Source organism: Apostichopus japonicus, chromosome 20 (assembly GCF_037975245.1).
Source record: "Apostichopus japonicus isolate 1M-3 chromosome 20, ASM3797524v1, whole genome shotgun sequence".
Classification (NCBI taxonomy): Eukaryota; Metazoa; Echinodermata; class Holothuroidea; order Aspidochirotida; family Stichopodidae; genus Apostichopus; species Apostichopus japonicus.
In genome coordinates this window covers 29,509,527-29,612,647 of record NC_092580.1, presented here as the reverse complement: position 1 = coordinate 29,612,647, position 103,121 = coordinate 29,509,527, and the positions used below count along the sequence as shown (strand labels likewise).

At 38.6% G+C, this 103,121-nt stretch overlaps 3 protein-coding genes across 5 annotated transcripts; all 3 read right to left on the bottom strand.

Moving 5' to 3' along the window:
• Nucleotides 1–3,866: 3,866 nt before the first annotated feature.
• On the bottom strand, nt 3,867–49,010 carry LOC139960961 (uncharacterized). Its single transcript, XM_071959690.1, has 12 exons — nt 48,750–49,010; nt 37,046–37,181; nt 24,098–24,152; nt 21,780–21,983; nt 20,788–20,906; nt 16,779–16,920; nt 16,282–16,338; nt 14,207–14,379; nt 12,430–12,510; nt 10,616–10,850; nt 9,416–9,526; nt 3,867–7,231 (listed from the first exon to the last, which is right to left on the bottom strand). The coding sequence occupies exons 2-12, from the start codon at nt 37,160–37,162 to the stop codon at nt 7,020–7,022; spliced, it is 1,506 nt and encodes a 501-aa protein (XP_071815791.1). The 5' UTR covers nt 37,163–37,181; nt 48,750–49,010; the 3' UTR covers nt 3,867–7,019.
• A 3,085-nt stretch (nt 49,011–52,095) lies between these two features.
• Nucleotides 52,096–92,136, bottom strand: LOC139961057 (uncharacterized). Of its 3 annotated transcripts, none has more exons than XM_071959899.1 (12): nt 92,114–92,136; nt 85,838–85,970; nt 77,309–77,357; nt 76,368–76,547; nt 75,999–76,132; nt 74,876–75,017; nt 66,021–66,071; nt 64,659–64,825; nt 63,174–63,260; nt 62,432–62,558; nt 60,615–60,782; nt 52,096–58,401 (listed from the first exon to the last, which is right to left on the bottom strand). In XM_071959899.1, exons 2-12 carry the CDS (start codon nt 85,931–85,933, stop codon nt 57,884–57,886), a joined length of 1,719 nt encoding a protein of 572 aa, XP_071816000.1. In that variant the 5' UTR covers nt 85,934–85,970; nt 92,114–92,136; the 3' UTR covers nt 52,096–57,883. The 3 variants fall into 3 exon arrangements, with proteins under 3 accessions (XP_071816000.1, XP_071815999.1, XP_071815998.1); XM_071959898.1 differs by lacking the exon at nt 92,114–92,136 and adding an exon at nt 90,975–91,233; XM_071959897.1 differs by lacking the exon at nt 92,114–92,136 and adding an exon at nt 90,484–90,725.
• A 119-nt stretch (nt 92,137–92,255) lies between these two features.
• On the bottom strand, nt 92,256–99,218 carry LOC139961058 (cytochrome P450 2J6-like). Its single transcript, XM_071959900.1, has 3 exons — nt 98,710–99,218; nt 97,056–98,012; nt 92,256–95,708 (listed from the first exon to the last, which is right to left on the bottom strand). Exons 1-3 carry the CDS (start codon nt 99,083–99,085, stop codon nt 95,527–95,529), a joined length of 1,515 nt encoding a protein of 504 aa, XP_071816001.1. The 5' UTR covers nt 99,086–99,218; the 3' UTR covers nt 92,256–95,526.
• Nucleotides 99,219–103,121: the final 3,903 nt, after the last annotated feature.

The window sequence follows — 103,121 nt, the reverse complement described above, 5'->3', positions numbered from 1 at the left end:
TTTTTTGAACTTTTTGTTCGGTTTTTGGCAATATTCCGATGATAATTCAATGTTCAATTCTCTATAGCCCTGATCTTTTCAGGTATTTTTTTTATGTGTTGGGATTGTTCTAGAACAATTATGAAGGTGCTGGTCTGTTTCTAAGTGGAGCCTAGTTTTTTTTGAAGAAATAAAAAGTCAAAGTGTGGAATTTTCACATTTTTTCATAAAAAAACGTTTGATTTTTTTTTTGGAAATAAACATCAATAGCCACCCCCCTCTTAAATATTTTTGAATATATCTGTATGTTATTCTAACACTCAATCAAAGTCTATAGCTAGAAGAGTTGGGAAGATACAAATTCTTCAAAGTGTTAGGATTTTATTGGGCACCATTCGCCCGGAAAAAGGTTAAAGAATTAGAGTCTTATATGGAAACTGGTGGTATCTTTGGCAAAGCTTCTAACTATATGATCAATATGGCATGACACCCCCTGACTGGTACCTGGGGCGGACCGCCCCCGCTTAGTACGCCACTGAACTGACGTCTATCCATCATCGATGTCGACGTTATCGTCGCTATGATATATTTATTTAAAATATGACTTTTGCTCTAATCTTTGAGAGGTAAATCAATGCACGGTTAGGGTGAGTATGGAGACGGAACTGGCTTCACGACCTACACGGGAACCCCGAGCAAAGGTGTCAGAACGGGATAGCAGCATCCTCTCACCCCTCTCTCCGATATCCTGGAGCCTGGGTTAGTAGTTTTATTTAGTTGTAGCTACAGCTTTCAGAAGCAGTGGTATGTCCCGCATGGGGTGGGAGACGAGTTTGAAGAAGGGGTTCACTACAACGGAAGTTTCCCTCTGTATCTCGGGGACCATATAAATTTTCGCCCCAACCGATACACACGTACACTATGCACTTTTTAATTGTCCATAACCAAGTTAAAAATATGATATAAATATACAAAATTCTTAAAATTGGTTACTCTTTGACACAATTCTTTCTTTTGTAGTTTTCATTTATATATGTTTTATTACGCTATTATTTCGCATGGTAGGACTACCATGGCTTCCAAACACTACCGTACTTATGCAGGTGCGTATCCAGGGGGGGGCGTTGGGGGCGCGCGCCCCCCGGGTAAGAAAAAGAGAAGAGAAAAAAAGAGAAGAAAAAAGAGGGGAAAAAAGAGGAGGAGGAGAGGAAGGAAGGGAAAAGAAAAAGAAGAAAGAGAGAAAAAGGAGAAAAAGAGGGAGGAAAAGCAAAACGCGAAGACACCGGGAAGAGAAAGAAGAACAGTGACATCATTACTGCGCTGAAGGGTAGCCAGTGACGGATCAATTATTTCGTAAAAGTGTGACTCACCCTACCCCGACAACTCCATTTTTTGACGTTTCCATTTTCCTCTCTCACTAATGATCTATATATATATACTATATATGGTCTATCATAGCGCGTGTGTAGAATTGTGCTATGAAACCAACTGTGGCTGGTCTCGAACTCGACCGTGTCGTCGGGGAACATGACGCATTTTGGGATGGTGGCGACCGCCCCCCCCCATTCAGCATTTTTTTAAATGATATCGCTAAGTAATTTCAAAATAGAAAGTGCTTAGAGGCAACTTACAAGGCCTGGGAAGTGTCATTTCCAATGATCTGGGAGACATTTTCGGCCAAAATTTGCTTGTACGCTTCGCGCCAACCTATGGTGGCGCTACGCTTAGATAATTTGCCTACAGGCTTCACCCCTCCCTTGGCAAATTCCTTGCTACGCGCCTGTTCGAATTTGTAACGCAAACAGCAGATATCACATCATATCAGTGAGCATGAAAATGGCGTTCCAGGATGAAAAGCCTCAAAACTGTCCGACTTGCCTGAAAAAATAACCAAAAATTTTCGCGCGCGAAGCGCGCGTTCAACGTTTTCATGTCAATATCATATAAGCAAGCATCGGTTATTACATCGCATGCCATCATGTACCGTACGGTCCGTTCAAATTGCGCAGTATACCGCGGGATGCTAATGTAAACAACGACATGTCACATGTAGATGTATAAAAAGCATGGAGGTCCAATTATGTCAAAACTCTCTTTTACATTAGTAATGGCGAATTAGGGCCTGCACCCCCGCCGCGCAGTGGCGGAGCGTCCATATGGTCAGGGGGCGGATGCCCCTCTGACGGACTCAAATGGACTGCTGGCGCCTTTTTCAGCTCTTTACCACTTTTTACTTATTCGTGATTATTGACTTTTTTATTGCGCTCTCATCTACTTATTGACATTTGTCACATTTTGTTGCTGTAATTTGGCGATGACACCTTATTCTTCGTTTATCTGCAAATTAGCCAGGCCCGGAAAGGGTCATTTCCGGCGATCTAGGGAGTATCTTTACTCAAAAATTTTCTCTACGATACGCGCCAACCAGTGGTGGCGCTCCGCTTAGATAGTGTCGAAAGCGCCCCTTCAGACCATTCTCGCCACTCCTGACCAATACCCCTAGATCCGCCACTGCCGCCGCGCCTCCTACGCCTATGTGTGTAGTGTTCGGTTTCGGAAATATCTGCTATTTTTTCATTTTCTTCAACCAAGTTTTATAATAGCCGTTATAACAGGTTTTAATATTTGTACACCAATAAATTAACTGTGTCTGAATTTTCGACAATTTCTGACCAACATTCTACATCACACTTCCCTCTACTCGTGCAATTTTGACCGGTCTGTTAGGGGTTCAAGGAAGTTTTTTCTATATTGGTTGTCCATAGATGAAATTTTGTACAACATTATGGGTATGTTTTGAAGTGAGTTTATTCACGAGAAATGTGAATTTTCAAATTCTGAACAAATATGGGGCTTAAAACCTTGAAAAGTGGGGCTGACGGGTATTGTGGGCCGCGACGTAGATTAGAGAATCAATGTTTGGGGGGTTGAGGTGGGGGTTGTGAAATTTCATGCTATGTCTGCCGTTTCTTGCTGCAGTCCTTGATGTGGAAGTTAAAAAAAATTTAAAAAATGTGATATTGCATATTCTACGATCAGATGGGAGGGAGTTATAAACTTAAATGGCAGGTTTTATATCATTACAGCCCAAAGTTTGTAACCAAGGGCGGCGGAAGCACTTTTAATCTGGGGGGCACCGACATCAAAGGGCACTTTGCAGAAATTCGATTAGACTGATGCAGCCTTATATTTAGTACCCTTTATAACTCTTATTGTGTTATCTTATTTGCGTATACACATCACTCCATCAATGCCCCCCCCCCCCCCCCTTCAAGGAAATTATGCATACTAGCACTGCAATATCCAATGTGCAAATTGGGAAACAAGGAACAAGTTTTCTTTTGAGACAAGATGAGGTGAAGTCATGCTAGTTGGTAATGTAGGAATCCTCCGAATTTGAGTTTATTTCTTGTCAAAATCTTAACAAGTTCTTTCCATTCGAAAAAGCTTTGAGTTTGACCCACAGAAATTCATTAAAAGTCAGGGGCGTAGCCAGGATTTGCAAAGTTGTATGCACGACTATCTGAGCTGAGCGCCACCATCGGTTGGCGCGGAGCGTACAGGAAATTTTTTGGTTTTACAAACCCCTCAGATGGCTGGAAACGGCCCTTCCAGAGTGTACTTTCTGGTTCCTTGGCCTCTTGCTAACTTGAGACACCTCAATTTTTACGTAGAAAAAGGGCACATTTTTAACCCGAGGAAAAGTGGGGGGGGGGCACGTGCCGCCTGTGCCCCCCCGGTTCCGCCGCCCTTGTTTGTAACGCTATAGAAAGTGGAACAATAAAGTTCTAATTGGTTTAAATTTGGGGAGTAGGAGCAGGATGAAAGAGGAATAAGAGACAACAAACAAACAAACAGAAAAGCAAACAAAACAAGGAAGAAAATACTCCCAGTGTCTGTGCTATATTTATTAATCACAAAGCAAAATATCCATTTACCAAGCTTTTTTTATATCTCCAGAATTTCCATATCAAAAATGCAAAGTTTAAATGAATTTGATCTACTCTTATAATTGGGCGAATACTTTTTAATATAAAGCAACCTTCATGTTTCATATATCTGTTCTATTTTATATGTAAATCAGCATTGGAATACTTACCATAGAAAACTATATACAGATTTGTAAAGAGCAGAGGACATTTGACTAGAAGTGGTATTCCATTCAATGACCTCTGGGACTACATCCCAGTGAGCATATTAAGCTCCATCATTCTTTTGTTTCTGACCTGATGTATGTAAATAAATAGCCTCTTGATGGTTTCACATGTGGATGCATATGCTTCTTAAAAAATAAGACACATTTCTAAACCTAACAAATGATACCTGTACGGTTGTCTCGATTATTAAAAAGACTCATCACTAAACCTAACCTTTACAGCACATTGAGAGTGGTTGATTTTTTCAATTATTGGTGGATTTCTAAAGTCTCCATCCTAAAAGGAGAGATTCATCTCGCAACCAAACTTGACAGCACATGGAAAATAGATTATTCAAGTCTCGAGACTATAACAAGCAATGTTTCTAAACCTAACAGACATGTACTATGACCAGTGGTGTCTTCATGTGCCCATTCCTTAGAAATGCAAATAAGTTTTGGAACATGAAAGGGAGATCTTTCAGGCTCTGTAGTACTAGCCACTAAGATATATCATACTTAGAGTATGTTAGACAGAACAACAAGTGAAGCTTACTCCCTTATGAGGTAAATAGTTACCTTGTTATACCTTTCTTGTAACAAAATATTTCAGTGAGGTAGCAGTAAACATAAGCAATATGGAGCAGTTTCTAGCCGATTCTATTGAGATTGCAAGATTTTTCAAAATGTTCTTGCTAGATATTATGTGATTCCAGTGGCGTAGGAAGGTACTTTTGAGTGGGGGGGGGGCTGAAGACTGATGGCCGGCCTGGGGGAGGGGTCTATGGATTTTTTTTGCATTTCCAGGTAGCCTCAGATGCAATTTGGTGCAATATAGCACACTTCAACACCCACTCCATTTTGTAAATAACTTTGCATTTTCACCTGGCCTTAGATGCAATTTGGTGCTCCAAATGAGATTTTTTTCTCATTTGTAAATGAAAAAGGGGTTTTCTGACTTGCGAAGCGGGGGCGGAATGATACTTCTTACTTCATACTTCCCAGCCCCCCGGTTCCTACGCCCTTGTGTGATTCTGCGTTGAAAAAAAAAATTAATCATAACAAAATAAAAGGTCTAAAGGATAATAGTATTATACAAAATATTGATTTTTCTTCCACAATTATTTCCAGGTATATATTGATCATAAGAAAAAAAAACGTGATTGAAATAATTTAAATTAGTGTCAAATACCAAACATTTCCGAGGAACGACAAAAATGTTCTATAATTTACATTGGTAAAGTTGTTTATATATCACAAAGACAGAGAAGGAAGAAATTGAGAAATTCAAAGTAACTTATATAATACTGACCAAAATGTATAACGCAATCACATAACCGCGGATGAAAAAAAAAAAAAAAAGTTTTGTCCTTATAGACTAGTATATGAGTATAAAAAACCCAGCAAAAATACAAAAATATAGTAGAAAAAAATATAGATATTCAATAATTCTGTATTCCATATACTCATTATTGTTAAAACCTACCAAAAAATAAACCCATCATGCTAGTATTCTCCCTCCCCACATTCTAGCAAGGTTTCTTGAACAATACATATTCCAGTGGTTTCAAACCTCTTTTTGACAGTGAGATGAAATCAAATAAATTGAGACAAAAATGACTTGACATTAGCATTTGAGCATGCTGTATTGACCGTTATTTGACTTTCCAGCATATCTGGAGATCACACGGTCCCTTAACCATGTGTTGTATGACATCATACACACTTGACATCATTGTTACAAAGTTATCCCATTAAGGTTGACACTTTTGGACTTGTTCAGACTGTCTTGACAGTGTATTTAAGTAAACTGTCAAGACCCTGTAAGGACCCATATATCCTCTTCTAACCCCCCCCCCCCTACCCTCCCCCAGCCATCTCGCCTAAAGAAAAGAAGAATACCAGTTTGAAAAAGATGGTATTAGACAAAGTTCTACTAGGAAATATTCAGACAAGGCCTCTTTATCCACCTGATCAATTTAAGTATCAAATGTCGGTACTAATAACGGACATGGAACGATAGAAAGAAAATACAACCGAGCATGAGATGCTCAACATTAAGTTGATACGTTACAAACAATTAACGAGAAGAATACTAATGTGCATTACTAGAACCCAAAAAAAGAAAAATAAGAGGAAAAAAAAAGAAACATTATGTGGCAAATACTCCTCCGTAACAGATGAGCTATACCCTAACCCAGCATACTAGGAGCAGAGTAATTTCTGGTCCGGACAAAAAATAGCACATTATAACAAAATCTCAAAATTCCGTCCATCACCTTATGGCATTAACAACAAAAAACTTCAAGAAAAGGATGAATTAACCCTCAAAGAAGTTAAATTCAATAGCAGATCTCAGACTCAGTAGTTAGCATTTACTTTTCCAGATCTTGCTAAGATTGATACCAAACCGGTGCTTTCATATCAGACCCTTTTTTAAGAGCTGTTCTTGGATTCACTGAGTTAATATGTGAATTGGGTATAAAACCAATCTCAACATCTATTTATTTAGCAGAGTATATACAGTAGGTAGCATGAATCGATCCAGCCTGTTTTTGTAAAACGTGTTTTTGTTAAACAAAGGCACTCGAAAGAAATGTTCATGGTATTGAATTAAAATTCATTCTTGCAATGCGATTTGTGCTTAAGTCACTCCTACATATATAATTTGTCACTTTACTTGCCCACCTTGTATGGTTGATGCCACAGTTAAGGTTAGACCGTAAGATCCACAGGTCTTCAGAAGGATTAAAGAGAAGCACCAAGCTAATCATAAACCTGCCACTCAAAAGCACAAAACTCTCCATGTAACACATTCCAATCCAATTATGCAATTACTTGGGACCAACATTGATATCAGGAATTTGGATAGAGCTGCATAAACTACTTGGATTTTAGCAACTTGTCAATGTAGCTTCTCCAGCAATGTCTCCGAGATCGACTGATCGTCCATAGATATAACACTTTGAAGGACATCCCCATCGCTTGTCACAGTCTCCAAGTCAGATGGTTTAAAGTCATTGAATTTATTTCTCAAGCACTGTGTCCCATCCAGTTTTTGATGTTCTTGGTGTAGCATTGGATGATTTGGGTCAACCGGCACCATTGTGATAGAATCTACAAGGAAAAGAGAAGAAGAAGAGGTGAAAAAATAGAAGAAGAAATTGTTGACCTGAATTTCAGATATGGTGCAGTGCCCAATACCCATATCAGCCACACTCTGCTTCCTCTGTAGCCTGTGATAACACTGTTTCTCTCACACATCACTTAAAGTCTTGATGCCCCAATCAACCGTTTGTCCTCTGTTCATGTGTAAACCCAATATGATTAGAGCAAGGCACACTCACACAAGTGTGTCAATCCATATGAATAGAGAAAGGCACGCTCACACAAGTGTGCTCAATCCATATGAATAGAGAAAGGCACACTCACACAAGTGTGCCCAATCCATATGAATAGAGCAAGGCATTCTCACACAAGTGTGCCCAATCCATATGAATAGAGCAAGGCACACTCACACAAGTGTGCCCAATCCAAATGAATAGAGCAAGGCACACTCACACAAGTGTGCCCAATCCATATGAATAGAGCAAGGCACTCTCACACAAGTGTGCCCAATCAATATGAATAGAGCAAGGCACACTCACACAAGTGTGTCAATCCATATGAATAGAGCAAGGCACACTCACACAAGTGTGCCCAATCCATATGAATAGAGCAAGGCACTCTCACACAAGTGTGCCCAATCCATATGAATAGAGCAAGGCACTCTCACCCAAGTGTGCCCAATCCATATGAATAGAGCAAGGCATTCTCACACAAGTGTGCCCAATCCATATGAATAGCAAGGCACACTCACACAAGTGTGCCCAATCCATAGGAATAGAGCAAGGCACGCTCACACAAGTGTGCCCAATCCATATGTATAGAGCAAGGCACTCTCACGCAAGTGTGCCTGATCCATATGAATAGAGCGAGGCAATCTCACACAAGTGTGCTCAATCCATATGAATAGAGCAAGGCACGCTCACACAAGTGTGCCCAACCCATATGAATAGAACAAGGCACGCTCACACAAGTGTGCCCAATCCATATGAATAGAGCAAGGCACGCTCACACAAGTGTGCTCAATCCATATGAATAGAGCAAGGCACTCTCACACAAGTGTGCCCAATCCATATGAATAGAGCAAGGCACGCTCACAAAAGTGTGTCAATCCATATGAATAGAGCAAGGCACTCTCACACAAGTGTGTCAATCCATATGAATAGAGCAAGGCATGCTCACACAAGTGTGTCAATCCATATGAATAGAGCAAGGCTCACTCACACAAGTGTGCCCAATCCATATGAATAGAGCAAGGCACGCTCACACAAGTGTGTCAATCCATATGAATAGAGCAAGGCACGCTCACACAAGTGTTCTCAATCAATATGAATAGAGCAAGGCACGCTCACACAAGTGTGCTCAATCCGTAGGAATAGAGCAAGGCACGCTCACACAAGTGTGCTCAATCAATATGAATAGAGCAAGGCACGCTCACACAAGTGTGCTCAATCCATATGAATTGAGCATGGCTTGCTCACACAAGTGTGTCAATCCATATGAATAGAGCAAGGCATGCTCACACAAGTGTGTCAATCCATATGAATAGAGCAAGGTACGCTCACACAAGTGTGCTCAATCCATATGAATTGAGCATGGCTTGCTCACACAAGTGTGTCAATCCATATGAATAGAGCAAGGCATGCTCACACAAGTGTGTCAATCCATATGAATAGAGCAAGGTACGCTCACACAAGTGTGCTCAATCCATATGAATTGAGCATGGCTTGCTCACACAAGTGTGTCAATCCATATGAATAGAGCAAGGCATGCTCACACAAGTGTGTCAGTCCATATGAATAGAGCAAGGTACGCTCACACAAGTGTGCTCAATCCATTTGCTTGAATCTGATCTGATAGTCTTGACACTCTCCTCCTCCAAATTTTACAAACAGGCTTTTGACCCTGGGTCTAGGGTCCCTGGCAACTCCCATGCAGGGGGATCTGGGGGTACAACCCCCCAGTGCAGAAATTAAGATGCCAACTGGGGCATTCTGAGACATATTCAGAATCTAAATTTGGTCTATAATTAGATCTCCATGCAAGGTTGTGCTGATTAGTGCTTTTAAAATTTTAGTGTGTTGTTAATGGTTCATGCATCAAAAGAGGAAGTGTAATTACAGATGAAGTGTCACAGCTAGAGGAAGGATTGTGAAGTTTTCGAATTTTATAATGACCAATCATCAAAATGCTCACCTAATTTAAAATCACAATCCACGATCAAGGTTTTGACTTTGAAAATGATCCATATCAGAAGACAGGAAGCTAACACAGACGAAAGGACCACTGCAGATATTACAAGAGCCCCTGAAATAAAAAGAAAAACATCAAATAAAGAAACAAGAAGACACTGGAGGCATTAATGTAGCTATACTTGTTTGATGCAAGCCATTACAGACCTTTCCCCTCATCCAAAGAATTGGCACAGGCAATTCTTAAAGGCATTGAAGACTCGCCCCGAACCGAGTGCAGCGCTCTGAAAAAGTTAACTTTCCGTTGGATGCAAGTGAAGTTTTCTTCTTATCACTACAAAATGCAGACAGTAATGAAACATGATACCTTGTTATCTTTTATCTAGACCTGAGATGTCCATCACTGCTATGTACACTGCATTGTGGGTATTGACCGTAGTTGTATGTATTGACTGTACACTAGTGTCTAATTAGCGATGGTAGCAAGCTGTGTGTGTATTTTCTGGGATCGATGGTGGTGTCTAACACTTCTGTTACACGTCATACGAAACTAGGTCAGATTACCGGCATGAGACATTTCTTTGTGCACGAGTCTTCACACCCTTTAAGCCAAAACTACGGTTCCCAACAATTCAACATGCAGTCTCTGTTGCAACTGATATTATTTATAGCGCCCCTGATGACATTACACTTAAATTTACCATCGCCTATTAACAAAGAAACCAGCTAGTGCACAGAACTCGGTTGCGTCAAGCCTGTTATGGCTGTGTTGCAGCTGATGTCGCTTAGTCTTCATCTTTTACATTACATGCAGAGATCCATAAATAATCATCCAAATAGTGTTTGATTAGCTTGCTCAGAGGAGAGGTTTAATTCCATCTTTTTTCCATCTTATCTATCTTAGTCTTCATCTTTTACATTACATGCAGAGATACATAAATAATCATCCATTAAGTGTTTGATTAGTTTGCTCAGAGGAGAGGTTTAATTCCATCTTTGCCTGCATCGACTAGCGCTCATGATTTATACTGAACAAGGTAACTATATTTTCAGGTCTGTTATCTTTGGTTTAGCAGTACATGTCTAGATGGTACAAAAATATTATATTTATGGAAAAATTCAACACAAAATGCAGCAAATAAATGCCTATGGACTAATAGACAAGGAAAAATCTTGTCCCTTTATATTACATGATGTGAAATACCTGGATTTTGAAATATAGGCTTGTTAATAGATGGTGATGTTAGTTTAGGCTCAGTTTTGCTTTTTGATGATGTGGTTGGTACTGTTGGTGAAGAAAACTTGAAATAAGTCCGCATATTCAACGTTGTGGTTGCTTTGATGATTGTAAATTCGTCTGACTTTGACTTCTTCGTTTTTCCTCCCCAGTAAACATACTCCCTTGCATTAAGTTTCTCCGATTGGATGGTTGGCTGTACCTGTGAAATCAAAGAAGATGAATAAAGCCTATAATGGATGCAGTATCAATCAGATTTTGCTTCTCCACACAAAATAAGAAGCCCAGAACTCCCTGATTAGGCAGTTAACTGAGACAAATCATGGCTTAATTTTCAGCCTGTAAACTGTGTATCACTGTTCCTTATAGGAATTCCATATAAAATTTTCCAGCGGTTGTTACTAAAACCCCCAAACCCTTGTCCAGTACTCAATAGCCTTCAGTCTGGTGGGTTGTGGAGGTTTTTTGGTGCACCTCATGTAGCTAATTTGTTTAAACCCCCTTCAATCCGTGACCTAAATGAAATGAATGATTAATTTTGGGTTTGTGAATGGAAAGTTGTGGGTCGAGCTAAGGGTTCCAGAAATAACTGGAGATGGGAATACTCAGACACCCGCTCGAGATCTGGGAAAACTAGATCAGACACAGACCAGACCAGCTCGAGATCTGGGAATATTAAATCAGACACGGATCAGACCACCAGCTCGAGATCTGGGAATATTAAATCAGACACGGATCAGACCACCTGCTCGAGATCTGGGAATACTAAATCAGACACGGATCAGACCACCTGCCCGAGATCTGGGAATACTAAATCAGACACAGATCAGACCACCTGCTCGAGATCTGGGAATACTAAATCAGACACGGATCAGACCACCTGCTCGAGATCTGAGAAAACTACATCAGACACGGACCAGACCACCTGCTGGAGATCTGGGAATACTAAATCAGACACGGATCAGACCACCTGCTCGAGATCTGGGAATACTTAATCAGACACGAATCAGACCACCTGCTCGAGATCTGGGAATACTAAATCAGACACTGCCCGAGATCTGGGAATACTAAATCAGACACGATCAGACCACCTGCTGGAGATCTGGGAATACTAAATCAGACAAGGATCAGACCACCTGCCCGAGATCTGGGAATACTAAATCAGACACGGATCAGACCACCTGCTGGAGATCTGGGAATACTAAATCAGACAAGGATCAGACCACCTGCTGGAGATCTGGGAATATTAATCAGACACGGATCAGACCACCTGCTTGAGATATGGGAATACTAAATCAGACACGGATCAGACCACCTGCTGGAGATCTGGGAATACTAAATCAGACAAGGATCCCCTGTTCGAGATCTGGGAATACTAAATCAGACACGGATCAGACAACCTGCTCGAGATATGGGAATACTAAATCAGACACGGACCAGACCACCTGCTCGAGATCTGGGAATACTAAATCAGACACAGATCAGACCACCTGCTCGAGATCTGGGAATACTAAATCAGACACGGATCAGACCACCTGCTCGAGATCTAGTATGAAGCTCTCATGGACAAGATAACCAGCTGGGACTTACCTTCACCAATGTCTCCCCCACTGGAATATCACATTAAAAGCAAAGGTTATGTAGAGACAAGTAAGCCAGAAGAGCTGCAAATATATAGTTTGCACTCCAGCGGTGTCCCGTTTCATTAGTAAAATAGACTCAACCATCATGTAAAGAAATTTAAAAAAAGGGTTGGACAACACCTGTCACGTATGCCTTACCGTTATTACATATCTGCCAATTGGGATGTCCCTGAATGTGTGCGTCATATGAGAGTATGGAAAGTCACTGGTCCCTTTTTGCTGAAATAGACCAGAGTAAAAATTCCTGACTTCTCTTGAAATTAATATTCCTTGGTGAGCGACAAAATCCATTCCATTCATACATTGCTGAGTTTTACAAAACCTAACATCGCAGTTCACATACTGCAATATGTCTGCAATATGCAACATATGAAGAAACATCCCCACTGAGAAGCATGCTGAATAAGGAAGCTTAGCCTTTTAATTTTATCTAAATAGTGTTACATTCTTTAACATGGTGGATACAGTATGATGTTATATACTAAAATAGTGTCCTGCAACCACTTGGATTACATTGAAGAAACAATAGTCTGAATTATTATATTACTAGTATTTGCACTGATATTATAACTATCAACTTTTGCCGATAACCGATATTTCAATCCCAATATGGGCCGATACCATTATCAATAAATAAAAAAATTATATATATATAATAATAGTCTAACGTTACGCCAAATCTGTGTACAATCCCTCTTCCTTTAAACTTGTCTATCTTGATCCTAAATGACACTAGTGATTGTTCATTCAGTTTTGTTTCTCACTGCATTCTTAACCCTGAATTTAAAAAAAAAAAATAAACGATTTATGTTTTTTCCCTTTTGTTCATTTCTGACAAGTTTTCGTTTGCAGTTGGATTGCACTATTATTACATTTGGCCTAAACAAGTATAGCCTACATGTTCCACATGTTATAATGATATATTGTTCTTTTTCCTCAGTGATGCAAAAGAATGAAATTTAAATGTTGTTAAATCTCCAATTATAACAATTTATACAGCAGTCTTAAACCTTCAAATAAAAGCATTACTTCATGATCATTTACCGTTCGCATTGCTCGAACTTGAACGTATCAAGGGTGTTTTATTCTAAACAGCTTAGAGCATCCTAACCTGTACATGTCCTGCACAAGTACATAACAGGGCTCCAAGAACTGATGGTCCCTCTCAAACTTTTAAAATGTTACAAGTGAATCGCATATTTATTTCCTTATCAAAATGTCAACAGATATTCATTGTGTACACACTAGTAGGTGATATTTTGACCTGATTGGTCGAAATTGCAGGCTGGAGTATTCCACCGTGGTCAAAGATACTTAATCATAGTTTACTTATATTTTGCTAGCTTTTCCTCAAGCAGTGGGTGGAAATGGGGAGCTGTGAATGCTTCCAGCAGAAACTTCTTTTAGTGGTTCGAAAAGCTCAAACAAAGTAGCCTGTGCAATATGTTAGCATTGGGCTGTGCTGTACCAATTGTTCACAGTGGTCTGCACTTAAAAATGCAGCTAGGGGTCGATACTTTTATGAATTTCAAATTATTTTTTACCACAGGTTTTACTAGGTTATAAAAGCGACGCGTTGGTGTCTAATATTGCCTTGCAATTCCATAGAAGCCCAGGGGGATTGGATTCTAGTAGGCCAAAATATTTTCTCGTAAATTAACTCTGACAGAAGTATGTTTGTTTTGAAGAACCAACATCAGTTGTGAACCACCTGTAAATGACACAAAATTTTGTAGATACCGATATCCGACCGATATCCTTTATGTAAACTAATATTTAAGTTCCTACACAGGCAGAACCTTCTTTAATACTAAAATGAAAAAATGTTTTGGACAATTTCTGGAGGTGGGACCAGACAAATATTCTGGAGGTCTAGACCACCCCGACCTAGGGCTACACCATAGCAACCGCTTACCGCTTCGTTTGGTAACTCTACTGATTTCACTTCATCTTCTGGTAGGCTCAAGAGTTTAAGAGCATAGCCAGGATACCATTTGCTGTTAGAGTTGACACTAAAAGACACATGCACAACTCCATTTGCTTGCTCAGCCAAGTTAAGACGGATTTTGGATTCATAATTAGCTGGTGCTGTGAAATAGGGAGAAACATTTCTTTAGAAAAGTTGGTTAGTAGAAATTATTGTAAAATTATAAAGTATAACATGTAAAAGAGAGGTCGCATGAAAATGTACCAGAAAAGCTTATTTGATCATATGCAGGCATGGTTATGATTAGGTTGGGGAGGGGGGGGGGCGGGTGGTGGCAAAATACATCAATTTAGTTTCTTACAATCTGGGGCATGTGATTGGAAGTTGAGGCCATCTTCTTAAATTGTTATGCAATTTTATGAAATAACTAAAAGAACAGCATTGAAAAATTAATCAAAAATCAAGTAAACAAAGCAGCTTTGAGTGAAAATTCTACTTTCAATATTTGAAATTCCAATTATCTTTAAACTTTGTCAGTTTCTGTAAAAACCACAACTTTTACCAAAACTTATTTAACCATAAACGTAGTGAATATGATATCACACATCCAAGGCATCAATTGTACACCAAGAGAAAAACACCAAGAGCGGTGTCACAATTAGTTGTGATTATTTTTTAAAGTAAAACTTTCAAAAGTGCATCGTATGACCTTCAAAATAATGAGGCATTTCAATGTCTATTCAATCGACAAGAAATTGAATAGTTTCCATATAAACTTGTCAATTCATAGACCAGATTATACTGAATGGTGCGCATATCACAAAAATGGAATAATATATTCCTTTAAACTGAATTCTAAAGAAAGAAAAATAATGCAATTAAAGAGCAAGAAATTTCAACAATACTAGCATATATGACAAAAGATCAACTGTAACAACAAATCTGTGGTAAATTCTTGCACAATATCTAAGTACAAATTAACACATTGTCTATCACTCAGTCAACCATATAGTGCAAAAAGTGTTTAGCAATTTCTCACACCCAATGGTAAAAATAGGATACTGAACTAGCAATTTCCAAGGCAAGGCTACAACAACTAGCACTTATAGCCCCCCCCCCCCCTCCATCTTACCCCCAAGCAAAGAACCAGCAAGAAAAAAAATAAAATATTGACTGACTTTAAATACATTGTTCCTTGCGTGGGAAGTGAAATATTAACCGATCACTGTGACTCAGATATTGCTATTTTACCTCTGTATAGTTTAAAACACAAAAGACATGTATATGCCTTTTACTTCAGAAAACAACTTGAATCTAGAACCTGGGCTCTACCATTTGGTTTAATTACTGGAACCTGTCTGAGTATAGGTTGAGCTTTAAACGTGTGCAACCCATGGTCTAATTTTTTAGAATTTCTTCTTGTTTTCTGGTTAAATGTTATTTAAAGTGAGAATACAACATATATAGCTTCTATTTCTGAGAAAGTCTGACAAAGTATGTGAAAATTAGATCGAAGACTTGATCCTTTGAAGTTAATGAGGGCATTGTGGTCAAGTGGTTAAGGCAGTGGACTTGTGATCAAAGGATTACAGGTTCGAGTCCTGGCCAGATCATTGCGTTGTGTCCTCAGGCAAGGCGCTTTGCCTCTCTTTTGCCTCTCTTCACCCAGGTGTATAAATGGGGACTTGTGAGGTAACTTGTAAATATAGTTGCGTGCACCGATTTGTGGCTGCACCCTATGGGAAGTCCCTCTGGGGAGACACATGGTTGTGAAGCACTGTGGTGCCCCAGGAGAGATTGACTGAATTGCGTACACTTTGGTGTGTAGGTGTGACAAGTTACCAATGACCAGGGTTAAGTTGTAAAGTCATGTGAGAGGGCCTTGGCCCTGAACAAGACTGTAAACCTAAATATAAAGATAAAAATAAAAATGAATGAGGTCAGCTCCTTAGTCAGACTTAATCATGATGTTAATTTTTAATTCCGTCTTAACAACAATCGGTTTATTTTCCTACCAAAACAAGTTCTACAGTTATCTACCTTCTGAAACCAGTTATACTTACTGTCCAGTTTACAATGGTAGTTTACAGATGATAGTGCCAAAGGAAGCTGGTTACAATCTAGAAAAGCACCAAACAATGAAAATAAAAAATAAAAATAATAATAGCCAAAAAAATTACAACATAATAGATTATGAATAATGTTTCTTGTATGAATTCTAAGTATATAGTAAACAATCTAAAGATTGTACTGAAGAGGAGTTTAAGAAAACTGAAGACGAATTTGGCTTGATCTTTCACAATATCTATATACAGCTTTTGGAGGCGTCTCACGGTTGGCAACAATTAATATTCTATTTGCACTATCATCATGAATCAAGGCCTTACCATGGACAGTGACAGGCCAGGTATTGGATCGGGCGGTACGTAAGTCCTCCTAAGCATACACTTTTGGATGGTGTTAGTTTTATGAAATGTGCATCCATTGATGATATATTTTTAAGCAATTAATATGCTGCAAGATGAGAATTTCTACATGATCATACAGCTAGCTCTCTTACCGGGAACTTTAACGGTGAAATTGTCAGTACTCCCTGGACTGTAAGCCGACACTGTGTAAGTGACTCCTGGCAGAACAGCCAAAATCTCTGAATCACCATGAATTTTAAGGAACGCACCAACCCCAGAGAGAACAAAAGTTTCCTGTGAAATGTAAGAAAGACAAAAGATTCTGGATGCTGTTGGGGTGCTCTTTGCTCTAAATTTATAGACTTCCTCAAACACTGACAGAAAAGGTATGATTAAAACTATAATTATATCAGCTGCAGAATGATGTTTTTATAGTTAAGGTCCCTATCAAGTAAATAAATCTATATATGAATTTATTTCCAGAAATTGAGGGCAATTGTCCCACCCAATTGGGAACTTAAAAGTCTATTCTTCCTGCCCTTACCATCCCCCTCCAAGAAAGGAAACAGAAATGAATATCTGTACTTATCATGTTCACATTGCTGAGTATTAATATAAGCCTATCTGGGAATGAATGTTTTGGGTTACTGGTATGTTATTGGTTGCAGTATGTGAATTTTTACTGTATAGTGAGTTAAGATCCCAAGACATTTTGGATTATATATGCTATCAAGATTAATAATTCAACACAGATCTAATTGGTTCCATTTGCTTTCGTGAAAAAACGTTAATGTTCTTTCACAGTCAACACCATGAAGACTGAGACCCCAGTTGGAGAACACTTTAACCTTCCCAACCATACCATTAACGACATGTCCCTACAGGGGATTGAATCCTTAGGTAGCCGTCCTGACCTAGTACGAATCAGCAGAGAGAGGCTGTGGATGCAACGTCTTAGCACCATTCAAACTCATGGGCTCAACATTCAGAAAGGACATGACTAACTTTTCTTCTGTCCCCCCATCCTTCTCTCCTTGTCCCCCCCCCATCGCTCCTCTTCTCATAGCTCTCTTCCACCCTTTTTTTCTACACACCTTTCTGTCTTTGTCCTTCTCCAGTTTATTCCCTACCCCCTTCCCTTAATCCTCTCTTTCCACCTCTCCTCTTCCCCTGTTGGTTTCTTTCTTCCTTCTCTCAGTCCCTTGTCTACTAATCCCCTTACATCTATCTCTCTGTGTTCACCATGCTCATTAACCTCTGTATTCTGTGCGTGTTTTGTCCCTTATGTTACTGTTACTTGTCATTTAGCCTTTGAAGAAGATCCTGCTAGGATTGAAACATCAGGCCAACTTACTTTTACACATTCTCTTTCTGTTTCTGTAGGTTTCTCGTTAAAAACCCCTCTCGGGTATCACAACGAGGATGTTGGTGTGCAGCGCAGCAGAGCTAATAATAATGCATGGGCAATCTTGTCTTAAACACCTCAAGACTAGGGCTCACTTTAACGGCCAAGGATAATGTATTCCAGTCTTTTATGGTCCTAGGATGGAAGCTATACCGATAAGCACGATGATTGTGTGGAATTTGAGTATAGCGACCACGCCTCCCTGGTTTCAAGAAGGGATTAGTCTCGTTTGGGATTGCTATTAGGCCATTAATAATTTGGTAAAAGAGCGTAAGTCTGGCCCTTTTCCTTCTTTCTATGAGGGGTTCCCACTTTAAAGTCTTCAAAATCTCAGTGACGCTGGATTGCCTACGGAAATCTCGAGTTACAAAGCGTGCTGCCTTCCTTTGAATTTTTTCTATTTTATTTCGGTCTGAGACCTTATAGGGGTCCCAAATCTGAGCTGAATATTCAAGAGTAGAACGAAACATAGACATATAGGCCAATTCACGTAATTCTGGTGGGCAGGAGCGCAAATTCCTATTAAGGAAGCCAAGGGTTGTGCTGGTCCTAAAGCAATTCTTATCAATATGAGTAGAGAAAGATAAATTGTCACTAAACAGGATACCAAGATAAGGTTGCGCAGTAACGCACTCCAATATTTGATTGTATATGGAGTAAAAGAACACAGATTTTGCCCCGCTACGCTTTGTAGACATCATGAAGCATTTAGAGGGATTGAATTTCATGTCCCAAAGCGTAGCCCAGGATTCAAGGGCCTTCAGATATTTCTGGAGGATGAGATGGTCGTCAAATGAGTGAAAAGGTCTATACAGCAAAGCATCATCCGCAAATAATCGAAGTTGCGATTTAATGTGATAAGTAATGTCGTTTATTTAGCATAAGAACAGAACTGGGCAAAGACAGGTGCCTTGTGGAACACCTGAAAGAACAGAAGCGGATGTTGATGATATACCATCGATAATCACACTTTGGGTCCTATGTGACAAGAAACTATTGATCCAACGGGAGAGATCTCCCCGAATTCCATATTGGCCGATCTTGGCCAGCAATTTACGATGAGAAACTACATCAAATTCCTTAGAGAAGTCAAGAATATTTATATCAACCTGGGTATTCTTATCATAATAGTGATCTAAATCTGAAATAGTCATGAGAAGCTGAGTAGTACAAGAACGACTTATGTTGTAGATCTGTTAAAATGGCATGATTTTCCAAATGATCCCTTACACAGGCTCTCTAGTGGATAAGCAGTTTGCTAACAGTTTTATTTTATTTTGAATGTTCTTTCTACAACTAAAGGCGAAAATATCATCAGGCATACTTTCTATATGCGCTTGGAATAGAAATCATTACATTTTGGAGATTTACTCAACTAACTACTTCCTGTGACTATTTTCTGACCTGTAGAAGAAAGAATTCTCTGCTTCTGAAAAATCCAGTGATTGATCAACATGCTAGAGGCCCCTTTGTCACATATCTCGTCCAAACAATATAATCCAGAGAGAAACTAAATATCTGGTAAACATGTGCCTGAGGTAACATACAAATTTGTGAAAAACACACTCTATCACTCTATCACTCAAGACTCTTACAGAGCTAGTTCATCATTGGAACTATCTTTCGCTCCAGGTATTTCAGGCAGATTACATTAAAACTAAAGTGAGCTTTTTCCCTGAGGGTTAAATCCTGGTCTATTGTTAAATGCAATCATTTCTGTACTCATATTGTTTTGAAGAACAAAATAATTCATGGCTAGCAAATAAATAAAGGTTATGAACTTGGGTACTGATTTACTGAGGCAGCTGAAATTGGGATACATCCGTCAAATTCTATTTAAATTTAATTAAAGCCTCTAATAGCCGAGATACACCAATCTCAAAAGTATCAATAATCTGTTTTGATACTATTGTGTAGTAAATATAACCACTCAATCTTGACAACGTACTCTTTGGCCAGAATTTTGACCCATTTGCAGAGTTCGAGAGTAAAAAAAGAGAAAATAAAAACCAGACAATAACATACCCTTTGTTTGTTCAAAACATTAATAGGATGCATTCGCAGGCAGGTGTGTTGTCCTCTCTGTTCATAACTGTACATTAGGCTGTATGCTGGGATATGTGTGTTTCATGCAATTACTACTGTGTGTATCACGGATGGCGTTACATAATGTGTGGGGCTATCCCTCCCTCTCAAATAAGTTTTGTTGGAGAGTGAGCTGTTCGAAGGACACATTTAACAAATAACCTAAGGTCATTACTTCTTCCCTGTACTCGAGTCCAGCTATGAAAATTCACTGTAAAGCCTTTGTTTTTTCTAGTAATACGTATTATGGCCATTGAGTAAATTTGCTTGCACATGCAACCCGGTTAATATTTTGAATTGACCATATGTTGATAAACATGGGGAAATTACGTTGTCTGATTTATATTTCGCTTGTTCTCTTCGAAAGGGTCATAAAAGACTAGGGTTACAGATCCATATGTTTGTGTTTATAATGTAATGTATTTTCTTATGTTATTAATTGTTAACATTTTCTTTTACATTTTTTATTGGCATTCTGAACTGTTTTTACTGCTTATAATTTATTCTATACTCCTGTTTGTACCAGTCATTTTTGTGTTTGTTTGTAAATTTGATGTTTTAGCTGCTCCAATGAAAACAATCCTTTGAGATTGGCTTGGATTCTAAATAAACTTTGAAACACTAATGAGGGTGTAGACTGGTACTTCCAATTGGAAAGGGCATGCACTTACCTCGCTGTTAAATTCATGGTTATGCGAGTCTGACATATTGATCATGTAACGGGTTGGATGGTGGAATGGATCAAATTGTGACGAAATATGAAACTGAATGGATGTCACATTTGACCCACCTGTGGAGAATGAAGAAATGATTGAAGCGAAAAGAATCAACAATAATTACTGGCGAATAAAATATGCCTATTAGATATATATTTTTTTAATTATTAGGGGGCGCGGCTTAAGTTTATTTTCACTACAAAAATAGCTTGTAAACACGGTCTATTAGATATTGTTAGTGTAATAATGTCTTCTGAATCATTCACTCTGTTCAAAGTCCACACTAAACTACATGTCCCAACACTCTATCCTCTAACGAAAAAGTAATTCTCCTGGTCCCTCTGACCCCTTCCCTCTGGTTTTCTTCTTTGATCATGGTAAGATATGATCAATTAATATAACAGCCAATGGCGTTAGAGTGGTTGGTTGCTGAATATATCTATAACATCAACTACATCATCTACATGTTAAAATCACTATGGTTACATCAAGCTAGCCTTATGGAAATAGTTTTGTAGAGCTCTGTGAAATGTTTGCAGATTTTCCAAAGTTTAAAGGCATCTCGTTTTTTCTGTTGATCAATTATTTTACCAACGGTACTGTATATTAATTGCTCGAAGTAAGAATGCAAATGATCGACCCTCCGAGGTTACGTTTTATTCTTCAAACTAATGAATGGCTACTGATCTATGACGTAACAAATATGCAATTGGTTAGAGCTATCGATAAAACATTATCAAGACACAAGTCAATTATTCCATGTCATGGGCAACTTAGATATATTTATTAGACTTTTCTTTTTCATTATTTGAAGAGAACCTGGACTATAGTCAGGATAAAGAACTACAAAACTGCAATAGACACAGCGGCTGCTGCACTGTAGCTGGTTTTAAAATAATCTTCAGAAATGACGCACTGTTAATTGAATTTAAAAGCAGTGAACTCACCAAGTTTAAATGAAATGTTCATGAAGAGGAAAGTTTGACCTTGGTAATCTCTTAAGCATTCATCTGCCCAACAAGAGCTTGAATAGGAAGACTCTGTTTCACAATGGAGTAGGTTGCACTCTGCCTCATCAAAACGGATCTCGTTAGCAAGGAGTGTTATGGAAGAGCTACCGACAGGTGCTGTATATGGCTGTCTACTGATGCCTGCAAAGATACAGAAGGTGGAATGTCTTGTTTTACAAGGTTCAAATTGTCTTAAATTGCAAAAATTCAAACTTGAAAATGGCTCAAACAGCTCATGACCTGGCCACAAATACTCTTTCAGAATTAAGCTAAGTAGTGACTGATCCTTTTTCCTTTAATTCAGTAACATATTCCAATGCAATTGGAGTCCCTTTAGAAGAATTAACACAAAACAATGCCTATCCTAATGGTATAAATCATCTATTCAGGACTAATTAGCTAGGTATAACCTACAATCATATTTTTACGAGGTACTTTGTCTTTCAAGTTTTAAAACTTGGTATCAATTCAAATCAAATTTTTGTTTGCTCACTGAGGACCGAAATATGATCCCGTGAAATACATACCTCATATCATGATAAAGATATTGTGGGCTACCTACCCAGTTTGAGAAGGTTTGTGCATGTTTATAACGATTTGAATAAATGGACTTTCAAAGATGACAAACCTTTTTACATGGCTTCTCTTTGACTTTTTATATAGTTTTCTCAATTTAATACTGTAGCTACTTGAAGTCTTATGTGTTTGATTTTGGGCGTCCATTTGGGTAAGGTTATGGAAACGTTAACTGCAGTTAACGTTAATGCAGATACATCCATGGGCGGCGATCATGGGGGGCACGGGGACATGTCCCCCCAATATTTTAGGTGGGGGATATAGTATCTAATATCCCCCCCAATATTTGGTGGCATAGTTTTTTTTAGAATATTTTTTGTATTTTTTTATGATATCGCTAGTAATTTCAAAATAGAAAATGCTTAGATGCAACTTACAAGGCCTGGGAAGTGCCATTTCCAGTGATCTGGGAGGCATTTTCGGCCAAAATTTTCTTTTACGGCTATGCTTCTAAAGATAGTTTGCCTACAAGCTTCGCCCCTCCCTTGGCAAATTGCTCGCAACGCGCCTGTCTAACTGTGTCATAATTTGTTACTAAATATCACCAAAAAAAAAAACAGACTTTCACCGAAAGTAGTTTTTACTTTTTTTTCGAAATGATATAGCTAAAACGGACCGCATCCGTAATGAAATTTGGTTTGCCGATGAAAAAGGAAAAAAAGGGCTGAAGCAACCAGTAACCAGATATATATATATATTTATATTATTAGAGAAAACCAGAGAAATAAGATAAGACTCATAATTGACAAATAAGGAGTAAGTTTTAGAAAATATATTGGAATTTTCGGTCCCCCTGGGACCTTCGTCAGCAATATACTTGGCAGTTGAATGAAAAGTACAAAATGTAACACAATGAAAGTATGACACTAGATAAGTGTAAGTTGCAATGATGGAATTAAAACCAAATAAACCATGACTATACAGGAAGCGGATTAAGGAGCAAAGAATGGATTACATATGCTTGTAGAACTGATAGTTGTTAAGGGGTCCCAGGTCTTAGTTGAGGCCGGTGATGTGAGACTTAATATGAAAGATCCAATCGATTTCTTTACGTTTACGTTCAGTGGTTGATTTGAAGTTCGAGGCAATTAAAATACATTTTAATTGCCTCGAACTTCAAAACCGCTTCCTGTATAGTCATGGTTTATTTGGTTTTAATTCCATCATTGCAACTTACACTTATCTAGCTTCATACTTCCATTGTGTTACATTTTGTACTTTTCATTCGACTGCCAAGTATATTGCTGATGAAGGTCCCAGGGGGACCGAAACTTCCAATATATTTTCTAAAACTTACTCCTTATTTGTCAATTATGAGTCATATCTTATTTCTCTGGTTTTCTCTAATAATATTTTCTTTTGGAGTAAACGTGGATTTTTGTTATATTATATATATATATATATACACAAAATATAACAAACAAGTTTGGGGATGAAAGTTGCTACGCGCCTGCACCCAAGCAAATGTCCCCCCCCCCCAATATTTGAAACAAATCGCCGCCCCTGGATACATCTGTTCATTATATGGTATGGTATTTGCAACATGGGCAGTTTCAAATATTTTTAAAGTCTCATATCTTAGAGAAGAAGATATGGGAACTTCACTCACTTGGCATAAACAATTACATCAACCTGCCAAAAGCCACACAGTGTAATAACAATTGGCAGGTAATACTCACCATCTGAAATGAGTTCAGTTGACCTTTCACACACAGGCATCTCATTGTGTTTGAACTGCAACAGAAACAAAATTGGCAACAGATGTGAAAGAAATCTAACAATCTGGGATGCTGGGTAATATCACATAAAACTTATAGATTCATGGAAAACATCTGTTCCAAATATCAGAATTTAACCTTTTAATTTTCTCGGTTATATCAAAGAGTACAGCAACCTATTAAAATGACTTGATTCTCATGAAGTACCTTACAATCCTAAAAAAAAAATAACCCTGTAATTATACAAAAAGAAGAAAAAACGAGTAAAGCTGGAAAGTACATCCAAAAAAGGAAATTTCAAATGTACAAGGGGTCATAATTGAAACTAATTCAAGTTTAATGATATAGAATATACAGCCAAAAAATAATATAATATAATAATATAATATAAGTACCATATATGTCAAAAGAAAAAAAGCTACAATTTATTACTTTGGTGATTAAACTAAAGGCAATTGACCAGGCCTGTGTTTACTTCCTGGTTCTGTCTCATGTAGCTGGCCATACATGGTTCTAGCTCTGATCGTATTCATGATTTAAAATAAGTTAATGACTTATTCATGGGTAGGAGGAAGATTATTGCAAGTAACCAGCATTTAAACCATTATGGACCAATGGATTAAACTAGTAACATTTTGCAGGATAATAGCCCGGAAGCAGAGGGTATTCGGTGACGGCATTGTGAACTACTGGACAGATTTTGTCCATTCAGGACTATTATTTAATTGTCGTCTAGAAAAGTGCTGCGAGTGACAATTTATTTTTCGCATGTACTCTCACTCTACGTTCTTTTGTAGCCTTATTTTGTTTCCTATAATAGTTTTAAGTTTCGGCATAAATTTCTACCACTTAACATCCAAAGGAGAGAGGATGGAACCTTATTACTGACTAATCCCCCCCAACACCCTCCACCTCAAAAAAATTACCTAAATAAAAATTGAAGTACACGTCTCACAATCAATGGCTCTTCAGGCTGAGTGGTGGTAGATTCTGGCCCACTTCAGTAAATGGGCCATTCCACACCAAGTGGTCCCAACATGGCACAATTAGGAAGGGTTATTAGTTGTCTCTCTTTATGTATAATGGAAAGTAAGTAGGTTAGACTTTCTTAAACTGTTTAAGTTTTCTTATTCTGATAACTCAATCTTGGGTCATAGCAATGAGTTACCATCTCAAACTGTAGGCACCTTCACGGTGAATTATCAAACAATAATTTAAAGTAGAAAAAATCATTAAATGAAAGAAAAGTACAAGCTTTATGCATTTTGCTAAAATCACCTCCCCTACCTTTGTGAGACATACATCAGCTGTACAAATATTTTCCTCTCACTTAATTGTAATGATTTATTGGGATGACAACAACAGCTAGAATATATGTTTTACACCCAGAATTTAACAAAACATACTTGACATGAGAGGCTTAAATTTTGATTGGCTATTTTCTTTTTAAAATTGTCTTTAAATTGTATCTGGGATTTTGCTTCTCCTACCCCGGCATCATCTCCTCTTAGCACAGATAGTGAAGCATTGCTTCCAATTTGATACACCTACAGTAGGTTCATTTTTCTATAGCACTTTAAAGCATAATTACAGTACCTATACAGAACAGCAGTTGAGTCACTAGCAATTTTACACCCTTTACCTGTCTCCTCACAACCTTAGTACCGAGTGGCACTGCTCAATGGTGGGAGGCCTGAGGGGTGGGACCTACTGTAGTACCCACCAGACCTCGCATCACTGCACTACCAAATGCCGCCTCGGCCTTTAGAGTGTCAGATAAGTAAGAGGCGATGAACGTAGTCGGTATTTTTCACACTGCCGCCTTGAGGTTGTCCTCTATCGGTTATACCGGCAAAGAGAGCTGTATAGAAGCTGAGACCAATCTGATGTCTTGAGCTCTTGGCTGGGTAGCCACCCTTGTGAGTGGGCGGATCATCTCTTCTAGCAATCGAGATAGGGTATCCTTGGAGGCCGATGTGTAAGGGGCTCGTGGTTGGATGAAAAGAGATGTTGTTTGTCTGAATTTCTCTGTCTTGTTAAGATACCACTTCAATGCCCTGACTGGACACCACCGTTTGTCCTCGGCCACTGATGAAATGGTTTTGATTTCAGGGATGAAGATGTCCCCAGGCAAGAAGGTAAGGACCTGGTTCTGAGCAATGAAAGACGGGTCTGGGACTATCCTCACCCCATGGCTCTCGAATAGATCTGCTATGGTTCTGCTTGGTTGTTAAAGCAGGGAGGCAGCTCCTCCTTCTCGCTGATGCCACCACGATGAGGAATAGTGTTTTCTTTGTTAGGTCCCCAGGGCAGCGTTCGCCATTGGTTCATACGGTGGCCTTGCCAAGGAATGCAGTACTGCTGAGAGCCCCTAGGAGGGGACTAGACGTCTGATTCGTGGGCGTCGATTAGCCATGCCCCTGATGAGCTGGGCGATATCTGAGCTATTGCCAGGCGTGGAGCCGTCTGGGAAGCCCTGGTGGATGGAATTGATCGCCGACCTGCAATTCTTTATTGTCGAGAACTGTTTGCCTTCTCAGAAGAGTGAAAGGAGGAACTCAGCCACTTGCGCTAAAGAGGGCTCAGCAAGCAGCATTTGCCTAGGTCGGCACCACTGTCCGAACTTCCGCAGACCGGAATTGTGAGCCGCCTCAGTCGTTCTTTTTCTAGCGTCGGCTACCATCGCAGCAGCGGCCTCCGAAAAGCCTCTCTGTCGTAGGGAAGTCCGGAAAGCTGCCAAGCAACTACAGTAACTGTAACCCCTAGATGTCTGGGTGGGAGAGTGTCCCCCGTCTCTGGGACAATAGGTGAGGTGTATCCAGTAGGCTCGCTGGGACGTCCATGAGGAGCTGGGGATCTCCTCGAAGGGGCCTGCGAGGCTAGAACGGGGCTATGAGAATGAACCTGGCCTTGGAGTTGCGTCATTTCCTGAGAACTTAGCTGATCATCCACAATGGTGGGGATATGTATGGCGTCCGTGTGGTAAGCCTGGGAATGGAACCGTCAGGAACAGAAGGTCTGGAGTTTGCTTTTGCGTGTGTTGCAAACAGATATATCATTGGTTTGCCAAAGATGGATAAAATTCTGTCCAAGTTTCCTGTTCCAGCGTCCATTCGTTGGGATCTGTGTCCCCTGGACAAGGCATCTGCCATCACGTTGAGTTTGCCCGCATTGTGGAAAGCTCGTAGGATCATGTCGGAGTCCTAGGCGGCCATTAACACGCTAACCAGCATAACTTCTCTGAGTGGGTGCCCCCTGTCAGTTGATGTAGGACACCACTGTGGTGTTGTCTGTAAATATTGTGCCCTGTATGTGTTCGTTGAAGGGCTCCAGGGCTATCTTGACTGCCATCATCTCCAGAATGTTGATGTGGAGTGTTTTCTCTGTTGGGGACCTCGTCCCTCAGGCTGTGCGGTTGCTCCAATGAGCCCCACATCATATAGCAAGGTGTCTGTCGTTACTGAGGTCATTGGCAGCTCTGGTGAGAAGGGTATCCCCTGACTCCAATTGTCTCCTCCGACCGGTGGATTGGTGTTGTATGTATTGTCCGAATCTGTGGGGTTTGTGGGTGCAGTTGTAGGGGTCGCTTGTGCAACCTGCAAAGGCGTACCACATGGACCAAGCTGGCCATGAGCCCCAGGACTCGGAGCCACATCAGTTTTGGTGACTCCTGGTGCGAAATGATCTGCTGCGGGGTAGGCCTGACCACACTGATCCTCTCTTCTGACGACCCGGGCGACCCCGGCGGAAAGTCCAATATCGCCCCAAGGAAATGAATCGTCTGGGTTGGAGTCAGTTGGGACTTTTTCTCGTTGACGATCCAGCCCAGCTCTTGGAGAGTTCGAAGTGTCTTGTAGACGTGATCCGGACTGAGACCCTCTCTCAATTCCGGTCACACGGAGCCTCTTCTTAGGCGGTCTCTTCTTGGCAGGAGCCTTGCCCTTGCTCCTGCCTTGCCCTTGGCCGTAATCATACCGGATGTCGCCGGGCCGTGGAGGATACTCTTTCTCTCTCTTTTTCTTTCTCTCCTTCTCTATCTCCACCTCTCCTTCAGCCCTATCTCGGACACCTTCCTCTACCTCTCTCAACACTTCTCCTTCCTCTTCTTCCTCTTCTCTCCATTATTCCCTTCTCCTGGGATACCAATTGGGTTAGTCTTGAAGTTTACTACGTAGGCCCATCAACCAGGAGTCTATTTCCTGCCTTTGGGCTGGGGAAAACTTAATACAGACCAGGCAAGGTCCCATCTGGTGCAGCATCTACACTTCGGACACAGCTCATCATCGTCCCAGGCCCTCCCTGGTCGAAACACCGAACAGTTAATGCACTTCAGCTGGTTACGTGACATACTGACACACCCCAAATGAAGGAAAGACTAACTCTTAAAGCTTAACGAAACAATGCAAATTAACAAGAGAACGGGAGATAAACAAGGGGAGGGAAGTACGCTAACAGTGAGTAGAGATATGTAACAATACCAAGCAATGCCCCCTCACTAGGGGCTGGCGGCCTACAAAATACGAAACGAAAGTGGCCTAAACAAAACCAACCCACAAGCTGAAAAAGAACACAAGAGAGCAATAGAGGAGATAGGAATAGCGAAGGAAAAAACAAGTAAACATGCAAATGAACATGAAAATACAACGAAACACCTGTAAGGTGGGGGAGGAAAAATGGCGGGAAAAAACTAAGCAGTTCAAGGAACTGCTACCCCCGCAAAGAGAACTAAGAGTGGGAACGCAGCTAGGAAAACAGTCCTCAAAAACCCTCCCTTTCGAAAAAAGGACACTTATCGGGCTGTAGAAAAACTGCAAACACTCCTAGGAATCCAAGGAAAGAAAACTTCCAATGATTGCAAATAATCAAGGACTAAATTCAAGGGAAAACTTTTCCACAAGAAAATCTGTGTGAGACACTTTGAAATGTAGAATAAGAAGGAAAAGCAGTGACCGTGGGTGGGGGGGGGTTCTGGTCATAGAAGACACACAGTGTTAATTTACTACCAGGACTTTAAAGGCATGGTAGAAGGAGGTGCTAAGGTTGTGAGGAGACATGTATAAAACTTTTTTATAAATTTTCCAAATCTGCTGAAATGTTGTGGAGTTAACGTTTGAATGATGGTGAACCAAAGTTGTTTGGGAAAAATATGTTTGTTGAATGCGAGGGCCCAACACAGGGCCTTCTGTAGAGTTTTCAGTTATGATGAAATGAAGGGCAAAGATCATATGCAATGATCACAAAATTTGTTTCCAACCATTTAGTATTTAAGACCAGTATATGCGCTTGATGCGCATAATCCCACCTGTGGGAGACTTGATCAAGTCAAATATTTACTTGTTATTCGGGCTTCCTATCTAGTTTGATGTCATTCTCTGTAAAAGGAGTGACTTGGCAGATTTGCAATTTGAACTTTTCCAGTTTGTCTGTAGAATACCTCATGGGAGAATGACCTATGTTATTGGAGCCGATTCCAATTTCTGTTCTTCAATGTTTCTCTGCGGTACGTCAATTCAGAACAGGTTCTAGGTCATTCTATTTTCGTATGGCTGCAATTTTCATGAGCAATTTTGGGTCAGCACAATTCAAATGCCATATCCACAATTTATTAGCAAAGGAATACTATTCTTTTACCTGTTAGTTCTATTATATGCATGAATGAAATTGTGTCTACTGTTGTTTTTGCAATGGGGCATACTTTTATCCTTTAATAAGTACAAAGATTTTTCATGGTGGAAGCCATTATGTCTGAAAAGGGCAAAGGCAAACAAGAATGGTACATTAAGACTTGGCTATGTGGAACTATAGTTTAACAAAGAGTATTTACTTCAGGGTAAATTACAACGAATAGGTGCAACAAATTTGAACTCTCTCTCTAAGGTTAATGCACAAAAGTAGTTCACAGTTTTATGCTTGCAGAGCTCTCCAATGTACACAACCGTATTTGATTGCAGTACATTGTAGTAAACGTTTGCTCAATGCATATTGTTGTCAATGCTTTACATGTATAGCGAAAGTAGTTATTTAACAGAATTAACGATCGAATCAACTTCCATTGAGCTATTGACTTTGGATGGGTGCATGGAATGTCTGGTATATTGGAAAACAGGAAAATTGTCTATTCTAGGTTTAGCAGACATTATAGAGTGGGAAGTGACATGCAGATGGAGGTGGGGCAGTGGGGGGTGGGGGGGACTCGAGTGGAGGATGGTTCTCTGACATCACAGAATATTAAAAGACATAATGAAGAGGCCTAATATCTCTACCTAGTGGAGATTCTAAACTTGGTTTCATTTAACTACATGTTAATTGAGACAAATATCCCTTTCATATGGGCCTAGAATATAGGCTAGTTTCAGGCTTTCACTATAACATTGCAATATGTATATATGATTCAGTTTGATGCAAATCTATAGAAATTCCAGGAACCTATAAAATCCAACAGGTACACATAAGGGATACACTCAAGGGATAGGGATAGGAAGGTACTTATTGGGTATGCTGTTATAGGCTGAGGGTAAAGAAGGCTGCCTAGGAACAGAGCCTTTTTAGAGGTATCTTCTTTTCTTTTTTAAGGACACAGTATTCGGGGCTGGGACTCAAGTTGCATTTTCTTTGAAATAAATTATTTGGTGCAGGGGAAGGGCAGACTTTGCATCAATACTGTTTAGGTTCCTTGTCTTACAATGAAACTTCTTTCAACTTGATCTTACTGAGAGAGCACACATCGATATTTTAAAATTTTTTAGTAGCTGCATAGTTGATACCTTCAAGTGCATGGAGGACACTGAGGTATTGAAATATTCAATGGAACGGGAAAGGGCAAAAGTGAAGATGTGTGGATGGGGTAGGAGATGTACCATTGCCCAAAATATACTAGTATTTGCATCTAAGGTTGCAGATATACGTTTGATACTATATTAAACATCAACTTTACTTCAGAGGTTAAAATGATCTGGAATATATGCTTTAAAGGAATTGAAGGATCCCTCTCCTAACCAAACTTTCCTTACACTGCTCACCAAATGACAACCACTCATTTAGTTTGTTGAATACAAATAATAAAATCTTGCAAAACATAATGTGGAATGTTAAAACTAAATTTTTTGTGTGCCACAATTATATTCTTCACTGATAAACTGTGAACTGCTGCAAAAGTTAAAACATTTGACAGAACAATTGAGAAATAAGAATGATATAAATTGCAAAAACATTAAATTTCTATTTGTTATTTTATTCTTTAGTTTGGAAGTCATAGCATGCAAAAATGACTGTGTAAATTGCAATCCACTTGTTAGTAGAGAACTATATTCACCATGACAGAGGGCTTACATAACATATATTACATCCACTGTGACTTTGGAAACAAGCACATCCTGCAATATAATAAAGGTTTTAATACCCAGTGATACAATTGAAACTAAAAGGTTTTAGTTGCATTGATGTCGAGACTATACAGACAAAGGGTGGTAACTTTCATCTTTGATTGATGAAATTGTAGGCTAATTTGTCAAAATTATGATTGATATATAGGCCTATCAACTTTTAAGGGTAAGGTCAGTATCTGACACTACACTTAGCAATGGTCAAGCAATATTCAAGTGTTTAAGTAAACAAGAGCTGATCATACTGTATGTAAAGTTTCAGTAAGTTTGCTTCATGTCTGTGGAGAGCTATATAGCACTGAAACAACACACCTGCGGGTAATATTGTACAATTGTGATGATCAGGATGGTCTATAAGCACTGGTTAAATTTGTTTTTCCAAAACTGACCGCAACTGAATCATGCAAATAGCTGTATGCCACACTGACCAGTAAATGCATGCCGTAGAGATAAAATACTTGTTTAGCTCATTATATCTGCAGTTTTTAAACATTCTTTTTATGCATTGCAGCACACCTCACTACTTTGCCAAACTAGCTCAAGTTTGTGGTTTTCATATTGTTTGGAACTTCATTGAGCGATAGTGCAATAGAAGGTCACTTGCAATAAATTTGTTGTTAATAACTGCAGCAACGCATACCTTAGTCTATTAGAAATGTGTGGTTCAGTAACAACATCCAATTACCTACTTTGTTACACTGCTTTTAGAAGCAATGCCTTTTCCACCAAGGTCATGACTACCTATAGGACAGACATCTCTCTTTATATCAATTGTGATGTCTATAACAAGAAATAGAAAGCATATAACACTAGGCCATCGTATAACTGCCACAGCAACTAGCCTTTGAATCTCCATCTTGATAGTTTAGCTAGTGTTGCTGCCTGTACTACATATCATGCATGTGCTATTAAACTTCTATGTAGATTGAGTGTGTGCGGGCCGTGCATTATAGCGTAGTATTGTCCCCTAAGGCTATGCAACCATGACAACCAAAGTTTTGGAGTATACGTACTGCACGATCTGCGGCAGCACATGACACATTTTCAATCCGATTTGTTTACCAACATCTGGTAAATAGCGTGGGAGGATCAGAGTTCGACTCAAGTGTAGATGCGTAGATGTAGAATGCAAAAGTTTACCCCATGGAGAGATGATCGTCTGATAACATCAGGGGATATGATTCTGATCTAGTGTAAAAGCATCCTTAAGTCTAAAACAAGAAATAACCCTCAGTGTCCCTCATTGTTTTTATTTTTCTTCATCTGCATTTTAGTTTAAATTCCTATGTACATCAGCCTATAAGACAGAAATATATCTCCCTTTATATCAATAATATACTATACGGTACATTCCATATACGCTTGTTAAAGAAAGTGCTCCAGGTAACTTAGTCCTGTAAGTCTATAACAAGAAATAACCATATTGTCCCTGAGTCAGGCTGAGTGTAAATTTTCATTGTCCATATTTTGGTTTAATTTCTAATGCACATCAGCTGAATGCAGCTACATTGAACTAATTACAGTACTAGATCGTTCATTGTTAATCACAATCCATGGTCATGATAGGTTACACACCACACATACATTCCCCATGCAGGTTCAATGGTATAATACTATTACGCGTAGTATATATGTCCTGTCCCATTCATATGTATGATCTCATGATGTAAACAGTAAACTGAATGAAGACAGGGTGACGAGAACCGAGTACTTAACGACGGATGATAGAGACATGCAAAATTGTTTGTTAGAAAGTGCTGTTGATTAAAAATCTAAATTGTATATATCTCAGGTGAAGGTAAGAATCAATGTGGAAGATCTTGACAAGGCTGGAAGGGATCTACTCCAAATCAAATACATAGGTGACCTCAGTGTTGTAACCAAGTCATTTGTAGTCGAGTCTATTAAGTTGCATGCAATTTGTCTCTAGAGTCAAGTCAAGTCACAGGTCAAATTTAATTTTATCCAAGTCGAGTCAAATCACTTGAAGTTAACTGATTTTATCACAAGTCAATGTTTCTTTATTAAGTCAATTAAGTCACAAGTCATTTACTAAGCAATTTAAAAATCCGCCCTTCAGTAATTGACTGCCATTCATTTTTCTCCACTGCTTACTTCAAGGTTAAAGTCTCGAACGTTAGCCTGTGTGTTACGTTATCAACTCGCCAAGCCTAGCAAAGGAAACAAGCGTGGAAAAGTAGTTTACACAGCTCAAATATCCTGCGATTTACCGCGAGGGCCTATTGCCTGAGGCAGGTAAACTGTTATTGTAGTGGTATTAAAGGGTGCATATTCAAATGATTGCAAACCAAGTTGCTCAAGTCAAATATAAAAGTAACTGATACTAAAGGTAGTTATATTTACTATTGAAAGGTATATTTTTTTATATATTACATAGTTATATAAGAACATATGTTAAAAAGCATCATATAGCAAATTATACTATAGCAAGTTATATATTTTAAATATTGTATAGTTACAGTATATATATAACATTATACTATAGCAAGTTTTACTTTACAGCAAGTTATTTGTTATATTATATAAGATATATTTATCTTAATTAATCTTATACTATAACAGGTGATACTATAGCTTGCTATATGTTTGATAAATTTATATCAGATATAAGTTATATAGTAACATTATAGTATAGCAAGTTATACTATGGCAAGTTATATACTGTAGGTATAGGCCATAAAACACAACAATGGCTAAGGTCCAACAAGGAAGTTTTGTGCAGTGATGTGGGTCCAGTGGATGACATGCATCAGTGACCACCAGCTGCATTGCTACTTAACATAGGCCAATAAGTAATAACTTTGCCACTGGATTGTACAGCAACTTTACTTTCCCCTTGCCATTCCCAGTTACACATAAATGAAAGTAAATGGAAATCATGAAAAATGAAAAAAGTACCCTTGGCCGACTAGAGCTAGAATATGTATATATGTATAGGGGGCAACCACCACTTTTGTTATGGGGATGGAAGAGGGGAATTGATGTACCATCATTTAGAGGGGTTTAACTGGAGGGGGAAACTTGAGAAATTTGGGTAAAATGGGTAAATGCAAAATTTTGCATGTTTTGAAAAAATGTGGAACAGTTTTTCAACTGTTGCGTTTGTATAGTTACTTGTATATACCGGTATGTTCTGTTCTATAGTATTTTTGAATTCTCTGTCAGTGGCAAAGTGGGGGGGGGTGTGGGGGAATTGAGCCCTTTGAGTTTCTTTGTTCCCCTCAGAAGAAGACATGGTTGTGCCCCAGCCTGCAGGGGAACCAAAACATTTATACCATCATTTATAACAATCATACCAGGATTGAATATAAACTGAGCACCAACTTTTTATTTCTCACTCCACATATTAGCACAAAGCACACACTGCATAATTCATGCCCCCCCCCCATACCCCAAAGAAGAGATTAGAAAGTTAACTGTTGATATAGATATGCTAAGGAAATGTTATATAGCACTTTCAAGAAACCAATCTAAACAATCCTGGCTCAAGAAGTGTAGAATATATATTAAAATATTAATGATGTATTTATCATCAGTTGCATATATCTTTTCTCATTATGTGACTGGATCCAGTCCAAGTCACTGTTCATATGTTGTCAAATCAATTCAAGTCACAATTCATTTATTGCGAAGTCAAGTAACAAATCAAGAATATGTGACTACACAAAAATATACTATAAAATGGTGACCTGTATCTCCATTTTAGTAATTGACATTTATATGCTTGAATTAAAGGACTTATCATAGCTTTTACAAAACAATTTTTTTTCATTGTCAAAACTAAAAACAAGACAAACTCTTCACTTCTTTTGTATTATTGAAAGAGTAATATATTTGTGTCAGGGAAAGTACTTTTTATTACCCTTGCCACTTTGCAATGCATGGGTACTGTAGCCAGAGGACTAAAGCCGACAGTGTTGTTCACAGATTAAGTTCTGTGCCTATATCTTAGCTTATAACATAGCAGCCATTGATGTGGACTTCAAAGCTTCTTAAGAATCACTTCAATGAACCCATAGAACCATTCCGCTCATTTACAAAATTCCATTCAACCTACAGATTGTTAGTAACTAGTCACGCTGAAAAAGTACAAGCCCTCAAATAGTGGAACTTACATGTAGTCTGTAGCTGTGATCTTTACTGTACATAGTACTAAATAACTTAAAGCCAATGTACAATTAATACCCATGTCATCACATTTGGGCATTGTTTGCCTATTGTTTGCCTATGTTTGCCTATGATGAAGTAGTTCTTAATTGTAAGTTAATTTTCACAACTTGCCAATTATACATGTGCAAAGATGAGGTAATGCAGTTTAATACCTCCTACTGTATACATATATATTTTTATCTTACAGTTAATGCTTCAATCCTCATATTCTGGTTTGACCTGCAGAGGTGTATACTAGCAATAAGCGATTCATTAAACCAGGGATCCCCAAGGGTTTGGCTCAAATGTCTGGATGAAGTTAGGACGAATCTAGGCCCCAGGTCTCACTCTTGACCTAGGGCCCCTGAAACTCTTCTTGGATAAGCATGGAACCAAGTTGATCACATCATCATCATCATCATATTGTGTATTTTGTGCCTGAGCTGTTTGAAATTATGGAATTTAATTAAGTACTTTTTCTCTCATTATTTGAGCAAGCAGGAAATATGCAGGGAATAAAGAACCTGTCAACTTTAGTGCTGCCACCTGAGACTCAGAAAGAGAAGCTTTGGGTAGTTGGGATGCTTTTCATTAGCCCTAACTTATGAACCATTGACGGTAAGTGAGAGATGCATGACAATATTGGCAATGATGTCTTCACGTAATATGGATGTAAGGGACATAAAACATTCAACATAATGATTTAACAAAATTATTATTTATAATTAATATTATGTTGCTCACACAAGTCATCAGTATACGATATAAAATCAGAATATAAAGCAAGATTATGACATTGACTTGAAAAGAATTAGTGGCACTTTTCAACTAGAAAAGTACAAACAAATTAAGCTTCACAGTTTAATAATTGCACAGCCAAAGAGCAGGCTGTAAAGCTTTTGAGAAACATGTGCCATGGTGACATTACAGACCAACTAGTGTGAACCATTTTCCTAAATGTAAAGATTGCAAAAACAAGTCACCTGCATTGGCTGATACCTACAAATAGCTACAAAGACTCTGGGTTTCACCGTGTGCAATGTCTTCCCTTTAGGTGGATCATAACGTCAGCCACAGGTTTATTCCTTTACATTCATGTTCTGCTTTAATTGAGTAAAACTGTGAGGATCTGCAAGTCATGTGAGTATGTACTGCAAGTCTTTTAGTTGGTGCTTATAACCCAAATTTGTCATATGTACATGATGCTCCAACATTACTACCATCAGATATAGTTCAGGGGCCCAGCATTACAATCTTTGAGCAGGAGTTACAACATAAGCAAACATGTACATACATGTACACTTAACAATTAAAACAAACACACATCAAAATTGAATCTGTTATAAATTGAACTTACCACTTGACACTGATTGTGATCATACTCACAGCATGGCATAGAAGGATTCGATGTTAATCCCAATTTAGAAGACAAAAGAAGACTGAGCAGTATAATTCCAATTAATTCATGCTTCATACTTCTACCATGATCAATTCTGAAGAAAAAAGAAAAGGAAAAACTGACACACATTTTTATAAATAGATGTTTTTAGCAAAAAGATCTATTAAATTCAGATTATACTTTTCCATTTTCCGTCCAAGGAGTAATAAATATAATCAATAGGGTCAATTAAATTCACTTACAGTGTGATATGTGACATTGACATTTGATAGGTCAATCCCTTTAAGTATAAGCCCTTTTGATGACCCTTCCAGAATCCTTATTATTTTTACAATTCTTGGTACTGACTCGTAAAACCACCCCCACGGATTGTCTGTGCTCACCCATGTGTTACCACTGTTCATCTCGTGATTGTTGTGTACCTTTGCATTTTACAGTTTCCATTTGTTGGATTTAGTAGTTTTGTTCTTTCATGCATCAAGAAGATTTTCTAAAAGAAGTTCTACTTGATTTATTAGTCACTCTCTTTTCGATGTCTCTGTGTCAGTTTGTGATGTAACAGATATATTTTGATCTGAGAAAAAGTTGATCTAAAGTTGTTAAAATATTTGTCCCTACAGTAAAACTGTCATTTATAATCATCATTTGCTTTCTGTAAACAATAAAGCTGAACTTGCTGAAGACTCATTTTCCACACATCTCTGGTTAACATTATAGACCACTGTAATGTTTGAAAAGGGAATAGAACAGTGGATTGCATAAATAACCTGAGTAGAGGTATTACCTAACCAATCATATTTGAACAAAGAGTGATGGAATACTGTAGCAATTCAACCTAAGGAAGCCTAAGTATAGCCAGCATTGCTTACAGTTGAAAGAAGGATCGCCAACTAGTTATGGCTGAGATATGTTGGTATAGCACAGAACTTGTAATCCTGATGTCACTAGTGTGAATCCCAGTGGCGTAGGAAGGTACTTTTGAGTGGGGGGGCTGAAGACTGACAGCTGGCCTGGGGGAGGGGTCTACGGGGAGGGGGTGTCCCCCTCCCCTTTGGATTTTTTTTGCATTTCCAGGTGGCCTCAGATGCAATTTGGTGCAATATAGCACACTTCAACACCCACTCCATTTTGTAAATAATTTTGCATTTTCACCTGGCCTTAGATGTAATTTGGTGCTCCAAATGAGATTTTTTTCTCATTTGGAAATGAAAAAGGGGTTTTCTGACTTGCGGAGCGGGGGGCGGAATGATACTTCCGCCCCACCATATTTTTCACTGGGGGGCTGGCGCCCCCCCAGCCCCCCGGTTCTTACGCCCTTGGTGAATCCTGATAAATGTTAAGAATTTATTTGCTATTCAAAAATTTGTATTACTTCCCACTAAGTTTCTGTTTTTAATACACTGTTTTTAATAAGGTAGAGAAAACTTTTTATCAACTTAATCCACAATGGTTACTATGTCACACATTCCGCAGATTTAGTTGTATTGTTTCCACCAATACTTCCTCAAATCTCAAGCCCTTTTAAAACAGATTTATGTCACAATACAACAGGATTCTTTATACGGGTTTCATGGCATCAAAGCTAATAGTCAAGTGTAAATGAACAGTTGGCTTAGAGTTCCTTTCTCAACAAGAAATAGCTTGTTAAGTAGGATGCTAAGCTATTTCTCATTTGTGTATATTTAGAAAGCTGTGTAAAATTCTTGTATGAACAATGTTAGTACTATTGCAAAATAATAATAACAATAAAAAGAAAAAAAATGATAAACCTGAAGGTAGCATGGCTGGACTCTGAGTTTCATATGTATGTCAGAGTTTGTACACCCAGCATTTTCTCTGCTTAAAGTGTATGGCTAGCAGAGTGTCAGTGGCGTCGCCAGATATTTCAATCTTGGGGGTACAGCAATTATTAAGAGGACACAATGTTTCTTTGTGAATGCCTTCCTGTGGGAGGGGTGGTGTCACCCCCCCCCATGAAATTCTTTTGATTACTTAAGGCACCTTAGATGCAATCTGGTGCTATATTTTGCAACTGTAACTTTATGTTCAAGAATTTTCGGGCTTAGTCTGTCGGATATTTATGTTTTCAATTGGGGCAGATCAAAAATTACACACAAAATATGGAAATTAACCCTTTTGCTTTGATAATGTTTTAAATAATTAAGGGTCATAAGATGCAATTTGGTGCTATCTGGTGATTATCCATTATGAGAGAACAAAAAGATGTTTTCCGCTTGAAAAGTTGGGGCTTTAGCCCCTCCATCTCAAGAGGGTTTGGGGAAAGTTTACAAAGTGAAGAAGAGTAACTAGGGTTCACGCCCGGGCCTCTGTGACCATGTTATTGAGAAAACATTTTGTTTTTATCTGCTTCAGGATATGTTAGTTACAGCATTTGCCTCATGCCTACATGAAGACTCTCTCGATCTGCTTGTCGAAATATGCATCCAGTGTGTCATTTGAGAAGTTTGTGCTGTACAGTGCAAATAGCTTGATTATTTTGTGCTGATAATATCTCAGACAAAGTGTTAATTATGCAGTAAGCAGTGCTGCTTGTGCTGCAGGATGTAGGGTCAAGACTTCTGCACTATATACTCATTACACAATTTTGTGGCGACCAACTAGTGATTTATCAAAATTGAAAACTTGTATGGTAAAGCAGGGGCGGCGATTTGTTTCAAATATTGGGGGGGGGGACATTTGTTTGGGTGCAGGCGTGTAGCGACTTTCATCCCCAAAGTTGTTGGCGCGCTTCATGATATTATATATTACTATCTGTTACGTAGTGTGGGATAATAAGTTCAAGACAGTGTCATTCGTTGCTTTTCTTCCTTTATTTTTCAAACTCCACATAGCTCCACATAACTCCACTGCTTCCTTTCACAATTCACTAACATCAATTCTCCTTAAACAACCTATGCTTCCTTGCAACACTATCCTCGCTATCTTCCCACACTCCCTTACGCTTCTCTCCTTTTCTCGTCTCCTAATACCTTGGCTCCTCACCTCACAAAAGCCACAGTCCACCCCTCTCCTCATCTCTAGCTCTATCCTTTAATCCTATTAGCAAGTCTTTATGTACAAAGTAATCCCAGCTTGTAATCCCCTTAAGCTATCCCTAGGACATAAGCAGCTTTCCTATCCTTACTTATAGACTTCATGACATGCCCCTCCTCTGAGACTGTGTCAGCTCTTCTTTTACCTTAAAACTTAATCCTTACCAACCCTATGTACACAAAACAAATCCAACCAAACCCTGTACCATCGTTTACATATACTTTTTACAAGAGTGAGAGTTAATCCACTCAACAACAACCTCTAGCTACTACAAATATAATTGAATTTACTGACAAAGTACACAATATACACAGTATATGAAGTTATACACACTCAATACACTCGAAAGGTATATAGCCTCGGAGTTAATCTGAAATAACTGAAATAATTTGAAATTACTGACAAAGTACACAATTTACACAATATATACACAGTATGTGAAGTTATACACACTCAATACACTCGAAAGGTATATAGCCTTGGAGTTAATCTGAAATAATTTGAAATTACTGACAAAGTTCACAATTTACACAATATATACACAGTATGTGAAGTTATACACAATACACTCGAAAGGTAATAGACTTTACATTCTGCTGAGACCATCAGCATTGCCATTTGAGCACCCCCTCCTGTACTGCACATCAAAACTGAATTGCTGTAAAGCCGATGACCATCTCAACAGCCTATTATTTGAGCCTTTGGTTTTCTCCAGCCATTTCAGAGCTTGGTCGGCTGTGAAAATTTTGAACATGACACCGATCAGATAGTACTTCAGTTTAGCGACAGCCCAAATTATTGCCAGGGCTTCTTTTTTGGGTACGCTAAATCTTTGTTCTCTTTCTGACAATTTACGACTTATGTAAGCAACGGGATGTTCTTTCCCATCCTTACCTGTCTGACTGAGAACAGCCTCAATTCCAAAATTTGAGGCATCGGTTTGTACAACAAATGTTTTGTTGAAGTCTGGGGCATAAAGAATTGGCTGGCTGGTAAGTTTGTCCTTCAAAGACTGAAAAGCCTGCTCGCATGATTGATCCCAGTGGACAGCATTAGGCAAGTCCTTTCTAGTTAGGTCTGTTAGTGGTTTTGCCAGCTTAGCAAAATTTGTAAAAAATTTTCTATAGTATCCTGTAAGTCCTCAGAAGGCCCTAACATTTCTCTTGGTGAGGGGCTGGGGAAAATTCTGAACCATTTCTACAATATCCCAAATTGGAGTAACAACTCCACCACCAATCTTGTGTCCTAAATAGGCTATCTGATGGAAAGCAAACTTGCACTTCTTGGGTTTCGCTTTTAGGCCAGCCTCCTCTAACTTATGGAGAACTGCCTGTAGATGTGCGATATGTTCTGACCAACTCTTGCTTACTATACAAATGTCATCAATGTACGCCCTGGAGAAACTCTCACAACCCTTAAGTACACAGTCCATAAGTCTCTGGAAAACACTGCTGCTGTTTTGAAGACCAAATGGCAATACTGTGTACCTATATTGGCCAAATGGCGTCACAAAGGAAGTTTTATCCCTCGACTCTGTGTCTATTGGGACCTGGTAAAAACCCTTTGTCAGATCAAAAGTATTTATATAGTGGGCACCAGCTATTTCATCTAGGATTTCATCAATCCTGGGCATAGAATATGGGTCAAAGACTGAATTTTTATTCAGCTTTCTAAAGTCTGTGCACAAACGCAATGTCTCGTCTGATTTGGATACAATGACTATTGGTGAGGCATATGAGCTAATGGTAGGTTCTATTATCCCTAGCTTTAACATGCTGTCCAGTTCCTGTTTTACACGATCTCTAAGAGCATGTGGTACCCTGTAGGCCTGTTGTCTAATAGGTGATTTTGTGTGAAGTTGGATGTGATGTTTGACTAAATGTGTTCTACCTGGGAGGTCAGAGAATACATAACTATAAGCATGTGTTTCTTCCATGACTTCCCCTCTCTGCTTGTGTGATAACTCTTTATTGATTTCTACATCTCTCCATGTTTGAGTTTGCACCAATGACGAACCCAAGTTATCATCTAACCACCCAAATTCTTCACCTTCATCAGTTTTTCCACTGTACACCATGCCTGAAGTTTCACTACTGATTTCATGTACTACACCAGTTACATATACACATTTAGAGATTTGGGTTTCTTGCTCTCTGTTATACCAAATTTTGCACAAGTTAACATGTACAATCCTCTTAGACTTACATTTATCAGGCAACTCAATTTCATAATTCACCTGATTTATCCGTCTTTTCACAACATACGGTCCCTGCCACTTGTTGTCAAACTTTGAAGGCCCCTCTGGGGGGAAGAAATACCAATACCCTTTCACCTGCCTTAAATTCCCTGAGGGTGGCATTCTTGTCATAATTCTTTTTCATTTTCTTTTGGCTTTTCCTTGTGTTCTCATTAGCATCTTGCAAGTTTCGGAATGCGTTTGCACATACTCAGCAAGTGTGTTACCACATCATTGGGATCACTATCAGATGATACCCACATATCTTTAAGAATGCTCAGTGGACCTCTAATTTTTCTACCATGCAGCAATTCAAAGGGAGCATATCCTGTGGTAGCACATGGGACTTCCCTGTAAGCGAATAAATATGAAGGTATGTACTCATCCCAATGTTTCATTTGATCCTCCGTCAAGGACCTCATCATGTTTTTGAGAGTACCATGAAAACGTTCTGTCATACCATTTGTTTGTTGGTGCCTCGCTGAGGTTGAGATTTGGGTAATATGGAGTCTACTGCAAATCGATTTCATAACCTTCGACATGAAGTTTGTCCCTTGGTCATGAACAATTTCCCTGGGTAAACCTATCCTAGCGAAAACCTGTATCAGGGCATCCATTACTGTTTCTGCTTTGATGTTGGACAAGGGGATAGCTACAGGATACCTGGTGGCGTAATCCACAATGGTGAGCAGGTACATATTCCTTTTCCTAGTCCTTATCATTGGGCTAACTATGTCTATACCTATACGTTGGAAAGGTGTATCAATAATTGGCATGGGTAGTAATGGATACTTGCGAATTTGTTTGCCTTTATCCAATTTCTGACATACTTTACATGTTCTACAGTAATGTGATATGTCTTGAAAGATTCCCGGCCAACAGAAATGCATTAACACTCTATCCTTCGTTGTAGTAACTCCCATGTGTCCTGCGTTATCATGCGCCATTTCAAGAATATCTGTTCTACATTCCTTTGGTCCTACAATCTGTAGTACCAAAGGAATAGAATCCTTATGTTTTGGCCTTCTACCCTACCATCCAGCATGCACTTTTCTAGCCTAATGGCAGCTACATCGTCTACCTGATTTGGTGCACAATTATAAACTCTTCTTGAATCTGCATCTCTGTGCCTAGTGTCCTGGCTTGGGGCCTTTTGAGGACAAGCATTACAAAGATGGCCTGTCTGGCCACAAGTAAAGCATCTCCTAGAGACTTCTGTTAATGCTGCCTCTTGTCTACAAAATTTGCTAATGTGACCTGCCTTACCACATTTGAAACAAACTATACTGGGTTTGAATGCAGTGGCATTGGGATTTAACTGTGGTCCTTCTCTTTGGAGTCCCCGTCCGTGTCTTTGCCTCTCCCATTTTGCTACTTGACTCCAATATACATCCCCACCTCTGTTTATTATATATCTGTCTGCCTCATGGGCCAGATCTTTACTGGTCTTAATTTGCCTATCCCTCAGGTGGATGCCTAAATCAGTAGGGAGGCAACTAATTGCTTGCTCGACAACTAATAGTTCTTTTACAGCTTCAACATCCTTTTCTTCTACATCTGAGACTTTTATCCAACCATTTAAATGGTGATTCAAGTCATTAACCCACCCTGACACAGTTTGATCTCTTTTTTTTGTGGTGTTTCTAAATTTGACTCTGTAGGTTTCTGCATTTACATGGTATTTGGCTAGTATGGCAGCTTTTATCGTATCATAATTCTGAGACTCTGTTATAGGGAGGTTCACATAGGCTTCCTTAGCCTTACCAGATAAATTTGGGATAAAAAATATTGCCCACTGTGATTTATCCCACTTGTTTGTTTTTGCTAACATTTCTAAACCTCTAAGATATACATCGACATCTTCATTTTCATGCAGACGAGGCACCTTCATCAAATTTACACTTTCACCACTTGCCACTGAAGTTGGGTTCGCTTGAACTTTGGCAGTTTCGTTCTCTATATGAAGTTGCTTTAGTTTTACTTCTTTATCTGCCTCTACTTTAGCCTTGTTCAGTTCATGATCTTGTTTGGACTTTTCTATTTGAATTTGTGCTTCTACTGTACCTTACGCATCTCTAGTAAGTAGTCAATCCACATTTCTTTTGGAAGACCTTCAGGTATCCCTGGTGGACAAGTCTCGTCTTCCTTTTTATCTGTTGTGTTCATTTTCATTTCATTTTTGTCTGATCTTAAATTATACATGATGCACCCTTAAATGGAGAATATGAAAATAGCAATTATAAATAAATATATAACAATTTACAACCTTAATGTATGTGTGACCTCTTTCAGATTCTCCACCGCAGTTTCAGGCAGAAAGTATCCAAGAAGAACTCCTCAAAAATAAAAACCATACAAGTGACTCAGCTCTCACAGTTGGTTGCTGTCTGTTTTCTATATTTTGGTTTCTCCTTCTTCTCTGCCACCAAACAATAACTTCTTCCACCTTGATAAACGCAAATGCATTTTTATGTAACAGCGTGTTTTACATGTACAACTCCGCTTCCATAATTGGGCGTTGAATAATCTCTGTCGTACAATAAGCTCCACCACTATGCGGTTGTATGATGTTGTTACATACCCTCGGGATCTTGCTTCTTTAGATGTTCCTGAAACGATGACCATCCATCCATTTCGCCCAAGATTCCTGTGTTACATAATTTCATTTGAATAAACAATCTTCTGCATGACTTACACATTAGTAAACGATATTTATATCTATTTGAGTCTCATTGACTTTTTGCTGGTAGCTGATTTATCACAATGGTAGTGGGCAAACACCGAGGTATTTCTTCTTTTAAACCGTTGCCACCATGTTACGTAGTGTGGGGTAATAAGTTCAAGACAGTGTCATTCGTTGCTTTTCTTCCTTTATTTTTCAAACTCCACATAGCTCCTCATAACTCCACTGCTTCCTTTCACAATTCACTAACATCAATTCTCCTTAAACAACCTCTGCTTCCTTGCAACACTATCCTCGCTATCTTCCCACACTCCCTTACGCTTCACTCCTTTTCTCATCTCCTAATACCTTGGCTCCTCACCTCACAAAAGCCACAGTCCAACTGCCCGTAACCCCTCTCCTCATCTCTAGCTCTATCCTTTAATCCTATTAGCAAGTCTTTACGTACAAAGTACTCCCAGCTTTGTAATCCCCTAAAGCTATCCCTAGGACATAAGCAGCTTTCCTATCCTTACTTATAGACTTCACAACAGCAGAGTGCCACCATCGGTTGGCGCGCAGCGGACAAGAACATTTCTGGTTTTGGTAGCCCTCCAGATCACCGGATAATGGCAGTTCTCGGGCTTGAAAATGACCAACCAGATTTACACTTTTGCCTGAGAACCAAGTTTTTCCCAATAGTTTTTTTTCCATCCATAACCTTTTTCAAGATTGTCACAAGTCACACATCATGTTCGACCTCATCGCATCTCCTGTGGGTCATTGCTTTTGTAGGTAATACGTAACGGCCCACAATACCTGTCAGCCCCATTTTTCAAGGTTTTAAGCCCATTATTTCTTCAGAATTTGAATAATAAATTCACTTCAAAACATGCCCATTATGTTGCACAAAATATCATCTATGGACAACCAATACAGAAAGAAAACCCTTCAACCTCTAACAGACCGATCAAAATTGCATGAGTAGAGGGAAGTATGATGAAGAATGTTGGTCAGGGAATTTTCGAAAATTCAGACACAGTTAATTTATTGGTGTGCAAATATTAAAACCTCTTATATTGGCTACTATAAAACTTTGATATCATAAAGAAATACAAAATATATGCTCAAGGGGGGGGGGGGCGGTCTCCCCCTTCGCCCCCTGGCTAGGTGCCTGCCTTAGAAATCTTTTAGGAAACAGGATAAATAGGATAGGATAAATAATCTCACACATTATTTTCTATTTATAGCCACACAAAAAGACTATGTCACCAAATATTGGGGGGGGGGATATTAGATACTATATCCCCCACCTAAAATATTGGGGGGACAAGTCCCCCCTCCCACCCATGATTGCTGCCCATGTGGTAAAGTATAAATACTTCAGTTATTCACTGCTATTCTTTACTGAAACTTAATAGAATCTGTTTTGCTTATCATAAAATATTTCAAAATATTACAGTATTGTGACAATGCAGGATTCTGTGTGTCTGTCTGAGGACGCAATGCCTTCAATTTAGCCAAGGGTGCAAAATCTTTAAAATTCTTTTATGAAAAAAACCCCCCAGGTAAACACACTGAAAACCAGGTCTATGCTAAATATAACAAAACACGCTATGAATGAAAATCTTTCTTTTATTCAAAGAACAATTAGCAACTTCTCAAAAGAACCAATATTTCTTCCAATCCTGCAGATAATATTGTTTGAAAACAAAATCATAACAATCAACCCAGCAAGTTGCTTAATGCAGCGCTATAAACAACAATTCTATTATACAGAGATTTTCATGCTAAATATAGCCAATGTTGTTTTTCCAAATTTCCTGTGATATGATTGGCTAATAGTCCCTTACCCATTTTCTGCAAATATTCTTGCATCTTCAGTGCTCAATGAAAACAAACTGCAACTACTTGTAACGTGACTTTCCCCTGTGTAGGGATAGCCAAGTTTGTGGTATAGGCTTTCAGCCCATTGGCTAAGGTCATGTGTACATTATGTACCCCTTCTATGGGCATTGAGATACACACCTGACAATAACCTCAGTCACGATGCCAGGGAACTGGGGTGGAGAGTGGATCTGTCGGTTCGTTGTTTGATTTTCATGCCCAGGTTCTCTTTCTTAAAAATGTTCACATGTGTGCACTCAAATATCATATAGTATTCAATTATCGTCCCATTTAAATCTTGCCTGTATTATGTAAGATATAAGGAAAACCATGTTCATGGTGCTTTATCCAAGTTTGTAATTGAATTCACTGAAGATCATTGATGACTGGAATAATCGATTGATAGCAGATATCTTATAGGATTGGTATTTCTAGACATGAGAAAAGCATTTGACCAAGTAAACCAGTCTAGTTTACGAAAAAAGTTAAGCTCTGTTGCATGCATAGTCGTCTTTATCTGATACACAACAATCTATGCTAGGTTAATGGTGTGATTACCCATGTACTGCAGGGTGCCAGAGTGGTCAATTCTGCGCCCGTTACTCCTTGGTTTGTTTATTAATGAAATGGGTCTTTATCAATCATTGCTCGGAGGATAGGTATGCACAGATGACACATTTTTTTTATATGAAATTTATTAATTTAATGAGGATATGGCTAATGTTTGCAAATGTGCAAGAAAAATCCATTGGTTATAAATAGTAAATAAACTAAAGCATGTTGATTGGTTCAAGACAAAGGCTGAAATCTACTTCAAATATCAAATTAAATATTACCTTGAAGGTCATTCAATTGAAAGTGACAATGAATTCTCTTGAAATGGAACGAGTCGATTCCTTTTGCAAGCTTGTTTCCAGTACATTTGCTTTACTTCAAAGTATGAAACCATTCATTGATACAAACACTTGTATTCCATTTTATAGTGGATATATTTTTATTTATTTTACCGATGTTTGAGTACCTTGTGGACATGTTCCGTCACACAAATCATATACATAACCACCCCCTAAGGTCCACCACACATAATAATTTATTCTTAAGAAGGTGGTATAATACTCAGAATCAACAGAAAACATGTTTTTATGTTGTTGCTAAGGAGTGGAATGAGTTGTGAGGGTAAGAATGCCAACTCCTTAAATACCTTTAAACATTTTATCCAGGACTTTCACTAATTACTTATGCTCTTAATTTCATTTCATTGATTGGTCCATATTACATATTTGCCCTAGTCAATTTTGAATGTTTATATGTTTCCCTTTTCATTGCCATCTTAATTATTGTTCATGTTTGTATTATTATTATTATGATTCTTTCATTTTTATTCTTCTTTTAGCTTTCTATTTCAGGGCCTTGTAAGCTTTAAGCTAACCATGTTTACCATTTAATGTCAAATAAATAAATAAAATAAAATAATTCTGTTAGCAAACTGCTTATCCACTAGAGAGCCTGTTTAAGATAGTGTGTAAAAGTAAGTTGGCCTGACGTTTTGATCCTAGCAGGATCTTCTTCAGTGGCTAAACAAATAAATAAATAGCCTAAGGCCTTTATCTCAATCCGATATCCTCAATTTAACTTTAAGTTCTCTCACGTTTCATCCGAGGACTTAGGCTTAATGTAACTAATCTGCTGTGCCAACTGAATTAACCATCCGTGTGATTTCATTGCAGAGAACAGTATCAGTAACACTTACACTACAGTTAGTTTGTTCATTGACGTTTAACGTTATAGCTTGTAACTTTAGAAGCACATATTGTGCAACTTACCACGATGGCATAGCTAACTTAGGCCAATATACCTCCTTCACTTTAACTTCAGCAAGTCCTGAAAATTCATTGAAACGTTCTCGACTTTAGACAAAACTCTGCAATATTCCCACTGACGAATGGTAATATTAAAAACATTGGAAAGGGTTCCACTGCGAATCTCACCACGGTCTTTCGAAATTCATTTCTCCTTGTAAATCGAGTGAATGAAAACGAGAAATATAACCGCACGCACGCAACGCATTTTATATACTGTCAGCTCTAGGATGTCGATGCCTTGATCGTACGTCTGCAGCGGGCATGCATGATCGAGTATTGCTTAGCAACGGGAAGAAAAGTTTTTCTTATCGTCTGCTACCATCGCTGTTATCATTTCACTAGATTGGATTAAAATTATTACAGGGTCGGTATGGAGAAATAGATTCATACTTCCGTTTTCGGTAAATACCAAGAAATTACGCAATTTATCTGGGGTTTTTTGGGTTCCTTTTAACTTCAAGTACCAAACCCGACGGAATATGGGCTCCTTTTTAGTTATTAATTTGAAAATAAAGCTTCAGAATCATGAAGTAGGTCTATTGGTTTAATGGATCTCCATGAATGGGCTTTAAGTGATACGCACCAAGTACTCGATGATGTAAAGTGCCGTTACTTGGACTAACGGTACACATTTAGCGGCTAAATAGTGATCAGTGGGAGAAACTTTATAATGACGGTGACCAATGCACATATGCATGGGCGTCAATCCGGGGGGGGGGGGGACGGGGGGACACGTCCCCCCACATTTCGATGGGTGGGGAAACAATATCAAATGCCCCCCCCCCCCACAAATTTGGAAAAAGAGTAGTGTCTATTTGGTTAGGGCTTACACATCTCAGGATTCATATCTTCGAATATCACTCAATGTTGCTGAAGAATTCCACCCAGATCTCGTGAGTTGGTACCCTGAGCTCTCCGACAATCTTAAGCTTAGTCTGTCTTTCTTTCGAGGCCAGTTCCATTCGTCGTCGATTGAAGGGTATAGATAAATATTCAAGTCGATGAATCCAGCGGTACGGGCTATGTTTGGTGAAATCGAAGCTCTCTTGCGGTTGCCCCTCGTCTCCTCAGCCAGTTTGACGGAAGCCGAGAGATCTTTTAGTGCTTTGAGGCGTTTGAAGACATGGCTATGGAGCACCGGGACTCAACAGAGGCTGAACCATGTGATGGTGTGCCATATTCACCGCGAACGTCTAGCCCAGTTGAAGCATGAGGAGTAGGCAGAGAAGTTCGTTGGTTCCATGGATTACAGACGACGCATCTTCAGGCGATTCCATGGAGTAGAAAACTAGTGCGCTCCGTCAATATCATAAGAGATAGCACTTCATAGATAGAGCTTTCACTAATGTATCTTTATATATACTATATATGGTCTATCTTAACGCGTGTGGGTGTATGGACGCCTTAAACAATTGTGCTATGAAACCAACTGTGGCTGGTCTTGAACTCGACCGAGTCGTCGGGGAACATGACGCATTTCGGGAATGGGGCGACCGCCGCCCACCCCCCCGAGCATATTTTTGTTATGATATCGCTAGTAAATTCGAAATAGAAAATGCTTGGATGCAACTTACAAGGCATGGTAAGTGTCATTTCCAGCGATCTGGGATGCATTTTCGGCCAAAATTTTCTTGTACGCTTCGCGCCAACTCGTGGTGGCGCTACGCTTAGATAGTTTGCCTACAGGCTTCGCCCCTCCCTTGGCAAATTATTATTCGCTACGCGCCTGTTCGAATTTGTAAAGCAAACAGCAGATATCACATCATATCAGTGAGCATGAAAATGGCGGTTCCACAGCCTCAAAACTGTCGATGTGTGTAGTCATAGGAACCCAATTTGATTTTGGGGGCTGTAACGACTTGCCCGAAAAATAAAACCTAAATTTTTTGCACGCTCCGCGCGCGTTTAACATGTTGTTGTCAATATCATATCAGCATGCATCGGTTATTACATTGCATGCCATCGTGTACCGTTCGGTCCGTAGAAATTGCGCAGTATACCGCGGGATGCTAATGTAAACAACGAAATGTATTATGTAGATGGACAAAAAGCATTATTAGGTCCAATTATGTCAAATTCTCTTTTACATTAGTAATGGCGAATTAGTCGGCCTTAGAACTTGATTTTAATTATCAAGGAAATATTTTTTAAACTATTCATTTCCTTTAGCTGCATCATTGCAAGTTATTTTTCTTTCAGTAGGAGCCCCCCCCCCCCGCCTCCTACGCCTATGTGTGTAGTGTTCGGTTTTGGAAATATCTGCTATTTTTTCCATTTCCTTCAACCAAGTTGATTGATTTTCATTCTAGTCATAAACGAAAAGAAAAAATGAACACTTGAAATTGGAAGAGGGAGATCACATTTTATTTCAGTTTTTGGGGCAATCAAATCCAGCTTTTTCTCATGTTAGAAACAAAAGTTTCCATGCAGTGACATACGAAGCTATCAAAAAGTGATGGACAGAAAACTAGTCAGATTTCAGTTGTTGCCTTACCCAGACAGGATGTTGAAAATTCTCAAAATTTTCTCTCCCAATGTTGACTAACTTCTTTCTAAATTTCTCTCTTATCTCAAAAGTTTGACTTTTGTTTTAATGCTTTTTCTTCAATTTAAAAAGTTGATACAAGTATTTGGAGGTTAAAAATGAACAATCAACAGTTTTCATCTAAAATCTCCACAAGCTTTATATCCATCAAACATCTGGACTTTTCCCTCGCAAGTCCAATTGGACTTCTCAATCTCTACTTATTGTTGTATCAATCTGTTGACAATTTGATTCCTAAATTTTAACTGTTCATGGAGACTAATGATTTTCCTGTGCCTAAATTTTTGAGATATGTACTGTCGTGATTTCGACATTTAATATTGAAAAAGTGAGGAGGCAGAAATGCATTTCTGCCTCCCTCCCCCCACACACACACATTGAAAAGTGAGGGACAGCTTGACACACACACACATATGGTCAGATATTTTTAACGGTCATGCCATAAACTTTATGAAAATGGAAAGATATATATTTCTACTGAGAGTTTGACATGGGAACATATCCTGTTTCACAATGAGTCTACTACAGGTTTCACATTGTCAGATGTGATATTAACTCTTGAAACACTAAAATTGGATTTGTTTCTCTTGGGATTTTTTTTTTTTTTGGGGGGGGTGGGAAGAATGAATGGGATGGGGGTATTCTGAAACACTACAAGGTGCTTTATTTTGGCTACAATATAAACACTACAAGGTGCTTTATTTTGGCTACAATATATAAGACAATCCATACATCTGGAAAAAAAGATGAACACTCTAGATACTCTGTATACGATATGTTGCAAATCTATTCTCATATTCTGGGTAAATCACTACATAGGCCAACTCTTGTCTTAACAAATTGAAAAATATATAACTCATCCATATACACACACATAGATAAAGGCACAAGTTGAATACAGATAATTAAGACTGGAAGAAAGTAGATGAAATATCCATGAGATACTCAGCTCACAAAAATTCTGTTACAAAGCCATCCCTCATTCACAGAAAGAAAAATAAACATGTGGCACTGCCACTGTCCGAAAAATACTAAAATGGCTGTTATTACATTTATGCCAAAAAGGGAAAGACAAAAAATGAGCATCCAAGACTACCTTTGTGTCATGTTGCAAGTTTTCAAAAGGTTTGACAGTTATTTCTTTCAAACTAGCTCATTCTTTTGAAGAAAAAACTGTACATACAGTTCATTACAGTTAATTGCAATGAAATGTTTCATTTCCATTATCAAACTGAATGAAAAATATATGGAATTCATTTAGCAAACACCTTTTTTTCCAAATGTGGGAGATGTTTAGGATGGTAAAATAATCTAGATGCTTGTAAAGAGTGCAGTTATTGTAAATTCACATTAACAATTAACTGACTGACTGACTGATTGACTGACTGATTGACTACTGACTGACTGACTCACTCACCCACTGACTGACTCACCCACCCACTCATCCACCCACCCAAACTTCACTACTTCCTATTTCCTCTCTGAGTACATTTCACACCTTTCTCATGATTAATATTGTAAAAAAATTGCCTCTCTGTTTACATGAAAATGACATCAAGCTATAGGTCACCGCTTCATGGAAGCGTACCGCCATCTTTCAAATATTTTCTACTGAAATATTCTAAATTTCCATTCCACTGATATGGCAAAGATACCAAAATAAATACTACTTTCTTTGATGACATTACAGTTTCTTTAATCTGCACCCCTGTAGCCAGAATATACATTAGCAAGGCTGTGTCAATTATGCACGCATTTAAAGACTTTGAATGAGCAAATTTACCCATTGTTTTAATAAATTTCTCTACTCAAAACATCTGTAGCTTTCTTGCGATGTATTAACAACATTCACATCTATACAAATTAGAAAGAAAGGTGTATGCAATTTCCTTAGAAGTCTATCTGCAAATGACGGCACAGTTTGTAAACATATTATGGAAGTCTCCATACAATACACTTATCTCTAAACTATCCTTTTGTTTTAATAAAAATTATAACTAATACCCCGCCCCCCCCCAAAAAAAAGTAGGTAAAAAAAAGGAGGTCATAACAAAATTAAGTTAGGGGAATTTCTTTCATTCTTTTCAATCAACAAAAAAACATTTATCAATTTGAGCTGACATAAAGAAAGCTAACAGGAAAACTAGACCAACCTGTAAAAATGAAAATCATGGTTTGATTTCACTTTTTAAAAAACACATTGAGAGACAAGCTGGTAAAATCAAATCTAGGTTTACTTTCTGTTGCTATGGTATTAAAATCATGACATTTCCCGAGGGGCGTATCAATAGGTACTGGAACGAAATGGGTCCTTCGACTATACTTGATATATTGTTAACAACCATACTCATTACTCAGTATGACTTGTTACAAATTAACCAACATCTGAACTTGCTCTTTTGCTTGAAACTATGAAAGACTCCTTAACAGTCACACAAACATCTTTAGATTCTACATTAACTTGATTGCACCTACAATACCTGCCACGGCATATGAATACAAACTAATAATACAAAATGGTACTGCCCTGTTTAATGAAAGCTAATATTAGTGTCTCTATGACGATTCTGTTTTAATATTAGCATCCTACTCTACGAAAGATTGTCTAACCTAACCAGAAGCCACGACAATAAACACTTTTCAGACAAAAACTGGCCTCTTATGTAAGAACAATGATCATCTAACAGGAGGAGATATAAAATTCTACAAATTACAAAATAGTTTATACAACAGAGAATACTGCTGCTGAAGGATTGCGAGGCACCTGTCACAACTTTCACTATGCCCAAAGATTTGTGCAGTATCTGCTGAATTGATCTACATAATAAAACTGTGTGGAGGCATGGTAACAGACCTGCAAACTCCAAATGTGAAGACTTAACAGAAGCAAAGAGTTTAAAGATGAAAGAGAAAAAAAGAAAAGAAAATGGAATCTTATCCATAAGTACTGTGATTATGCTTGAGTCATTATTAATTACGGTTAAGTAAAATTTTTCGATGATGCTTAATGCGTGGTACGATCTAGATCAATATTTCAATCTATACTAAAAAGTGATGTTTTCTATTCAAAATATACAATGAATACCAAAAGTAAATTAATTGAATACATTTTGTTTTTCTGTGTGATGCCAAAGTGCATAAAATGCAATATAAAGTTTGATTGCTGTAGTTAAGCAAACAAAAGCAGAATAATTTAAAGTAATAAAAAATATGTAACTCTATCTATGTCATTTTTACAAACCAACAACCAAAAATCACAAAAGTACAAACAGCCTTCAGGCAGCTACATAGCACTATTAAAGACAAATGTCAGAAGAAAGAAAAAATGGTTATTGATATACAAGTAGCATAAATGAATAAATTGATCATAAGTATTAATGCAAAGGACATGTAGATATTTCCTTAGGTACCATGGAACCACCTCCATCCTCCCCATGTCCCCCCCCCCCCCGAACCGACCTTCATACTTCTGTCAGCCGTTCTACATGTACCTAAAAACAGCCAACTAAGGAACTAAAATGATTCATACCTGCAGTAGGTCTAGTATTAGGAGAAGAAACATTTTCAGCTAAGTTGAAAAAACAAACAACATTTAATATTCTACAAATCCTATGCAAGAACCCTTAATTCCAACAGAGATTGTTGTTTTGTGATGTTTTAGTTTTGCCCAAAGCAGTATACTGATGAACCAAATATTCCTTCTTTGGAGTTTGCACTCCAACACATTAAATGTTACAGCTAGCTACTGATAGAAGTATAATGATCGTAGCTTTAAACTCAATATAATGCAGCTAGTAAAAGGAGAAAATCTACAGCCTTTTTGTAAATATGTACAAAATGTATATTTCAATAAGAAAAAAAGAAAAAAATGATTTGGTATTTAGTTACTCCTTGTTATCCCGAGTGTCCACACAAATTATACCACCAGGACTTTTGCTTTCAGTGGTCCAAAGCTTTGGAATTCGCTCCCTACCAACATTCGCCTAGGTGAAGGCCATGACCCCTTCAAACACCAATTAAAACATATGTTCCTCACAAATAGTCTACAATTTTACAATAAGATTGATATGGTCTAATTTTGTGTGTATTCTAGCCCATCTGTGCAAGTCTGTGTTGCTGTGGCACTTATAGAAGCTGGGCTTTATAAATGCTATTTATCTATATATCTATCTATTTTACAGAGGTAAGTCTATTATTGTAGCTTTTTGTGCTATCAAACAGGCAGAAACACTTGATATTCACTGAATAAAGCCAGCTACAAAAGTAAATCTATTATTGTAGCTTTTTGTGCTAGCAAACAGGCAGAAACACTTGATATTCACTGAATCAAGCCAGCTACAGAAGTTAGTCCATTATTGTAGCTTTTTGTGCTAGCAAACAGGCAAAAACACTTGATATTCACTGAAAAAAGCCAGCTACAGAAGTTAGTCTATTATTGTAGCTTTTTGTGCTAGCATACAGCCAGACACATTTAATCTTCAGCATGCGTGGACTTCTGGACTTGATGATTACAAAATGCAAAGATGCCAGCATGGACTTGACGATTACAAAAGGAATGAATCCTGCTACACAAGGAAGCCTCTTATGTAGCTTGGATGGGTATGCAGGTACAACACATTGCCTTCTAGCACTGAACAAGCATGGATCTGACAATTAAGATAGCTACAGATGACAAAGTCCTATTTGTAGCTATATGAATACAGGTACAAAACTTACACCCCAAGTATGGAACAAAGATGATGGATACACCCTGCACCCAAAACGGTACAAATCAGAGAACTGAAACTTTTTATCCCTAATCATATTAAAGTGACAGTAACTCTATCGACAAATAGATTTGAGGGTAATTTCTGTTTTAAATTCTACACCAATACACCGTTCTCACAACATTATCTCTATAAAACTTTCGGCATATCATTCCCATAAACTGTTGTACATATTGTGCTATAAACTGAACAACTGCTGATTCAGCTTTTAACAACCAAATGGTTTGGTTATATACACTTAAGAAATACTATTTTCCTAATAGCCATCAAATTATCATTTCAATAAATGATTTTGTAAATTATGAGGCTCAAAACAATTTCATATATATTCATGTTAGTGGTTCACATTTTTCATCCACATTGCGCATGAATGATCAACTTGCCAATACAAACGAAATTTGCGTAAAATGTAAACTGAAATTATATCACCCACAGATGATTTTATTTATCTACCTGGAAAATTGTATGACAAGAAGTGGTTACAACAATATCTGTAATTTTTCAAAATTGTACAAAACTGTATATCTATATATATCTATGTAAATCCATAAACACAGTACAAGCCTATTGTGTATAAAAACAAAATCCTGTTGCTATAAAACCAATCACAGAAAATTAAACAAGTAACACTGTGCATACAACACCTTACAGCGTCTTGTTGATTTCAGCTGATTTACTTTTACAAAAAACGCAGAGGAAATTATGATGCCCTTAAAAAAAAATTTAAAAGTTTTATTTACAAAATATCTTCTCCGCTCTTGTCAAACTGCATTACGTACAAAAAATGACAAAACTTTCACAATGTGTGATATTGCTCCCCTTTTCATGCACACAAGACAGAGATTGGAAAGACTTTCAGACCATCTTATTGGACAGTTGTTGGATCAGCATTCTAAGCCCATTGTCAATGCTTATTTTATGTGGTGGGGGGGGTGGGTGGTTAGTGAGGGCAGGGGTAGGGGGGTGGTAGAAATGTGGGCAGGTAGAGGAAGACAGATGGAGTTATGAAAAATGTAGCTCAACATGATTTTTGGTAATATCGTATAAGTTGAGGTTAAGGCATGCTGTTTTCTAGCCAAAAGAAGGAGCATTAGAATGTCAAGTGAGAATGTTAGAGTATTACACACAGGGTACAATATCAACAGAATAACATAATTCCCCCTCCCTGTCCCCCCCTGAGAATTATAGTGCAATGGGTTTTGATTTTGTGTCATATAAGCCAACTCATAATTATGAACATATACTTTGATATACCCTATCTATCTAACTGTCTCCTGACAATTTAAAACAGAAAATTGTATCCTACAAACTTAACGTATCGTTTTACTGTCTTATTTGCAAATTGTTCATGCATTGTTGCAAGTTCATGAATTTCATCATTTCTGGAGCAATTTAGGTTGATTGTGGCAACACATTTATGGTATTAGATACCTCATCCTTCCTTTAATGGTCCAGTGTGCTACCAAATGGCTAGGGCAACTTCAATGTAAAAGTACACCATTTATGTACAGTTCAAGTATAACAACTTGTTACCTTCTCAACACCCCCCCGCTGTCCCCACCCAAGAAAAACAACCCAAAAATCAACCTTGACACAAGCCCAAAAATCCCTGAGATTGGACTTGTACTTCCACGGTTGAAATCAATCGGAAACATTTCTTGCGGAGTTTAAGCTGTTTCTTCCCCAATCCACTCCTATTTGGAATCCTTGTGTCTTAGATATGAACATGCAAATACATGGCAAGTATTAACTGACAAGATTGCTTGAAAACGCTTCTTCAGTTTTTACATAGTGGTTTCTTTCGAAATCTGTCGCCTTACACCGCCGAGAGGCAAGTTTAGTTGGTTGGGGTCATATGGCTGACTAATAGGGTGATAACCTCCATTGGGTCTCCTCAACCTGTTACCATCATAGCCCATTTCCATGCCGTGTTCTTCTACATGCCCGTTGGACACGACGGAAATACCGCTATCTTGTCTGACCGCCCCTCCAATAAACCGCCAAGGGTTCACGCTCATTTGAGGATGAGATGTTTCATGGTACCCCTCGTCTGGAGTTGGGGGTAAATGAAAGTCCTGTTGTAATTGGGTGTACATCTCTCTATCAGGTAGGTCAAGCCTTCTGAAATCGGGACCTGCCGAAGACGAGGTGACCGTACACATATCGATATCGGTGACGGTTGAGACACTATCCTCGGGATAGATCATTCTGTACTTTGCTGTGTTTGCAGGTGGTATGAGTGGCCTCGGTGTATGCTGTTGGAATTTTGATGTTACAGTCACAAAGTCTTTTTCATTGTTTTCTGGAAAGAGCAAAAAAATAACATATACAAGAATATTTTTACACAACAAGAATATTTTACACAACAAGAATATTTTTACACAACAAGAATATTTTGGTAGTTTCTCTTTAGTACCAATGTGATAAAAGATCTGTTCTAGTTTCATGCTGACTTTTGATTGTACCTCTTCCCTTCCCTTCCCCAAACCACCTCCTCCACCCAAAGAAAGGCCAAACTCAATACTAAATGATAGTATAAATGTGTTATAATTCAAGACAGGCTGTATATTATGAAACTGTTAAGGGTGCAGTCAAACTATGAAGATCTTTTTCGGAAATTTTGCTGCAATTCATCATTTTGCTTCAAAATGTTGACATTTATGACGTTCCCGATGTGAGCATAATAAATCTAATCGATCTTTCTGCAAATTGTTGATTTCCTCAAATTTATCGGAATGATCAATTAATAATTTTCCTGCAAAATGTTGGAATTTATGACATTCCGATCAATGCGAGCATAATTAGGAATTTTGTCGCAAAATGTTAAATTGACAAGATTTTTACGAGATCAATACACCGTTTTGCTATAAAGTATTGAAATGATGATTTTCTGAATGTAATTCATCATTCTGTTGCAAACTGTTGAATTGGTGAAATATGTATAGTCATCAATTTATCACTTTTTGCTGAAAATTGTTAAGTTTAATGACATTTGATAAATAATCAGTCTGCAGCATAAGGTTGAAGTCCGCACTGGTCAGATTTAAATAACAAAGGCAGGGATCAAAGACAATTGATATCATTCAGTAACCTTAAAACTCAATGAAATTGTTCTTTACTGATTGCGCTTTAGTACAGCGTTTGTACAGAGAAAGTGCTACTGCTCGATTGAGTTATTCCTCTATGACGTCATCAATATGGAATTCCAAGCGTACTGTGCATTGTGGTGAGGCCTTAGGAGCCAATTTTCAAAGCGAGTTTATTCCGTCAAACAGGAAGCGTTTCACTTAAAAATCGAATATTAGAGAGTTTTGAGGTTACCGAATAATATAAATTGTCTTTGATTCCTTCCTTCGTGATTCCTTTAGGCACTTTGTCACTTTGTTGCAATTTGTTAATATATTAACTGAAGAATCAATCATTTTGTTGCAATGTGGTACTATAGTTACCAAAGAGTTTGACATTTTGATGGCACCCTTACAGTTCCATACTGTGGGAATGGTTCCTATTTATGTGCTACCGTACTAGAGTTCCACTGCACACTGTTCTGTTATGGGGCTACAAGGTATAAGCTATAGTCAGTAGAGCAATGAAAAGGGACCACAGTTTCCAAAATACTGCCTGTTCTACTTTTGATGCAGTGACTGCTGTTTTGCTCATCTATGCCATACTCCTTAATATGCACAATGGCCACAGCTCCACTGTAATCAGTTATATGATATGAGGATATGAAGTAATTTTTAATACTACATAGGCAAGATACTCTGGTAGCCGAAGTAGGTTGCTTAACAATAAAAATTCTGGAAAACATTTTCTCCCAGAATCTGTAAGTCAAAACCTTGACCATAGAAGTAAAGGTACTCAAGTAAACAGTTCATTGATTTTACTGCTCCTTGCATGATTTGGCTACTTTAGAAAACCCATGCCATATAAAATTTAGGTACTGCATGCCTTTCAACTGTTTGCAACAGCATAATTGATCCCCTGCCGCACCCACCCCCAAGAAAGAAGGAGGCGGGAAAAAGAGAAAGAAATTATGGTACTTAAAAGTTGTGAAAAAAATTGAGGAGCCTCTAAAAGAGTTTTTCTTCAAAGATTTGGATCGTGGAGAATCTAAATCCTCTATTTTATAATTGCATGGCTTGGTACGTCCAAGTTGCTACTCAGTTTTAAATTATCTTTCTTGCCTATGCATTCCCCAAAACTTACTGGTTTGGGGAGTTAGGAGCGACGATACTTTACCTGTCTCCCACTCCACATCTGCACTTTCCCATCTACCTAACTACACATTGGATCATTTAAGCCCTCCCCCCGCACCCTGGGCACCGCCCCACTTATACCTCCTTCAGATTTGACCACCCAGGAAACTGTAGCTACGTGAACAGCTTACATTCTCACTGTATCTATAATACACTTCTACACTTTTACAATTAAACTCAATAACAAAAATGTCTGATTTTGCATTAAGGATAAACTGTTAAAAGAAAAAACCCTCCTTGCTCAAGACACACTTACCGTAGCACCAGAAGTATTTTGAACAATACTTGCAGGAACAATACTTGCAGCAACAATACAGGAACAGAAAACAGACGAGTACGAGAACGAAAACTGTCCCAGTCACAATCAAGATGATGTATGGTGTAGGAAGGCTGACTCTTTCATGACTATCTGGAGTGGTTAATACTATAATAAAAAAGTAAATAAACTAATTAAATAAATAAATAAGCAAATAAACAAACAACAATGACATGTAGTAACATAATCATGGATGATCCACAATTTAATATTTCTTTGCACAAAGATATAGCTGAAATTAAAAACAAACTGAAACACCTGGAATAGGTTCATTAGTTTTATCGACTACGTATGTCAACCGACTACATAAAGAATGACCTGTGGAAAATTATTGACAACTTTTAAGAGAGCAAAGATGTTTTGTAGCTAGACTGGAAAATTGAACTTGTGGTACTCTCCACATGATGGATGATACACCATGCACCCAAAATGGTATAAATCAGAGAACTGAAACTTTTTATCCCTAATCATATTAAAAGTGACAATAACTCTATTGACCAGAAGAAAAATATAGATTTGAGGGTAATTTCTATTTCAAAATCATCAGCAATACACCCTTCTTTTGACATTATCTCTATAAAATTTTCGGCATATCATTCCTCCAAAAATTGGGAAAATTATAAACAGATTTCAAGAGAGCAAAGGTATTTTGTAGCTAGACTGGAAAATTGAACTTGTGGTGGTCTCCTTCACAACAGCACATCGGGGCTTGTGCTCTTATTTCAAGTGTCATCAGAACTTGCAATTCCCTGGGGTGGCCATTTAAAAAAAAAAATTCTATTCTAGACAAAAAAAATCTGTGCTCTTGTTCATCAAAATATCACAGAATTGAAACTCAAATGCAAAAGTTCTTTCCCATTAGCCCACATAGAAAAAGATGCAATATATATTTCCCTGCTTTCTCACTACGGATCTGTCGTTATCAAAACCTATTTGTTTTCTTTTAAAAAGGACGACTTTAGACGGAATTGTCGTCTTGATATGTTATAGTCCGAGTAGAAAGAAGATTTTTAGAGCTAGAAATGTTTTCATAGCTATTGACATATCATAATTTATCATAATAACATTGCTATTACAATATAATCATTTTAATGATATAATTGCTATAACATATCATAATTAATAATAATATAATTTGCTATGAAATATAATAATTTATAAAATAATTGCTATTACAAAATAATAATTTAGAACAATATAATTGCTTATAACATATAATACTTTATAGTAATATAATTGCTATTACATATAATAATTTATAATAATAATAGCTATCACACATAATAATATAATACGCTTAATCTCTGGAATGCATCTCAAGGCTTAATAAATGATGACTTTGGATCCTGAGAGTGTAGGCCTGAATGTCAATGTTCATCCATAAATTCTAGAATCTCAACCAAACATGTTTGTTTAACTTCATATGAACAAATAAAAGCATCCTTGGATGACTTTCAACACCATTTGTACTGAGAAACTTCCGACGCAGGTTAACATGTTATATGGGGCCATAAACCTGTAGGATTCTTTTCCAAGTTTGTGTAGTATCTGAGGTACTCATGATCTATTGGTCTGTGTGATAGGTTATTAAGTAGTCCAGATGCTGTGACTGGATAGCGTCGGATTTCAATAACATTAACAATACAACCTGAATGATATCAGAGATTATTAACGGTTTACAATGTATCAAAATTAATGTTGTGCCTCGCGTCATACTTTAATTGAAAGAAACAGCAGCAGCACAAGTTAAAACCTACCGTCATTCTCCGTCGTTGAGATTTTGCTTGTGCTCTCCTCACCGACCAAAATTTGATCTAAAAATTGAGGACAGTGTGTAATACCCCAATGAGGGTCAGCACATGATTCTGGATAATTTGGTGCAACCTGAAAAATGTAAAAGGGAAAACACAATGTAACAATCATCACAGATACCGAGGTCTATGCTTAAACTGGTAGAAAAGCCAATGGTTTAGTGATTCCCTGCTGATGTAAAAGAGATAACTAAAGCAAAACTTTTGACCCATATAGACAAGTCTGCACAACATATGAATTTAATTAGTTCTGTTAAAATATTTCATAATATCTATCGAGTAACCTATGGCCTTTCAAAACTATAGCATTCTGTTTCACTATTTCTATGAGGGGACCTGGCAACCGTGCAATGTGGCTCACAGGAGCTTTGTTTGACCTTAAACGGACTTTGATTTTGCTAACAATGGTATTAACAATGGTGTCAATGTCAGTGTAGAGATGGTAGGCACCATTGTGGCAATGGTATGTACCACGATGAAAATTGTGTAGAATTGTATGTACCATAGTGACGGTGGTACGTACGGTGGTGACAGTGCCATGGTGACACCGGTTGATGTTTCATGCCATCGTGGCAGTAGGTTGCACAATGGTGACAACAGCACCTACTATAGTGACAATGGTACATACAGGGACACATTCTAGATGGGATATTGATAATGTCCACAAGAAAAACAAACAAAAACTCACCAGGAAATAGTAGACCCCAGCAGTTACATTGGTGTATGTTTGTTGAATAACATTACTTTTGTGCCTTTCATCCCAACGCCATTCCGTCTGGGGTAAAAAATAAGAAAGAAAAAAAACAAGATATTGATGGAAAGTGTTGCTGTACAGAATCTCAGGGACATCCCACATTTACATGTATGTGGAGGTTCACTCTCTAATGTTACCATACCACAATAAGAGAAGTGCACTTCCACTGGGAAGATTAACGGTCGGATAATAGTCATAAATTGACCTTCTGAATTGACATTTTTCAGTTAATATCATACTTTTTTATGCTTCGATGGTGAGGAGGATGAAATAAACTACTGATGGTCTAAAAATCTGGAGGATGGAAGGTGATTTAAGGTGTTCTTGAAAATCCTGGGTGAAACAAGACAATTCTGCAGCGACAGCTGGCAGGTGGGTTGGGGAGAACTATCCTAACCTTTGACCTCTTCTAGCTCAATATCTAAACTGACATGGTGGCAAAACTTCAATGTGGGGTGATAGCCCCCAAGCCATCAGCTATCATATGGTGGGAGGGACAAGTTAGTTGAAAACTTCTATCTATGCTCTAGAGGCCTTGGAAAGTGATGAATTTACTTTTGTAAAGTCAATGGAGCGATTAATTGTGGTACAACACCTAATGCCTCTTCAAATTGATAATGATAATCAGATATTTCACCAATTATTTGAGGGTGTTAGTTTATATAAATATGTTATATGTTAGGATGATGCTTTAAAAATTCTTTTAAAACTGCAATGGTTACTCCAGTCCAACAATAACTTTATGAGGGTATGGGGGGACAACCATGTTTACTTTTTTTGGGGGGGGGTGTTGTTGGGGGATCCAACCCCCCAATTCCCAATGGCAGACAGAATATGATAAAAATACTAGAGTGGGGTAGATAAATATATACTGTGTATGTTCCATACAACCTAAACAGTAAGTTTCTCAATGAGGACCAGACACCCTTACCCTTGGACCCCATTCTTTGATGACATAACACCACAGCCACCCTCCCTTTTGGGCCTCTGCATAATTGGAGTGACTTCCATTGTTAACACAAATTATTGAATTCAGAATCTGAGGGTTTTGCTTAAATATTACTATATGAGGTAAAGCTTGGTGTTCTATCCATTACCTTATTCAACCAACAACAGCTACTTCTGAGAGAAACAAACATTACACGCTAACTTAAACCATTTTAATAAAATAACATTAATTTTTTTTTCTTTTTTAGATAACTATATATAACAGTACGTAGAACAACCCCAAAGATTGGACGATAATCAAGTAAAATTTACCAACGAAACTAGAAGATGGAAATCTCCAAAGAAATTCATTTCAATGTCGCATGCATATTAAACTTTAGAAAATCAAAACAAAGAGTGCAACATCAGTGGATGGTATTGTTTTGTACCTATTCCAGAATAATCCCTGTCTGGAATTTGGGGAAGGCTTACCATGTCATTTTCTATCCTCTTCTGATGGAGGTTTTCTTGATCCGTGCTGAACCCGACTACATAGAAGTCTGCATCGTTGATGACTGTGAAACTCACGTCCACAGTATAGATTTGATCTGCTGTCTCCGTCCAGTTGTTAGATATAGTGGTAGTCCATTTACCAGGAGCTGTAAAACCAGGCAGAATTTGCTTTTTTTTCTTTTTGTCATGATAATCTTGTCGTATTTGATTAAACAGAGATCTTCATACTTCAGAATTTATGGGAAGTCGCAACTTGGTCGTTCCCCAACCTCAATAATCAGATCAAGAGACTTCCTGAGGAATCTCATTTTCTAGTCACTAATACCTGAGTCATTATGTATACACTATACCATACACCTTAGAATGAATAATATTGACTGGAGTCCACAAATATCGGTCCTGGCAAACACGCTACGTGCCAAAGTTGTCTGTCTTTTTTTGGTTAACTAGGTCAATACCTCAAATATTTGCATTTTAAGCTAGGTGAGACAGGATTTATACTTTTTTGTTTTGTTAAGGCGACACACCTGATCAAGGTAGGCAATGAACTGTAGTCACTTTTGACATATGAAAGCTATACTGAAGAGATTTTCTTCCTGGGGTACACAAATTGGCGATAGGAAACATAGGGAAAGAATCCCGCACAACCATGATATAAACCATCATCTCCTAAATATGTGATAGGGATCCCAGTAATTAACAACTCTCATCAACTATCCATGGTAAATCTTTCCTCCATCTTGGGAGACATATAAGAGGTGATATATCATCTCAGAGAGCTGCCATTTTGTCAGTGAGTCATCTGACAGTGCCAGATATTGACCCCTTCCCTTTCGTTCATGTTTCTTCTAACATTTTTATTGCGAATGTAAACCGCAAAACCCATCTTTATCACAATCTAATTCAAAGATCAACACACCAGAGAAAATTCCACTTCATGACCCGTTTTGTCCTTTTGGGACTCATCAGCAAAAGGTAGGAATCGAACTCTGGACCTACATGTCACAGTCCTGAGTCCATACCACTCAGCCAAAGTGATTCTACTGATGTGAATGTGTATGTATGTGTATGTATATATATATATCAACTAAACATAGAAAACTATTACAAAATTGAGCTACATCTGTCTTGATGTTGATATTCTAATACTTGTTCTAGTGTTTGGTCTTGCGTTTGAAGGAACATTATTCTTTGTAATCTGGAAGAGGTGATAACCACAAGTATTGCTGTCACACCAACGATTATGGTTCCCTTTGCTTTCCCTGTAATGTGCCATGGAGTACGAGCTCTACTGATGGGACAGAAGAGCAGTGAATTTACATGATAACTGCTGATACTCACAAGGCAAAGAACAAAGGTAGATAGAATCCCTCTCTGGCAGGATACCACAGTCTGAAAAAAACAAACATGGCATAAAATTAGGAATGCCCTTCTCTGTGGTACAACAGCTTAACCAGAAACGAAAAGTCAAAGGACTTAGTTATTCCTTGCAACCTTTTTGACAAGACCATTACCTGTTATAATGATTAGTATTGCACAGATACTGTATGTCTGCTTGCATTTATTGGTATCGGCTGACAGTGGCATTAGCGGCCCAATATCTATTACAATGTTGGTAAAATTTGAATTAACTGACGATATCTGCCAATCCTTACTGTTTTCATTTTCCTGAGGTTACTGCAATACGCTCAGCTCCAGAACAAATTACACACACACTTCCAACTCTGCATAAAGTTTGCTTTGGGAGCTTAAAAGCACGCTATACTTGACCCTTTTGTCGAACAGTGGTTCCTTAGCTTGTCCACCGCAGTTTAGACTTGGCCTCATGTTACAAACATGTGTGACAATAGTTCTAAGTTCACCACATAGTGGTTTGTGAGATTATTGCCAAACTATTGTAGCGGAAAGCTACGACTTTTCCTTAGTGAGATACGTTTCGCTCCCTCAGAGGTAACATCTGTTGCGCTCCGCGGAGGTAACGATAGATGTTTATCCGGAACAGGAACTGATTACGTAATTTTGCCATATCGATGTATTCCCGTGACTGGCATAGGCAGGCACGGCGGTGGGTGTGTGAGTCGATCCCATTGGTCGCAACTCACCGTAGTTATATATACAAGTAGTCCCTGATTGGTCTAAGCCTTTTTTTTACAGTTTATGTACGGACGTGTGTAAACGGGGGTTATTTCCGGGGTATTTAATGCAGGGTTCTTTCGTAAATGAGTGAGTCAGAGGGTCGGAGAGTCGGTCGAGTGCAAGACGAGGAACTTTCCTTCCGGCCGCTCGTGTTGGTTTCGAGACAGGTTTTACACTACCAGACGTTGGCGGCGTTACATTGGTGGCAACGGTGGGATTCTAGTGCCTATCTGGTAGTCTGGACCGAGTCGAGATGTCTGGGACTAACCCTTTTGAACAGTCTGTGGTGAACGAGCCGGCTACGTGGTCACTTCCGGACGAGAACATCCCTGATGTGGATGAATTCGATCCTCTGAACGTGCCAGTTAGACCGAGATCATGTGGAGGGCCGATACAAACGACGAAATATCAAGACGAGCCTGGCTGGGGAGATAAAGGGGACGGCGACAGGTTGGCTGACTTTCTTGTGGGTCCAAAGGCTCTGAGGGACGAAAACCGTCGCCCGACGGTAGGCAGATCGTATGAATTGGCCGACGAACGTGGTGAAGCTTGGGGAGACGAAGACCGCCGTCCGTTGATGAACCAGGGATACAAGAGGACAGCTAGAGAGGATGCCCTGGAGGCGAGTAGATGGCAACCACGGGGTGGCCCAAGGGAACAAATGGTAATGCAGCAGCCGACAGAGGCATATGAAAGCGCTCCGGCCTACGACCGGGGGCGTTTTAGAACAAACGAATTGCGACCAGGTATGAGACCAGGGTATCCATGGCGGGAGGAAGGGAATAATCGAAGGTTGTCTATGAGCAATGATGAAAAAATCAGTCGGCAAAGAATGTGGCACCCGCAGTATGAGCCCCAGGCCCCCAATTTGAGTGTTTCCAGGGTAACAGCGCCCTCATTTAATGGCTCAACACCCTGGGAGGATTACATAGTTCAGTTTGAGCTAATATCAGAACTAAACGGTTGGGATGAGAGAACAAGGGCGTTACAACTAGCGGCAAGCCTGAGGGGCCCAGCACAGGCTGTCCTTGCTGATCTTGATGCATCGAAGAGAAGAAGATTTGAATCTCTCACGGATGCGCTCGAACAAAGATTCGGGAGAGCTAACCAGACAGAACTATTCAGAACGCTCTTACGTAACAGGACCCGACAACAGGGGGAGAGTATTCCAGAACTGGCCCATGATATACAGCGACTTCTCTCCCGTGCTTACCCTAATGCCTCTATTGAGATGAAGGAGACCCTATCGAAAGAGTTCTTTATAGATGCCATAAGCGACCGTGACATCAGATGGAAGATATATCAGTCAAGACCCAAGACCCTGGAGGAAGCAGTGAGCATTGCAGCCGAGCTGGAGGCCTTCACCCTCTCCGAACAGAGGAAGGACACCCAGAAGAGGGCTGTAGTAAGAGTTGTATCAGAGAAGACAGAAGGTCAGGAAAACAAGTGTGGTGCGACAGATGATATTAGTAAAACACTAGCGACAGCAATGACCGAAGGATTCTCCGAACTTACTAAACAGCTACAGAAACTGCTCTTAGTGAACAACACAAATGTGTCAAAGGAAGGCCAAGAAAGGCGGAAAACTATCAAATGCTGGAACTGTGGAGAGATGGGCCATATTCGGAGGAACTGTCCTTCCCCCCTGAAATATGTTATCCCTGCAGAGGAGACAAAGAAACAGGAAAACGAGGAGAAGTCGGTCTTGTAGGGCAAAGATCGACTAGTCCACATGGTAAGCCCGTCAATGTACCACTCTCATGGAAGAGGTTGCGGTCTGTAGGTGCGAGAGGTTTGTACGTACAGGGAGAGCTAGAGGGTGTCAAAGTGAGTTTACTTGTCGACACCGGAGCTGACCTGACGGTAGTGCGAACGGGATTCTTTGAGCAATTGTCCGCCAAAAAGACTTTGGAGCTCAAGGATGTATCTCTCGACATGGCTGTTGCAGACGGTAGACCCCTCGCGTTCTCGGGGTGTGGTAGACTCCAGTTGAAAGTAGGTAGCTTTGCAGTAGAGCATGAGATCTGGGTAGCAGACATCGATGTCGATGCACTTTTGGGTTACGATTTCCTTCAGAGGTATAACTGTACCATTGACGCTGGGAAAGGGGAGCTGACCATTAGAGGTATACAACATGACAACATCGAAAAGAATTTCGATGGTTGTAGGGTTGTGATAGCTAAAACGGTAGTGATCCCCCAGGAAAGCGAGAAAATGGTAGCAGCGAGAATTCCAAGAATGGCTGGAGTCGAGGTACCTGCTGTAGTGGAGTGTAACGAAAGGTTTACCGAAAGACATGGTGTGATGGTTGCCAAGATACTCGTAGACCCCTCAAATGAGCTGGTACCGCTGAGACTGATGAACCCGTCGAACCGACCTATTACACTGTATGAGGGAACACTCGTAGGTGAATGCTACTCTGCAGAAGTAATAGAAAACAATCCGTCTGTGGGCTGTAGAACCCTGCAAGGAAGAAATAGAGGTGATGGTGTACCGCCTACTGGGCCTACTCAGTTGACAGAACCTTTAGAGGAGCTTGCATTGCGAAGTTGTACTGAATTAACCGAGGCGCAAGCCGGTGAAGTCAGGAAATGCCTTGCAGCCAATGCCGATGTTTTTGCTAGATCAAAAGAGGACCTCGGACGAACAGACCTGGTGCAACATCAGATTAACACAGGGACGGCGAGACCAATTCGCCAAGCGCCACGTAGACTCCCGATACACCGTAAGGGTGAGGCTCGGATAGAAGTGGAGAGAATGCTTGACCATGACATTATCGAGCCTTCGATGAGTGCTTGGGCGTCACCGATAGTACTAGTGAAAAAGAAAGACGGCTCCACTAGGTTCTGTGTCGATTACAGGAAGCTAAATGACGTAACCGAGAAGGACTCGTACCCCCTACCCCGAATTGACGACACCCTAGACACTCTTTCCGGGGCAAAGTGGTTTTCAACGCTCGATCTGGCGAGCGGGTACTGGCAGGTTGAGGTTCAAGAACGCGACCGTCCAAAAACTGCTTTCGTTACCGGAAGTGGTCTATTCCAGTTTAAGGTGCTTCCGTTTGGACTCTGTAACGCCCCGGCGACGTTCGAGAGACTTATGGAGAGGGTGTTAAAGGGTCTGCAGTGGCAAACGTGTTTGCTGTATCTTGATGACGTCATCGTATATGGAGACTCCTTCGAGAAAACTCTTAAACGACTTGCTGGCGTTTTTCAAAGGCTTCGTGAGGCGAAACTAAAGCTCAACCCGAAAAAGTGTAATCTTTTCCGAAGGGAGGTCAACTACCTAGGACATGTCGTTTCAAGCGAAGGAATCGCCCCTGACCCTGAGAAAGTCCGGTGTGTACTAGAGTGGCCTACTCCCTGTTCCACTACGGAAGTGCGTAGTTTCGTCGGGTTATGTTCATACTATCGCCGATTTGTAAAGGGATTCTCCCATATTTGCGCACCTTTGTTTCGCCTAACTGAAAAAGAAAGGGACTTTAGATGGAATGAGGACTGTGAACTTGCTTTCAGAAAGATGAAGCAGGAGCTCACGTCGGCGCCTATTTTAGTCTATCCGGACGAGAAACAGGCATTCATCCTCGACAGTGATGCCAGTAACTTTGCCATAGGGTCTGTACTGTCCCAGGTGACTGAAGGGTCTACCCAAGAAAAGGTTGTAGCTTACTTCAGTAAGGCTCTGTCTAAGACGGAGAGGAACTATTGCGTTACACGTAAGGAGCTGCTGGCCATTGTTCTCTCGATCAAACACTTTCATCACTACCTCTATGGAGCCAAGTTTGTGGTTCGAACTGATCATGGCGCTTTAAGATGGCTAGTAAACTTTCGTAATCCTGAGGGACAGCTAGCCCGATGGTTGGAGACTCTCTCAACATATGACTTTGACATAACACACCGACCAGGAAGAATACACGGTAACGCTGACGCCCTATCAAGACGCCCCTGCAATGAATGCCGACACTGTGAAAAATCCGAAGAAAAAGAAGATCAGGCAGACAAAGCAAATCTTGCGGAGCCGACCGTGAAACAGGTGTTTGTAATAAACAGACGAAATGAGTCAGAGCCTGCTGTTGGAATTGTGGAGAACCATCAAGATATTTCACAAAGTCAACCATATTCCTGGTTCCACAGATGGACACATGCTGAGTTGCGGAAAATGCAAATTGACGACAGCGACATTGGGCCTATACTACTCTGGAAAGAAGTGCAGGATTCAAGACCGAATTGGGAGCAAATAACTGCAGGCAGTCCGGCCTTAAAAAACTATTGGAGCCAATGGGATCGCTTACTTCTTAAAGGGGGTGTACTCTATCGTAAATTTGAGACGGACGCGGGAGATAGCGAACTGCATCAGCTGGTAGTCCCAAAAGAAATTCAAGAAGAAATCCTGGATAAGTCCCATAACCATAGGCTTTCAGGCCATTTTATGACGAAGAAGACTCTTAAACGTATCCGAGAACTGTATTACTGGAGTGGTTATAGGGGCCACGTGGAGAAATGGTGTAAGAGCTGTGACGCATGCGCTTCACGCAAGGGCCCTAGGAAAAAGGCCAATGCATCCTTAAAGCAGTATGGCGCCGGACACGTACTACAACGTTGCTCCATGGATATCATGGGACCACTCCCAGTATCGAGTCGGGGTAATCGGTACGTCGTTGTCATAGCTGATTATTTCACAAAATGGACAGAAGCATTTGCGATAGCCGACATGGAAGCCGAAACTGTCGCCAGGGTACTGGTTGAAGAGTTTATCTGCAGGTTTGGTGTCCCCGAAGAACTTCACACTGATCAGGGCCGACAATTTGAATCCGAACTATTCCAACATATGTGTCGACTGTTAGACATTCACAAGACAAGGACGACACCGTTCCATCCACAATCCGACGGGATGGTGGAGCGATTTAATCGGACCCTAGAAGATATGCTCTCCCTTGTTGTAAGTGAAAATCAGAAAGACTGGGATGCGTGGCTGCCGTACCTGTTAATGGCTTATCGCTCCGCGGAGCATGAAAGCACCAGGTTTTCACCGGCTGAAATCATGCTGGGAAGGATGGTTACCTTGCCGTTAAGCGCCCAACTCCCCAGGCTACCCGACGAGACGGACAGTCCCCGTAAGCCTACCCCTAAATATGTACTGGAGTTAGATAAGACCATGCACAGAATACATGAGATTGCAAGAGGGAAGCTAAAACTAGCCAGTGATAAACAAAAGAAGTTTCACGATAAAGGTGCATACAACCAGGAGTTTACTCAGGGGGATTTGATATGGCTGCTAAACACCAAGAGGAAAAGAGGGATTTCCCCTAAACTCCAGAAACGTTGGGACGGGCCAGGAAAAATTCTGAAGAAACTCTCAGATGTCATATATCGTGTTAAAATGCGACCTAAGAAGAAACCGCAGGTAGTTCATCACAACCGTCTGAAGCCTTATATCGGAGAGGATCCGCCCCTGTGGTTGTTACGGAAGCCTTCGATCAGCGAAGCTCCTCAGCAAACGGTCACCGAGGTGGAAAATCTACAAAAACAGTAGCGTCGACGCGTTGGCCTTACGTAAGATAATACCACCGTGGATCTCCTTGTTGACTACCATAGTGGTTTTATCTTTCCTCCACCGTGGCATGAAAAACAAAACATCGGACACTATGCCGTACACTAGTTTCAGCTAGATCTTCCACACAGTCATTTCCGGGTTGCATCTTCATCAGGAACAACTAAAAATGTCTCACTTATACGAAGCCGAATTCAAGTGCAGAGACTGTAAAAGACGTTACTCTGATCTCAGTGAACTGAAACGTCATTATGCGGAGAAACACGGGGACGGCAGGAAACTCTTTAGATGTGAAGAATGTGATTATTCGTCTAATAAGAAGGCCGACGTGGTTCGACATAAGAGTAGTCGCCATAAATCGGAAGACACCAGGCAGGTAAGCCTAGGCTTAAAGGAACCTAACGAGCCTAGTACCTCCAAACCTCGATCTCCACCCAGGGTCCAGCGGCCAGATTGGCTTACACTTCAGACTATCGTTGGATCACCCCATTCGGCTACGGAGTTTCAGCAAGAAAACCATTTGGACGAAGCTATCGAGCAGAGGGACACTCCCCCAACACCAGTGGTAACCCCACTCAAAAGAAGCCTGTCTCAGCCGAACGACGGAGACCAGACCCGCAAGGTACTAAAAAAGGCCATAGAAGATGCGAATAGACCGATGGTGGGTAATAACGACGACAGACAACCAAAGGAGAGGATTTCAACGGTGGTACTCCAGGATGGGAGGATCTACGTAACTGTAGAGAAATTTTAAAGACAACCAACCCTTCAGCGAAACGAACTTTCAGTTACTTTGTAAATAATTTCTTTCTATTCTATATACCGGAGAGAACATTCTATATACATGGTTTCGTAACCTGTAATTTTCTGTGGACGCTTATTCCGTTTTGAATGATTAGCGAAAGTATCGCCGGGAACGAAGTTAACCAGACCCATCACGGAAAATTGTTTCAAAACGTTGTTTCTTTGTATGGACACATGTATTCTCGTTACTTAAATTTATTTTTACTTGGACAACATTTGTGTCACAGCATTTTGTTTTTGTTTATTGAACAAAAGTGGATAATTATGTGCTTTTTGAACGGACACTTCGTATTTTTATGTTTAACATTTTACTTACGGACCCTCTTTCACTACCTTCTTTATGTTCTTATCAAACGTAAGTTGATTTTCTTTTCATGCTTATTTCGTGCTATTTTTGGTAAACAATGTACTGTAACTAGGAGTTACTCAAGTTGAAACGATTGGTTCTTAAACTCATACGTTCTTGCCCTCACTTTATATTGTAAATTAAGTGATTTGTTTTAAGAGGAACCAATTTTTAATTAATTGTTGTATTGTTAGTTAGTTTTTGGGTATAGAAAATGCGAGGACGCATTTGTAGCTCGGGTGGGGGAAATGTAGCGGAAAGCTACGACTTTTCCTTAGTGAGATACGTTTCGCTCCCTCAGAGGTAACATCTGTTGCGCTCCGCGGAGGTAACGATAGATGTTTATCCGGAACAGGAACTGATTACGTAATTTTGCCATATCGATGTATTCCCGTGACTGGCATAGGCAGGCACGGCGGTGGGTGTGTGAGTCGATCCCATTGGTCGCAACTCACCGTAGTTATATATACAAGTAGTCCCTGATTGGTCTAAGCCTTTTTTTTACAGTTTATGTACGGACGTGTGTAAACGGGGGTTATTTCCGGGGTATTTAATGCAGGGTTCTTTCGTAAATGAGTGAGTCAGAGGGTCGGAGAGTCGGTCGAGTGCAAGACGAGGAACTTTCCTTCCGGCCGCTCGTGTTGGTTTCGAGACAGGTTTTACACTACCAGACGTTGGCGGCGTTACACTATGTTAAATCTGTCTGTCATGACTCCAGTATATTATTAAGAAAAAGGGAATGCTGTAGGATTTATTCACATGTATCTCTGACAATCCGAGGTGGAAACAGAAATGAAGGTTGGAAAGATTTACATGCTAACTTTTGCAAGCAGATAGGGCAAAGTGAAAACATTCACAGTATTTTCTTTTCCAAGATAATACTGTTACATGTATTTGATATTAAATAGCTTTCACTCCTTTGGTGAACTTGAAACAAGTTTAATTGCCAGGCTGACTGTTTTTTTCTTCTAACAACTCTTCAATCTCAGTATAAGTTAACTGCGTGAAATGGTTTGTGCTTTTGCATGAGTTTATCTATGGGAAGTTTTCATGTGTGGAGCGATTGTATAGCCCGTCTTTTTCCGTTAGGGAGGAAGTATCAGCCAAAGAAATCCACCTATCATGCTAAAGATGTTGCTTTATATTTAATCAAAGTAGTCAGACGCTTTGTGTTTTCCTCTTCTTCAAAGCATCGCTATTTGCACCAGTTCTTGCAGTACTCACACATCTTTTGTGCCAATTAATGCCTCAATATTGATAACTGCTATCAGAATCAGCTGATGTTAGGATCTATCTGTGAAACACTAATAACAATAATGATTGTTTATAAATAGATTAATTAAAAAAAATATAAACTTACGTGGTATTGTGACTTTTTTGTTGACCACTACATCAAAGTCTTGTGCTGCAGGAGCAGGTAAAGATCTGCCACTCACTTCGTAAGTGTACCCTGGATGAATTGTTTCATTGTAAAATCCATCATAGAAAAGTTTTGTTTTACTCTGTTGAATTAAGGAACACAAATGACTTAGTCAAAGAAGACAATAAAACACATTTAATACAATACAAAGTCACAAGTTTTCAATGTTTGCTCTCATGAAAGCCACAAAGCTCGCCTTCCACTCCAACCAACCCCCTCCCCTCCCCCCCAACCTCCCACCTCTGCAATTATTGAAATTCCAAGCTTACTTATAAATGATATATCCTTTATAGCCACATAAAAAAAAATACATTCCATTACAACAACAAAAAAAACAATCTGCTCTTGGTTCTAATGTGTACATACTAAACAATCACATGATTCATGTTGCCAAACATTTGGCCCATTAGCAAAAGTTAAAATTTAAAATCTGAATGTAAAGATTGCCTTTGTTTATATTTCCTCTTATAAAATTACACTCAAACCCATGCATGAGAAGATGGCTTAACAAATGAAACATTAGGCTATATATGCTGAGCTTAGATCTATTTTACCTAGAATAACTATGCCAAGCGGTGACAAATTCTATAATAAACCGAGTCTTCACCACTTCTCAAGTAACTGTTCTGTACCAGGGATACTAGCTAGAAGTTGAATCCATGACTGGGAACACTGTTTTCCAGTATCACTAATACTGAGGTCCAAGACATGGTCAGTGTGATGTTTTAATTTTTTTGGGGGGGGGGGGGTGAAACTGTGGTATTGCCCAGGATTAAATATAAAATTTCAAGTAACATTCGGTTAGTTAGTTTTCAAATTCAAAATATATCAAACAGCTGGTAAGTAATGTTTTCATTTTATGTCCAATTAAACAAAGAGTGCAGGTTCTATTGTTTTCTTTTATGATAAAAATGTCTTTCAAATCTTAAAACTGGGTGGATTAATTGAAATATGCAATACTAACTGCTACATGTATCTTGGTATGGAAATGTGCTCTTGAAAACAAAGACTTCATTCGAACTTGACAGATCGGCAATTAAAGAGAGATAATAAAACAAATTACCCCATTCATCTTGACATCACCCTCATCGAGCTCCTCCAGTATTTTAATATAGTGGCATGAAGTATGTCGTATGTGACTTATTACTTCATTATAACCTTTCAGTATGAAGAGTATACCTGAAAGGTTAGGGCCATCTGCAAAAAAACAAAAGAAAGAAGAAATGGTAGATTTGGAAGGAAGCCATACATGGACAGTGATCTGAGAATGAGTCAAGTTTAGGCAGTGCAAATGAATTACCAATTGGCAGACTAGATAGATGAAAGAGAGCCATAGCAGACTAGGCACAGGTAAGAGGAGGAGGTGGGGGGGGAGGCTGGAAGGAGGAATTAATACACTATCTCACTCAGCCTTACACATTCCAAAACTTACCCAATGTAATTGATAAACTTAACGTGATCATCTTGAGGGCAGCTGTCTCTGAGCAATTGCCTTCGTCCCGACCGGGATCAGCAGAGCAAGGAGTCAGCTCGTAACTGAAGTCTATCACATCTAATCCATCAGGCACAGATTGACTCCTATTGGACATTATTGGTGCACAGCCGCCGTGACCTGCTTGCAAGAACAAAGTACTATTAAAAGCATCAAGATATGAAGAAAAGTGAATCAAACAATTACATTGAGGAGAGCCAATTATCTTCAATTTAGGGAGGAGAATGGCTTCAAAGGGCCCACTTTATTGACAGACAAGGTAACATTTGATCTGATAGAGAGAAAAAAAAGTCCACGCTGTCAGTTGAAAAGGTCCATTTTTCAATATCTTGTGCGTAACTAGAGTCCAAAGGGAGATTGAATGTCACCTATTTCGACTGGCTACGTATACCTTACTGTATGTTGGCTGGCTAAACCATATCGTCATCAACCAATAGTGGCTGATTGGGGCATATCAATGTTTAATGTGAGATCCAGATCCAATTCAGCAACAGCTTTGCTGTACAATACTGCTTTCCTTTGGTAGTAGGCAAAGCCAAGACCTTGAAAACCAATCTGAGCGAGTTCAATGATGAGGGGGGGGGGGGGAATGTTTCAAGCAGACAAATACTGAACAATGTTCATAGTAGAAACAACAGAACAGTTCAGAGTTTCTTCAAAATATTCTCTTCAACCATAACAGTTGGATGTTCTTGACAGTGGTGTCACGGGTACAAACAATGAAAAATGTGATTCGTAATTCTTCTTATTGGCCTTAGAAGTAAGCAGCAATGAGCACACTGCAATCTATTAGATGATGTAACCGGTTTTGCTTTGTAAAGGTGCTTTTATTTATGAAAAGATGACATTAGAGAACCTATAAAAAATTCATAGAAACCTACCGCTATGCTCCATTGATATGAATTCACATGTGGAGTTACTTGGTCCAAACTGAAATATGAAGAAATGGAGAAACGAGAATATTTACCACTTAAAAGGTATTGTCCAAAAAATAAAAAAAAATAAAAATAAAATAAAATAAAATCTCACCACTTGGAGAAATGGTGGTAGGGATAATAATTGAGAACTGACTATGAGTAAAACCATGAGTATTTGAAACATTTGATTTTCCCAGGGCTTTATTGGACCAAAACTTGCTTCGATTCGCCAGTGTCTGATGAAAATATTCACAGAGAGCTAAAGATAGCAAATACGTGTCTAAATGTTTCCAACAAAAAAAAACTGTTAATTTGCCATGAAGTAAAATGATCCAAACAACAATGTGGCTTTGCGCAATTCAAAGTGGTTGCTTCATTTGTTTTACAGTTGAGAGTAAAAAAGCTAATCATGTAAATTGCAATTTGTCCTACCCTCTAAAAGGATTGAACAGTTTTATCATCAGCTAATCGGATAATTCAGATGCCATGAGGCCCAATGCACCTGAAAAATGAACACATCTATCTATCGTGTTTAATACGCAGATAGAAACAGTTGATCCTTCAAGATGATTTCATAACATGTTTGTTAGACTAAATGTAAAATGGCTGCAAAACACAAACAGCTTCCTGGATGACATGCAAAGCATACTTGCACATAACATTCATATACACATCATCACAGACTAGTGTTTAAAGTGGGATCAGGTTGATCTGGTTCATAGGACATCCTAACCTTGTTTGAACCTATTAAAAACACTTGATGGTTTAGAGATAAATTATACATATTCAAATACCAAGGTTTTCAGTATTCCTGAAAATCAGATAAGCTATCATTTGGTAAAGAGTGGGTTGTTTTAGGAATACTTGAAACCTAGACCACATTTTAGGAGGAATTTACAACTTGTGTTTTGTACAGTACGTAAGTGCATGTGTTGCTGCAATCCATATTAAACACACTGCCTGTGTATCTCTGACAAGCAATGAAAGCACTGATTATATTTAACTTTGTAGTTGTTCATATTTTCATGTATATTTGCATAGTTGGCAGAAAGGATCCAGATGGGCTCAAACTGGTCTAAAAAGAAAGAAAAAATTAGTTTTAATTTACAAATATTTTCTTAGCGATTCCGCAATGACTGCAAACACTTAATCAAGCAATGCCATCTAAAGTGACTATGTTAATTCAAACTTCAGAAAGTTTGCTGTGTGCCCATTCAAGCAAGTGTGCAGTTTTGGGTGGTTCAGTCGCAGGGATGAATAATTTATCCAGTACCATCAGGTACCACATCGCGCTACTATGACAAACAGTCAAATTGCTATGCGCAAGTCCAAAACTCAGGGACCATGTAGTCATATTTTGTAAGAGACACAGCCTCAAAAACTGCTATGAACATTCAATTGTTCCCTGCTCTGCAAGTTCTGTACTTGAGGAAAGGGAACGGATATGTTCACTTCCATAAGGGTTACAAACTGACAGTACTTCCATACATTTTAAAATCCAGCCTGTCACTTCAGGATGAAGGAAGGATTCACAGTAAACAGCTGTTTCATTCTTCTGTAATATATGCTCAATATGTTACACAACACCATCTCAAAACCACTGAAATCTTCATACTTTAATTCACCACAGTGGTCAGAAAACAGTGCCTATACACTATACAATATACCTGAGGTAATATGTACTAGGAAGTTAAGGGGTTAAAGCTGGTTTGTGTTCAGAAACAGTGTGTATAACTAGCTTCACAGCACCACTTACATGTGCAAAGTACTGTTATTCTGACAAATTCAGTTCACCCTATTTCAACAATTTATGAGGAATATGTGGCTTTTTTTGAACAATTTACAAACATATATCCCAATACCCCCCACTGAAGTCAGTGGCGGTGCAGTGCTAAAGTGTTACCAAGTTTTGAAGGCTATACAGGTCTGTAGATTTTGAGTGTACGAGTAAAACTGAGTCAGTCGCATTCATTCCATTTGTCCTTGAATGATTTGGAAACATTTTGTTTGAGAACATACGTATATGAAAAGCCCTATAGATATTTGCCTATTGAGCTTTGCATTGTATCTGAGCAACTGACCTTTGGTCTATGTGCATAGACTAAGCAGTAGAGCCACTTTTAATGATGAGCCTCAAATGTTTAAGGGTGAAATCTCAATTCTTAAGAGTGGTAAAGAAATACCACCTGGAATAGACAACAGTGGTTTTTAACTGCCTACAACATACTTTAACAAAATTAAAGTTTTGGGGACTAAAGTCATCTTTTACTCTGGCATATAACCTTGCAAACTGCTATACAGGTACTGTACTTATGCCAGTGCGGCCGAATTGCTACATAAACGCAATGCTATGTACTGGATATATATATTCTGGTACACTGTCCTTGCATCTGATCTCTAAATACTGTACCAATGCAGGTTAGAAAATAGAAGATGAAAAGATAAAAGTAAACAAAAGAAAACAGAAGCCACTCATTTCTCCACAAAATATAAAGGTTAATATTGTAATTTATTTATTTATTTATGTATTCATTCATTCATTTACTGACCCATTCATTCATTCATTCATTCATTCATTCATTCATTCTCTAATATTCCTTGACAATTTTCACTAGGATATGGATAGCCACTATCAGAGTACAGTATGCATTGTTTCAAACATTTGAAAATGATTATAAAAACTGCATACTGCTAATACATAGCTACAAATACTGTGCTTAAACAAATACCAAGTTCGAAAAGAAGGTTTTGGTAAAAGAGAAGAGAGTGCATATAAAGTAGATTAAAGACATCAGATAGGTATTATAGGTACCATGGCATGGGTGTCAAAAGTAAGAGGCTGAAGATGCTGAAGGGGCTGAAGAGGCTGAAGAGGCTGAAGAGGCTGAAGAGGCTGAAGAGGCTTCAGCACCAAATGGCCAGGCTACGTAGGACATAATCTTTTGTACTTTGCAATATACTAACAATGAATAGGCACTGAAGGTCAGTGCAGATAATCCCTTACATTGTTCGATATTGAATCATCCAATTTGAGTTTTGCAGCTGCGACAAACTTTTCATATTTTCATGGCGGGCTAGTGTGCTTAACATAGGAGCAAAGTTAATATTTGTTTTATGTTATGGTCCTGATATATACATATTTCGGTCCCAAACGTACTATTTCAGTGAGGCGGGGTTCCCTCTCTGAATGCTGCCACCGCTGATATAGCCTATTGTCTTTGGCCCTTTTATTTATTAATCATTTACCTTTATCATTCATCACCAGATCTACACTTGACTTTACTGTACTAGTTAATAGATGATGTATGCCATCAATAAAATAACTAACATCTCAGTTTTTATCTTCTTACTTTATGAGAAGTTTATTGTTCAGATGCTCGGGATCTACTTCAAGATGAACGCATTAATTTTTAACTGGAGATCGTTAAGAGAAACGCATAAAGTTAACTACTTGGAAAGAGGATGTTTACAATTCCTAAGTTATCTTTTTCTTGTAAGTGAAGCTGCTTTAGACCTGTAGCTGTAATTCAGTTCCTGTTTCATGCTTGTTGCTCCACCCTTTCATAAACAATTATTTGAACTACCAAAAGGCGACACCAAGGAAAAAAAAAAACAGGTCAGTAAGAAACCGAAACCAACTCATTGTACAAAGAATAATAGCTTTGTTAACCTTGCAAGTTCTTTAAGTTTGAATTGGAATTCATCTTGGTCACACCTCGGAGTTGTTATGGAACTTCCTGGTGACACTATAGTTTAGAAAGTTCAAGTTGGGCTTTAAAAGAATTGGAAAGTACAGTTGATGAAAGAAATAAATGGATGTTTCCTACAAGTGAAATGGGGCGTTAAGTATGGAAATGGAATGCCATGGTAACTTCATTCAAATCAACACAAACAGACAATAGATACTTTCTCAATTGTGCAAATCAGTTGCAATGATTAACTTATATAGCAAACCATTCTGTTATGGACTATATTAAACATGAAGGCAAATTTGATGTGTCTCCTGCAACTGTGATATGTATTGTAGAGGGCAGTAAAGTCATGTGAATTACGTACAGTATATAATGTAATGGCAATGCATAAAGCCTAGTAAAGTCATGTGAATTATGTATATAATGTAATGGCAACGCGTCAGCCTAGTAAAGTCACATGAATTAAGTTCAGTATATAATGTAATGCGTAAGCCTAGTAAAGTCATGTGAATTATGTATATAATGTAATGGCAATGCGTAAGCCTATTAGAGTAATGTCAACTATATATACTGTATAATGGCAATGCGTTAGCCTAGTAAAGTCATTTGAATTACGTTCAGTATATAATGTAATATGGTAATGCGTAAGTCTAGTAAAGTCATGTGAATTATATGTAATGGCAATGCGTAAGCCTAGTAGAGTAATGTCAACTATACATACTGTATAATGGCAATGCGTTAGCCTACAGTAGTAAAGTCATTTGAATTACGTTCAGTATATAATGTAATATGGTAATGCGTTAGTCTAGTAAAGTCATGTGAATTACATGTATGTAATGGCAATGCGATGTGATGTAGTAAACCATTCCAATAATATTGAAGCATTGATCAAGCATGAAAGGGTACAGCAAGTTATAAGAGCAGTGAAACTCCCCTCCTTCCCCCTCCCAAAACCCCAACCAACATGACTACAGTACATCTAGAAGATTAAAATCATACTGTCTCCTTCACAGAATTATAAGAAACGAGTTCATAAGCCTCTTCAAGAACTGTACAAGTTTAAAAATAACCTGTGAATTAGCCTTGTTACATGTTCATTCTAGGAATGATACACCTCTTTGCATTTTTCTACAGACAATAACCTTTTCAAATTTGCACTGAGCAGCAAAAAAATGTATAAAATACTGTGTATGCCTATATTTGGAAATGTGTATTAAGAACTACAGATGAAAGATTGAAATAGCTGGTATTCATTTAGGATTGTTATTGACACAGAATAATAGGTGCAACAACCTTGAAAATATTCAACCAAGTTCCATGGGAAGTGATTGTTGAAAAAAGCTATTGCCATAACAAACAACCAACCACACAGTAGATTCAACAGAGTATGGAAACTTTACTCAAGTAAGAAATCATAAAATAAAGAAAATGAAGAAATAAAATATAAAAGAGAGCTAAAAACAAAAAAATTATTGTTTTGAAGAAGAGAAGCTTAGCTATTAGCAACAAGCACATCATGCATTCAAACCAAGGGTGTTTCTTATCGTGACTATCACATAGATGCGCCTAATACTCCATTATTGTTAATTTCAACCATTAAATTTTCGTATTTTGTTAAAGTTTAAAAGTTACAATCAAGTTTCCATGATGATAAACACAAAATTACTGCAAAACGTCCACTAGTTTTTTCAAATCTAGAATGGACTGGACAGTTTGAAGGAAAGTACATGGAACCCCCTTTCCCCCACCCCTTTCCCCCATCTTGGTAGCTAGTTAATGGAATATTGTCAGCAGTATTTATATATCCAAATAGATACTGTAAAGCATAGATACATATATACTAATTACCTGTAAGGAATGCTTTGAACTAGCTTGTAGGAAGCTGGAGTCACAATAGTTTATACCTAAGCTTGTCTGCTCAGGGAAAATTGTTGAGGACTTTTTTTGGCTGTCATTTGGACAACCAGATCTTACCATTTAGTTGTCCAAATAGTATTGCCTAAAGAAATGGCTAAGCAAAATATGACCAATATGTACACTGCAGGAGAAATCTCTGGTTTGGCAAACAGACACCAGCTTATCAACCAATTTATCATTTTACCTACTTGGGAGTTTATTTAGTTACAATGCAATCTGAATTTGATGTAAACAACAAATCCCTCACCCCCTCCCACTAGAGGGTAGGATTATCTTTAAACCTGACCTGCTACAGTACTTGAGATACTGTACCAGTGTACCTGAAGCCAGGATAAGGAGATGGGCAGCAAATGCTTGTTTCTAATGAGAATAAACCATGGCTGTTTATCACCTTCAACAGTTTTACAAGAAACGCAAAATGATTTTAGTCAGTGGTTTTGTATCTTTGAATTTAGATGTATTCTTTCAAAACAAATATTCACAAATCAAATTTAATTTATACAGCTAGCAACTTTGGTTTAAAAGACAAAAGGAATGACAAGTAATTTTCAGAAAATATCAAGTTCAGTGGCTAAGAAGCATAATGTCAAGAATCGCATGGTCATTCATAAGGGAACCCACTAAATAGAAGGCAGCCTTCAACAGCAAATGGACAAACCTCTCACTTCAAATACATTTACTCTCAATGAAGAAACAAAGGGGATGGGATTTCCCCCATTCCCCTCCATTAAAGTTCTCCCATTGGTCATGGATATGAAATTTTACTTGTTCTTTCTGACTACAGCCAAGCTGTACAAACGCTGTAAGTACCACACACACATATGAACACATATGAACCTGCTGCCTTCAACCTTTTAGTCTTTAGAAATACAAAAAAAAACAAAAAAAACAAATTGAGTGATAGTAATGTTTCTATAATTAATCTGGGTTTTTCTTATAGTCAGTTCTAAAATATGCTAAATCTCTGGTATGCTCCTTTAAGGCTAAAATGTTTATCCATTGTTACATAAATCCTAGTTTTTCAACCAAAACAAGTTCTCATGACGTCATATGAACAATACAGCACCATTGTAAAACTGTCCAACAGCATTTGTCCTTGGCAAATTTGAAATGCATTGTACTTCAGGTTAACATATTAGTTGAGGCCATAAAAGTAAATATTGTGACTCAATTTAAGTTTTGTTTTGAACCTGAGGAACAGGCCGAAAAGTCTGTGATTTAGACCATGGAGCTATAGCTCCATGGTTAGACAAGTAGCCCAGCCACTCTAATTGATTAGCCTCATATGTTTAACATCCCCATTTCTCAAGCATTAATAGTGGCAAAGAAACACTACCTACACGAATTGCACTGTTTTGTGCAACAGTCTACTGCAAATCAAAATTAACTTTGTTCCTAATTGACTTAATTCCACTTGTACTACCAAATTTTAGTTCACTATCCTGCCTAAAGCTATCATGCATTTTTTGACTTGGGGAGGGGCAGGGGTGGGGTGGATGACTTGGAGACAAATTAGATGAGTTTCTGTCTTCAAAGTAATCTCATTTCATGAATTCTGGACCTCTTTCTCTAACCTCTGCAGCAAGGAAAGTCTTTTCCCAAACTTTTATTTAATACTTCAACAAATTTCATTTTCATAGCAACAACAATAGATAACAATAAAATAAATGTAAATATTACGAGTACCTTATCTGGAAAATGTTGGAGTTATGCAGTTTTTAAGACATCATTGCATATCTATACCGAAGGTACCATAACTTGATAGCAAACCACTTTATAGAGCATTGTTTATTATTTATGTGACTTTACACTCTGATATATAACAAAACTATTGGCAGATTGACTTGACAGAAACAGCAAAACTTTGTTTACATTCAGGGAGAATTATATGTCAATAAAAATGACAAGGTTAAGAGTTATTTGACATATCATGAGGGACTTTTGTCACCACCTGTGATAAGAGCAATAAAGAAGAGAGGGGATGTCACTGGATATGGGGGGGGGGGGTAATGTATGGTAATGGCATAAACCTTTGACACCAGATCATAAATTTGATATCAGTGACACACAGGGAACTTCTAAAAGTATTCAGGTGGTGTGGGCATTATTCACAGGATATAAGAATATAAAGTGTGGGCCTGGCATGCTATGTAAGTAGCAGGATTTTTCCTGTAGATCTCCTACTTTCAATTTCCAGGGATGAGGGAGACGGGTGAGGATTGGGAAGGGGGGAAGGGGAGGGACAAAAAAAAAATTGTTTTGATAATTGAAATTTTGCACCTCACTATTTTGTTCCTAATAGTTCTTACTCTGCAACTGTGTTTTAGGTTTCAACAAGTTAACTTAAAGTGTCAGATGGATCCTTTGTTTTCCAGAAAATGCATCAAAAGGGGAGGTTGTCAACTTGTTGGTGACTGATCTCATTGTTAAAGTATTTCTGTGGTACACGATACATTTGGAATACTAATATCAAATGTATGCACCCTGAACTCAGGGCGGCAGTACCTCACAGTGAGAAAGCTTTATTGCATAAATTCATTCCAGCAATTTTACAAAGGAAATTTATTATAGTTATTACAAGAAACCAAATATTATTCAGTAACTACCAAGATTTTGTAACTCAGTCTGCTGTTGCCAGGTTAGGTCAATGAAATTGACCAGACTTCCATAACCCATACATATGTCAGTTATTTAGTGATCAAATTTATTTTTATGGTAGAGGGAGATTGGGAGGGAGGAAGGGGGAGGGGTGGGGTAAGGAGTGTCCACACTAAAATTAGAGGCAATCTCCATGCTGAAGTGTGAAAATCATTTCAGGTGCTGGCCGTTACCAGCAGGGGCTGAGTGTACAACGGTCTTCCAGTGCCTTGCATACAGTACTTACCACATTGCACTGTTCCCAGTGACTGCGCTGACAGCAAGGGTCGCTATCAGCAGATAGGATGCAGATAGCTAAGAAGATGTAGACTCTAAACTTCATTGCTCTCTCTAATACTAGCAGTCTCGCTGATGGTGGTCTAAAAAGAAATCAAAGGAAGATTTTTTTCTTTTATACATCATGAGAGCAAACATACATACGTAGTACACATATACGTAGTACTGATCTGGCACTGAATAAAAGTTAGCTTTGCTCCAATGATTTGCAAAAATCCAAGAATTGTCAGACTTACTCCCACTCAATCACATAAAGCATTTTTTTGTCAGTGTTCCCAAGGTTGAGATGCAGTCTTTCTCTAAGTGAAGCAAACTTGTTTTAATTTTCTGTTATTCCTACACAGATGTACATATATACAGAATAAACATGTGCTTATTTATCTTCCCTCCATTGTGCAACAGACAATATTATTGCATAAGGATTTGCAAATATGAAAATTGTCTATTAATTGTTTAGTTTTTGTTGAAAACTTATGAAATAGAATAATATTTCAATTGCTCCTCTTCGTCTCACCACCACCCCCCCCCCCCCTCTCTCTCTCTAGAAAAAATGAAGATGTTCTTATTCCTTACTCTGTCTGAAAGAATAAAAGGTCATAACACATACTGTGCAGTATGATGAAACAGCTTGAAGAACTTATGCCAACTGTTTCCTTACAAGGCCTATATGATATCATTGTATGCTAGTGTTGTTATACATAAAATATAAAAATTACGATAAATTTCATGTCCATATGATTCCCAAAGAAAGTGGAGTACTTTTAAATTGGCAATCCACTCAAGCTGATTAAAATGAACTTGGGGCTACAGTTGAGCAGTATGAGTGCAAACCGATTGTTTATAGACAACAAAAGACCAATTTCAATCAAACAAAGATTGATGATTCATGCATTACATCAGCTCATATGACTACATATTGCCATTGAAGGAATATAGACTTCATATTGGGAATGAATAAACAGATTTAATTGTATAGGCCTAATAGATGCTTTGTTAATATACTTAAAATTTTCCATTGATTTTTTTTATGATTTAGTTTTCGAATCTCATGTACAGAAGTTTATAAGCCTGACTGAGTTTAGTTTTGTTTCATTTGAAAAGAAGAGAAATAACAAAAGAGTAGATATTTTCCTATAAATTTGCATCATATAATTCAATATTTTTACAGTCTATGGATAGAGTGATTGACTGCCGAAATGTGGACGTCTTTCACTTGTGTACATTTGGTGAAACCATCTTGCACAGTGACTTAGTTATTATAAAACTTACTGCACGCGTAAAAGTTTTTGAAGTTGTTTTCACCATATGTACACAAATAAAAGTGTGATTCACAATACCTCATTTGAGGTTGTGGACAAGAACGTACATTGTGTTTGAACTAGTCCTCGTAGCTTTGTATGTTCTTCTTTCACAAGACCAGACTTGTCAAACAAGGAAGGTGATGATGGAATCTTTGGTAGAAATTGCCACACCTACACAATTTGTGTGACATGTGTGTAATGTCACCTTAACGCAAGTTAGTCTCCTACTTTTGCAACAATATAAATGGAAATAAATGGCTTTAACTTGAAATAAAACTATTGCTAAGGTAAGTTGTCCTTAAGACAACCAAGTTGGAAATTCTGTTCAAGAACAGTAACAGTGGATGTCCAACAAAATACAAGAAAGGTTATACACATCCTGACTTAGTGTAAATACTGTATGTATACATAAATAAACTGTTTGGAAATGGAATGACCACATATTGCACTCCATTTGATTAACTTGTGTTGTTTCCCCCTATTTCACCTTAAAGGATTGGTTCAGGTGTTTGACAACAGTGAAGAAACTACCATAATAGCATGCCCTGTTAAGGAGATACGACACTTTGAAGATATCAACATTTCTTGAAAACAACTGGTGTAGAAAGACTTACTGTGAGGGTGTGACGTCACATCCTCACTTCCTTAATATTTGTGAATATATTTCTTTAAAAATTAGTTACATTTTTTAACACATTTGAAAATAATATAATCAAAAATTCTTCAGCTGTTTAATCTCAAATACTTCCTTTGACAAATCTGAGATCTCCAGATATATCTTTTGGTTGAAAGTCATGAAATCTCACAAAAATTTTAGAGAAAAAAACAAAGACTTTTCAGGAATGTGAGGATGTGACATCACAGCTAGTCAGCTTTCAGCAGTTTCTACACAATCTGATAAAACTTTACACATGAATATCTCTTTAGCCGAAAAAGATATTTGAACAGTTTTTTCACCATTGTGTTTCTTTTATTGTCCTCTTTCATATAATACAAACATGTGTGACAACTGAACCAATCCTTTAAAAGAAAATGACATCACTCGTACTTGAAATTTTGCAGGCTGTACTGCATGTTTCAAATGTTGTAAATAATCACAGCTTAAGTCCAAGCTGTTTCTACAAATGTGCTTTAAGGTCATATGAAAAATCAAATTGAAATTATTCAGGGCCTTTCTTCAAATTTGGGGATATCCTGGGGAGTGTAAATATAACCAGGGAGCAATTCCAATGACTCTTTAGATCAGGGGATTAGGGACTGTCCCCAGAAATTTGGGATATCTGGTTACCTTTACTATTCTTTATTTTCTTGTTGTAATGTCTTTGATAGGGTTGATATAAATGTTAACATTGTTCAATGATGAAGTTGCTCAAGTAACCTAAGTACTTACTGGCACTAATTTCAGTAACAATACCATGGTCATTTTCATGATATATGAAAACAGAAAAGGAAAAAAAAAGAGAGAAAAAAAAGAAGAAAATCAAGGAAACTATTTTCAGTGTAAATCGGCTACTTAGAAACTTGTACAAAACATATCCAGACTGACAACCCTCATTAACTTCCTTTTCCTTTTTTTTTCTCAAAAAGTTGGGAGTCTGTCAGGCAATTTTGTCCCCAAATTACAGTAACCTAAGAAATTTGTAAGAGATCCTGTAACAAATTGGCAACCAATTTTTGCATAGATCTTCCATTTATATGTAAAGAACCAACTTACACTGCACTTTGGTTCCAGGTGGGCCTTACTTTTAGAGTGTTGAAGTATATAAACACTGTTTGCAAATAGGATTGTATGTAATATGACTGTGCTCTCATCATAATGTTAAAAGCCTTTCTGCTATACTTTCATCATGAAACATTTGCGATAATTTCTAATGGAACTGAAAGAAGCCATTGTATTAATTTAGGAATTGTAGGATTCTCATATTCAGGATATAGACAATCACAATCCCCTTTGAACTGATAGGAATGAAACGTGGATAGACATTCCACGTGACCAAGGTTTCACATACAATACTGTACAGTTTAGTCGAAGTTAACACCAATGACTTAGAAACACAGATTAAGGGTACCTCGATTTGGAAATCAGCAATAAATGGTTATGAAAGTATAATGTTTTAAAAACATGTTTGTGAGAAAAGTTGAAACATTTGGGCGTGGATAATTTCTCAAATAGTATCACATACAAACTTGGCTGTAGGAGTTGTGATTTCAATGAGAAATTTTTCATTGAGCCTTTCGTAAGAGAATAAGGAGGACTGACACAACAGCTAGTAACAATACCCTTGAATTTAGCATCACATTTGATGGTGAATTGATTGAATCAATTACCTTGAAATAATTTCTTGGCTAATTGGTTTAGCAATATTTAAGATTTCCCAAGCCAAAAAGTATGTTCATTCCCCAGATCTATGGATTTTACCTTTGCTTTAATTTGTTTATTGTTGAAATTTTCAATGGCCTCAGTTTTACAAGTTACAGCAGCTTTAGGTTTCAGTGTGAAAGCTTTTGAATAGAGCCCTTGAGGGCGCGTTGTTAATCTATTTAACTGCTGATCCTTCTGTCTTACTTAAATATACCAGACTATTAAAACAACAGAGGTATGACAAATTTCTCAAATTTTATGAATTCACCTAAAATGGCAATTTAAGAAATATAGTCCAAATAGTATACATCATGTATTTTTAACTGTGTTACTGGGGTGGCCGGTACAGTAGGCCTAGGCGTAACACTTATAGTAACAAACACGACTTAGGCCTGAGGGATTTCCTGAAAGATGACTCGACTCTTTATCTTACTTTAAATTATTTTACTTCCTTAGAATATAGTATTGCTATGGGAGATTTATCATTCACTGTTAAAAATGAAATATGTTTTTGACATAATTTTACAATTTATAGTCTGTATCCTTTAATGTTATGTAGGTCTTAAGCATAGCCTGCCAACTTTTCCAAGGCTCTTCAAGTTCAAATTTGATCAAGCTAAGCCTACATTATCTTTTTTATATTTTATTTCCACAGCCTGAACTTTTGGCTTAGATCATAGATAATGTTAGGGTTAGTATGTAATGTTTCCCGATTTGTTGTGATGTTTTTACCATATTGGAAACCTAAATACTGTAGTAAGTAACGTAGCTATTGTAGCCTCTAACTTTTCTAAGGCCAAGTCTATTACAACCTAGTAACATAGGATGCAGCAGCCTAACGTAGGCCTAAGCTGGGTACCTAGCCTTCATAATGACTAATGTTAGGCCGAACTTAGTGAGAAGATTTGAGAGGACCCGAACAAAAGATCATACCAATCTTGACAAATGTTTCGATGAAATCGTCGACGTCGATACACCAAGTCTCGTACATGACATAGGCCTATTTTAGTTACAATCATTATCACTGTCATACGCTAAATTCATCGATAGCGGCTGGTGTTATAATATATTAATTATCTCAACGCTAGTTCTTTCGTGCCTAAAGTGCATTTCATAGAATACATACGCAACGTAGTACCACAAATAGAAATAGTTGTGGTTGGCATGCATGTAACGTACGTAATATACTGATTTGTGCATGTACCTACTTGAGCTCAGGGACATTCCAGACCACTAACATAGCAGACGAAAAGATCTTCACAGCACTACTGAACGCCGAAAAAAACAGATGTACTTTTTTTCCATCTGATGCAACAGGCTAAATGTAATCTTGGGAAAAAGTGTACTTCGTTGTATAAAACACCTACTTGACCAAACTATGAAATTTAGTCGACAATTTTAAGAAATAAAGCAAGCCTACTCACCAATAGATGATATCCAAGCTAATAATAAAGTGTAAATTCTTCTGCAGTAAATGTTATTGTACCTCAAGGTATCAAAACTTGGGAACAGTAAACAGTACAGACGATGTAGTCTTTAATTATTAACTGACAATTTTTTTCGTTAATAACATCCAATTTTCTTTATTTTATAGTAATTTATTGTAATTAGAACTTCACAGTTATCGTATGTAGGCGTGCCGTGCACATTAGCCCAACGGTAATGCACACATCTTGGCACCGTTGCCAGCCCGAAAGATCTGAACACAAGAAGTTGCACAAAGTTAATTTTTATACTTTCACGTGGCTAGGCACTTGATGTATATGCATATGCGTATGCATATATGCATATATATATGCATATATGCAGATGCATATCTGTTTTGAGTGAACCATTTTGTATAGGGTCACAGTGGTGTCCAGGAAGTGAACGCCATGTCCAGAAAAATCAGCAGTAAATTTGATAGTGTGATGAAACGAGTTTATGTCATCAATGAAGAGTTTTAGATTTGCCTCAACATGGGTCCATATCATAAAGATATCGTCAATAAAACGTAACGACGTGTGTGGTTTCAAGTTTTGTCTAGATAGCAATTCTTTCTCGAGGTTTCCCATTAAGATGTTCGCAAAAGACGGTGCCATTTTGGTACCCATTGCGGTGCCATGAATTTGGAGGTAGTGTTTGTTGCCAAATACCAGATTATTGCCGGTCAAGATAAGTTGCATCAATTCGGCCAATTCTTTCTTCGTGGGGGTTTTGCCACGTTTCGGTTTGAAAGCTGTGCAGGCCGAATGCCCTCTACGTTAGGGATATTTGTATATACTGTATAACGAAGACACACACACACACACACATATATATGTATGTATATATATATATATATATATATATATATATATATATAAATGAAAATCGTAATAAGTTGGAAAATCAAGACAGTGAAAAAACTTTCAGCCTCCACCGGGACTCGAACCACGGGCCTTCCGCTATATATATATATATATATATATATATATACATATACAATATATATATATATATATATATATATATATATATATATATATATATATATATATATATATATATATATATATATATATATATATATACATATACATACCGTCAGTATATTGCTTTCTGATCCTTCTTCAAACTCCGACGGTTGTGTCCTGACCGTAAACGTTCAATTCCGCGCGTACTTGAAAGTAGCGACGTTGCTTCTTCGGGCGTCGGTAGGACATCTAATTAGTTAACTAGCCTACTAGCGATATTTATATTCGCTGTATTGAGATACTTAATTGTACTAAAAAAACGAGGACACGTGACAATTGTTTTTACTAATGAATGATATGAGAGCTTCATAACGGTTTGTCGTGATGCCTTAATCAAGATAGTCATTAGAAGTTAATATTTACCACCGAAATCACAAGGAATCCTTTCAGTCTCGGTGTTACTGTATAACTTGAACGAGGCTCTTGACGATAACATACGACATAAAACTAAATACGGTATACCACTTGAGTAAATTTAGAAATTGTAAAGGCTTAGAGTAGGCTACCACTGTAATACAATAAAACAATTAACTAAGATAATGTTAATGACAAACACTTGACAGAAAAGCCATATATTTTCTTTAAAGAAAAACCTCATAATAATTCCGATAAAGAATGGATACTATAGGCCTCATGATTGTTAAAATCGATGGAAATATGTAACAGCGCGGCCTGGGGAAAACATGGACAAAATGTTGGAGGCGGAAGATTTCGTAATGTCGGTTATTCAGTATCTATGTTAGTTATAGAACATACATCAGCCAAACAAAAATCATCCGTCCTTCTCCCCCTAACCCGATGCCCATCTTTGTATAGTATTTGGCCAATTTTATTCTTAGGAATAATGTGCTTTATGCCGTTCCCGGATTTGAGCTAACTTGAGGCAAAATATCTCACCAAAACAGAACTAGTATTGTTCGATACAGGTGACAAACGCTTACAGCGGAATTACGACTTTCCTTACCGGTTCGAACCTCTGGACATGCAATCAGCATCCATAGCCTAGTGGTTAGGGTGTCCGCATATAAAGCGGGACGCCCGGGTTCGGTGGAGGCTGGAAGTTTTTTCACTGTTCTGGATTTTACAGCTCATTACGATTTCAATTATATATATATAGCTAGTACTAGCTATAGTACTAGGCATATAGCTAGGTGTGCGCTAGTCCTAAGCCTATACAGTACCTCACTGCAACGTTGAGTAGCTGCTACTCGATTAGACGACTTCGTACATTTTCTAATGTTTGTAGAAATTTGTTTCCAAGACATAACGCAAAGTAAATGTTTGAATTTTAATTGTTAGCTTTGTAGAAATGAATTTAATTAAAAAAAACTTTCTTGTGAAGATATTACTCGGGCCCTCACAGTAGCCTACCTGTAGCCAAGGGGACCTACTAGCAAATTCTTACTCCGGCTCTGTTGGACGTAGTTTGACCAAGGCATGTAATCTGGATACCCCAACCAATTCAGGGGAGGGGTGGGGGTGGATGCCTTAATAGTGAATCTACATTTGTTGATTATAATGGTGGGTCAAATTATGCATCGCGCCTAACATATATTTTAAATTCCTTCCCATGCTTTTGAAATTTTCAATAGGATGAATTCATTTCATAGAAACGACAAATGGGCCTGATACGAAATAACGAGGGCGCTATATCGGAAAGTTACAGGAAAGAAAGAATGTAATGACGTACGGACAGCAACAGTCACGTCATGCGTTACGTTGATGTGATACTACAAATCACACTTCTGTTTCAAACATTCCAAAACTATTAACTTTTTGAGTAAAAGAAAAGCTCCATATATGTCTACTCTTTAATATATTATTACTGTGTTATTAATTCGACAATGTTCTATTGCATTTACAAGTAATCTTCTTGGGACAGTAAACATGTCTGCGAAGCCTATGCGTATACGGTATCAACTTTAATATACATTAAATTAATTAGTTCTACAGAGGCAAATACAAAAGGACAATAAAATACTTGTATTGTTTAAACAAAAGCATGTTCGAAATATCATAAAAGAGGACACCTTCTCAGGTTTAAGATTGGGAAGGGTGTTGGGGGGGGGGGGGGCAGGAGTTGGACCAATGTAGGGTTGAATTTGTCACCTGTGGAGACACCACGCTCGCGTGAAAATAACGTCTTTGGAACAGGATTACAGGTGTCAGGGACTAATCCGTATGAAACTGGTATGATTGTGTCTGATACTTTGCGTTATTTTTGAAGCTTAAGTTAGGGTTTCCTAGTTCAGGACAACATATAAATAATCATATTTCCACACATTTACGACTGAGGTTAAATTAGACGCTTTAGTGTCCCAGTGAGGAAACTTGGGCAATTGCTTCCTCTTCTGTTATTTTTCCTTGAATGAACTCATTAAAATGTGAATCGCAGGTGACAAGGATGAGGTAAATGAAGAAGCTTTGCTGTTACAAATTGACAATTATATTAATATATAAATTATAATTAATGCAGTTAAGTCTTGTTTCCAGGAAGAAGAGTCTCAAGAAAAAGAAAGAAAGAAAAAGAAGTAGTATAAGTTAAGGTGATTTCCCTTCCCAAGCATGCTTGTATTCAGGAGCCCTTCCTTTACTAAGCCAACAACAAAAAGAAGGTATTTATTAGCACAACCTTGCATGTAAACATACTTGATAACCTAAATATGCTTCAGAATGCACTATTTCACGTCTGCAATTTCATTTGTTTTCCTAGGGAAAGACATCGGAGTCGGTTTCAATGACCTAAGGACCACACCCAATTCTTTTCTTTTTTAAGTCCTGGATCCGTCTCTGGCAAGTTCATTGGTTACTGTGTTTGTTGTTTGATTATTAACTGCAAATGCAAATTAATTAATCGCTCGTGTTGATTTCAATATCTAATCGGACTCCACTTACCCCATATCACACACATGAGACACATCTGATAATGGGTGATGGAACAATTTTCAGGTTGGCAAGGGGGGGGGGGTGGCATTGGGTGGGTAGGTTGGTTGGTGGGTGGGGGAGCACAACCTTCGAGGGGCAGTTGGGCATCATGTGACTTTGATTTGAGATGGCAAACTACAAAGTTTCTTCGCAATTTGGACCGTCTGTGCATTCAACGCCACAGTTTTGAATGCCGTTATACACTGACAGAAAGGGCACTTTTTAATTACGCTTTTTTTTTTAAAGAGAAGTTTTATATAACATATAAGGCTCTTCTTTTATTCCACGGAGAAACAGTTACTTCTTCTTAAAATGGGCACTTCGTATTTCTAAATGGGGCATTGTTGAGGCTTGTCACTGCAGCGGGGGAGGGGAACACGTTCCCTGTACCTCCGGCTCAGCCGCTCCCGCAAGGGAATCACCGTATATACTTCCAGCTGAAATGTTTTTTTTTTTTTGTAGCGCTGTGCTGTGTATTCCTTATGTTGTCAAATGTCGGTTACAGTTTAACAAGAGACGCAAACACATGGTCCACTATTTGGTTTCGAAATTGGCTTCAACTTCTTTCCGCGAATCGCATTTCAAATGGCAGTGGTTTGACAGTAAATCCAACAGCGCATTTCAATGATGGGAGTTCTTTGTTCTCCGGGAGAAGAATATCGAAGCGATGAAGAAGCGTTGTGATAAATATATAAAGTTCCATCATTGCGAATTGTTCCCCCAAACAGACTCGACGACCTGAAAGTGGTTAGTAAAAATATATAAATGTACAAAATACAAATACAAATCATAAATTGTCAATTATTATATAATAATCATATCTATGTAATCAAACATATACACACCAGTTGGATACTTTCCTGTTTCAAACTATTAACAATCTTAAAAATCAGGGAGTCGTAAGATTCTTGATAGGTAATAAAATAAATTGCGGGGGGGGGGGGGGGGTAGAACTACATTGGGGATGTGACACAAACTGCTCCTAAAATGTAAGCTCGTTAAACTTAATGAGTTTATACACCTGGGCATGGGCGGTTGTGCTCCTAAGTTGAGAGAAGGCGTTGTAGCATCAGCGATCAAAGGTCGCTGTATAGAACCATGGAGGTAAGCAAACTGTTTCTTTGTTCGTTGTTGTTGTGCTTTTGTTTGTTTATTTAGTTTGTTATTTAGTTTGTAGCATGTGAAAATGAACATGAAATGTTGTATTCTTACAGGAGGTAAGATTATGAATTGCTTTATCTATAGGTGCAGGCATATTATGATCAAAGGTCAAAATTGTCAGAATTATTCCGCGTAACGCGTATTGAGAACTTCACCATGACAACCAACATAATTGAAACTAAGCACCTATACATACACGTGAAGCGCCTGTGCACGGTTTATAACTTTGAAATGAGATTTTCAACTCCATGGATTGTCTATAAAGTATTGCCTTTGTGGGTTTACAGAAGCCACAGTTTCCGTTACATCAGAGACCTCGCTCGGGTGCATGGAAGTACCAATCAGACCAAAGCGAGAAAGTCCCGGGAGAAAATAATTGCTGTGAGCTTTATAGATTAGCCGGTCATTGTCCACTCCACACCAAATCCCAGCCCCGCTACGGGTTCGAGGCCTTGAATATTTGGCATTTTCCTTCCCTCTCTTAAGACTTTCTAAAAGTCTTACCTTGTTTTGATTGTTTACCTGTTAGGTCCCGCACATTTGTATACTTGGCTACCTCATCGCGAACTGCAGCATCAACAATCAACATTATCATTTTCTAGAACATACAAATAAAAGACACATTTTCTCCGTTGTCGCGACGATCATATATAGTGATATTATTGTTGCCAGGCTATCACCTCAAACTTATATCTTACACATTGACGGATATTTCGGTAGGTACGACAATGTACCTGCATAGATTTGGAGATTGTATATACTCTGAAGTTCGAAGCTCATAAACGATGACTGAATCGACTAATTTGGATATATATTTTGACGAACTGCGGGTCGTGTTAGACTTTTACCTCTCTCCAACTCTCCCGCCGAACTTTGTTTGCATCACTCAAAATTATACCAATACGATATAGGCTATATACTTACCAATACCAAAAGGGATGAATTCTTCCGGCTTTGAAAATTTTCCATTTTTCAGAAATCTTTCCGGCTGAAATACCTCAGGTTTCGACCAAATGTTTTCATCTGTCATGATGCTGTTCAAGTTGGGAACAATCATCGCTCCTTTCGGAATCGTAAAACCAAAGATTTCAACCGACTTGGACGCTGTATGGGCAAGCGTGATGGTAGACAATGTCTTTCTGAGACATTCTGCGATAAATGCTTCAGTGTAGGGCAAATTGGGTCTGTCAGATATCCTTGGCATCTTATCCCTGCCAACTACTGAATCCAACTCGTTTTGGAGTTTTCGTTTGACGGCCGGATTGTGTAGCAGATACATCAATGCATGGCGTATTGTATTAGTGTTAGTCTCCGTACCAGCTGCAAACAGATCACCGATCACCCATAATAGATTTTGATCGTTAAAAACATCCTCCATGTCTTTCTTCTTGGCATTTTTCATTTCAACCAAAAAGGCATCTGTGAAATCCTTCACGTTGTTATCATCCTCCTCCAACTTTGTCTTGTGCCCATCTGTAAGTTCCTTTGTGAACTTCTCGATCACTTTCACATTCTTTAGTATTTCCTTAACTGCACCTAATGGGAAGTACTTCAATAAAGGTATCATTGTTGATATGCCGGTAATTAAACCTAGTTCCATGTTGCGTTTAAAAGCTTGCAATATTTGTTGGAAGTTTACATCATTGTAGTCAAATCTGCGTCCGTGGATGACCAGACATATCACGTTCGATATTGCATTGTTAATGAGGTATTCCGGATCAAAGCTTCCCCCTTCTCTACCTTTTATCGCCTCCACTAAATGCGCTGCTTCTCCTCTCAGTGTATCCTCGAAGCTTGCCCTCCCAATACCAAAATTTCTAAAGATGTTCACTGCAAATTTGCGCTGGTGGAACCATACTCTTCCAGATGCAGTTGCGAGGCCTGTAGAAGATACAAAACTAATATGACACTATCATTATGGTGTTATATCCCTTTATATAGGCCTTCCTCTCATAATTGAGAAAGTTATGTTCGTCAAGAGAGCCGATGGCAGACATGTGTGGAAGGAAATGAAGATTAGTAAAAAGAGCTCTCCCAGTATCTTCGAATATACTGAACTAATTGAGTATACCTCACTAGTGAAATATATTTAAACCAGCCACAACTGCAGCTTCACCAACCTGTCATCATCGACAGAACCTTCACTTTATAATTGAGAGAGTTATGCTGGTCAAGAGAGCCGATGGCAAGTATAGGCTTGAAGGGAAAGGAAGGGAAGTAAAAGAGCTCTCCCAGTATCTTCGATTAAACTGAACTAATTGATTACACCTCACTAGTGAAACATGTAAAGCAAACCACAACTGCAGCTTCATCAACTAATCAAACCAACCAATCACCAATTACATAAAAAGCATTAACACCAACAATGATGCAAATTTCGGCTTCAACCATCAATTTTACAGTTATTCATGTTAGCAGTTTTCTCTGCACCGTAATTCGAGTCTGTATATATGAATACAAATCCGGACATACGAAGAACTTGCAGCCCGAGCGATATTTACACTATAGTTATATCTCGTAGAGACGAAATTGTCATGTTACAAATATTACAACACTGTCAAATATGTCATCACGTTACCTTCACCCGGGACAGCAAGCATGTAATCCAAGAAGGGGCGGTCTTGTAGGTTAGGGTGGGCCAGGGCCTTCTTCATGGACTGAAAATCGTTCAAAACGACTGCGGTTAAGCTTCCTAAACGAACACTAAACACCGGTCCGTATTGCTTCGACCATGAAGTGAAGACATCGTGCATATCGCGTTTAGAGACAAACAAAGCAGGTAAGTTCCCTAGGAACGGTAGCCCGGGAGGACCCGGGGGCAACTTACTAGAGCGTCGATACAGCAAGTACGAAACGCACAGAATGCAAACTGATATGATCAGAGTATATATCGCCATGTCGTTGTCGAGTGTCTCCGATATTCTCGTTTGTCCGTGAATAATAAAACTAACCATAGGCCTACACTTGAAGTGCTACATATATAGTGTGTTCAGTATGGCCAGGTCGCATTGCCACATGTATACTGGAGGTGAGTGCACACAAGAAATACGTGGTTGTGATTGTGTCTCCTGAGCACTTGGTTAATCACTGTAAGATATAAATATTACATGTACATATCAATAACTTAAACTTCAGTCTGTAAACAGATTAAAATAGCGTTATCTTTATAGATATGATATCATATTGGTACTTGTATATCAAAGACCGTCCTATAACCATGACCTAACCATTGTTACACGGCCCGAAACTATAATTTTATCTATTCGAATAGTTACTGCATCTTGACTGAAGTATATACCTTTGTTATGTGGACCTACTGCAAATCACCACATTTGTCCTATCTACAAGGTTACATTCAATTATTTCAGGCCCTTGTATCCACAATAATAGCCACAAAATTGGCCACAAGGCAGAAGAAAGAAATTAAAGTTAATAGTTTGTCATCATACGGATATCGATTGCGGAGTAAACTTGCTATAGGCTCGGTTTCACTTCGGCTCATATAGAATTCCATTTTGATAACTATACTATTGGGAGTTCGACTCATTAATACAACTGGTTAGTGTTATTTTCTTGGACTATGACATATGAAGACAAACATTTTACCTAAGCTTCAGTCTGTCGAAGTTCTTAGACAAGACCACAACTTATCAGGGTTCCAAAACAAATTGCTGCACTAGGCTATTACCATGTGTGAATCTGGTTCAAAGTAGATTATGCGCTGTGATGTGTTTTATTGGAAACAACCGACTGTCCCTTGCGTTAAAATTGATGTCGTATCTGAAATGATCTTCAGTGAGACTCTAACAGTGAACTCCAAAACTTTCCAATATCCTTTAATCGATGCGAACAACATAGATGACTTGAAAAATCAGGAAGCAATCCCCACGATTGAGATGGAATGTTTCATTAAACAGTCGATAGCTTATACTTCCTCGATTTTCGGTATATCTATATGTTTTACCGAATCACTGTAGTTAGGTAAACGGCGATGCTTCCTAGAACACTTCCTTAGTTTCTCAACTATTTGATATATTAATGTAGACAATTAACGTGTAATTATTCATCTGGCTGCGGAAAAATAAATCAATGAAATAAAGTTGCGTGTTTCCTTGTATTTCAAGAGAAATTCAACATTGTGGCACATTATTAAACTGACTTAATTACCTAAGGTCCTAAGCGATAGTTTCCTTGCTCTGTCACTATTCATTGATAACTTTCTACTCAGATTGTTGTTCAGAAATACGTACATTCATGGAGGAGAACACGATAGATTATCAAGGGTAAGCCGTTCTGTCACGTATAGATGGTATGTACATTTATTAGCTACAAAACAATATCTTTCCGTATTTGTCTTGTGATTTTGAATCACTTGATTGTGATTAGTCTACTTTCCATGTGTATTACAATTTTAAATCGCATCATCGACAGCATAGCAACAGTGATCGTAATGGCAATTGCCTCTCACTAGACTCTACGCCCTCTTTCTCTTCCCTTTTATGAGAATTAGAATTCGGTTGAGTAGTGACAACTAAACAACTAGGGGAAAGAAACCCTTCTTAACTAGAACTACATTTGCCTGGAAATAAGTAATATTTTAGTACGCGTGGAGTGCTTGCAGTATTATATAGGACGTTCTTTTCGGTTGTTCATGCATGTTTTTTTTTTGATCGGACAACACACCATGGTAATATTCATGTAAATACTTACAAAGTGAGGGCGCAGTGAGCGCCGTGAGAGGTTCAGAATAAGTGGCTACGCAGCTATTCTCTGAAACTGCAAATGTCCATTGACTATTTGTAACTTAAGTTTCAACGTCCAGTCATGTAGGTATCGTTCACATGGCCAGTAATGCCAATATTGTAGTGCGCACGTGCACTTCAATAATGAGTAGTCGGGTTACAGAATATAATCTATATATAACGAGCAGCAACCGGTATTCTCGTGGAATTTCATGCAAATGTTCTGTTGGACGTACTATTGAACAGCACATCATTACAAATTTATGGCGCTATTACGAAATATGTGTCGGAAAATATCAGTGAGTGAAATCGTCATGGCAATAGAGAACAAGACGTACTTGTTTGAACTAGTTTATAATGTACACCATGTATTCTGAGTGGAAAATAACATTCCTAAGATTTGATGGAAGTTTTGAAGATTATAGAGTTTCGGAGTTTGTCACAATTTGAGTCTCAGGTTAACAAAGGGTAGTAAAGGCTTAGAAGAACATGCATGCGTCATGAACTTATAGCAGATCACATAGCATACTGTGATTCATTTCATGGAGAAAACGTAAGTCACCTGCGAAAAACCATACATAGATCTTAGATCAATGTGTAATATTTCAGATTCTTTCCAACAACTACTTTGCAGTAAATGTGTCACGGTTTGTTGTCTACATAAATTGTACAATTATCGGTTGTTTACTTTTTTTAGTCAGTTTGTATTTTCTTCTGGAAATTTCCAATTTTGCAATGTACATTAAACCGTCACACAGCATCGACTAGCTAAAATACGTCATGCAGATATTGTAGACAGGCATATTAAAATATAGAAGGCAAAGTTTAAAAAAAAGAAGATAAAAACGCAGACACACAGATTAACAACTGGGACTGCTGTAAAATGATTACCGTGGTGTTTCTTTCAAACAACTGTACTGTGCCAGGGTCCGTGTTATTCCGCCATTGGTACTTTCCGCCATAGAAATTGTGAACTTTTGCGCCATGTTACCGCCAAATTGTACACGTGGGTACTTAGTTCCATTCTCACATGTTTGAATTTGAATGGCAAAAGAAAAAGAAATCATGGTTGAGCGCCTGGGGAACTGCCCCCCGAGGCCCTGCCCATGCCCTCTTTTCGTCCCGTAGGACCTGGCGAGGAGTTAGTTCCATTGATACCGTCTAAATAAGTTACACCTCAACCGTCAACCCTCAACCCTCAACTCAACCCAGCACCTAGACAGTCTAGCCTGTATATGGATTTGTAAACCTACTTTGGCAGTATATACACGCAGACACGCAGAAGACACGCAGAGGACACGCAGACGACAATCAGACGACAATCAGACGACAATCAGACGACACGCAGACGACACGCAGGCGATACTCAGACGACACGCAGACGACAGTCAGACGACAATCAGACGACACGCAGACGACAATCTGACGACAATCAGACGACACGCAGACGACAATTAGATGACAATCAGGCGACAAGCAAACGACAATCAGACGACAATCAGACGACACGCAGACACGTAAACGACACGCAGACGACACTCAGACGATCAAACGACACGCAGACGACAGTCAGACAGTCAGACAATCAGACGACACGCAGACGACAATGACACAATCAGACGACACGCAGACGACAATCAGACGACACGCTGAAGACAATCTGACGACAATCAGGCGACACGCAGACACGCAGACGACAATCAGACGACAATAAGATGACAATCAGGCGACAAGCAAACGACAATCAGACGACACGCAGACACGTAAACGACACGCAGACGACACTCAGACAATCAAACGACACGCAGACGACAACGACACAATCAGATGACACGCAGACGACACTCAGGCATTCAGACGACAAGCAGACACGCAGACGACAATTAGATGACAATCAGGCGACACGCAGACGACAATCAGACGACACGCAGACACGCGATGGCAATCAGATGACAATCAGACGACACTCAGACGACAATCAGACTATCAGACGCGTAAACGACACGCAGACGACAATCAGACAATCAAACGACACGCAGACGACAATGACACAATCAGACGACACGCAGACGACAGGCAGACGACAATCAGACGACAAGCAGACGACAATCAGACATTCAGACGACACGCAGGCGACAATCGGACGACAATCAGACGACAATCTGACGACAATCTGACGACAATCAGACGACACGCAGACACGCAGACACGCAGACACGCAGACGACAATTAGATGACAATCAGGCGA

Excerpts from the sequence above, each read along its gene's own strand:
- LOC139960961 (XM_071959690.1), bottom strand. The coding sequence starts at position 37,162 with ATGAAGCATGAATTAATTGGAATTATACTGCTCAGTCTTCTTTTGTCT. Across the intron at positions 24,153-37,045 it reads ATCACAATCAGTGTCAAGTG|TTCAAACACAATGAGATGCC; the intron begins GTAAGTTCAATT and ends TTTCTGTTGCAG. Across the intron at positions 9,527-10,615 it reads GCCTATATTTCAAAATCCAG|GGGCTCTTGTAATATCTGCA; the intron begins GTATTTCACATC and ends TTTTTATTTCAG.
- LOC139961057 (XM_071959899.1), bottom strand. The coding sequence starts at position 85,933 with ATGAAGTTTAGAGTCTACATCTTCTTAGCTATCTGCATCCTATCTGCT. Across the intron at positions 76,133-76,367 it reads AAGTTTATCAATTACATTGG|ATGGCCCTAACCTTTCAGGT; the intron begins GTAAGTTTTGGA and ends GTTTTTTTGCAG. Across the intron at positions 66,072-74,875 it reads CAAAAAAGTCACAATACCAC|ACTGTGGTATCCTGCCAGAG; the intron begins GTAAGTTTATAT and ends TGTTTTTTTCAG.
- LOC139961058 (XM_071959900.1), bottom strand. The coding sequence starts at position 99,085 with ATGGTTAGTTTTATTATTCACGGACAAACGAGAATATCGGAGACACTC. Across the intron at positions 98,013-98,709 it reads GCTTGCTGTCCCGGGTGAAG|GCCTCGCAACTGCATCTGGA; the intron begins GTAACGTGATGA and ends TATCTTCTACAG. Across the intron at positions 95,709-97,055 it reads ATTCATCCCTTTTGGTATTG|GTCGTCGAGTCTGTTTGGGG; the intron begins GTAAGTATATAG and ends AACCACTTTCAG.